We start from the raw sequence: 144179 nt of genomic DNA on the forward strand, positions 1-144179 counted from the left end.
GAGGGGAAGTAGAGGAACTCAAGCCTAGTAATTTAAAATTATGGGACTCAGGGGCTAGATCCTGCCAGGACAAACACACCTAATAGAGTATTTTTCAAACTTTATTCTAAAGGCAGAGAAGTCATAAACAAAGTAATGATGTGGCATGGTGAGATTTATATTTTAAAAAGATCCATCTGGCTCCAGAGTAATTTGCCCATGACGAGGGACGCTGATATTGTGTGGGAAAGAAGAATGAAGTACAATTTATACATCTCAAGGCAGTTAACTCAGGAAAGACCAAAGCAGAAGTAATGGCAATTCTGCAACATGGTTCAGGCTTGAAAGGAGACTGGCAGTCTTATAAGTGAACCTAAAAGGCGGTGCATGATTTCATGGAATTTACCCAGGTGGGTGTCATAACTTGTAGGACTTCAATGTATTTTTTGTTTGTTTGTTTATTTTTATAGTCATTAACCAAGGGTTTTATTTCAGTATCATGTGAATACCAATTGTACATCTTTAGGAATCCTTTTTATTGTTATGAACCTTTCCTGCCTGCCACAGTGGTTGTGGAGTCTAAGCATTTTAAGACGTGGAGTGTCAATTAACAGATATATATTGTTTTCAATGACTAAGAGCCTATATACTGCAGGTTTAATAGTAATTTAGAGAAACTGGCAGTTACTAATATCTAGTTAAGTGGACTCTGACAGATTCTATGGGACAGCTATTTTTCAAATCCTTTGCTTGTTCCTTGATTGAACTTACCTGTCAATACCATAGGGATATATTTGATCATCATATGCCTTTTACAAACCAGCAATCTATGGAAGAGTGGGGAGGAGTGTCCTGCCTATGTTTCTGCAGAAGGAGAAAGATCTCAATTTCCTTGATCATCTAGACCATGCCAGAAAAGGATTTCCTTATAGAAAATCTTAAAAGTACATATAATTATCTATATTTTACAATGAAGGAAATCAGGATTCAGAAAGTTTAAGTAACTTATCCATAGTTTTACATATAATAAGCTGGAAAGCATAATTACAAAACCAAGTCATTGGACTCTAAGTTTTCATTATGTTTATTAAAAATGTAAACCTGTTTCCATGTATTAGTTTTTACTTATATTCAGATTTAATTCTGCTATATTTAAGCAAAAAATATAACAATAATAGCTAGTACTTATATATCATTTACTAAGCCCCAAACACACACACACACACACACACACACACACACACACACACACAATATAGTTTTAAATTATGTTTTAGAGCATATTTTAGAATTTATTATATATGTATGCACATGTATGCATACATAAATATGTATGTAATTTAGTCTTCACAATGGGCCGAAGGGTTGCACATTTTCACAACCATTTGAATATGAGGAAGTTGAGTTGGAGTGAAGTTAATTGGTTTGCACAAAGTTACACCGCTAGAAAGAGAAGAGTTGGGAGTAGTGGAACCCAACTGGAACCTCTGCTCTCAGCCACTTTGCTGCACTGGAGCCTCTGCTCTTAGCTGCTATGCCACACTGCTCTCTGTGTTGTAGTGTTCTATCAAGGGTGGGGTGTGTTCTATCCAGGGAATGTAAGAGTCAACTCAATCCACCATACATGAGAGATGCCAAGTGGAAACAAGTCAGGCCTATGGGCTAACCTTCTTCCCATCACCAAAACCACAGGTCGTAGAGATTTAGCTGCACTCAAGGTAGCTCTCTCGCAGAATAAGTCAGAATCCAGCAAACTACTTGGACCTAGTCTATTTCTTTCATCCAATTTCAGAAAAGTAGAAATGCGGTACAAAGCCTGTTTTTTTTTAAAAAAAAATTTGTTTGTTTTAGAGTCATCTCTATTTGATTTGGGATTATATCCTGGCTTTGCCACTTATAGCCATGTAACTTTGAACAAATTACTTTCTGTTTCTCATATTCCACATGACTACAATGGGAATTATTTTATTCTCTAATGAATTAAGCGAATTAGGTGAGTCCATATTCATTAAGCACTGACAAGGGTACCTAGTATTAAACAAATGGTACCTGGTATTAAACAAAGATTCATGGCAAATATCAAACAAATGCTATATATGTGTTTTATTTTATCTCATCAGAGACTGGATGGCAAACTTACCTTCTGTGTACCTAGACTCTTATCAAATGCCATTTCCCACTTTCCTTAAATCACGGGTGAGGAGCTTATCCTGGGAAAGGTCCTGTGACTTGAGCAGATCAAAGGGCCATTAAGGGTCCATGCTAGGATATCAGTGCAGGTTCTTAGGGAAATATCTGGTATCCTTTTACATGTTAATAATGGTATCTCAGGCCTCTTTAATATACTATCACAGGAGCATGTAGAAAAACTGCATTTTATCACAAGTGGCATGGCTGGTGAATATTCCACTAAATAGCAGCTTCTGCACGGTCAATAGCCAAGTTTCTCAATCCAGTTGATTAACTCTCACTTTGAAATCATTTGCCACACCCACATTAGCACATGTTTCAATTTCCCTTATAACCACAATGAGTGGCTTCTGAGGCTTGTCTGTGACACTCATAGCAGGTGGTCCTCAGTTATGGTTTTTCTAAGTCTGAAAGAAAGGATTATGATCTATAAAGGGTGTTCTATCCAGGCAATGTAAGATAGTCAACTGAATCCACCATACATGAGAGATGCCAGCTGGGGTCTTAGATGGCAACAAGCCAACATGTCTCTGCCAAATGTCAGTGCGTGACAGTGGACAAGTCACTCTACCCTCTGTACTTTCGTTTTCTCATCTATGAAAGGAGGACATATGCCCTTTTTCCCTCACAGGGTCTTATGGGGGATCCAATAACCTGTGCGATGCATTAAACAAAGATATTTTAGTCTATGTTCACTTTCAACTTTGTTTCAGGAACTGCCTATGGCAGTGGAGAGATAATTAAAACAGAAACATGATTCATGCTCTTAAGAAGTGCACAAATTAGTTGGCGATTCTCATTAACCTTACCCTGGTTTCTCCTCAAAGATTCATGGCAAATATCATCTTCTGCATTTTGCCTTCAGGTTTATTTAAAGAAAAGTAAGGTTTTATTTCTGACCCCGAATACTAAAAAGCACATCCTGATACTTTTCACATTTTATTTATTTGTTTGTTTGTTTGTTTATTTATTTATTTATTTATTTATTTATTTATTTTGAGGAGTCTCGCTCTGTTCGCCCAGGCTGGAGTGCAGTGGTGCGATCTCGGTTCGGTGCAACCTCCGCCTCCCAAGTTCAAGCAGTTCTCTTGCCTCAGCCTCCCGAGTAGCTGGGACTATAGGTGCACACCACTACAGCTAGCTATTTTTTGTAATTTCAGTAGAGACAGGGTTTCACCATATTGGTCTGGCTGGTCTCAAACTCCTGACCTCGGGTGATCCACCCACCTCAGCCTCTCAAACTGCTGGGATTACAGGCATGAGCCACTGTGCCCGGCCTAATATTTTTTTTAAAAAATTCACATGGATTCACTTTGTTTTTTAATATAAGCAAGATAATTAACTGGCCATTTCTACGCAATCATCCCTACTGAACCAAGACAGAGAAACTTTGTTGTTGTTTGTCCCTGTTGTTGCTGTTGTTGCTTTGCCTAACCATTACAGAAGGGATAGAAAGGCAAGATGCTTGTCTACCCATGAGAGATTGGTAGAGCGGTGGGACAGACAGACCACACTGCACAGTGGGAGGGTCAGATGGTGCACTCTTGGGTTAGGACAAGCAGACATGAAGGACATGCACACTGCACAGCAGGAAGGTCAAATGGTGCACGCTTGGGTTAGGACAAGCAGACATTAAGGAGAAGCCCACTGCACAGTGGGAGGGTCAGATGGTGCCCTCTTGGGTCAGGACCAAAAGACACTAAGGGCAATCACACTGACATACACCAAGTAGAGAGGAGGAGAGAGATCGGGGAGAAGAAGCCGCATTGCGGCACATGATGGGGTTCCTTCTGTATGTGGATTTGTGTGTGTGTGAAAAATGAAGAGGACACTGGCTGCATCTTCAGGTCTGTTGGTGGTGTGATCTGATACAGCACATGGAATAATAAGGGAACAACCTGAGGGAAGAGAAACAGTAAGACTATAAAAGATGAGGCATTGTTATCATCCCTGTGTGGGACTGCAGAGTGTAACTATTTGAAATGAAGAGCAACAAACACTTAAGTAGAGTGCATTTCAAATTGCTTTAGTCTTGAAAGTCAACATTTCTTTGGTAAGTAGAGGAAAGGTTTGGAGCATTTCGTTATTGGAATATAACTAAGTCCTATTGCTTTATATTTAGATAAGGCAAGTGGGACCCAGCAAAGTCAATTGACTTCCTCCGGGGGCAGGTGGCTGGTCAATTCCACAGTCATGGCAAGAAATGAGGTTCCTGTTTTCCCAGTCCAGAGTTCTCTTACTGTGAAAATATTTTCTTAATCTTTAGTATGCATAGTTCACTAGGGTGCCAAAAGCAATATCTAATTTCCCTAAATATAATTTACTTAGGACTTTGTCAGATAAAAGTGATGACAGAGAATGAGGAGCCTCAATATGAGGAATTAGGAGACCCAAATACCTGAAATCCAAAACACATCAAGTTATAAGCCCTTGCCTGCCAATTCATTCAGAGGCGGGTACTGGTTACAGATAATTTTTATCCCTTTTTTGCCATCTGTGTGATCTCTCAGAGAAATGCTCTGCGGAGCTCACCAGCTGGTTTTTCACGTGGGATGTGCCCAACTCGGGTGGTATGGTTCAACAGAAAAAAATACCTAAATGAAGCAGGAAGCAAGCAACAACCTGTCCATCTTTTAACTGAGAACCTCATGATCAGGGGCTGCTGTTTGTAAGATTCTCATCAATAACTGATTTCCGTGCTCAGCATTCTCCCACCACACAAGCTGACCTGAAATAGTTAAATAAACTGACTTAACTGATGGGAATATTTCGTTTACATCCGTTACTGGTATCATGGCTGGTTTTCTTAATATATTAGAGAAATTGCCCATACTACTCCTGTCACAGGTGAAAAATCTGCATAGACATGCATCATTCATGAATCTCAAGTTCCAAAGAGAGAATTGCAAAGTCTTGTTATTGCTCAAATGCCAATTTTACAGCGATTTCTCAGATATAAATGAAGAGTCTGAAAAAGACATCTGTCAGAAGGGGCTTTTACACTTACTCCATATCCAAGGCTGCTTGCCATTGGCTGAGGTGACTGATGCTTCTTGATTATATCAATGGCCCTGTCCCTCACCCTTCCCAGGATTTCAGTAGAGAAGGTGCATTTTTGATTACATAGACCTCATATGAGGCAGCTTGAATTTATGATAAAAGTTGATGGGAAGGGAAATTCATTAACAGAACATGACCAAATTACAGGTATAAAAAAGAGAATTCATAGCTACATATTTTCCAGATATTGAATAAGTCATATTTTAACTTTGACCTGTTGCTTACAATGTTGTTGCTGTCCAGAATGTTTTTCTCTTACTCCTCTCTGTAAAATTTAAATATGACCCATTTCAAAATTCCTTTCTCATCTTATTTGCATTGTCCACAATAAATGTGAAATACAAAAAACATTCTTATTATAAAATAGTTAGATTATATAGAAATATATGCAGCCCTTCATTAAACACTGAAAAACTCTTAGCTATGTATACTTCAAGGATTTTTCAATGCAAGCTTCAAATAATGTTTCCTGTATAAATTTTATTGGGAAATTTATTATTTTCATTGCTTTCTCCTTTTTTTTTTTGTTTGAGCAAACTTTTTATTTAAGAAGAATGTCGATTTGCAGAAAAGTTGTAAAGATAGCATGGAAAGTTCCCACATACCCCACACCCAGTTTCCCCAGTTGCTAACATCTCACATGGTACATTTGGCACAACTAATGAACCAATATCAATGCATTATTATTAACTAAAATTTATATTTCACTCAGATTTCTTCAGTTTTCTCTAATATTCTTTTTCTGTTCCAGTTTGATGTGAGACTGCCTGAATTCTAATGCTAGAATTCTTAGATTACTAGCTATGTATGTCTGTGTGTTTCATTTTTTTCATCAGTAAATTGAGGTATTAATATAAAAGTATCAACTGTATGACGGTTATGAAGGTCACATGAATGCATGGTACTATGTATTAAAACAGTTTCTGACATTAATTAAAAGCTGAGTATAAATATGGTATTTGACAAGTATATTTTTCCCAATAAGTTTATAATCTTGAAGGACAAGTCTTTATTGTTTTTCACACAAAAACTAAAGCACGTACAATATACAATGACAGCTTTGTTCATTATGGGCTGAAGACGAAAGTTCGCTAAATTGACTTTATGAGAGTAACAATCTAGTAGAATTGTACAACGTCTAGAATTTTGGGTGAAATCTCTGGAAGTTTTCTATTCATTTTATACTTTAAATAAGAATGGACAAATTATGTTAAAGACAACATTTTGTTTTTGCGTGGTTTTGTTTTCATTGGTGGTGTTTTGTCAACAAACATTTATTGTGTGCCTCCTATGGTAGAGGAACATGAGATGCAAAGGAAAAAGACATATAGCCTCCTTAATTGAAAAGCTTATAATTATGATGGAAAACATACCTAAAGGACCAGGATTAGCGGAGTTATTTGCAAAGCCATGAAAGGGGAAAGTCTGTAGGGGAAAGCCCAGTCTCATTGCAGTGGGTGGGAAAAACTTCACCATGTTGAACCCTTTCACGTGAGCAATGTCTTCCTTCGACCATGGTAGCTGCCAGGCCAATGAGGCGTTTTGTAAAGGTGAACCCTTAAACAGACATGGCCTCTGACCTCATGAGACTGACAGATACTCCAGGAGGTGCTGATGGCTCCTTGTTGAGTGAGAGGAGGTAAGGGAGTTGATTCTACGGTAAATACAAAGAAGCTATAAAACACCCTGGAAGATTAGCCTACTCCTAAAATGTCCATCTCATCTACCAGGAGAAGATGCTACCAGAATCAGGAGATTGGTGTTCTCAATCTCAACACTAATCCTAGTACAATAGCCTATTGTGGTTTTATTTGGTATTTGAGGTCTATTTTCATCATCCATGGCTAAGGCACTCTCAGGGCCAATAGGCAGATCAATCGCTATTCATTGAAAATCTTCCAGGTCCCAATTCCTATTTTGCTTCCTGTCATGGCTAGCTGTGCTGTACCATGTAGAAACCTCAAAGATCGGTTTAATCTTGTACTTCCCAAAAATCTACTCTAAGTTAGATTCTTGCCACCTGAGGGTCACACTGAAGTTACTGGTGAAGGTTATTGTCATTTGGGCCTTTGTCATTTGACATTCGTCCAGCATGCCAACTCCCTTTCTTCTTTAATTGACCGCCATACTTTGTGAGTTTTAGCACAAGGGGCAAACCACCTCTAACTGTGCAAGAAGTCATATTTCTGCTTTCTTGGGCTCCTGGGATCCTATGATAAAGCTTAGCCAATCATTTGGATGTAAGTTGGACTTTGTCTCAGAACCTGGAAACTCTGCATAATCCTTTCTGGCAAAAAAAGAGCAGCTACTTCCCATGGGTACAGAGGTGGTGGACTGAGCTGCTCTGTCCTTGCTCAGGTTTGGTGACAGCAGCACTGTCTATTACCAGGATAATCAGCGATGCTATCTTTGTGAAATGAGCTCATTGGCATTGTTTCTGGTGATGAAGTTCCACACCTAACTATCTGGCCTTCTCGGAGCTTCTCTGAACTACCCAATAACTTCTAATAAATTATTTTCTGCTTTAATTAGCTAGATTAGGTCTCAGTTGCTTTCACCTAAGACTACTGATAAATAATAGTTTTTAAATCACTTTTTATTTTAAAATATTTCCACCTATAGACAATTTAATAATACAACAAATATCCCCCCAAAATTTATCTATATCAGTCAATTTTAACATTTTACTGTATTTGCCTTTTGATTTGAAAACAAAACTTTCTGATGTCACGACATTCATTCCTGAATATTTCAGAGCTCATCTCTGGGACGCAAGGATATTGCATAATCACTCATATACATAAGAAATTTTACATTGACACAGTGATACTGCCTAGAAGATAATTCATATTCAAATGTTCCTAACTGTTCAAATTTGTTATTTATATTTTTTATTTCAAAATTCAAACAACTATCCTGTATGGTAGCTGGTTACCATATAACTTTAATCTTCTTTAAAATAGTTTTCAAATAGTGTTCTCATCTTTTTTGGTCTTTCATTATATTACTATTTTTAAAAAGTCTAGGACATCTGTCTTCTAGAACTACCCATCTTCTAAATTTTATCTAATTTTTTCTTATAATTATATTCAGTTAAATATTTTTGTCAATAATACAACAGAGATAATGTTACATCCTTCTCAGTGCATCATGCCCGGAGACTCGCGAATCAGTTGGTTTCATTTTTACAATAGTGAAAGAAGCAGAGCAATGGTTGCCTAGATAGGGGCTGGTAACAGGTGGGAGAGGGGAATTTTAATTACGAAAGGGGTTGATTATACAGGAGAAAGCTTTGGGGTGACAGATACGTTCATTATACTGATGGAGATTGTAGTCACACAGGTGCATGAATATAATAAAACTTACCAAATTGCAAAACTCAAATATGTGTAGTTTGTTGTAAAGCAATTATATAATAATATCATTTGTAAAAGTGAGTAATAAAAGTAAAATTTGTTGATCAAAATATTTGATTAAGTATTAAACAAAATATAAAAGTCCTGTCCTGTAAGACTTCTCATAGATTACCTATATAAAATAAGTGTTTTGATGCTCCATGTCTTTCCTAAATCTAGTAGAGAACTGAACCTTTGTTCCTTAAGAACTCATCATCTTTTTTCTGAACTCATGTTTCGCATTACATAATTTGGCAAGGGTGAACATATGTCAGCCTTTGGACATATGTACTGAACAAAATTTTCAAAGTACAGTGCTGTAACCAGGGGGTGAAACAAGAACACACTTAATCCCTGTTTTGAAAACCTCAGTTTAGAAAATACCGTTAATATAAAAATTAGTAAATAAAAGAAAATTGATCATACTATAGTCGCTGTAGACTTTGTAGACTTTTTGTCTCTGTAGAGCATTTCTCTTAGGAAGTGAATAAGTCGTCTACTATAATATAACAATCCATCTCAAAATTTAGTGGCTTAAAGCACCAATGGCTACTTAGCTTGCCTATAAATCCATCTGCAATTTAGGTGAGGTGTGATGGGGAAAACTTGTCTCTCCTCCACACAGCATCAGCCTGGACGCTTAACTGGAGGGTGAAGGATCCACTTTCAAGATGATGACCTCGCAAGGCTGAGCAAGTTGGTGCTGGTTATTGCCCAGAAGCCCAGCTGAGAATGTGGCTTGTGTATTGTTTCTTTTCCATGTTAGCTCCTCTAAAGACATCTGGAGATTTCTCACAACATGGTGGCTAGTGTTTTAGGAGTCAGTTACTCTCCCATCTTCTCTGGCACCCTCTGCCCGAAGAAAAATACCTAGGGAGAAGCGCACAGCGTATTTTGACTTAGAGTTGGATGTCTTTCATACTGTTTTGGCCAAGTCAGTCATGAGAGTCCGTCTAGGTTTAAAAGGAGAAGATATAGACTTCTGGAATCTGGAGACTTGGAAATGAAAAGTTTGTGAAAAGACACTTACTACAGAAGCTTCTTTACAACAGGGTTTAGCTAAGATTTAATTAGTACTTCAAAACTTAGCACTATTAAATTACTGTTTTCTTACAGTTCTTACATTAAGTCTTCATGATTGTTTACAGTCAATACATTGTTCAAAACTTAAATAGTTTCAATTTTATACATTTCTCTTCTAATGAAAACAGGAAGCATAAAGCTTTCCACTTTTTGTTTTCCATGGGAATCTCAAACTTTAATATGAATGTGAACAGTTAACACACACACAGACAAAACAGAAAACTGTTAAGCAAAATACACAGTGTTTTGAAATTGAAAGTTTAATTTTGAAGGAAGCTATTGTAGTACATTAAGAATTAATTTAATTTATCAGTCTGGGAGACAGAGCTAGACTCTGTCTCAAAAAAAAAATTAATTTATTATGGAGTTGAATTTAAATTTAATTGAGCACAATTTGTTTTCAGTTTTATTTTGTGAATCTTATGTCTTTTATGTATATTTTATTTATATTGATTATATTAATTATATCTTAATATAAGTATGTGTGTATATACACATAGAGCCTTTATTAATATAACATATTATAGGATATTGTGTGTATATAAAATATATAAAATATATGTATTGTGTGTGTATTTGAGAAAGAGAAAGAAAGATTTTTTTATGGTATCATATTACATACAACAGATGAACAAAATAAAGAATATAGTGTGGTAGGAAAAAATAGAAAAAATATGTTTGGAGTTGGATATAACTTACTAAAATCTATTCCTACACCTTGGACAGGTTAATATTCCCAAGCATCACTTATTTTTTCCATTAGCAAAATTAAAATAATGCAATCTGCCAAACTGAATGATTATAAGAAAGAATTGAAAAAATATTTTAAATTTTTGTGCATAGTAGATGCTCAATTAATTTTAAAATTATTTTTCTTATTATACTGATTTATCAAGAGTTTTCTACTGGTGTTTATACTTCTGACTTTCTGACTTATTTGAATTTAATAGTTTGTTCTTGTGTTTTCTTTCAGAGATCTTAAGTATCTGTAACCATATTCATCTATGGAATGATCAAACTACAGATGCAAAGGCTCTGGCATGTGGTAGTTAATAAATATTTCAAAAATTAAGTTACTGATATTGATTTTTTTCATATCTAAGTAGCTCATACATATTAATAAATACTGGCAGAAATTTTCTTTCCTACAGCAGAAGTCTGTGAGCTTTAATTCTACCTAGAGTATGCAGATGAAGAAACTGAGACTAAGAAAGGTTGAATCATTCCCAAGAACATACAACTAGTAAGAGAGAGAAAATCTAATTTTAATCTAATAAAAAATCCAATTTTTATTTCAGTGTTTGCATGCTATCTCATATTTAGGGTTAATTGCAAAGTAAATAAATGCTGTAGAGAATTAACCTCCAAAATTAAGCAGCTGCACTTGATAAATTCAGCACTAGTTATTTCAGAAAGTTAGGAGTAGTAGAGATTGAGAGATTTGCAGAAGGGGAAACCGTCGTCATTAATGAGTTAATCTCAAAAGACAGTGTAGGTCATATTCACTATCTCCTGGAATAAGCCAGGAACCTCTGAAGGGCATAGCTTGGGAAGGAAGAATGGCAAAAAAAGCTTGGTTTGATATGGTCAGAAAACTCATAAATGTTTCATAAGGACTTTACAGAAGAAGAAGATAAAACCTCTCCAAATGACCTCTTTTGATTTTCTCATAATGGGGAGATTACAAATCCAGATGAAACATCAGGCCAGAATGAAGACCTGCCTTTTGAAAACCTGAAAATGCCTTGTCAAAATCCATTTTCTCGTATCTGATCCTGCATGTTTCTGCTATTCTCTGCACTTGAAGAGAAAGAAGGTTATCAGATTGTCACAGCAAGGGCAGCTGTGGAGTCACCCGGAGAGGAAAATCCACCCCACTCCACTCTAACGGTCTGGCTGGCAGAACTGATTCTCTGTTCATTGAAAATGGCACAATTGAGGTGGGCCAGATTCTTTTACAGGCTGTAGGTAGTTGCTTTTTAGTCTGATGCCTACTAGGTCTGTGGCCATGGCAGATCAACGAGATAACCAATACCGAATTTCCCCTTGGACAAATGCTGTGAATGTTGTACAAGTTAAATAAATGAGTATGCGTTGAAATTTTTTACACACTGTACAACATTACGCAATGTATTGCTTAAAAATACATATTTTCTTATTTATTTCATTAATGACAATGTTTATTGTAGAATGATAGAAAATAGAAATAAGCAAAAAGATAACAAAATTATCATTTACTCAAGAAGCAGACATAATCTGGCGTCTGTTGTGACGGAACACCTTCCCAGTATACAATGCAATGGGGGACAGCCAATATTCCTCTCCAAAATTCTTTTCTTTAGCAATTTCAGTTCTCTTAATTACATCAAGATGAACAACAACTTCTTATAACCTATAGCTAGAACTATAATAAGAGTGTTATATCAGCATATAATAATTCCATATATAAATATAGGTAAATCATGTATATATCATATATATTTGTATTTTTTATTTTATTAGGCATAGGTACACATATGTGCATATGCATTTACAAAATTATATACAGCTGCACACACACACACTCACACACACATGTTTTACTGTGGATGGTGGCTCGTGTGCTTACTCTCCCTTCTGTATTCATAACAATCTTAACCACCATTCTATGTTGCTTGAGACTTCACAAAGTGGGCACAGAAACTTTGCTAAGTAGTCAATAGGCTTTAATGGCCCGGTATGCCAATTCTTCCAGGGGCAGAATTCATTGTGTCTGATTATTGCCTCGAACCACGGATTGTTTCATGTTACATTATGGTCCTGTTGGGATTCTGCTAGCTACAGCAGCTTCTCTCTTCTCTCCATCTAATAAATCTCACTCTACCTTGAGGTCAAGTCTGACTCCTAGCTCCTCCATGAAGCATCTCTGAATTTTTTGACCATAGTGAGTCTCTCGTTTTTTTGGACACTTAGGACCACAAACATTTTATATGTAATCCTAAATAGATTTCTGATAAATATATCACTTGCATATGGACTTCCCATTTAATGCACGTATGTCTTACCTTCCTGGCTGTGTTCATCTTTAAAGGCAAGGAGTATAAAGTTATATCTTTATATCATCATAGGAATAGTACTGGGCATTACTCAGTAAAAGGGTTTCAGTATATCAAGATACTCAAGAGTGTGTGCTTGGAATAAATGAAAGATATATGTGTTTGCATTTCACCAACTTCATAATAGTCTGGAATAAACTTCAAAGATTCTATACTTTTTAATTATTAATTTTTTTGACTGATTTATTTGTCTGTCTTCAACTTTATGTTAAAGGGTCTATAATGGCAAATATCTCATCTTATTAATATTGACAACTTCATGCATGCATGCCTATGTGACAGTTAAACATAATTATTTGCTGAAGTTATAAATAATGTTATAATCTGCCTTCTCTCATATTAGCTCTTATATTGACTGTCTCGTATTGACTCTTGTTCTCAAGATCAGGCTAATTCTTTTTATACACAACAGTCTTTAAAATATCTGATGAGAGCTCTTGTGTCTCCCCTGCGCCTTGTCTTTCCCAAGCAAATATCCTTAGGTCTATCATCTGGCTCTGTTTCTATGTCATTTAGTAGCTGCTTGACTTCCTCTGGAGATGGTCCAGATGTCCAGTGGCAAGTAGAACTGAGCACAGTTATTTAAGCAATATTTACTCATTCCTCTTTTCTCTAATACCTTCCTATGTGAAAGGGCGATGAATAAAATTTACTCACTGTCTTTTAAGACAATGTTTTGACATTCATATTTTGGTGACTTTGACTGTAATGGTGAGATTAAAACAAAAAGAAATCATTACCACGTCAATCTCCGGGAAAGACAAGGAACTGCTTTACCCTCCCCATTCTCTCTTTCTTCCAAGGTTAAGGAGCAGAAATTCTGTTACTCCCAAAGATTATAGTGAAGTAGTTGACATGCCCAGTTGGTTCATACTCCGTAATATATTTCAGAAGTAAAACTATGTGTGTGTATATATATGTATATGTGTGTGTGTGTGTGTGTGTGTAAAAATGTTGCTTTATCATGTGGCTCTCTGTCATGGTAATCACTTACTTCTGAACAGATTTGATTTTTTTTTTTTTTTTGTAGGACAACTGCAGCCAGATGGACCTGAGACTCTCTCTGGTTTGGAAAGAGGTAATTTTTGCCTTTTTCCTGAAAGCACCACGAAGAAAATAGGTAGAATGTAGACAAGGAGGCTTGGGAAATAGGATTTCACAGTTTTCATTCACTAGGGGGCTAAAGTGTGACTCCATCCAGCTCAGCAGCGTAGAAGTGCTTACTAAAGCTGAAGCCAAAACCTCAACATGTAATACAGCAGGGTATATTAAATTTACCTTCTGTCTGCAAAATCCTAGGGATTGGATTGAAGAAAACAGCTGATAGGGAATGCTGATTTCCTCACATGAGAGCCTTAACCAAACAAGACAGATGACATTACAGTTTCCACAATAGGAAAGGGGTAGATGATGCTATAATTAATTAACACGTCTAAGGAGGTTGTGAGTAAGACTATTTGGGTGATGAAAACCTTGTGCACTAAAAGGAACCAAAATAGAAGGTAGATAATTCCACTTCGGATAGATCATCTAAGAGAGAACACTGAAATTTAACATAAAGTCGAAGGCAATACCCAAGGCAAATAAGGAGAAGGAAGAGAGGCTGCCTGCTCTTCTGGGATTGGCTGGAAGCCTCAAGAGACTCCCTAATACAAGGAAAAAGTGAGTGAGAGACCCCAGTGGTCCACATTCTCACCATGGACAGCTGAAATTCTAGCAACAGGAGCTCTCTTTGACCCTCACTGGCCCTAAAATAATTAAATTAAGTGTGAGTATTTCCCAAATATTGGGAAGCTCCCTAACAGGGAATTTCCAAACAATTGTGTGAGGGGACTACTCCAAGAGACAGGATTTGCGGGCCCCACACACTCCCTGAGACATAAGCAGCCGCAGCAAAGCACCATTTTAAAGCCCCACCCCAACAGATGTGTAATTTCCTGGAGCCCACTGACTCTGAGGTTGAGGCACAAGAGAAGCATGGACTCTTACCTTCAGGGCCGAGATATGAATGATCGTGTGCTACAACTTTCAGAGCTAAGACATTTCCAAGGCACCAGCTACTATATCAGGCACAAAATGTGCCACCTACCAAAGCTGAGGCGTGAGTGGTGTGTGCATCCTCTGCTGGCCAGTACCTCTGCTCTTTACAGTTGCAGGACAGCAGTATGGCCACTGAAGCCCCCAACCCAAGAATTCCACAGGTAGCCTGGGGATTACCCTGCGCTTGCTGGCAGTTGCACATCATCAGGGGGCCCGAGGACAAGATCTTCCGGCCTGCCTTTATCCCTAACCCCCAGACCAAAGCACACAGTCCAGGAACCAAGGGATCACACAGTCCTGTCCACCAGTGTTGGCTTCTAAACACTCTACCAAGTGGCCTGATGTTGGGCCTGACCACCCAGCCACTACCATCTCAGCTGGCGCCTATCTGCTTATGCCACATGTGGAACTAGAGACTGGTCCATGCAGTCCATCACAGCCATTGCCAACACCAGTGCATACCACTTAAGAACCAGAAGGTCATCTTGCCATTGCCATTGCCAGCTTCTCAGAGCCTGAGAGCCCATCTACCCACCAAGCTCACTGATGCTACTACCAGCATCTAAGTAAGTCACCTGGAGGGTCAAGAATCATCCTGACTGTACCTACTAAGACAGGTGCCAGCATACACCACCCTAAGGCCTAAAGATAGGCATGTTCAGCTCACTACAGCCACCACTAGAGATCAAAGTCTGGTCTACCTGGCATGTTAACCTCCACTCAACTTTACCACAACTTCCACTAGTAACTGTATCCTAAGCCACTAAGGAAATAGCAAATACCACAAATGTCTACAGGTGAAGAAATCATACAGAGACTACGCTCTTGCACACACTCAGAATCAAAGCCAAATCGCCCTGCCCAAAATCATAATAGATACATCCTCAGGAAAATGTCCTCCCCCACAAAAACAAATTCTAAAAACTTGAAGAAGTAACTGTTATACCAGATGTGCAGATATCAACTAAGGAAACAAGAAACATGGAAAAGCCAGGAAATATGACACCTCCAAAGGAACACAATATTTCTCCAGCAACAGATTTTAATAGAAATAATTACAAAATTCTAGAAAAATGATTCAAATGTTTGATTCTAAATAAGCTCAGAGAAATACAACAGAATTCTGAAAAACACAACAAATAGAAAAAATAATTCCAAATGTGAATGAAAAAAATCACCAAAGTGATAGCTATCATAAGAAAAGAACCAAACTGAATTTATAGAACAAAAGAATTCATTGAATAAACTATAAAATGCATTCTAAAGATTCAACAATACACTAGACTAAAGAGAAGAAAGAATCTGAGAACTTCAAGACAGGTCTTTTTAAATAAACCAGCCAGATAATAATATAGAGAAAAAGTATTTTTAAAAAATGAACAAAGCAGGTGTGACATATGGGACACCATAGAGTGAATAATTACTCAATTGATTGGGGTCTCAGAGGCCAAAGGAATAATGAAAGAATAAAAAAATTAATGAAACGATAAATGAAAACTTCCCAAGTCTAGCAAGAAATTTAAATATTAAAGGATCCTCTGATACTAGCAATGAGATATAATGCAAAAAGGTTTTCTATATGGTGCATTATATTCAAAGTGTCTAAACTCACAAACAGAGAATTCTAAAGCCAGCAAGATAAAAATGTTTTGTCACCTATAAAGAAACCTCCATCAAACTTAGTATCAAACTGATACTAAGTAGAGGAGAAAGCCCATGCAGGCACTATCTTGAGCAGACTTTTGCTGTAGGGAACAGACACCCATTCCTGTTGGAACCTGTGGGAAACCTTATAAAAGATACTTCAAAATTGTCTTAACTTGTTAGTACCAGCTGACGACTGTCTCAGGAGTTTTACTCCCTAGCATGTCCTGACTGCTTGCTTCAGGGTAAGAGAAAGCATGCAGGTAGAACGTTGGAAGTGGTTATATTAGGACACAATCAAAGGTTGTGGAGTGATATTTGCTGAAGGGATTTTTGTTGGCCATTAATAGCAGCTGCCACAATATGTAAATCAATATGTAGAAATGTGAATAGATTTTGCTTTTTGTACAGTATATAGATACATTGTTGGAACTATATCTAAATGATGTCAAGGTGTTTGTAGTGTTAGTTTGTCTTTGTACCGCTTTTAATCTGACCACAGCTAATTGGATGAGAAGCCCTACTCTCTCATCTGTCTCCAGATCTCTCCCTTTAGACTCTAGTTCTCATTATCCTCTTCGTGATTAGTTTCATGACCAACAGAGGCGAGCTATGGAGTTGTCCTACTGTATCTCTGCAAACAAAGAAGAACTAATTCTCCCTCCAATTTTTTCTCTTCAACTCCACTGTTGTATATCTGTTCAAACACCCAGGAGTTCAATATCTTCTGTCAATTAATTAATGAATTTTACCCAGTAACTTTATTGTAAAGAAAGTCTCACTAGGGGAAAGGGGCTTAAATAAGATCACGTGAAAGACCAGAGGGGACTATTTTTAAAATCCAGTAAGAAATCAAGAAAATAGAAATATAAGTGATCCATCAAGAAATGATACAATTTAAAGCCTTTGGGTTAATTACTGCAACAAAATGTTTTGTGGGTTTAAAAATTGAATTACTATAATTCGGCTCTTGGAGAAAGTCTGTAATGGGCTATATTTACCAAAGGAGCTGAGTCACAACCCAAAAGCGGCAATGAAATCCTACAGTGTCTGTGAAGAATTACCTTCCACAGATGTGCCTGGAGCTCCACTGGGTCACGAACACTATAAAGCTAGCAAGGTAGTTTTATAAGAGAGATACTTTTAATTTCAAGGGTAACTTTTACTTCATTTGAGAAACAACAAACAGTACAATACCAAATAAAATTGGTTCCTTCTTTTATGATTATTTGCCTTTTTACTCCTTGGTTACTCCTCTCAGGAGATTTTATAGTGTTTTACTGGTTGGAAAGGGCTGCAACCATGCCCAGTGTATGAGTGTGTTTTTATACTGCTATAAAAAAAAACTACTTGAGACTGGGTAATTTATGAGGGGAAAAAAGGTTTAATTGACTCACAGTTCTGCATGGCTGTGGAGGTGACAGGATACTTACAATCCTGACAGAAGGGGAAGCAAGGACCTTCTTCACATGGCAGCAGGAGAGAGAGACAGAGTGAGGGGGAAAGTGTCCACTTTAAAACCATCAGTTCTTGTCACTATAACAAGAACAGCTAGTGAGAAATCTGCTCCCATGATCCAGACATCTCTCACCAGGCTCCTCCTCCAACTTGTGGGGATTTCAATTCAAGATGAGTTTTGGGTAGGGATGCAGAGCCAAACTATACCATTCTGCCCTTGGTCTCTCCCAGATCTCATGCCCTTTTCACATTTCAAAACCAATCAACCCTTCCCAAAAGTCCCTCAAAGTCTTAACTCATTCCAGTATTAACTCAAAAGTCCAATTCCAAAATCTCATCTGAGCCAAGACATCTGAGCTCTTCTGCCCATGAGCCTGTAAAATAAAAAAATGTTAGTTACTCCCAAGATACAGTGGGGATACAGGCATTGGGTAAATGTTCCTGTTCCAAATGGGAGAAATTGGCAAAAACAAAGTGGCCACAGACCCCATGCAAATCCGAAACCCAGTGGGAGAGTCATTAAATCTTAAAGCTCTGAAATAATCTTCTTTGACTATATGTCTCACATCCAAGGCAAGATGATGCAAAAGGTGGACTCCCAAGGCCTTGGGCAGCTCTGTTGCCATGGCTTTACAGGGTACAGCCCCCTTTGGCTGCTTTCATGGGCTGTCATTAAGTGTCTGTAGCCTTTCCAGGTGTGTGGTGCAAGCTGTCAGTGGATTTACTTTAATGGGATCTGGAGGATGGTGGCTCTTTTCTTGCAGCTCCATTAGGCAGTGCCCCAGTGGGGACTCTGTGTGGGGGCTCCAACCCCATATTTCTCTTCTGCACTGCCATAGTAGAGGTTACCCACAAGGGCTCTATCCCTGTAGCAGACTTCTGCCTGGACATCCAGGCATTTCCATACATTCTCTAAAATCTAGATGGATGCTCCCAAAGCTCAACTCTTGTCTTCTGCACACCTGCAAGCGTAATACCACGTGCTGTTGAAAGGAGCACTGCTTCAGAGGGTGCAAGCCCCATGCCTTGGCAGTGGAAGCCTCCACTAAAGCAATAGCCCAAACTGTTCCTTGGCCCCTGGCTGGAGTTGCAGCCTCTGGGAGGCAGGGTGCCATGTCCCAAAGCTACAGAGAGCAGCAGGGCACTGGGCCCAGCCCATGAAACCATTTTTCCCTCCTAGATCTCTGGGCCTATGATGGGAGAGGCTGCCATGTAGATCTCTGAAATGCTCTGAAGACATTTTCCCCATTGTCTTGGCTATTAACATTCAGTTTCTCTTTACTTATGCAAATTTCTGCAGCAGGCAGCTTGAATTTTTCCCAAGGAAATGGGTTCTTCTTTTCTACCATATGGTCAGGATGTAAATTTTCCAAACTTTTACACTTTGCTTGCCTTTGAAACATAGATTCCAATTTCAGACTATCTTTTTGTGAATGCATATGACTGTATGCTTTTAGAAAAATCCAAGTCACTTCCTGAATGCTGTTCTGCTTAGAAATTTATTTTGCCATGTTCCTTAAATCATCTCTCTCAAGTTTAAAGTTCCAAAGATCTTTAGGGCAGGGGCAACATGCCACCACTCTCCTTGCTAAGGCATAGCAAGAGTGACCTTTTCTCCAGTTCCCAATAAGTTCCTCATCTCCATCTGAAATCACCTCAGCCTGGACCCTTCATTGTCCATATCACTATCAGCGTTTTGGTCAAAACCATTAAACAAGTCTATAAAGAGTCCCAAACTTTCCCACATCTTCTTGTCTTCTTCTGAGCCCTCCAAACTGTTTCAACCTCTGGAAATCATTCAGTTCCAAAGTTATTTCCACATTTTCAGGATATCTTTATAGCAGTGTCTCAACTCCTGGTACCAATTTTCTATATTGGTCTGTCTTCACACTATTATACAGAAGCACCTGAAACTGGGTATTTTATGAAGAAAAAAGGTTTTATTGATTCATGGGTCCATATGGCTGGAGAGGTCTCAGGAAACTTGCAATTATGGCAGAAAGCAAAGGGGGAAGCAAGGATTTTCTTCACATGGCAGCAGGAGAGAGGGAGAGAGAGAGAAAGGAGAGAGAGAGAGGTGGGGATGGGGTGGGGTAGTTCCAGACTTTAAAACCATCAGCTCTTGTGAAAATTCACCTGCTATCACAAGAAGAGCAAGGTAGAAATCCACCCCCATGATCCAATCATCTCCCACCAGGCCTCTCCTCCAATACATGGGGATTACAATTTGAGAGGAGATTTGGGTGGAGACACAGAGCCAAATCCTATCACCTAGTAACTCCTGCAGTGCCAGCTATGCTCACAGCTCAAAGCTCCAAAAAGGGAGGATGCTGCATTATGGAGCAAAGTCCTTGACCTGAACAACTACACATGCTTCAGGTGACTTTGTGTGCCTGAGTGTAAGTCACGAGACACCTCTTATTTCTCAGGTCTAAGAGCCTATGAAGAAATGTTGATACTGAGCTTTGGCTATAAACTCAAAGGTCTTTTCAAAGACATGGTCTAATCTTTAGATCTTCTAGTTTAGTGATTTAGCAAATATAAATACCAGCTGCCCCCCAAATTGAAAATGTGTATAAATAAGAATAAATACATATAAATACAAAGTATATATGTATATATGTATACACATAAGTATACATCCTACCATATGGTCAGGATGTAAATCTTCCAAACTTTTACACTTTGCTTGCCTTTTAAACATAAATTCCAATTTCAGACTCTCTTTTTGTGAATGCATATGACCGTATGCTTTTAGAAAAATCCAAGTGCACATACACAATAAATACAAAGCATACACAATAAATACAAAGTATGTACATATACAAATATGTACATGTACATATGTATATGTACATACTTTGTATTTATTGTGTAAAATATATATATTTGTAAAGTGTATATATGTGTGTATATATATAAAGTATATGTATACTTTATATTTGTAAAGTGTAGATATGTGTGTATATACACACACACATCCACACACACACACACACACATATGCATACATAGATTTTTTTTTAGTATTAGGATGCTCCATAAAATGTTGGAGACAGTAAAAAATATTGTTTTTCTGAAATTCCCATTTAAATTGTGTCCTTTATTTCATCTGGTAACCATATTCTAGGTCCTGCTTTAGTGCCATCACCCTTATCCCAGTCTTGGGCTTAACACCACTCCAGGTGAAAATAGAACATTGCTATATGACTTCACTGAGGGGGCCTTTTTGAGGCTATTGATCCTTTGATCCTCCCATACTTACAGGGTCTACACCCTGTTCTCACCACTATGTTGACCGTATTCCAGAATGTCCTGAAACATTAAAGGACCCTGAGGAACTAGCTGGCACAGCATGCCTCCCTCATCCCTGACTCTTTCTTCATTCATGTGCTCACTCATGTATTGAAAATTGAGTTCATGGAGCCTTCAGCTCCCTCAGGGTCCTTCTCCGCATACATTTGAAGTGCTATTCCAAGGGCTGAGTACATCTTCTTCAATTTTCTTAATAGCAAAAACAGCTGCCCCAGCATAGAATTAATTGTATTACCTTTTTATTTTGTTCTCAAGTACTTCTTAATCTCCTACTCACATTCTTTTGCCAAGGACATTCTCTGAGCTTTGTGTGTGGGCTCTTTCATTATCTTTCCTTCCCTGGTGTCTTTTCATTACTCTCATTGCTTGTGGATTTTGTTCAGGAGAAGTCTCAATTGTAATTATAGTGCTCAGAGTTGTCGTCCTTGCCAAAACAACAACAAAAAAAGAATCACTTGTCCACTGCCTCCTCAGATGTCAAGGTTTTTCTCATAGGATATTATCTCCAGTTATTATCAGAAATGTTTGCATGTGGGAGAACTTTGCACTTAGGGACTTACATAACAGGCAGCCAGTGAATTCCCCAAATCAAAGTTGGGAGCTGTGGAATTCTCCTCATTTACTATGTGCTTTGAAGCACATAACTTAAAGGATAAATAGAAAGTAAAGTATTCATTCTTCCACATCGACTTTTGATACTTAATCACTCCCTTATGCACACACATTTTAAAATAAGATCAATGTTGGAAAATATGTAGGAAAGATGTCTAAATAATTGACTAATAGTTTTAGCTCACACCATGAGTTCACAGGAGATTGATGAACTGTAGATTTGAAATAGTAGAAAAACATCAAGGTGCAGGACAGGGTTTCACACCCTGAAATTAAAATTTGTATGTCAAAGATGGTCAGATTTTTGACCCAACTCTTCTCTTTACCTTCCAGATACAGAGCTTGACTACATCTCCCAGCCCCACATGCAGTTAGGTAGGGCCCTGTGGTGGGTCATGTGACAGGCATGTCTAGAGGAAGGTGAGCAGTCGGGATGCATTTCCAGGTCTGCCCTATAGTGACCTCTCACATTGATCTCTCTTTTTCTATCCAGAGGTTGAATGGAGACAATTCTGGGAATCTAAAATTGGAGAAGGCACAAGATAGAAGAGACTTAGTCCTTGGTGAAGAAAAGTATCCTAGCAGCAGTTCATGACCTCAAACACCCACACTGGCCTAAATATAAGCATACAGTAAAATTTGATTGAATAAAGGCTTTATATTTTTAAGAGCAGCTAGCTTTCTAGATCAATGCAAGACGTCCATCCATCCATCCATCCATCCATCCATCCATCCATCCATCCATCCATTCAGTATGTCAATGAATTGTTTTTCACATATGTGCTCAGTGCCCACCATGTGACAGAGTCTCTGCAAGTTATTCACCTTGGTAAATGTGTACTGTATATATATCCACACATCTGCAATTACGGAGCTTGCAGTTTACTGGGGATGAGGGACAATAAAGGAAAATGAAGTAATCATGTACCTTGTGATAAATGCTACAAAGGAAACACATGGGGGAGATAATTCCTAATGCTAAATGCCTGCCTCCTCATGGCAGTCATGGCCAACTTCTTGCAGTAGATGATGTATAAGGTGAGATGTAATGGATGAAAATGAGCCAGATTTACAGATAATTGGAGAGGAGAATATTAGGTGAAGAAAACACCAGAAGCCATTAAAATGGGAAAGAGATTGGTGAAAACTAAAGCCACTTTTGCTGAATTATACTGGGAGAGCTGAATAATGTATAATTGGAAAAGTAGGCAAAGGACAGGCTATATGGGTCACAAGGGTCACATAGGGATTTTGGAATTTAGCTTAAGTGAAAACATGTTTATTTAACCCTTGAACAAACTTAATCTTGGACTTGATATAAAAGGATTGATTCTTTACAATATTATTTATGTTGCTATGCATAGTATTGATTACAAGAGGATGAAAGTGATAATATAGAAAAAAACAAGTGAGATACTGGAGTGGTCAAGGTTAGAGCTAATCACAAGTTGGAGTAAGTGAGGGGCAGTTGTTGCAGAGATAACTGGAAAGATTCAAGACATTTTGGAGGTAGAATCAACAAAGGGAAGTAAAGCTTGGATATGGGGGTGCAAAAGGAAGGATGTTAATGAAGATTATCAGTTTTATAGCTTGATGACATTGACCAAACGTGGTACTATTTTCTTGTAAAGAAGAGCAGTTATTAAGGGAGGATGATGTTTTAAGATAAGACTCTCTTAAGAGATCAGTGTTGAAATTAAGTTTAATATGCTGGTGAGATAAGTCTAAGCAGAAGAATCGGGTAGAAAGCTGGGCGTGAGATTTTGAAATTCATTCAAAGGTTTCAACTGGAGATATAAACATCAGAATTGTGAACATAAGCATGTGTTTAAAAACATGAGAAAGAGTGAGGTCACCGAAAAAGAGAATACAGGAAAATAGGGGCACTGAGGGCTGAGCTCTAGGGAAAGGTCAGTATGAACAAAATCTCAATGATGTACAGTATCTTCTCATCTTCAGCTCTTTTCTCACACCCCCATGGGTTTCAAGTCTGGGTATAGAATTCTTGCCCTGCTCTCCTATAATTCAAACTGCCTCCTTGTGTGCATTTCCAGTAGTTTTCACCCTGTGTGTTATATCACAGAATCTCATCTGATAACAGTTGGAAGAAAGGATCAATAAACTCTCATGATAATGCCCACCTTTATAGTCCTCCAACATTCTGTCTCCTCTTTTAATGTAGAGACTCCTGAAGAAAGACTAAAACCATAGGTACTGGAGCTGAGCTATGAAGACCAGTTCAACAAAACCTTATTTCTGTCCTCTGTAGTCACTATGGAAACAGAGACATTTTTAGGGCTGGTCTATCTAAAATGTACCCAAAAAGTCCTTTGACATTCTAGAGCATTCCAAATTGCTCATTTCTATCCTCCAGTTTTAGTACAGTAAAATCTTTAGTAACATCCAGGGAAATATACTTCCTGGAGCATTAATTACACTGTTAAGGGAAAAGTGACTGAATCTGCTTTAAGGTTGAATTACTGGAATTAAATAATTCATTATAATCTCTATGTAATCCCTATTGGGAAAAAACCACACTCTCTGTGTAGTTAGTTCTCTTCAAATCATTTATTGGAGATATAAAGGAACATTACCTATTTTATGACTTATTGTAAACATCACCCTTGAGTGAAATAAATGGTTCCTTTAGCCTCTTTCTCTGAATATATCTCCATCAGTCTGACTTTCTCTCTTTGGAGACTAGCAACAAACCATAATTTATTTTCTTTGTGGTTAGTCTACAAGTACTTCTTATACTGAGCTTTGAAAACCAAAATTTATTCAAATGAATTAACTTGAATGTACATTTTATGCCAGATATTGTGCAGGAAGATGGGGTAATTGAAATTACAATCTTGTCATCCAGAGAGACAATAAAAGTGCAAATTAAAGACCTAGGAATGAGCATCACATTTGAGAGGGAGAAGAATTTTGAAGATGAGATTTGAAGATGAGAAGTTTTTTTACTCATGTGTCTGGGTATGGACAGTTATGGACAGAGACTGGTGGTACACTTCGGCAGTATGGGACATACTTAGTATGAAATGTTAAGAAATAGCGAGATAGACATGTCTGTTAGACAGTTGTATACTTCACTCTGGAGTTTGGAAACATATTACATATAGAGATAAAATCATCTACTGTGTGTATCCAATTAGCAGCAGTAAAGCAACATTGCTTTTTTTCTCCGTTACTTAGATGTAAACTAAAAGGTGAGAAAAGTGAAGGTGGAGAGATTTAACACATGTGAAGCACCTGGTTTTGCAGTATCTCATTGTAACCTTCTTGTGAGTTTATGGCATGTATACGAACTGTGGTTTAATAAAAAAGGAAACTAAAGTTCAGGATATGGAGGGACCCTGCTCCTGCTGGGACTCATCCTTTGGTCTGGTTTACCCCAAAGCTCATGTCTTTCACCACACTATTCAGAGACTGTGATGTCTGTCCGTGAAGCTGGCTGATGTCTGACCTTCTGTGTAATACTTTCATCTCTGGTGACACCACAAATATCCTAGTGGTATTATTTGACCTCAGAGCATCTTGCCTTGCATATGGAAGGAGCTCAAATGCTCACGATGTAAGTAGATGAATAGAGGAACTAATAATGATGAAAAGATTAAGTTTGATTTAAAATCACTACACCAAAGTATGAAAACCTATAAATTGTGAATTTGACAATAATACACCCTTCTCCATTAAAAGCCTTCCCAAAAAGGCATATTGATAATAGAATAAGGCCTTAAATATTTAAAAATGGCCTCTAGACCTTTTCAGTCTGATCCAATATGTGTATCCAGATATTCATCCCACAATTCCTATTTATTCACTATGACTCAGTCACTGCCCATACAGAACAGCCTTTATTTATCATTTTGCCTTCAATATTCTCCTTTAATCATTTAAGATCTAATTCCTATTCTATCTTTCTGGTCTACTGAATGACTCTTCAACTCTCAAGACTTCCCTGGTTTACCTCAGCTAGAAAAGCAATGCCTCTCTCATTTGAAAAAGCCCATTTTTTTTACATTCTACCTTTCAGTTCATATTGTATGACCTTTTCTTATTTTACATGACAAAACTGTGAGCTTCCTGAGGACATTATTGGGATTGAATTGAAAGCTATTTCTTCCCTAAATTCCTGGCACAGGGAGATGGCTATCTGAGTCCTGAAGTGGATGAGGAGTTGCTTTAAGTGGGGAAAGAGTAAAGATGAGATAAGAGGTAATGAAAATAAACTTAAAAATAAACTCGAATACTTTCTTCAGCACCATTTTTTCCTCTTCCTTCTCCAGGATTAGTGAAAGAACTAGAAACATACCAAAGAAAGTGCAACTTAAAAATTAACTATCATGGTTTAACATATATTCTTTGAATTGTTGATAATAGTATTTGGGAAATATAAAATATTGTAGGCAGTAAAGTAAGTAGTAATTGTCTTGAGGTAGCCACTCATTATACTGTATTTCATTTCACCTAATATTTTCTATGAACATATATGTAGTAGGAATTCATGGGTTAGCGTTTTTAAGCCATATCACACACAATATATTATGAGTAAGCATTGCATGACAGTGGATGTAAATCATTACCAATCATTGTTTTCATTGTTTCATAGTAGTGTGTTGTATTAATATCTTTTTTGTTTCGTTTAGGTAATCCCCTTTTTAATAACTTAGTTATCTGTGATTTTTGTCTTTTATAAAACTTGCTGTGATATCCCTTAAAATTATATATTTGTTCACTTGAGTTCTTTTTGTTTAGGATAAATTCTAGAGTTTAAATTGTTGAATCTGAGTTCACTAATTTAATATTTTACTCATTCAATAGTCATTTCTACACTCACCAATAGTATTCAGGATGGAGGAAGAGGTTGTCTCACTATATTATCACCAATACTGGGTGAATAATTTTAATAGATTGCCATTCTGACAACTGAATGAGTACATACGTGTGTATACACACACACACACATGGAGATGTATCTTTTTCACTCTCCTCTGTCACAGCCAATCTCCATATGTTTATGGAATTAGGTATCATAGAGACAAGTCCTCCCTAAGCTAAGTAGATTGTTGAGCTCATTGTTTAAATAATGTAGAAAGATCTCTCATGGGTATTCCATATTTTAGCCTTTCATCTACCATGTGAATACTTGCTCATGTGAGATTTTTGTTTGTTTCCTCTGATACATTTTTAATTGTTGATAGTTATGAATTTAAATGAGAATTTTGAAAACTCCCAAGCCTGTGCCAGGCACTGCCGAGGAACATAATATAATTAAGGGATTCACGATGGCAGGCAGAGCAATAATCTACCCTTTAATCGTTTATGGAAAACTTGGCATTAGCAGCAACTGTTGATTGGCTGATTTTTTAAGCCATTCTGTTTTTCTTTCTGGTCACAGCATTTGATAACTATGCTCTTTCACCCTTTCATCTATTTCTCGCCTGCTATGATAGGGTTGCCATCTGAAATGCAACTGCTTTGGGGGTGAAATTCTGCAACATTTTGCACACCAGTGATCAAACCACAGGTCCATTTGAAGGCACAGGGATAAGAAAGGCTGGAAGTGTGATCACCATCAGGCCTCTCACCACCACACACTCACAAGTGCAGGGAGCAGAGCTCTAGGTGATAGAAACGTGCCGAAAAGCCACAGAGTTCCAAAGTTAGATCTGGGAGAAAAACTAGTTGAAGTTCCTTTCCTATGAATGAGAAAAACAGGGTCGAGAAAAGTGTGGATATGTCTAGAATAAACTAAGAGCTCAAATTCATGTCTCCTGACTGAGGTGAAAGATTTTCTGCTTCACTATATAACATTTAGTGGACTTTTAAACTTGATCTTGTTTATGCTGCAGTTTCCTTAAAATTACTCTGTGAGAAAGACAGATCTATCAGTACTCCAATACCTATAAGGTAACATAAAGCAAATGGCTAATGACTGCTTCCTCTTTGGTCTCATTTCTGTTCATATAAAGAACTATTATAGCATCATTGCACTACATCACAGTTGTTGGCTTACAACACAATGTGGAAAATGGAACTGGGTCTAAATCTGCAGAGTCAGTATTGCAGAATGCTTAAAAATCCAGACACTAAGCTTACAATCAGGTGTAAATTGGTTTTGTTTCTTATTAATTGTGTGATTTTCAGAATTTATTAAAATTCTTATTTTCTCAACTTTAAGATCCAATAAAATGAGAATGACAATGATAGTATCTATATAATGACAGAGGGCTATTTTAAGAGATAATCATATGATACTAGACAGAAGTCTTCACATGTTTGTCAGTTGATAGAGAGTCCATCAGTTTAAACAGAAAATACTTCATTTGAATAAATTTACATACACATATTGGTTTATATATATATAAATTGCAAAGATACCAGCTGCACATGTAGTTACCAGTATCTTTATTTTAGCCTTACTACTTCTGAGCACATTCTTCATTTTCATATTGGGCTAATAAATTGCTGATCTTCTCACACAATGTCTAGATGAAGTGGAAGAACCTTTCATTCCCAGAAACCCCAGCAAGCATTGTCTTAATTCTCATCGGCTTGATTTGGAAGTAAATTTTCACCCTGAATCAATCCCTGCAGCCAGTGGAGGACAATGTGCTGATTTACTTAGCAAGTCAAGAATGAAAGTGATGACTAATCCTGTGGTGTAGGGTTATGTCAATTCCTCCTACACAATGAGGCTGAATTTGGAGAAGGATGCTTTACTGCAGAAAATGAAGGACATTCTTACAACACAGGAGGACAGTGGCTGTAGGAGAGACATGCCTCTTTACTCTACATGTTTAGACATGTCCCTGGCATGGAGTGAGCTCTTGATGTTTAGTCATCAGTCCTTTATTAAAAGGTGAAGCCCATCATAGAGATGGAGAAAGTGGAGCAAAACTGATCGAGTTGCTGAAGGGAAGCATAAGCAGCTGCATTGTAAACCTAGACCATCTGCATTTCAGTGCATTGTATTTCTTCATTCCTCCACATTGCCTCACTATACTTTTGGATTTGTTGGTTTAAGATTTCCCTCTTCTTACTGGAAGGATTCATCACAAAGGCACTAACCCAAAAATGCTATTGTTAATGGTTACTTCTCATATATTTTTTAAAAATGTTAAATTTCATTTTTGTGGGTATATGGTAGTTGTTGGATATATGTGGGTATATGGTAATTGTATATATTTAGTGAGTGTGTGAGATGTTTGGATATAGGCAGATGATCTTTAATCCCTTCTTATTTGATTTTTGTATATGGTAAGAGATAGGGGTGTAGTTTCATTATGTTTCATATGGATATCCAGTTTTCCTAGCACCATTTGCTGAAGAAACTGTCTTTTCCTCAGTGTATATTCTTGGCGCCTTTGTAGAAAAGGAGTTCACTGTAGGTGTTTGGATTTACTTATAGCTTCTCTATTCTGTTTCAGTGGTCTATGTGTCCATTTTTATGTCAGTACTATGTTGGTTTGATTGCTATAGTTCTGTCGTATCATTTGAAATCAGATAATGTGATTCCTGCAGTTTCGTTCTTTTTGCTTAGTATAACTTTGGCTATTCTGTATCTTTTGTGGTTAGATATAAATTTTAGGATTGTTTTTTTCTATTCCTGTGAAGGATGTCATTGATAATTTGATAGGGATTGCACTGACTCTATAAATTGCTTTGGATAGCCTAGACATTTTAACAATATTGATTCTTCCTATTCATAAACATGGCATATCTTACCATTGTTTTGGTGTCCTCTTCAATTTTTTTTCAGTAGTGCTTTATAGCTTTCATTATAGTGATCATTAATGTCTTTGGTTAAGTTGATTCATAGGTATTTAATTTTATTTGTAGCTATTGTAAGTGGGATTGATTTTTTATTTCTTTTTCAGATTGTTCACTGTTGACATATAGAAATGCTATTGATGTTTGTATATTCATTTTGTATCTTGCAATTTTACTAAATTTATTAGTTCTAATAGTATTTTTGTGCATCTCTAGGTTTTCCCAAATATAAGATTATACCAGTTGTTAACCAAAATAATTTGAATTTTTCCATTCCAATTTGCATTACATGTATTTCTTTCTTATGCCCGACTGCTCTAGCTAGGACTTCTAATATTATACGGAATAATGGTGAAAATGGGCATCCTTCTGTCCCAAGGCAGGTCAAGAAATTTCATCCAAGAGCCAAGGCTTGGTGGGACCCTAACAACTCACTTGGGGCTCTACCTTATGACTAAACTGGTACCTAACATGTAAGACAACATCCTCTTTATTTTTCCCTCTGCTTTTCTCCAGCAGAAGCCTCACCCCATAGCCACCACAGCTGGGGATGTGCTGTCTCACCTGAAGGCAGCAAGTCTCAATGTTTCACCCCAGCCCTCTATGTAGCACCTGGGAATCACTACTTGTTAGTCCAGGCCCAAGGGCTCTTTAGTTAACAGGTTATGAAGCCTGCCAGAACTGGATCCTTTCCTTTAAGGCAGCAGGTTCCCTTCTGGCCCATGTGTGTTTAGAGATGTTGTACAGGAGGTAGAGATGTTGAAAGGGAGCCTCATGACTTTGGTACCTTATCCTGCTATGCATAAGCTTAGATTCAAGATGCAAGACAAAGTCTTCGCTACTGTTCTCTCTCCTCTCCTCAAGTAGAAGAGGTCTCTTTTAGAGCCCCGAGCTCTGCAGCCCAGGCTTAAGGGAAGAATGATGCCAGCACTCCTTTAGCTGCCCCAGCTGGTGTCTCAGTAGGTCTTGTGCCCCTGCAGTCCTCTGGCTCTGGGCCCAGGTCAGAATGAGGATTTGCCCGGAGGTTGCAGTCCGTGTGGCCTACACTGCCTTTCAGGTTTATTTAAGACCCGAGAGCCCTTTAGCCCACAGTGGTGAGACTTGGAGGAACTCATGTTCTGACTGCTAGGATCAGCAACTCCCCTCTGGCTGGGGCTGGTTTAAATGTGCTCGCCAGGCACAGGTGTCAGCTGAGTTTGATTTGCTTATTATTTCTGCTTATTATCTCAGGGCAGCACTGAGTTCAATGCCTTACAACTGCTGAGTTCTCCCTCTCTCCAATGCAGAGAAACGCTCTCCAGACTGCTGCTGCCAGAGGATGGAGGAGGCATGGCGTCAGCGATTCAAGACACTTTTTCATATCTCTTCGGTGCCTCTTTCAGTGATGTGAAGTTAAAATCTGGTACTGTGAGTGTTAACTTAATTTTTTGTTCTTCTGAAGGTGCTTTTTTTGTTTGGTTTCTATGTAGATAATTGTTAAATTTGAGTCTTTGAATGGGGTGCGGGGGAATTGGTGAAGTCTTCTGTTCCACCATCTTGCTCTGCCTCTTCTACTGCTCATATTTTTAAAAAGCAAACAGATGATAAGGCACTTTTGTATTTGTTCATTCATTCATTCATTCATTTATTCAACATATTTGTTGAATAGATAGTAACACATAAAGACTTAATAGAGTGACTACCGATTCCCATTTTATAGAGAACAAAAGTAAAGTTAAATATATTAAGATAAATACATTCTTAATCTGTTCAAACTGATGTGACAAAATACCAAAAACTGGGTGATTTGGAAACAACAGAAATGGATTTCTCACAGTTCTGGAGGTTCGGAAGACCACAAATAAATTGCTAAAAGAATTGATATCTGGTAGAGACCCATTTTCTGATACATAAATGGCATTTTCTTGCCATGTTTTCTCATAGTGAAAGGAGCTAGCCAGATTTCTTTGGCTTATTTTATAAGAAAATTAATTCCAATCAGAAGGGAATTTGCTTTCATCACCTAATCCCTTTCAATAACTTAACCTCCTAATGCTATCACCTGGGGAGATATAATTTTAATATATGAATCTGTAGGGTACACAAACATTCAGACCACAGCCTGTATGCAAGCATACACCAACAGTAAAAGAGAGCTGAGACAGATAGCTTTCCTCTGATTTCATACACCTTCCTCTGGGGTCTTATAAGAGATGAGAAACTCCTGGGATCGTTTCCACAGTGTCTGTGTTAATAATCATCTTCCTATCTTCCTAATATTGATAATTGGTATCTGTTGTGAGTGACTGAATACTCTGGAAAATCCTGTCAATCAAGGTCTCTTCTCAGTTACTTACCAAACTCACTTTGAAATGCCACCATCCCACCCTGCAAAACTTGTTATGAATGTTTTTATTTCCCTTAATCATCTGCTTTCACTGAAACTGAAGCCACCTTCGAAAGACATCACATCACTCCAAACTGAAACATCTGAAAGAAAATACATATATCATCATTTTCCTATTTATTAGGCAAGGGTTCTCCAAAGAGACAGAACCAATAGGATAGATAGATGATTGCTAGGTAAAAGACAGATAAATAGATAAATGAGAGGGGCTTCATTAGGGAAATTGGCCCATATGATAAGGGAGGCTGAAAATGACACACTGTCAGCAAGCTAGGAAGCGAGAAAAATAAAAATATATATATATATATGGACCCTCAGCTGATTGGATTGTACCCACCCGTACTGGATGAGAGTGAATCTTCCTTATTCAGTTCACTGATTCAAACACTAGTACCTTCCAGAAACACCCTCACAGACACAGCTAGAAATAATGCTTTACCAGCTACTCGGCTATTTTTTTTGTTTGTTTAAAAATAAACTTTAAGTGTATTTTTAATTATTTTTTTTTATTATACTTTATGTTCTAGGGTACATGTGCACAATGTGCAGGTTTGTTACATATGTATACATGTGCCACATTGGTGTGCTGCACGCATTAGCTTGTCGTTTACATTAGGTATATCTCCTAATGCTATACCTCCCCCCTCCCCCCTCCCCCCTCCGCACAACAGGCCCTGGTGTGTGATGTTCCCCTTCCTGTGTCCAAGTGATCTCGTTGTTTAGTTCTCACCTATGAGTGAGAACATGTGGTGTTTGGTTTTCTGTTCTTGTGATAGTTTGCTGAGAATGATGGTTTCCAGCTGCATCCATGTCCCTACAAAAGACATGAACTCATCCTTTTTTATGGCTGCATAGTATTCCATGGTGTATATGTGCCACATTTTCTTAATCCAGTCTCTCATTGATGGACATTTGGGTTGGTTCCAAGTCTTTGCTATTGTGAATAGTGCCGCAATAAACATATGTATGCCTGTGTCTTTATAGCAGCATGATTTATAATTCTTTGGGTATATCCCCAGTAATGGGATGGCTGGGTCATATGGTACTTCTAGTTCTAGATCCTTGAGGAATTGCCACACTGTCTTCCACAATGGATGAACTAGTTTACAGTCCCACCAACAGTGTAAAAGTGTTCCTATTTCTCCATATCCTCTCCAGCACCTGTTGTTTCCTGACTTTTTAATGATTGCCATTCTAACTGGTGTGAGATGGTATCTCATTGTGGTTTTGATTTGCATTTCTCTTATGGCTAGTGATGATGAGCATTTTTTTCATGTGTCTGTTGGCTGCATAAATGTCTTCTTTTGAGAAGTGTCTGTTCATTTCCTTTGCCCACTTTTTGATGGGGTTGTTTTTTTTTTCTTGTAAAATTGTTTGAGTTCTTCGTAGGTGCTGGATATTAGCCCTTTATCAGATGAGTAGATTGCAAAAATTTTGCACTCTGATGGTAGTTTCTTTTGCTGTCCAGAAGCTCTTTAGTTAGATCCCATTTGTCAATTTTGGCTTTTGTTGCCATTGCTTTTAGTGTTTTAGACATGAAGTCCTTGCCCATGCCTATGTCCTGAATGGTGTTGCCTAGGTTTTCTTCTAGGGTTTTTATGGTTTTAGGTCTAACATTTAAGTCTCTAATCCATCTTGAATTAATTTTTGTATAAAGAGTAAGGAAGGGATCCAGTTTCAGCTTTCTACTTATGGCTAGCCAGTTTTCCCAGCACCATTTATTAAATAGGGAATCCTTTCCTTACTTCTTGTTTTTGTCAGGTTTGTCAAAGATCAGATGGTTGCAGATGTGTGGTATTATTTCTGAGGGCTCTGTTCTGTTCCATTGGTCTATATCTCTGTTTTGGTACCAGTACCATGCTGTTTTGGTTACGGTAGCCTTGTAGTATAGTTTGAAGTCAGGTAGCATGATGCCTCCAGCTTTGTTGTTTTGACTTACGATTGTCTTGGCAATGTGGGCTCTTTTTTGTTTCCATATGAAATTTAAAGTAGTTTTTTTCCAATTCTATGAAGAAAGTCATTGGTAGTTTAATGGGGATGGCATTGAATCTATAAATTACCTTGGGCAGTATGGCCATTTTTATGATATTGATTCTTCTTATCCATGAGCATGGAATGTTCTTCCATTTGTTTGTGTCCTCTTTTATTTCATTGAGCAGTGGTTTGTAGTTCTCCTTGAAGAGGTCCTTCACAACCCTTGTAAGTTGGATTCCTAGGTATTTTATTCTCTTTGAAGCAATTATGAATGGGAGTTCATTCATAATTTGGCTCTCTGTGTGTCTGTTATTGGTGTATAAGAATGCTTGTGACTTTTGCACATTGATTTTGTATCCTGAGACTTTGCTGAAGTTGCTTGTCAGCTTAAGGAGATTTTGGGCTGAGATGATGGGGTTTTCTAAATATACAATCATGCCATCTGCAAACAGGGACAATTTGACTTCTTCTTTTCCTAATTGAATACCCTTTATTTCTTTCTCTTGCCTGATTGCCCTGGCCAGAACTTCCAACACTGTGTTGAACAGGAGTGATGAGAGAGGGCATCCCTGTGTTTTGCCAGTTTGTAAGGGGAAAGCTTCCAGTTTTTGCCCATTCAGTATGATATTGGCTGTGGGTTTGTCATAAATAGCTCTTAATATTTTGAGATATGTTCCATCAATACCGAATTTATGGAGAGTTTTTAGCATGAAGGGCTGTTGAATTTTGTCAAAGGCCTTTTCTGCATCTATTGAGATGATCTTTGATTTTTTTTTTTTGTCTTTGATTCTGTTTATATGCTGGATTATGTTTATTGATTTGCGTATGTTGAACCAGCCTTGCATCCCAAGGATGAAGCCTACTTGATCATGCGGGATAAACTTTTTGATGTGCTGCTGGATTCGGTTTGCCAGTATTTTATTGAGGATTTTGCATTGATGTTCATCAGGGATATTGGTCTAAAGTTCTCTTTTTTTGTTGTGTCTCTGCCAGGCTTTGGTATCAGGATGATGTTGGCCTCATAAAATGAGTTAGAGAGGATTCCCTCTTTTTCTGTTGATTGGAATAGTTTCAGAAGGAATGGTACCAGCTCCTTCTTGTACCTCTGGTAGAATTTGGCTGTGAATCCGTCTGATCCTGGACATTTTTTGGTTGGTAGGCTATTAATTATTGCCTCAATTTCAGAGCCTGCTATTGGTCTATTCAGGGATTCAACTTCTTCTTGGTTTAGTATTGGGAGGGTGTATATGTCCAAGAATTTGTCCATTTCTTCTAGGTTTTCTAGTTTGTTTGTGTAGAGGTGTTTATAGTATTCTCTAATGGTAGTTTGTATTTCTGTGGGGTCGGTGGTGATATCCCCTTTATAATTTTTTATTGCGTCTATTTGATTCTTCTCCCTTTTCTTCTTTATTAGTCTTGCTAGTGGTCTATCAGTTTTGTTGATCTTTTCAAAAAACCATCTCCTGGATTCATTGATTTTTTGAAGGGTTTTTTGTGTCTCTATCTCCTTGAGTTCTGCTCTGATCTTAGTTATTTCTTTCCTTCTGCTAGGTTTTGAATGTGTTTGCTCTTGCTTCTCTAGTTCTTTTAATTGTGATGTTCGGGTGTCAATTTTAGATCTTTCCTGCTTTCTCTTGTGGCCATTTAGTGCTATAAATTTCCCTCTACACACTGCTTTAAATGTGTCCCAGAGATTCTGGTATGTTGTATCTTTGTTCTCATTGGTTTCAAAGAGCATCTTTATTTCTGCCTTCATTTTGTTATGTACCCAGTAGTCATTCAGGAGCAGGTTGTTCAGTTTCCATGTAGTTGAGTGGTTTTGAGTGAGTTTCTCAGTCCTGAGCTCTAGTTTGATTGCACTGTGGTCTGATAGACAGTTTGTTATAATTTCTGTTGTTTTACATTTGCTGAGGAGTGCTTTACTTCCAACTATGCGGTCACTTTTGGAATAAGTGCGATGTGGTGCTGAGAAGAATGTATATTCTGTTGATTTGGGGTGCAGAGTTTTGTAGATGTCTATTAGGTCTGCTTGGTGCAGAGTTGAGTTCAATTCCTGGATATCCTTGTTAACTTTCTGTCTCATTGATCTGTCTAATGTTGACAGTGGGGTGTTAAAGTCTCCCATTATTATTGTGTGGGCATCTAAGTCTCTTTGTAAGTCTCTAAGGACTTATTTTATGAACCTGGGTGCTCCTGTATTGGGTGCATATATATTTAGGATAGTTAGCTCTTCTTGTTGAATTGATCCCTTTACCACTATGTAATGGCCTTCTTTGTCTCTTTTGATCTTTGTTGGTTTAAAGTCTATTTTTTCAGAGACTAGCATTGCAACCCCTGCCTTTTTTTGTTTTCCATTTGCTTGGTAGATCTTACTCCATCCCTTTATTTTGAGCCTATGTGTGTCTCTGCACGTGAGATGGGTCTCCTGAATACAGCAAACTGATGGGTCTGACTCTTTATCAAATTTGCCAGTCTATGTCTTTTAATTGGACCATTTAGTCCATTTACATTTAAGGTTAATATTGTTATGTGTGAACTTGATCCTGTCATTATGAAGTTAGCTGGTTATTTTGCTCATTAATTGATGCAGTTTCTTCCTAGCATAGATGATCTTTACATTTTGGCATGTTTTTGCAATGGCTGGTACCTGTTGTTCCTTTCCATTTTAGTGCTTCTTTCAGGAGCTCTTGTAGGGCAGGCATGGTGGTGACAAGATCTCTCAGCATTTGCTTATCTGTAAAGGATTTTATTTCTCCTTCACTTAATGAAACTTAGTTTGGCTGGATATGAAATTCTGGGCTGAAAATTCTTTTCTTTAAGAATGTTGAATATTGGCCCCCACTCTCTTCTGTTTTGTAAAGTTTCTGCTGAGAGATCTGCTGTTAGTCTGATGGGTTTCTCTTTGTGTGTAACCCGACCTTTCTCTCTGGCTGCCGTTAACATTTTTCCCTTCATTTCAACTTTGGTGAATCTGACAATTATGTGTCTTGGAATTGCTCTTCTCGAGGAGTATCTTTATAGCATTCTCTGTGTATTCTGAATTTGAATGTTGGCTTGCCTTGTTAGGTTGGGGACATTCTTCTGGATAATATCCTGCATAGTGTTTTCCAAGTTGGTTCCATTCTCCCCGTCACTTTCAGGTACACCAATCAGACATAGATTTGGTCTTTTCATATAATCCCATATTTCTTGGAGGATTTGTTCATTTCTTTTTACTTTTTTTTTCTCTAAACTTCTCTTCTTGCTTCATTTCATTCAATTTGATCTTCAATCACTGATACTCTTTCTTTCAATTGATGGAGTTGGTTACTGAAGCTTGTGCATTTGTCAAGTAGTTCTCGTATCATGGTTTTCATCTCTATCAGGTCGTTTATGGACTTCTCTGCATTGGTTATTCTAGTTATCCATTTGTCAAATCTTTTTTCAAGGTTTTTAGTTTCTTTGCGCTGGGTTTGTAGTTCCTCCTTTAGCTCTGAGAAGTTTGATCGACTGAAGCCTTCTTCTCTCAACTTGTCTAAGTCATTCTCTGTCCAGCTTTGTTCCATTGCTGGTGAGGAGCTGTGTTCCTTTGGAGCAGGAGAGGTGCTCTGATTTTTTCAATTTTCAGCTTTTCTGCACTGCTTTTTCCCCATCTTTGTGATTTTATCTACCTTTGGTCTTTGATGATGGTGATGTACAGATGGGGTTTTGGTGTGGATGTCCTTTCTGTTTGTTAGTTTTCCTTCTAACAGTCTGGACCCTCAGCTGCAAGTCCGTTGGAATTTGCTTGAGGTCCACTCCAAACCCTGTTTGCCTGGGTATCAGCAACGGTGGCTGCAGAAGAGAGAATATTGCTGAACAGCAAGTGTTGCTGTCTGATTGTTCCTCTGGAAGCTTCGTCTCAGAGGCTTACCTGGCCGTGTGAGGTGTGAGGTGTCAGTCTGCCCCTAGTAGGGGATGTCTCCCAATTAGGCTACTGGGTCAGGGACCCACTGAGCAGGCAGTCTGTCTGTTCTCAGATCTCAACTTCCTTGCTGGGAGAACCACTGCTCTCTTCAAAGCTGTCAGACAGGGACATTTACATCTGCAGAGGTTTCTGCTGCTTTTTGTTTAGCTGTGCCCTATCCCCAGAGGTAGAGTCTACAGAGGCAGGAAGGCCTCCTTGAGCTGCGGTGGGCTCCACCCAGTATGAGCTCCCTGGCTGCCGCCTTTACCTACTTAAGCCTTAGCAATGGCGGGCGCCCCTCCCCGAGCCTCGCTGCTGCCTTGCAGTTAGATCTTAGACTGCTGTGCTAGCAATGAGGGAGGCTCTGTGGGCATGGGACCCTCTGAGCCAGGTGCGGGATATAATCTCCAGATGTGCCATTTGCTAAGACCCTTGGTAAAGTGCAGTATTAGGGTGGGAGTGACTCGATTTTCCAGGTGTTGTGTGTCACAGCTTCCCTTGGCTAGGAAAAGGAATTCCCTTCCCCCTTGCGCTTCCTGGGTGAGGCGATGCCTCGCCCTGCTTTGGCTCTCGCTCATTGGGCTGCACCCACTGTCCTGTACCGACTGACATGCCCCAGTGAGATGAACCTGGTACCTCAGTTGGAAATGCAGAAATCACCCATCTTCTGTGTTGCTCACACTGAGAGCTGGAGGCTGGAGCTGTTGCTATTCGGCCATCTTGACTATGTTTTATCCAATGATGTTGACACCTAAAATTAATCATCACACCTATGTTTTTATATGTTAGCTAAACTATTGTTATGGATATATGTGAACATATGAATGGGTATATAGAAACAAATATAAAGATAGAAATGTAAATTCACACAAAGATAGAAATGTAAATTCATACAAATACATTACCATTAAATATTAATAGTTATTCTCAAGGTGGTAGAGAAGATAGAGTTTTTTTCAATATAGATTATTAACTTTACACATTTTCTATAACATATGCATTACTTTATTCAATTTTGTGTCACTTTAGAAATTAGAAATAAATGTTATTGAAGCAATGGTTAAATATGTGAGGATTTCTGATACGGTTTGGCTCTGTGTCCCCATCCAAATCTTACCTGGAACTGTAATCCCCATAATCCCTACATATCAAGGGTGGGACCAGGTGGAGGTAAAAGAATCATGGGGATGGTTTCCTCTCTGCTAGTCTTAGGAAAATGAGTGAGTCTCATGAGATCTGATGATTTTATAAGCATCTGGAATTTCCTGTGCTTGCACTTATTCCCTCTCCTGCCACCCTGTGAAGAGTGACTTCTGCCATGATTGTAAGTTTCCAGAGTCCTCCCCAGCTATGTGGAACTGCAAGTCAATTAGTCCTCTTTTCTTTATAAATTACGCAGTCTCGGGTATTTATTCATAGCAGTGTAATAACGGACTAATACAATTTCCATGAGAACATTGTTGAAACAAGTAATGTAAGAACATTAAAACAGACATTCTCAAATGTAGCTATGAATACACTTACTTGTTTTCCATTTCTGTGTCTATATATTTAGATTTATTCATACATATATCTCTATTTCTTAATATAGTGGAAGTTAAAGGACAGCAATAACTAGTACCTACTGGCACATTTTACAGATTATCTCATTTAATTGTCATAAAACAAACCAATAAGGATTGGGATGTTGAAATAAAAATAAATAAGATAACTATGTAACAGTATAATCATCATAATGGATTTGGGTACCATACTAAGGAGCTTAGATTTTGAAGGAAAAATATAATAAATCAAATTATTTTGGTATGCCTGGGACATGATTTTGACCTCCTTGGAAAGGTAGTATTTAATTTTAGAAAAATCATGTAGTTTTATGTTATATTGATCCTTTACTATTAGTAAGTATATGTGTGAATTTGACTAATGTATTTAACCCTTCGTTTCTTAGTTTTTTTTGTTGTTGTTGTTTGTTTGTTTTTGAGGTGGAGTTTTTCTCCTGTTGCCCAGGCTGGAGTATAATGCCATGATCTCGGCTCATGGTAACCTCTGCCTCCCGGGTTCAAGGGATTCTTCTGCCTCAGCCTCCGGAGTAGCTGGGATTACAGGCATGTGCCACCACACCCAGCCAGCTAATTTTGTATTTTTAGTAGAGACGGGATTTTTCCATGTTGGTCGGGCTGGTCTTGAGCTCCCGACCTCAGGTGACATGCCCACCTTGGCCTCATAAAGTGCTGGGATTATAGGTGTGAGCCACCATGCCCAGCTGTTCCTTAGTTTTTGTCTCTATAAGTTAAAATTAAAAATGACTATCTATCTGATATGTGGGTTTTAAAAATGATTTATAACATAACATATATAAGTTTTGGAACATACAGCTTCTTTATTAATTGTGATTAATGCAATACTCTATCCCACTGTGATGATTAATTTTATATGTCAACTTGACTGGGCTATGTGATACCAGACATTTGGTAAACACTATTTCGGGTGTGTCTGTGAGAGTGTTTTTGAATTAGATTAACTGAATAAGTAATCTGAGAAAAGCAGACTGCTTTCCCCAATGTAGGGTGGTCTCATCCCATTAGTTAAAAACCTAACCTGAACAAAAAGGCTACATAAGAGGGAATTCTGCCTGTTTTTGAGCTAGGACATTGCTTATCTCCTTCCTTTGAACTCAGACTTGGATTGTAATTTGCACAATCAGCTCTCCTGTTTCTCATGACTTCGGACATGGACTGGAACATCAGCTATTCTGGGTCTCCCGCTTGCCAGCTGCAGATCTGAAGTCTGTTTAGTCTCCATAATTCCATGAGTTAATTCTTTATAATAAATCAATTGACAGGTGGATTCTATTGATTCTGTTTCTTTGGAGAAGTATGGATAATACATCTACCAAGCACACAAGAAATAGTCCTGTGCAGCTTGGGTTCTCCCTGAACAGACCGTAAGCAGCATATGTACACAGACAATTTATTTTAGAATGTAACCCTGTGGGAAAAAAGTGGGTGGCCTGCGAAACACTGAAGGTTTCAGGAAAATAAATAGCAAGGGAGAGTAATTGAGCTGCTTGCTGCACAGGGCAATGAATGCTAACTTCCCTAGCACCCTGTGAGAAACCCTAGAGAGTATTCTTCAGTGTAATCTACGTGAGGCACGGGGAAGTGGGCACTTGTCCATTGAAGCCCATGCCCTGTTTGCCAGTGTCACCCCTGTGGTATTAATCCCCTCATTTTTTCTGATGTTGCGTGCTGTTGCCACAAAGAGAACAAAGAGACCACATATTGGAACAAGTTAGGCATGGTGTAGCTGACACCGAGAGCCATGAGACGACACTTACATACAGGTGGTTGATACCACAATTACTAGATCAAAAAGGAGGACCATGACACTGTGAGACAGAATAGCACGTATTTCCACCACACCCCTTGAGGGCTGTTGAACTTTGTCCCAAAGCAGCGTGATTTAATGGAATAAGCAACACATGTTAAACCGCGAGACTTAAGCTTCGATCACAATTTAGGGCAATAGCAGAGGCATCTTGAAAAACAGGGGGAGTGTTTTTCTTAAATGAGGACAGAGGGTAATCTGATTTGAAATTACTTCCTGGCCATGAGCTCCATTATAATTTCTACTTTCGGCTGGATGGATTTGTAATTTTCCTTTTATCTTTAGTCAAGAAGCTTCCATCTTCTATCATGATATATGACTTAAAATTTTGTAACTGTGAGAGGCCGCCAAGTAATTGAGAGAAAGTGTTCTGCCTTGAGAAGTATCAGGAATCAGGACACCCAAGATTTAGGCTCACTGCGTCACTTATTAGGTCTTTGACATTGTTCTAACCCCTTGTGTTCTCAGCCTAATTTTTCTATTTTGTGAAAGGGAAGACTCTTATAGACTCTTACCCACCAGAGTTAAAAAAAAAAAAAAAAAAAAAAAAAAAAAAAAAAAAAAAAAAAAAAAATTGTCTTGTAGCCTGGTTTTGGAAGTGAAGAGAAATTGCACACACCATACATGCTTCTCTTTCTTTTCTAAGACGTACAATTCAATAACAGTATTAGGTCCTAATCCACTGCACAAATGAGTCTGGCAAAATGACTCCAAGCTTCTTAATGCAGTCCATTTCTACAGGAAAAGCATTTTCACACATTAAGACAGGAAACAAAAATGAGTCATTCTCTCTCTGTTGATCAGACTGTTTATTCAGTAGACATTTTCCCCTAGAAGTGCTTCTTAGAGTCTCTGCTGTGAGTCATCGTTCGACATCTTATAACACGAAGTCTGAACAGCTATGATTCTGGACTAATGGTGTTGTAAGTGATCTATTTTGAGGATAGATTCTTTAGATGCTAATTACACAAAGAGTGTCCAAGTTAATCCCATCTCTTCTGTTTCTGTAATCTTTGGCCCTACACAGTAGTGGGGCTAAATCCATCCATCTCCATAGAAACAGAGGAAGCTATAAAGAACCAATAGAGCTAGATGATGCTAGAGTCTGTAAGTAGAAAGTAATTGCATTTTAGACATGTGGAATGTCAGCTTTCAGAATAGAAGACTTCGTGCTCAGATCAGGAGAAGGCAGAGAAGGACACTGGGTACGAACCGCTGGGTTTATAAGCCACATGAAGGAACCATAGGTAGAGGATTTGGAAAATAATAGCCCAGGCAGGAAAGGCATGTGGTAAAAAGAAAGTTGTATCAGAACTAGTTGCCAAAATGCAGGAGTTTCAGGAAAGAGAATAGAAGTGGTTTAGTGGCATTCAGTCAGGATGCCTGATATATATTGCCTGTAATTTACCATGTGTAAAAATCTGTACCCTGGGGATAAAATAGCAAGTAAGGCAGACATACAGACATAATTTCAGTCCCTATTAGGCTTGCATTCCTTCCAAGGATAAAGGTGATAAACAAACTGGAAAGAAAATACATAAAATAATTATAAGACTCATGAAGTATTATCAAGCATATGAAAGAGGTAGAATATTAAAATCAGAAAAAAAAGAAAATTGTTATAATTTGGGTAGTCAGAAAAGACCTCTTTGAAGGATGACTGACAAGATCGAGATTGGGATGTTAAAAGCCAGTTTGCAATAAATGGTTTCAGAATATTGTCCGAGGCAAGAACACAACATGCAGGCTTATGAAGGTGAGATCTGCAGAGCATTTCTCCTAGGATCTGCTGGGTTTAAGTCCTGCCATCCCCTCAAAAAGCTTTTTTTGTCAGATGATACATGTTACTGAGAATGAGGATAATTCAAATCATTTCTTTTTTTTTTTTTTCTTTGAGACAGAGTCTTGCTCTGTTGCCAGGCTGGAGTGCTGTGGTGTGATCTCGGCTCACTGCAACTTCTGACTCCCTGGTTCAAGGAATTCTCCTGCCTCAGCCTCCTGAGTAGCTGGGATCACAGGCATATGCCACCACGCCCGGCTAATTTTTGTATTTTAGTAGAGACGGAGTTTCACTATGTTGGCCAGGATGGTCTCAGTCTCCTGACCTCGTAATCTGCTTTCCTCAGCCTCCCAAAGTGCTGGGATTATAGGCGTGAGCCACTGTGCCCAGCCAAATCAAATAATTTCTAAGTCAAAAATTATTTTTGTTTGCTGCACTCTGACAGATGAGCCCAAGAAACTGGTTTGAACAGCATTTAGTAGCAATATGCTTGGCCACTCAGTATCTTGAAATGATCAGTCATAAGAACATTCTACTCACTCAAGTTTCCCTGTTTACATTAAAAAAGCTAGAAATGTGGTGAATTTCCCCATGAAACTCTTTGGACATGGACAGCATCTATAGTCATCATGGGGTCAGTGGTGCCTGGAAGAGCCCAGTCCTTCCTTGCCTCTGACAGTTGACATTTTAGGGCTGTTACCTGTAGGTGCAACCTTGGGTTGTCATCACAAAGCTGCTGTGTATGGCCTAGATACAGTGAGGGGCATAGCCATCTGTCACCACTGCTCCCAGGGCAACAGACCTAACATCTCAGGTGGTGATAGCCTAAGAACCTTAGCTCTCCCACTTTTACCTCACAATGTGAGTAGAGAGTGCTGGCAGGAAAAAGGATCTCAGACAAATATGAAGATGAGATCTATAAAGCTAGATGATAGGCTAGCAAGAGAGGCACAGAGAACAGTTTGTCAAATGGGCTAGTAGAAAAGAACATGTGGAAAAATCCAGAGGTATAAGCTGGTACCATGGTTGCTTTCATGAACTTTCTAGAGAGTGTTGGGAATGAGGGTCCGGTTTATGTAAAGGACCGGGAGGAATACTCATCAAATTTCCAATTTTGGCCAACAGAAATCTTGACTCAAGTTATTTATTTCGTCATTCTTAATCCTCTTTTGTCCAAAATCTTTGCTGTAACATACTGAGAAAACAATTATGTAAATTAATCTGTAGAAGTTCTGGGGTAAATATAATCACTTCAGATTTCCCTCATGGAATACCAAATGAAAACCTTCAAAAAACAAAGAAACACAACTTCAACAGTGGGAAAAAAAAAAAAAAAAAGGAAAGAACAGATTTGTAAGGGCTAAGTTATGATTTTGTACCCCTTAAATTTATAGAAATAAAAAGATAGAACCCAGTACAATAGATTTCAATATCCCAGTTTCAGCATTGAACTGATCACCCAGATAGAAAGTCAACAAAGAAACACTGGACTTAATCTGTACTTAGAATAAATGAACCTAATAGATATTTACAGAACAATTCATCCAACAGCTGCAAAGTATACATTTTTCTCCTCAGTACATGGATCATTGTCAAGGATAGACCATATGTTAGGTCACAAAACAAGTCTTAAAACATTCAAAAATATTAACATCATACCAAGTATTTCTCTGACCACAATGAAATAAAACTAGAAATCAATAACAAGATAAACTTTGGAAACTGTACAAACCCATGAAAATTAAGGAATATGCTCCTGAATGACTGATGGAACAATAAAGAAACAAGAAAAAAAAATGGAAACAAATGATAATGGAAACACAACATACCAAAACCCATGAGATACACAAAAGCAGAACTGAGAGAAAAATTTATAGCTATAAGTGCCTACTCAAAAGAGAGGAAAACATTCAAATAAACAATCTAATGATGCATCTTAAAGAATTAGAAAAGCAAGAACAAACCAAACCAAAAATTAGTAGAAGAAAGGAAATAATAAAGATCAGAGCAGAAATAAACAATACAAAAGATCAATTAAGCAAAAAGTTAGTTTGTGAAAAGATAAAATTGACAAACCTTTGGCCATAAAAAAAGAGAAGACTCAAATAAATAAAATCAGAGATGAAAAAGGAGACATTACAACTGGTACCACATAAATTTAAAAGATCATTAATGGCTACTATCAGCAACTATATGCCAATAAATTGGAAAATCTAGAACAAACAGACACAACTTACCAAGATAGAATCATGAAGAAATCCACAACCTGAACAGACCAATAACAAGTAACAAGATTGAAGCTGTAATAAAAAGGCCCATAATAAAGAAAAGCCTGGTACCTGGTGGTTTCACTGCTGAATTCTGTGAAACATTTAAAGAGGAATTGATATCAATCCTACCCAAAGTATTTCAAAAAATAGCGGAGGAAGGAGTGCTTCCAAACTCATTCTATGAGGCCAGTATTACCCTGATACCAAAATCAGAGAAAAACACATTTAAAAAAAGAGAAAACTACAGGCCAATATTATTGTTAAATATTTTTGCAAAACTCAACAAAACACTAGCAAACCAGATTCAACACACTAAAAAGATCGTTCATCATGACCACATTGGACTTATCCCAGAGATGCATGGATGTTTCAATGTATGCAAATTAATCAATGTGATGCATCATATCAATAGAACAAAGGACAAAGAGGATATGATCATTTAAACTGATCCAGAAAAATTTGATAAAATTTAACATCCCTTCACAACAACACCACCACCAAATCTCGTAAAGTGGGTATAGAAGGAACATACCTCAACACAATAAAATCCATATGCAACATACCCACAGCTAATATCATATTGAATGGGGAAAAATGGGAGGCCTTTTCTCTAAGACCTTAAAAAAGACAAGGATGTCTACTTTCACCACTGTTATTCAACATAGTACTGGAAGTCCTAGCTAGGGCAATTCGAAAAGAGAAAGAAATAAAGAGCATCTAAATTTAAAGAGAAGAATTCAAATTCTACTTGTTCACAGACAATATGATCTTATTCAGAAAAACCTAATGACTCCACCAAAAAAAAAAAAATTATTGGAACTGATAAATAAAATTGAGTAAATTTACAGGAAACAAAATCAACATGTGAAAAGCAGTAGCATTTTTATATGCCAACAGTGAACAATCTGAAAAAGAAATCAAGAAATAATCCTATTTGCAAAAGCCAAAAATAAAACAAAATGTCTGGGAATAAACTTAACCAATAGTGAAAGATCTCTACAATGAATACTATAAAAGATTGATGCAATAATTGAAGAAGACACAAAAACGGAAAGATATTTTATCTTCATGAATTAGAATAATTAATCTTTCCTCAATGTCGAAACTACTAAAACAATCTACAGGTTCAGTGCAATCCCTATCAAAATACTAACGGCATTCTTTACAAAAGTAGAAAAAAAAATCCTAAAATTTATATGAAACCACGAAGGACCCAGAATAGCCAAAGCTACCCTAAGCAAAAATAACAATACTGGAGGAATCACATTACCTGACTTCAAATTATACTACAGAGCTATAGTAACCAAAACACCATGGTACTGGCATAAAAACAGATACATGTACCAATGGAACAAAATACAGAACACAGAAATAAATCCATAAATCTACAGTGAACTCATTTTCAACAAAAGTGCCAAGAATATACATTGGGGAAAGGAGAGTCTCTTCAATCAATGGTGTTGGAAAATCTAGATAACCACATGCAAAAGAATAAAACTAGACTCCTATTCATACCATATATAAAAATGAAATAAAATGGATAAAAAACTTAAATCTAAGACCTCAAATGAAGACTTTGGAGAAACTCTCGTGGACATTGGTCTGAGCAAAAATTTCTTGAGTAATACCCAACAAGCACAGGCAAACAAAGCAAAAATGGACAAATGGGATCACATCAAGTTAAAAAGCTTCTGCACAGCAAAGAAAATAATCATTGAAGTGAAGAGACAACTCAGAGAATGGGAGAAAGTATTTGCAAACAATCCATCTGACAAATAATTAATAACCAGAATATATAAATAGCTCAAATAACTCTAGAGGAAAAAATGTAATAATCTGATTCAAAAATGGGCACACTATCTGAATGGACATTTCTTAAAAAAGACATACAGCTGGTAAACAGGTATATGAAAAGTTATGCACGATTACTAATTATCAGAAAAATGCAAGTCAAGGCTATGATGAAATATCATCTCACCCTAGTTAAAATGGCTTTTATTCAAAAGACAGGCAATAACAAATGCTGGTGGGAATATGGAGAAAAGGAAAAACCCATACACTGTTACTAGGAATGTAAATTAGTCCAGCCACTATGTAGAACAGTATGTAGGTTCCTTAAAAATCTAAAAATACAGCTATCATATAATCCAGTAATCCCACTTCTATGTATATACCCAAAAGAAAGTAAATCAGTATATAGAAGACATAGCTGCACCCCCATGTTTATTGTAGCACTATTCATAATAGCTGAGATTTGGAAGCAGCCTAAATGTCCATATACACATGAATGAATAAACTGTGGTACATATACACAATGGAATACTATTCAGCCATAAAAAATGAGATCCTGCTATTTAAACCATCAATATGGATGGGACTAGAGGGATTTAAGTGAAACAAGGCAGGCACAGAAAGACAAAATTCACGTTCTCTTTTGTAGGAGCTAAAAATTAAAACAAACTCATGGATATAGAGTGTAGAATAATGATTACTTTAATCCTGAGTTCTAATTTGATTGCACAGTGGCCTGAGAAACTGTTATGATTTCTGTTCTTTTGCTTTTGCTTGGAAACTGAACAACCTGCTCCTGAATGACTACTGGGTAAATAATGAAATTAAAGCAGAAATAAATAAGTTCTTTGAAACCAGTGAGAACAAAGACAACATATCAGAATCTCTGGGACACAGTTAAAGCAGTGTTTAGAGGAAAATTTATAGCACTAAATACCCACAAGAGAAAACAGGAAAGATCAAAAATCAATACCCTAACATCACAATTAAAAGAACTAGAGAAGCAAGATCAAACAAATTCAAAAGGTAGCAGAAGACAAGAAATAACTAAGATCAGAGCAGAACTGAAGAAGACAAAGACATAAAAAAGCCCTTCAAAAAATTAATGAATCCAGGAGCTGGTATTTAGAAAAGATTAACAAAATAGATAGACTGCTAGCCAGACTAATAAAAAAAGAAAAGAGAGAAGATTCAAATAGACAATAAAAAATGATCCCACCACTGATCCCACAGAAATACAAACTAACATCGGAAAATACTATAAAAGCCTCTGTACAAATAATCTAGAAGAAATGGATAAATTCCTGAATACATACACCCTCCCAGGAAGAAGTCAAATCCATTAATATACCAACAACAAGTTAGAAATTGAGGCAGTAATTAATAACCTACCAACCAAAAAAAAAAAAAAAAAAAAAAAGCCCAGGACCAGACAATTTCACAGCCAAATTCTACCAGAGGTACAAAGAGTTGCTGGTACCATTCCCTCGGAAATTATTCCAAACAACCGAAAAAGAGGGACTCCTCCCTAACTCATTCTATGAGGCCAGCATCATCCTGATACCAAAACCTGGCAGAGAAACAACAATAAGAAAATTTTAGGCCAATATCCCTGATGAACATCAATGCGAAAATCCTCAATAAAGTACTGGCAAACCGAATCCAGCAGCACATCAAAAAACTTATATACCACAATCAAGTTGGCTTCATCCCTGGGATGCAATGATGGTTCAACATACGCAAATCAATAAATGTAATCCAACACATAAACAGAACCAATGCCAAGATCACATGATTATTTCAATAGATACAGAAAAGGCCTTCAATAAAATTCAACACTCCTTCATGCCAAAAACTCTCAATAAACTAGATATTGATGGAACATATCTCAAAATAATAAGAGCTATTTACGACAAACCCACAGCCAATATCATACTGAATGGGTAAAAGCTGGAAGCATTCCCTTTGAAAACTGGCACAAGACAAGAATGCCCTCTCTCATCACTTCTATTCAACATAGTATTGGAGGTTCTGGCCAGGGCAATCAGGCAAGAGAAAGAAATAAAGGGTATTCAAAAAGGAAGAGAAGAAGTCAAATCATCTCTGTTTGCAGATGACTTGATTGTATATTTAGAAAGCCGCATAGTCTCAGCCCAAAATCTCCTTAAGGTGATAAGCAACTTCAGCAGTCTCAGGATGCAAAATCAATGTGCAAAAATCACAAGCATTCCCATACACCAATAACAAACAGAGAGCCAAATCATGAATGAACTTCCATTCACAATTACTACAAAGAGAATAAAATACCTAGGAATACAACTTACAAGGGATGTGAAGGACTTCTTCAAGGAGAATTACAAACCACTGCTCAGGGAATAAGAAAGGACACAAACAAATGGAAAAACATTCCATGCTCATGGATAGGAAGAATCAATATCGTGAAAATGGTCATACTGCCCAAAGTAATTTATAGATTCAATGCTATCCCCATCAAGCTACCATTGTGACTTTCTTCAGAGAATTAGAAAAAAAAAAAACAAAAACAAAAACAAAAACTGCTTTAAATTTCGTATGGAACTAAAATAGTGCCTGTATAGCCAAGACGATCCTAAGCAAAAAGAACAAAGCTGGAGGCATCACATTACCTGACTTCACACTATACTACAAGTCTGCAGTAACCAAAACAGCATGGTACTGATACCAAAACAGATATATAGACCAATGGAATAGAACAGGAAGCCTCAGAAATAATGTCACGTATCTGCAACCATCTAATCTTTGACAAACCTGACAAAAACAAGCAATGCGGAAAGCCTTCCCTATTTAAAAAATGATGTTGGGAAAACTGGCTAGCCATATGCATAAAACTGAAACCGAACCCCTTTCTTACACCTCATACAAAATTTAACTCAAGATGAATTAAAAACTTAAACGTAAGACCTAAAACCATAAAAACCCTAGAAGAAAACTTAGGCAATACCATTCAGGACATAGGCATGGGCAAGCACTTCATGACTAAAACACCAAAAGAAATGGCAACAAAAGCCAAAATTGACAAAAGGGATCTAATTAAACTAGAGAGCTTCTGCACAGCTAAATAAACTATCATCAGAGTGAACAAGCAACCTACAAAATGGAAGAAAATTTTTGTAGTCTATCCATTTGACAAAGGGTTAATGTCCAGAATCTACAAGGAACTTAAACAAATTTACAAGAAAAAAACAAACAACCCCATCAAAAAGTGGGCAAAGCATCTGAACAGACACTTCTCAAAAGAAGACATTTATGCGGCGAACAAACAGATGAAAAAAAGCTCATCATCACTGGTAATTAGAGAAATGCAAATCAAAACCACAAAGAGATATCACCTCATGCCAGTTAGAATGGCGATCATCAAAAAGAAAACAACAGATGTTGGAGAGGATGTGGAGAAATAGGAATGCTTTTACACTGTTGGTGGGAGTGTAAATTAGTTCAATCATTTTGTGGAAACAGTGTGGCAATCCCTCAAGGATCTAGAACCAGAAATACCATTTGACCCAGCAATCCCAATACTGGGTATATACCCAAAAGATTATAAACCATTCTACTATAAAGACACATGCACACGTATGTTTATTGCAGCACTATTAACAATAGCAAAGACTTGGAACCAGCCCATATGCCCATCAATGATAGACTGAATAAAGAAAATGTGCCACATATATACCGTGGAATACTATGCAGCCATGAAAAAGGATGAGTTCATGTCCTTTGCTGGGACATGGATGGAGCTGGAAACCATCCTTCTCAGCAAACTAACAAGGGAAAATAAAACCAAGCACCACATGTTCTCACTCATAAGTGGAAGTTGAACAATGAGAAAACATGAACACAGGGAGGGGAATATCACACACCAGGGCCTGTTGGAGTTGGGAGCTTAGGGGAGGGATAGCATTATGAGAAATACCTAATGTAGATGACAGATTTATAGGTACAGCAAACCACCATGGCACGTGTATACCTATGTAACAAACCTGCACATTCTGCACATGTATCCCAGAACTTAAAGTATAATAATAAGAAAAAAGAATGATTACCAAAGTCTGGGAATGGTAGTTGGTGTGGGAGTGGGGATGGTTAATAGGTAAAAAAAATACATAGAATGAATAAGGTCTGGTACAATGGGGTGCTTACAGTCAATAAAAACTTATTGTACATTTAAAAATAACTAAAAGGGGATAATTAGAATGTTTGTAACACAAATAAATGATAAATGTTTGAGGTGATGGATACCTTGTTTTTCATTATGTGATTATTATGCACTGTATTCCTGTATCAAAATATGTCATGTTCCCCATAACTACATATATCTACCATGTACACAAAAAATTAAACATTTTAAAAGTATACAAATGAAAAAAATTAAAACAACAGGTCTCTGGGTCAGGATCAGATAAACACATCACAGAGAAAAGCATATTGAAAGCCTCTGAGCACCCAAACTAAAGGGACTTACCGAGGGTACAGAATCAACTTTCCAAATAAGATAATTCTTTGCTTGGAGAACTGAAGATCAGAAACCAGGATGAAATTGGCCCAATTTTAAACTTACATCCTTTCTTAGAAAACTGACTTTCAGGCCTTCCAGATATTAGAGAGATGAGGCTATTGGGATCCCCACACGTGGACAATAAGATACACCTGCTGCCTATTGACCAATTCCCCTTCCTTACTTTACCTCTCCCTAATTTCTATTTTTCTGCGTGTGGTTACAATGAGATACTAGAACCCTTATCTGACCACCTGCCGCTTGTTAGCCAACTCCACTTCCCCACCTCTCTTTTTTCCTTCTCCATTGTGTAAACCCCTAACTTTTGTCGGAGAGGAGAAATGGATTTGAGATTTGGCTCCCATCTCTCTGGCAGATGTCACCCGTAAAAGAAAGTTGTCCCCCCACCCCCCGCCCCAGTGATGCTCATTGTCTTGATGACTGGTTTTTGTTGTGGTAAACAGTGAGATTTGGACCAAACCCCTGGTGTTTGGTAACAATGACATGACATGGGTCAACAGCAATCCAGCTGCTCTCTGCACAAAAGCCAAAACTTGAGAGGTGAGGGTTGGTGGGAGGAAAAGTAGGTTTATTCACAGAGGCAACAAACTGAGAATATGGTGGACTAGCCATCTCAAGTTGGTACAAATTTCAGGCTCTTTTTGTGTTAAGGACAGGGGGAAAAGAAGGGGTTGTGATCAGGAGGTGACTGGCGACCTCAGACATCTGGGAACCAGAGAGGGTCCAAGGAGGTTGGGAACACCTTTGTCTTTAGTCAGTTCACGATGCTCCTATTAACAAAACATATTTACTTGTTTACATACTTCTTCTTTAATCCCAGAGTTAGTTTCAAAAGCTATATGGTTGCTATTTTTGCATTTTACCTCTGTGTTCTAAAATTATCCTGGCCTGTCTTGAGGAATGAATAAAGGCCCTTAAACGAAAATGGAGTTAGTTACATTAGTTTATTTGTTGTTGCACTGTTAGATTTTTCCCCATCTTTTTGTTTTAAAGTCAATGGCATCTGGAAAAACCTATGGGCTGGGAAATCTTTGGATGCTCACTTTTCTTGTTATTAAAAAAATCAAATAAGCAAGGAAACTGCAGGCTTATAAATACAATTTTTGACAGTTTGATTTTTAAGTTTCCTTTTCACTATTTGATGGGCCTTTGATATTGGAAAGAGAAAAAGAAAAAGAAATATGGAGAGAGAGAGAGAGAGAGAGCAAGAGAGACAAAGAGAGCATGAACATAAAAGCTGAAAGAAAACTCCATACCTCTGCAGACAGGCACATATGAATGGCTCCACATGCCAGCATGCTACGTATGAGAACTAGAAACTATAAGTAGAAAAAGTTGCTTATTGGTGGAAATTGCTCAACAATAATAGTGAAAAAATTGGCCGGGCGCGGTGGCTCAAGCCTGTAATCCCAGCACTTTGGGAGGCCGAGGCGGGCGGATCACAAGGTCAGGAGATCGAGACCACGGTGAAACCCCGTCTCTACTAAAAAAAAAAATACAAAAAAATTAGCCGGGCGCGGTGGCGGGCGCCTGTAGTCCCAGCTACTCAGGAGGCTGAGGCAGGAGAATGGTGGGAACCCGGGAGGCGGAGCTTGCAGTGAGCCGTGATCGCGCCACTGCACTCCAGTCTGGGCAACAGCGTGAGACTCCGTCTCAAAAAAAAAAAAAAAAAAAAAAAACACAATAATAGTGAAAAAATTGTCTTGAATATACAGGAATATAGGATCCTTACTTGTTCTTCATGTACCAAAGGCCATTGATTGGTTGGACTGATGTTACAAATTTATTAGTCAGTAAGGAAGATTAGAATTTAAAAGGAAAATACTAGGTGAATCCCAAGTCATTAGAGAAGCAATTCAAAGATAATGAATTGACATTATTTTAGAGTACATAATATTTAATTCAAAGATTTATTCTTTGGGGAATTTGTCTAAATACATTAAGTGTGTGTGTGTTTGTGTGGGTGCATGTGATGTTCAGTATGACCAATAGTGTTGTCTTACCTGGGAAGCAGGTGAATATAGCAACCAATATCCTGAAAGAAACCTACTGTAACTGACCTGCAAATATTTACTTTTGTAGGCCACTAAGATTTGTGGGATTTGTGTAAGGCAGTATTATAGCAGAAATCTGATTTATCAATTCAGCAGATGATAAATTAATTTGATAAGTCTGACTTCAAAAATCAAGGCTCTGTCTCTGGCAAAGATACACAGGGTTATAATTTGAATTAAGTGAAGACTGTTAACTTACCTATAGAATATTGGCTCACAAAATAATGTTCCAACTCTTCAAGTTTTACCATTTCTATTTTAAATGTTCTATTCCCTTGACTTCTTTGGTTTTGGTAAAAATAAAAATGGATATTCATTTTTTTCCCAAATTATTTTGAATTATAGCCACCTTTTCAGGCAGATTCTACAGATAACTACAATTCATTTCTTTAGCCAAAGGATAATTGGGCTTTCAATCATTTAATAATAAAGCAAGAGCCTGCAAGTTCCAGAAGAATATTGTGAATGTAGGAGAAATCCTAAGATTCTTGAACAATAGCCAGCACAATGGAATATTCTCCCTATTACCTCCAAGAAACCTGACTTCCTAGTCCAGATGTTGTACTAATAAGGTTTGAAGTATTGGCAAATTCATGTCTATTTTCTGGTTTTAATATTTTCAGTCAAATAATTGGATGAGTAGAATGGTGCTGCAGAGTTTACACTCTTCATTGGTGACTTGGGCATATCAAATTGAATAGGAGATGGGGAATGGGGTCAGATTGAGGTACAAATATCCGGAAACTTTTGCTCTTGATTCAACTGTATAAAAATCCATCCTTAATCTATTTTTCCTATTGAGACTATGGATAATTTGCTAATGAGAGGTCCATAGCTAAACACACTAGAAATCCATTAACTGAAACAATTTCAAGCATTCTTTCTATGTAAAATTCTCACAGACCCTAGTAAAGGAAGATGCAATAAAGATTTTAAGTTTGAAGGTGAAAATGACCTTTTTTGCTGCTTTAATTTCAGTTTAATTTTTACTTTGAGGAAATGGTAAATCTTTATTGCTACAGCAGTCTTTCTCAGTCATTCCATCTTTTGTTTTAGTTTTATGATAACCCCTCCCCAGTTTATTAAGTCAACAGTATGCTCTAGATATGATGTAGACATATTATTGTTTTAGGAAAGTCTGTAAGCAATTACAATCGACAATTTATGCCGTACCTTAAATGATAATAACTGTGATTCATTTTAGAAATGGTTGTTATAATCGAACCATTAAAATTCCGTAACAAACTGCTATTCACAAACATTAAAATGAAACAGTGCCTGTTTTGAAGATTTTCTTAAATAGTGAAAACTGTTCTGTTAGCTATTTGCTTTGTCAAAGAACATTAAGTCTCACCATGGCAGATTCCAACAGAGTCAAGTTTCTCTAAAGTCGTAGCTTAATCAAACATTTGCTAATGAAAATTAATGAAAGTGATATAACTTTCTTAATTCAAAAAGTCTTACTGAAGACATAAAGGATCTACAAAGATATATCTTAAGATGGAAAATAAATTGACCGAAGATTATTAGGCCAGGAAGTTTCAATTAAGTAATGCAAAGAAGTGTCCTGATTTGCACCAGAAATAGAACGTACATGTCCATGGAGTAAATGGATGACTCAACCAGGAGACCAAATTAGATTCTTTTATGTTAACAATTTTTTAAAACTTAACCTGAAAAGCACTTTATGTTTCTGGATCCTGGATCTTTCATCTGCCAGCTGAAGGTCTTTGGACGATGTATTGTTTGAGACACTCTTACATTTAGAGTTATGATCACGTAATGAGAAAGTTATGATACTAATTAACATATGATATTTGCTTCATCCCCTACACTGAACTCAAATTGTATTGCTTCCATGTTTTGTCAAAAATGCATTTAATACATCTCCTTAACTTTTAGCGTAAAGACTAAACTCCTCACTTGGCATGTATAGATAGTATCTTAGTCTATTTGTGCTACAATGACAAAATACCTGAGAATGGGTAATCTGTAAGTAATAAACATTTATTTCTCACAGTACTGAGGATGGAACGTCCAAGATCGAGATGCAGGGAGGTTTGGTGTCTGGTGATGCCTGCTCTTTTTTGAAGTTGGTGACTTTTTACTGTATCCTCCCACGGCAAAAACAGATGGAGGTTAAAAAGGATGACCTCACCCCTTCCAAACACTTTTATAAGGGCTCTAAGCCCATGCCCTAGCGTCAGAGCTCTCATGGCCTAATCACCTAATAAAGGCTCTGCCCCTTAATACTGTTGCACTGGGGATAAAGCTGCAACATAAATTTAGGGAGGGACACAAATTTTCAAACCATAGCATGCTGCCCCAGATCTCCCAAAATGTATGTCCCTCTCATATACAAAATGCACTCAATCCATTCTATAACCTCCAAAGTTTTATTTCACTCTAGCATCAACTTTAAAGTCTAAGTCCAAAATTTCATTTAAATATTATCTAATTCCAATATGGGTGAGACTTAAAGTATGATTCATCCTGAGGCAGATTTATCTCAGCTGTAAGCCTGAGAAATCAAACAAGTTATGTGCTTCTAAAATACAATAGTGAGTCAAGCATAGGATAGACATTCCCATTCCAAAAAGGAGAAACAGGAAGGAAGAAAGGGGTAATAGGTTCCATCCAAATCCAGAACCTAGCAAGGCAAACACTAAATCTTAACGTTTTAGAAAAATATTATTTCCCTCCATGAGTCACCTTCTGAACACACTGGGGTAGGGATTGGCTCTCAAAGCTCCTGGCAGCCCCACTCCCACTCCTTTGCGGGGTGCAGTTCACGTGGCAGCTCTCCAGGGTTGGAGTCACGTGCCTGTGGCTGTCCCAGGCTGGAGCTGCACACTGGCAGCTCTACAGCTCTGGCATCTTGAGAGTAGCCCTGCCGCAGGATCCCACTAGAGCCCCATGATCCCCTCAGAGCCCTCATGAGGATGCTTTATGTGGGCCATGCCCCTACCCCAGTCCTCTGCCTGGGCCCCGAGGCTCTCTGAGACATCCTTTGACATCTACTCGGAGGTAAGTATGTCTCCATAGGTTCACTCTGTGTACTGGAGAGTTGGCCAGGGATAGACACCACCGAGGTTTATGGCTTGTTTCTTTTGGAGGGGTGTCCCAAGCTGCACCTGGAACCATTCGAGCCACATAAAGGGAAACAAATGAGCACTGCTCCCTAATGCTGGGAGCAGTCTTGAAGCAGGAGAGGGCAGTGAGTGGTTCCAAGGGCACCTGAAGCCCCTTTTATGACATGGTTCTGTTGACCAGGCCTTAGCACTCTGGGCCTGTCATGGGAGGGGCAATGCTGATAATCTCTGAAGAGTCTTCAGGGTCATTCTCCCATTGTCCTGATGAGTAGCACTTGGTTTCTTCATATTCATTGATGTTTTCTGCTGAATATAATTTCTCATTTTTTACAAGCTGAGAACTTTCCAGGTCCTTAGGTTCTGCTTCCCTTTTGATTATAAATATTCCCTTTACTTAGCTTCTCTCTTCCCACATTTTACTATGACCAGTCAAAGGAACTCACGCCACACCCTCAACACTTAGATATTTCTTCTCCCAAATATCCTAGTTTATTGCTATTAAATTCTGCCTTCCACAAAGCCCCAGGGAATGGATACAATTCAACCAAGTTTGTTGCCACTTTGTAACAAGGATGGCCTTTTCTCCAGTTCCCAGTAAGACATTCTTTACTTCTGTCAAAGATGTCATCGGAATAGCCATTGCTGCCTATACTTCTACTAGCATTCTCATCACAACCACTTAGATAATCTCTAAGAAGATTTAGTCTTCTCTACAGCTCTCTTCTTTTGAACCTTCACCAGAATTGCCTTTAATGCTCCATTCATGGCAATATACGCTTTTTCTTTTTTAAAAAAATTCTTATTTTAGTTTCAGGGTTACATGTGCAGGTTTGTTCTACAGATAAATTGAATGTCACAGGGGTTTGCTGTATATGTTATTTCATCACCCAGGAAATAAGCATAGTATCCTATCCAATGAGTCCTTTTTCAATCCTAAGGTTTTCTACAGGCATCTCAAAACTCATTCATTCTTGACTCATTACCCAGTTTCAAAGCCAATCCCACATTTTCAGCTATTTGTTATAGGAACACCCCACTTCTCAGTCCCAGTTACTGTCTTTGTTTGTTTGTGCTGCTATCGTAAAACACCTGGGACTAGATAATTTATAAATAATAGAAACGTATTTCTCACCGATCTGGAGGGTGGGAAGTCCATAATCAAGGCGCAGGCAGGTTCAGCGTTTGGTGGGGGCTGAGTCTCCGCCTTGGAAATGGTGCCTCGTTGCTACATCCTCCAGAGGGCAGTGCTTCCATGTTCTCACTCAGCAAAAGGGCAGAAGGGGAAAACCAGGAGCCTAGCTGACTACTTCCCAGAGGCCCTTTAAGCATTAATCCCATCCATGAGCCCTCTAACGACCTCCTAAAGGTTTCACTGCTGCACTGGGGACTGAATTTCAACATGAATTTTGGAGGGGGCAGCACAGACTTTACAGTAGCATGTACATACAGTATGGAAAATCAGGGGGCCACTCTGTTTGTATACAGATCTTTTCAAGAGCCATGAGTGCAATAAACAGATTCCTTGTTTTCTGTAAACTTTAATTCCATCATCTAAATACTAAAGAAAATTATGGCCTATTTGAAGATATTTTTGTGAGAAATAAAGTGGATAACATAAAATAACTTGAATGATAGAGGTGTTGAATAAGTAGCAGCTGATTATGGTATAGTTATTAGGTAAATAGTATAGAAAATTTTAGCACAATATCCATGTATTCTTAATGTTGTAGCCATTCAGGTTATTTATTTAGCAAAAATATTTGACAGGACACATTGTCTGAGACTGATAAAAAACACAACTCAAAATTTCTTAGGTACAATAAAAATGTATTAGCTCATGAAAACGTGGAGGTAAAATAATATAGATACAAACAATTTGATTAAGTGACTCCCTATTACTGTAATAATTTCTCCATCTTTCATCTTTGCATCATATCATTCACTGGCTTTAACTTCTGTTTTCTCCACTTGGTGGGAATTTGGCCCCCTTCAACTCCTAGCATTTAAATTTCATAGCTAGAAAGAAATGAATCTTCTTATACCTAGAGTATTAGTCTGTTCTTGCATTTATATAAAGAAATACCCGAGACTGGGTAATTTATTTTAAAAAGAGGTTTTTTAGCTCATAGTTCTGCAGGTTGTATAGGAAGCTTGACACCCATATCTGCTTCTGGTAAAGCCTCAGGAAACTTTCAATCATGGCAGAAGGTGAAGGGGGAGCAGGAGCACCAAATGGGTACAGCAGGAACAAGAGAGGGAGAAGGAGGAGGTCCCAGACTCTTTCAATAACCAGAGCTCATGGGAACTAAGCCAGAGAGAATGCACTTATCACCAAGGGTGCTAAATCATTCATGAAGAACTTGTCCACATGGTCTAATCACCACCCACCAGGCCCCACCTCCAACATTGGGAATCATGTTTCAACACAACATATGAGGGGACAAGCATCTAAACCATATAACCTAGGTATAATTATGATTCTGGAGAATAACTGAGAGTAACCAAGCTTAGTTACATGTCTAACCCTCAAGACAATCACTGTGACTAAGAAGTGGAAGCACTGATTAATCCAGCTGAAGCCCAATGCCCACTTCTCAAGCTACTACAATAGCCAAGGAAGCAGGGAACACCTCATGTCATAAGAATTGAATAGGCTGGGTTGTTGCATAGAGGAGGTCATTGGGTATATGTTGATAAGCCCAGCAGTACTATTGGGTTGTTCACTAAGTCTGTTCAACAGTAAGCAGCTGATATCTAGACAGTTCCAAATCCAGTTTTCACTGGTGTTCTGTGCTGCATCATCCCCATACCTAAGAACCACTGTGTCTCATTTTCAGCAAAACTAGAATGGTGTTTCCTTTAGGATTGAAGAATGGCACCTACAGGCCCAGCACAAAAGCTGACGATTCTGTTGGGGGACATAGCACTCCGGCCTCTACCTCAGGTTTGCACCTCTCTTGCCATAGGACCTTGGAGTCATGAAGTCATCATTCTGACTCCCGATTTCCACATGCGTAGAAATAAGAAGTCTCCAACACAGGGTCTTTCCAACTCTATTTTTTCTAAACTTTACCTTCATGCTTGTTCTCTGATTCAAAGGTGTTTACTAGAGCTTCTCATTAACATGAATTTTTCCCGACATTACACTTTTTCTAATTTAAATGCCTATTTTTTTAAGAAAAATATGTTTTGCATTTTAAGAGTATTTACTCTTTAAACATGAGTTAAAAATATGAGTTCAATGAACAAGCTATTTTTAAGCTATTATCAATTACTATTATTCCCTGGGAAAGGCCTTCTGTTTCCTCTCTCATCTCCTGGATGATGTAAAGGATAAATCCACATTGTTCCTCTTTAGATTTTATTAATTTAGCATTTATAGTCTTGCTTCTTTTGCCCTCTTTGTGCTATCATCTCTTAGAATGAACTTTAAAATGTTCAATTTCCTGGTAACTTCCTGTTCATTATTTTCATAGAATTCAGAATTCACAGACAAACGGTGGATTATCAGATATTTGTGTTCTACTATAAATGACTGTCAAAAATATAAGCTAGCTGGGTATATTATATTTTTATGCTTTTAGAGGATGCTTTTTGATTAGGAAGAGTTCTTAATAGTATTACGGATTCGGAGACCTGCTCTGGCAAAAGTGTCCCCATCTTCTTATTTACAGGTGTCCTGACTGTACTTAGGGCATATGTGTCCTCAAAGAATAAAAAACACTTGTGAAAGAATGAAGAGAAGTAGAGGTTTTAATGTTTACTTTTTCTTATACCTTCCACCAAATTTTAAACTTCCTGAAAGAGACTGTATCTAACTTGCTCACAATTGTTTCTTCAGAGCCTAGCAGACCCAGGCACATACCAGATGCTCCACAGGTAAATATTAGAAGAGAGAATGTCTAAAGCTGCTGCTCTGTAGTTATTGAGATGTAAATATGATGCCTTCCCAGAGTCAAATATTTTATTACCATATACTAGGCATTTTCTATCTAGTGCCCCACTGTGGGGGAAAAAAAAGATGTGATGCCTTTAATTTCTACATACATGAAAATCTACTAGGGAGATTAGATAGAGGTTTTAATCATAGTTTGTTGTAATTGATTTTACCAATGGGACAAGAGTCTCTCTTCTCTGTCCCATGTGGGCTTCACAGTACAATTGTGAGGGCTTCCCCTACTGCTCGCCCCCATGAATGGCTGTGGGCTTGTAACTGTCCTGGGATCATGTAGGGGAACTTTCCCTGTGGGGTGTCCAAACCACTTGCCACATAAGAACCGGAAGCACCTCTATGCTGTTGCTTTCACTCAAATGCTCCTCCTCCTCACCATCTTAATCATTATAACAGCAATGATAATAAGGGCTACAATTCTTTTCAAATTTTTGTGTCAGGCAATAATCCAAAAGCTTCACGTTTAAATTCATTTAATTCCACACAGCCCTGTGAGGTAGTTTCTATCATTTCCCGGATGAAAAACCTGGGATACTAATGAGGAGACTAAGTAATTCACTGACAGTGACACCACTAGAAAGAGAAGACCTAGACTGAGAATGTATGCAACCAGACCTCAGAGTGGCCTGCCTTGCTGCTCCAGAATCACTGGAGTGGCATCTCATATTTAGTGGATATTCACGGCATGCCTGTCCCCCTCTGTTGTCTCATTTAATCCTAGTGAGAAACTTGTGAGGAAGGTATTTTATTACCACTTACAGATGAGTAAACAGAGAAACATGAAAGGAGGGTGAACAAGGATCCCACAGTCACACAGCAGTAGATTCAGTGGGCTGACAACTTTGGAAACGGGGTCTCTTAGACTTTCTTCTGGCTGAGCGCGGTGGCTCACACCCATAATCCTATCACTTTGGGAGGCTGAGGCGGGTGGATCACGAGGTCAGGAGATCGAGACCATCCTGGTCAGCATGGTAAAACCCCATCTCTACTAAAATACAAAAAAAAAAAAAAAAAAAAAAAAAATTAGTCAGACATGGTGGCAGCACCTATAGTCCCAGCTACTCAGGAGGCTGAGGCAGGGGCATCGCTTGAACCTGGGAGGTGGAGGTTACAGTGAGGAGATTGTGCCACTGCACTCCAGCCTGGCGACAGAGCAAGACTCCGTCTCAAAAAAAAAAAAAAAGACTTTCTTCTGTGCACTTTCCTAATCAAAACCAGTAACACTGACATATCAACATATGGAGACAATCCACTCCAATAGTCACTTTATACGAGGTGTTCCTTTCAACACTTATAAGAACTCCATTTTACACATGAGAAACATGAAGACACAGGGAGGTTAAGACTTACAAGATTCCAGCATTAGTAAATGGCAGAGTTGAGTCTGAATCCAAGCCATCTAACTCCAGACACCAAGCTACTAACTGCTGTGCTAAACTGTCTCTTAGGTCTGTGGGCAGAAAGGGCAGACACCAATACTGAGGAAGGGAGGATGGGTCCACTAATGTGACAGACACCCTTTATGATGTGGTCACAAGCTGACTTACAGTGCTCTGCCAGTGACCCCATTAGGCTTTTGTACTCAAACCATTCCCCTGCAGAACTGCTTCTTGGAGTGTCTTGCCCTGGACTGCTCCAGAGTAGCTCATAGTCTAATAGCTAGTTTGTTGGATCCAGCAGTGCCCATTTCCTCCCCATGAATTCCTCCTTAGAGCTTTGCCTTTCTTTGAAGAAAGACCTCAACTGCAGCTGCTGCTCTAAATGTTTTATCTATCACAGTGGTCCACAAAGAGAGGCATGCCAGCAAAGGAGCCTCTGGGTTTGCAATGGTTTCTTCTTCCTTTACCCTTCCTTCCTTCCTTCCTTCCTTCCTTCCTTCCTTCCTTCCTTCCTTCCTTCCTTCCTTCCTTCCTCCCTTCCTCCCTTCCCTCCCTTCCCTCCCTTCCCTCCCTCCCTCCTTCCCTCCCTCCCTCCTTCCCTCCCTCCCTCCCTCCTTCCCTCCCTCCCTCCCTCCCTCCCTCTCCTTCCTTCCTTCCCTCTCCTTCCCTCCCTTTCCCTTCCTTTCTGCTTTCCCCTTTTCCCTTTTCCCTTTCCCTCCCTTTCCCTTCCTTTCTGCTTTCCCCTTTTCCCTTTTCCCTTTCCCCTTTCCTTTCCTTTCCTTTCCTTTCCTTTCCTTTCCTTTCCTTTCCTTTCCTTTCCTTTCCTTTCCTTTCCTTTCCTTTGCTTTGCTTTGCTTTCATGTGATATCAAACAGAAACATAGCTTCATTCCTTTCATTGGACCTGAGATTCAGGATACTTAGCTGTAATTCTCTGAGTGATGCAGACAGCAAATGCCTCATTTGAAATCAGTAACTGGGATTTTCTATTCCAGGTTCAGTGTCCTTTTTGCTAACCTAAGCCAGCTCCTTGACAATTCCAGAACAACATAGGAACAAGAGAAATACACTTTCCCCATGTCACTGGTGTCAATACAGTGCTTACTCTATAATTTAGATGGTATCATGAAAATTTTAGATCAAATTCTCAAAAATTGCTTTATTTCCCTTTGTTGAAACTGCTAACATATATAAAACCTACTAGATTCAAATTGAAGCAACATCTTTTTCTTTTATTTCATCAAAATGATTTAAAACAATAGGCACTGATATATTTAAATCAAACTATTTTCATTCTTTTTATAAAGTTGGAAAATAGTTTAATAAGCCATGAAGGGTAAACTGAACCATGACAGGTGAAAGAATTAATTTGCTGGTAATCATGTTAATTTTATCAACATGCATATTCGAATGAGGATAGAAATTGTCTTGCAGAGAGAGAGATGTGTAGTATACAAATCTCTAGTTGAATTATAATTAATACTATAAAATGTGGCAAGCTGAAATAATTGGAATAATAAAATATAATAGACAGAGTGACTTCCTTGATATCAAAGACAGAGTGGGAAGGAGCCAATGAGAGCCAAAGAAAACCTGATTTTATGGCCACTTCTGAAACTGCATCTGTATGAACTGAATTTTATATCAGATGAGTCAAATCCCATTTTTAGAGCACCAGCTGAGTTGCTGTTTAGAATGTCTCCTAAAATGGAAATTTTCAAGGCATAGTAAAAACGGGTCACTGACATAAAAAATCCAGAATAAAATATAGTGCTTAAAAAAATCCCAAGTCTTACCTGCTTATGTGAATTACTGATTCTTTTGTGTTGGTTCTAAAGCAATCAGCATTTGCAGGGGTTGAAGCTGGGTGGCAGTGGGGAGTAACTTTTGAAAGAGCTGCTATTTTTAATCCTGACAAACATCTACATTCATCGTAAAGTACTCAGTTCATAAATAATTCATGGTGTGTAATGGGGGAAATACTGCTATGAGAATGTTCTTCCAATGTGCGTGTTTTGTTTTGTTTTGTTTTTCCCAAAAGCATATAAACTGAACTAAATGTTTTCAAGACTATTTGAATTCATGTCACCCGAACTTCCTGCTTTGGGATGATGATGACGTTTCCTCAGACAGATTCGAACACTTTAGTGAGATGTACTGATAGGGCTGAGATTAGGACCAGAAATAGTCCTAACAACCAGTTTTAGTTTTAAACAGTAATTATATTAGTTGGCCACTGTAGATGTTTGCCAACATTTAATAACATCTTATTTAATTTATTCCTTATTACATTTAGTTATTTTCACATTATTTCACACATGCACTTTCTCTTTTTTTTTTTGATATTTTGTTTCTCTACACATCATGTATATGGTGATATTTGTAGTGGATGAATATTCATCCTCGATACTCTTTTCCATAAAGTGGTTAATTTATTGAGCATCTACTATGTTTTCATTTTGTTATTTTTTGTTTTTTAAATTGAGATACATTTCACATATTATAAAGTTAACCAATCTGAAGTTTATGATTTAGCAGTTTTTGGTATATTTATAGGTATAACCATCACCACTAATTCCAGAATATTTTCATCACCATACACACAAAAACACAGGTTTGAGGCTCTATTCCCTTTCTGACCACAAACCCTGACATGTAATCTGTGTTCCTCTATGGACTTGTTTATTCTGGGTATTTCATATAAATTGAATCATATAATATATGGTCTTTGTGCCTGGCTTCCTTCATTTACCACAATGTTTTGAAGGTTCATCCATGTCATACCATGTGTCACCACTGCATCCCTTTTTATGGTTGAATAATATTTCATTGTATTTTATGTCACCTTTTGTTTACCTGTTTATCTGTTGATAGATATTTGGTTTGTGTCTATTTTGGGGCTATTAGAAATAACAATGCTGTGAATATTCATATATGAGTGTTTGTGTGAACATATGCTTACAGTTCACTTGGGTGTACACCGAGGAGTGGCATTGCTGGATCATATGGCAACTTGTGTTTAACTTACTCAGGAACCAAACTGTTTTCCAAAGTGGATGTACTATTTTACACTTATATCTCTGTCTTGTTCCTGATCTTAAAGGGAAAGTTTTGCTTCTTTTGACACTAAGTATGATGTTAGCTGTGGACTTTTCATAGATGCTTTTATTAGCATGAGAATATTTTTATTCTATTCCTAGTTTGCTGAATGTTTTTACTAAGAGGGTGCTGGACTTTGGAAAGCAGATTTACTATATTTATTGAGATGAACATGTGCTCGTCTTGTTTTGCTTTCTTAGTCTATTTATATGGTGTATTACATTGGTTGATTTTGACATATTGAACCAGTTTTGCATTTCTGGAGTAAATCTCACTTGGTCATGGTATATGATCCTTTTTTCTAGATTTAGTTTGCTAGAATTTTGTTGAGGATTTTTTGTGTACATATCATAATGAATATTGGTCTATACTTTTTTGTGAAGTCTTGTCTGCTTTTGGGATTAATGTGATACTGGCCTGAAATAATGAATTAAGATGTGTTCCTTACTTTCTGTTTTGAGAAGAATTTTGAAGTTAGCTCTATGTTAAGGTGATTCTTTAAACATTTGGTGGAATTCACTACTTCACTGAAGGCATCTGTGCTTGAGCTTTCATTTATTGGAAGTTTATTATAGTTCTACCTAGATTCATGATTTTTTTTTCTTGAGTTTTTCAATTATATCTGAGCTATAGAGTTTCTTAACATAACATTTTTCACATTTCTTCTTTATAATATTTTGTATTTAGATAAGGTGGGTAGTAATGTCTCCTTTTTTATTCCAGATTATAGTAATTGAAGTATTTTTTTCATTTTTAATTTACTATATCATCAACTTTTCTGTAAGTGTGTGATCATTTCAATATCTAAAAATAATGAATTGTTAGGCTACATAAATTTTTTGAAGTAGAAAATGGATCTTTCCAATGAAGAAATAAATAGATCATGAATATAACCAAAAGAAGGTAAGAAATGAAGAGTAAAAAAAGATAAACCAAGAAAATATAACAGAAGGAAGGTGATATAAAAATGCTTAGATCATTAAAAGAAAACTTAACATGTAAAACAAAAAAAGAAAATAAAATTTCAATCCTGATTAGAAGTTTCCACTAACCAGACATGAAATATTTGAAACTTTTTGACCTAATGATTTGGTCTAACGAATATGGGAAAAAAATGGTAGAGTCAAAGGAAAAACATAAAAATTCACAATTATATTGAAAATCATCAAATATTTGACAAAGTAAGAAAACCAGAACATTAACCAAGGACATGAAAGATTTAATTGTATAAAAAGTTATAGAGTGATAGAAACAGGAAAACATGCACTCATGAAAAAGAAACCTAGATTGATTTTAGCATATATGTAACACAAAATTCACTATATAGTAGAACACAGAAAATTTTCATTGCAATGAATTAAAATTAAATTTACCACATCCTCTAGGAGATTATAGATAATAATGAAAGAACTAGTATAAATAAGCAAGGAAAAGCATTGTATAGCGTTGTGTATCATTAGGCAGTAAATAAACTGAAAAATGTAAGAGATCATGATGACATACTGGTGCTTATACCAGGAGATGAGTGGGCTCATTTTTTATTAAATTGTGGGAAATTGACTCTAGGAGGTAATACTTGAGGCAATACTTGAACATTGGATAAAGCCATCTATGGAACCAAAGAGGTTTCTTGGCAGAGGGAATATGAGTGCAAAGATTAGAACAAACATAATGCCTGGCAGGCTAAACCACAGAGAATAGGCAGTTGGAATATATTAAGTAATGGCATAAAGAACTCAGAGCTTAAAGAAATAGGCCAGGTAAGGTAAAACACTGATGTTAGGAGTGAGAGTATGCTCTACATGCCATGGAAAGTCAGTGGCATGCTTTAAGGAGGTGGGAAGGGTTGTATTTCCATAGGGGTGTGTGTGTGTGTGTGTGTTTGTGTGTATGTATCTGTACATGTCTAATGTGATTCTCATTTAAAAAAATAACATATATGTATTGTATTGAGAATGGATTGTAGGAGATTAGAAGTGTAAACAGAGTGATCACATTTGTAATTGCCTTGTAAATACAGCTTCAATCTGTCCTATATCTGGTTTTCAATCTTCTTCTTCTACTAAGAAAAGTTAAGCTTTTCTTAACTTAAATTTTTAGAAGTTTTTTTCTCTTTATCTGTAAAATATGATTATTGATCTATTTCTCCAGAAAGTTTAAATAAAGCAAATTGTGTAAAGTTCTAGACACGTTAAACATGGACAACAATGTTAGTGAGTGTGCCTAGCAATATTTCTGGCATGTCATAGATACACATCATTTTTTTTTGTCACGATGTCCTTTCAGACTCTGTTTTTCATTTGTTTTGGGTATATATCATAACATGAAGCACAGAGAAAATGTTCAACATGAGTTTCACCACCTCATCCCTTATCATAGCCACCAATTAATAAAAGACATGCACACATATGCACATACACTTAATGCTTCAGCATATGTGCACTGGATGGCTACTCTCTCACTTCTGCAGTTAGGTATTAGGCCAAGTTGCAAACTCTGTATGCAATGCTCCCCTCCCATGCTGTTCATACCCCTTCATCTAACTCAGTCACGCTCATAAACCAAGACTGAGTGTGAATGATTGCCTTTATTAGGTGTATCTCTCTTTGACTACACCCATAGAACCTTCCACATTATGATTTTCTTTTTCATTGTGGGTAGAATCTCTCTCTTATTTACCGTTTTATCTTCAATTCTAATTCAATATGGACCATAAAATGGCCAGTGAAAATATATTTGGGGAATAATGGACAAATTCATAAATGAACATATGACTAGAATTGAATTTTGATTCTCCTTAATGGCCAGGGACCCAGAATTCAAATCAAGCAATATACACACACACTCACACACACACACACGCACGAAAACACACACTTTTACCACTTATGCCAATCTCACAGTGTTTTAAAAGAAATATGATCAAATGGATGTTTATCTTCAAGGTGAAATCTTAAGATCAGGGTCTTATTGTGTTTAAAATCACTCTGTTGTAGCTGTTTCTTTTTATTTATTTTTTTCAATTTTTATTTTAGATTCGGGGGTTGATGTGTAGGTTTGTTACATGGGTATATTGTGTGACACTGATGTTGGAGGTGCAAATGATTCCATATCCGAAGTAGTGAGCAGAGTACCCAATATGTAGTTTTTCAGCCTCTATCCTCTTCCTACTCTCTCCAGTCTCATCGTTCCCTTTGTATGTTGTTTTTAACTATGTCCATGTGTATCCAGTGCCTAGCTCCTGCTGATAAGTAAGAGCATGTGATACTTTGATTTTCTATTCCTGTGTTAATTTGCTTAGTATAATGACCTTCTGCTCCATCCATGTTGCTGCAAAGGACATAATTTTATTCTCTTTTATGTGTAGTATTCCATGGTGCATATGTATCACATTTTCTTTATCCCATTGACCACTGATGGGCATCTAGGTTGATTCCATGTCTTTGCTATTGTGAATAGTGCTGTGATGAACCTACAAGTTTACAAGTCTTTTATGTAAAATGATTTATTCTTCTTTAGGTAAGTTCTTAACACTCAGTAATGGGATTGCTGGGTTGGGTGGTAGTTCTGTTTTAAGTTCTTTGATAAATCTCCAAACTGCTTTCCACAGTGGCTGAAGTAATTTTACATTCCCACCAACAATATTAATTACATTTTCTCCACAACCTCACCAGCATCTGTTATTTTTTGACTTTTTAGTAATAGCCATTCCGACTGGTGTGAGATGATAACTCATTGTAGTTTCGATTTGCATTTCTTTGATGATTAGTGATGTTGAGCATTTTTTTCTTATGTTTGTTGGCCACTTTTATGTCTTTTTTGGAGAAGCGTCTGTTCATGTCTTTTGCCCACATGTTAATGGGGTAATTTGTTTTTCGCTTGTTGAGTTATTAATGTTCTTTATGGGTTGTAGATATGAGACATTTGTCAGATGTACACTTTGCAAATATTTTCTCCCATTCTGTAGGTTGTTTGTTTACTCCATTAATATGTTTTTGTTTTGTTTTGTTTCATTTGTTTTGCTGCGCAAAAACTCTTTAATTTAATTAGGCTCCACTTGTCAATTTTAACTCTTTTTGCAATTGCTTTTGAGGATTTAGTTTGAAATTCTTTCCCCAGGTTAATGTTCAGAATGATATTTTTTAGGTAAACAGCAAACCTAAAATAACTAGAAAAACAATAACAAAATAACCCCAAAGGTAGTAAAAAAATTAAATAACTAAAATTAGAGAAGAATTGAATGAATTTGAGACACCCCAATCCATACAGAGAATCAAATAAACTAAAACTTGGTTTTTTGAAAGGATAAACAAAATCAATAGACTTCTAACTAGATTAACAGAGAAAAGGAGATGATCCAAATAAGCAAATCAAAAACAACAAGGAAAAATTGAAACCTTGAACAGACTAATATTGAATTCCAAATTTGAATCTGTAATAAAAGAAAAACATAAAACCCAAAAAACTCTAGACCAGATGGATTCATAGCTGAATTCTTCCAGATATATAAGGAAAAAGTGGTACCAATTCTAGCGAAACTATTCCAAAATATCAAGGAGGAGAGATGCGTCCATAACTCATTCTAAAAGGACAACATGACCCTGATACTGAACCCTGGCAAAGATACGCCAAAAAAAAAAAAAAAAAAAAAAAAAGAAGGAAAAGAAAAAAGAAAACTACAGGCCAATATCCCTAGTGAACTTAGATGTAAACATCTTCAACAAAATACTAGCAAAGTGAATCTAACAGCACATCATAAAGTTAATTCACCATGATCAAGTAGACTCCATTCCTAGGATGTAAGATTGATTCAATATACACAAATCAATAATTGGGATTCACCACATAAATAGAATTTTAAGCAAAAAACATACGATTATCTCAATAGACATGGAAAAAACTTTTGATAAAATTCAACATTCCTCTATGACACCCCCAAATAATAAGAGCCGTTTCTTGTGTCCATTTCTATGGTTGCAAAGATAGAAACATCCTTAACAACAAGAATTCAAATAGGGAATGCTGCTTTTTCACCCTAATAAATACTTTACCTAAACACACACAGACACACACACACGCACACGCACACACTGGCTCACTTATTGAAGTCTTCAGTGTTTGATATTATTTAGTGATTTGACATATTTATCCAAGATCTTTAATGAAAATACTTTCTGTCTCTGAATCAACCAGAAAATAAAGAAATCTGGCACCTCATCATGACAGGTGCTTTGAAACTAAGGCCGTGGGTGGAGCTCTTAGCTCATGTGGATGAACACAATACAGGCGTGGCTGACTGAGCGTCCCACTTCTGTGGTCGTGCTGGGTTGAATTCCATACTATCCTTTTAATACTTCTTTTTGATAGCTATGATCACAATGACTCTGTCTTCTTTCAATGTGATAGCTGTTTGTGGATTGGATGGGGTGTTTTCTTCCTGAGATACAAACATTGCAATGCCACTAAAAATAGGGATTTAATTTAAAAAAGATTAAATTTAATTTCCAGTGTGATGGCCTCTTTGTACATATTGTACACCAGTTCATTTTCTTAGGCATGTAAGACAGTAACTCCTTGACTACAATTGCATACTTCGCATAGAATATGTAAGGGGTATAAGCAGAGAGACAGGTAAAATCAGAAAAGGATACTATATTCATTTTTTTCTCCTACATATCCTGTATTTATATACAGGCTTTCCTCATTCTCTCTCCTGCATTCAGTAATTCCTCCTCGTTCTCTATGGATTTTGAAACAATTTTTAATTAATAGCTGATGATAAAACATTTACAATTTAAATTAAACTATTTCTATTGGACGTGATATTTATCATCTATTACCCATTTCAAAGTGTTTGAAGTGGCTTTTTAAATGCATAGATAGTATTTATGGCTTTTGGCTTTGCAATTTCAAAAGGACATAATTCAAAATTGTTAAAAAATACAGAGGCTTCATTTTTTTCCCGAGTGTGCCACATTTTAGCCTTATTGTCAATGTCTGCAGCTTTATCAGCTTAGCATATTTATAATTGAAAGGGCATGTTGTCTTTTGCACTTCCTCAAATGTGCCATTTCGCAAATTGGTTCTTCACCTCCCTCTTTCACTTTTTCTTCCCTTTACTTTATTACGTTTTCTCTTCCTTCCTCTTTCTTTCTCCTCCTTCTCTCTCACTAATAGTATAGTAAGCACAAAAGCGATGGTTTATTTTACCCATCAAATTGGGTTACAGAAGGCCCAGATAGTGAATTGAGCATTATTTCTAGGGGTGTCTGTGACGGTGTTTTCAGAAGGGATTAGTGTTTGAATTAGTAGGCTAAATTTAAAAAGAGAGAGAGGGATTTCTCCTCACCACTGTGAATGGGCATTATCCAAAAAATAGAAGGCTCAAATTACATAAAAAAGTGGAAAAAGGAAAAATTCCTCCCCTTCTCCATCTCAGTTCTAAGCCTTTAACCTTGGACTGACTCTTCTGGTTATTGGACCTTCAGGCTCGAGCAGAATTAAACCAGAGGATTTTCTGGCTTTCCAGCTTGCAAATGGCATATCATGTGACTTCTCAGTCTCCATAATTGTGTGAACCATTGCTATAATAAACTTCCTCTTATATGTGTATGTATTTTATATATAATAGGATATATAAAAATATATATACACATACCTACACATACGTACACCTATACATATACACACATGTTTACATATATATCCTATTGTTTCTGTTTATCTGGGGAATCTTGAATAATGCATTAAGTGAAGAAGAATTTTTACACAGACTCTACTTTTACATATCCACGAATGAGGGGCTCACTACTAATTTTAGTAGCTAATTTAACCTTTGGACCGCAGTGAATATAAATTTATAACATATTCTATTTTTTGACCCCATCTCATCTCATGCTATTTAAAGGAGACATAAGCTCAAAATTGCTCCACAGTTTTAAGAAATATAAAATGTTAGAAAGTAATAACACATAACAAGTTGATGACTCCTTAATCTTGCCAACTAAAAATCAAGAAGTTTAACATTTCTTATTTTACATGTCAGCATTTTTCCTTCCTTAATAGTTAAATAAATACCGGAATCCATTATTCCAATCAATTACTGAACGTGTTATTTCTTTTGTCCTGCTTAAAAAGTAAAGGCAAGCAATACTATTTCACATTTGGCTTCTTTTGTATGCTTTCTTAACAGCTATAAAAATCTGTCTTTTGAAGTGTAGTGCTAGCTGAGTAGGAATGTATAATTTAGGTCGCATAATTCGATAATAAAAATAAAAGGTCCATTTGTCGATGTGCAGTCATTGTTACTAGGGTCCATTCTCCAGCAGTGGCTGAAAATGTTGATGCTGAATGACCTACGTCTACTTTTCTTTTATGTAAATTCAGGAAAGAAAAAGTGTCTTCTAACATTTCTCACGTATTTAGCATAATATTTCTGGGTTCTCCGTTCTCAATGCTGAAGATCTTTCCCCTGAAATCCTAGAATAAATTGTTCAACTCTATTTAGTTTGTAATATAACATGTGGGCTTTCCTCTTTGCATCAAGCAGAAGGTGAATATATCTTTCTACAGTCTTAGTTGCTGCCCTTGCCAGTCCATTCATCTCCCCTCATTTATTCGCCTGATTCAGCCTCCCTAGCTCTGAATGAATATTGATGAAGACTGATGCTATATCTGCGTGTTCAAAGACACCAGCACAGTAGAGTAGCTTCGAGATTTCTTGTGAGTGGAGCTAAAGGCAACACTTTTGTGTAAGTGACCAAGTCTGTGTTAAGAGAGACTTGTACTGAAGTTGTGCATAAGTGAAGATGGTGTCTTTATTTATATTGCTAGTTAGATGTAGATAAAGAAATCCTAAATTTTTCAGTAATAATTTTGTTCAATTTTTACGTAAAGTTGAAAAAACATCAACTCTGAATAAAGGCACTGTATTAATCAGGGTTGTCTAGAGGAAAAGAGTATTATATGTATTTCATTAGTACATATATACACATACTAATATATAAAATTGAAAAAAATTGAAAAAAACTTCAACTTTGAACAAGGGCACTGTATTACTCAGGGTTCTCTAGTGGAACAGAACTAATGGAATATATATACACACACACACACACACACATATATATGATTTTATTAAGTGTTTATTCAATATTAACTCACACTCTCACAAGGTCTCATAATAGGCCCTCTGCAGGCTGAGGAGCAAGGAGAGCCAGTCCTGGTTCCAAAACTGAAGACTTGGAGTCTGATGTTTGAGGGCAGGAAGCATCCAGCACAGGAGAAAGATGGAGGCTGGGAGGCTGGGCCATTTTCTCTTTTCATATTTTCCTGCCTGATTATATTCTAGCCTTGTCGGCAGCTGATTAGATTGATTAAATTGTGCCCACCCAGATGAAGGGTGAGTCTGCCCTTCTCAGCCCACTGACTCAAATGTTAATCTCTTTTGGCAACACCCTCACAGACACACCCAGCATCAATACTTTATATCTTTCAATTCAATCAAGTTGACAGCCAGTATTAACCATCACAGACACTAAGCTTTGCTTGTTAGTGGTTACAGAGGGGATCAAAAGAATCTGAGACCACCATTTGCTATCGTTCCTTCCAGAAACTGGTATCTTGAATGTATTATGCTCTTCTCTCAGTGCCCAGGTTATACATTAATCATAATATTTTATCCTATCCCTTTGTGGCTGACTCTATCTGTCATGAAATAATGCCATTTAGATCTCTTTCAAGAAATAACTTCCCATTTTGTCTTCCATCCAAGATAGCATAACAGGAAACAGATTGACCCTCCCATCCAAAAGAAAAACAACAACTTTAAAAGTGCACAAATACATATAATTGTGACTTTAAAAATATTGGACATCAGTTGATAAGGAGACTAATCCCTTTAGAATGGGAAACAAATAAGGCAAACCCTATCATTGCCTTAGCTAACTGCGTGAAGTGTTTCCAGACCACAGACCAGGTAAGGGGGACCCAGAAGGACCCTGGTGGTCCATTGTTTGAATGAATGGCACAGAGTATCGCAGATGAGAGGAGGCAGCAAAACAGAGACAGAGAGAAAAAGAGAGAGAATTCTAGATACCTGTTGACAGTCTTCTTTGAGTCTTCAGCTGAAGACTGACAGACCTATGTACGTAAGTAAAATATCAGACAGCAGTGAAATGAACACTGAAACAAGGGAACAAGTCTTAGGCTTAAATGGGCGGTTAATAGGGAGGGTTTCTGTTCCATAGTAGAGTTTTACCTCCCTTATGGGAGAATACAAGTCCTAGACTCACTGATGCTCTTCTCTTACTTAACAAAGCTTGAAAAAATTAAAAGGATACAAATAATTACAAGTAATTAGCTGAGATCTAGAACAAAGTTCACGGACATGTACTGGCATACAAGGATAGCCAGGCTGCAAAAGGATAAAATTCATACATGATATTTAGTAAAAACTATTATTCATAAAAAGAAGCTAGAAAATATGAGGCAGAATGAATAGACATATCAATGAATTGAAATCACTCCAGAAATGGCACAAATGATAGAATTAGTGGACAAAGACGTTGAAAGAGTTATTACAAATGGATCTGACTGAGCATGTGAAATGAAAGCATGAAAAATACACTGGGAGTTATAACTGATGTAAATGACGAGTTGATGGGTGCAGCACACCAACATGGCACATGTATACATATGTAACAAACCTGCACGTTGTACACATGTACCCTAGAGTCCACTCAGACCCTAGTCTTTGAGTCTTCATACTAAACATTCCCAGTCCTTTCAACTGCCCCTCATAGGACCTGGGCCCCTTCATAAAGATGATGACCTTAATGGACAGTTCATTTATAAACAATATTGATGGAAAAGGGGGATAGGAAGGTGGGCTGTTTTCTGACACCAATGACCAATTCTCCAAATGCCTACTGGGTGTCCAACAATTTCATTCAATTCTGCTATCTGGAGTATGCATCAGGCTCCACAGCTTTCAGAGCTGAGTCCCACAAGACTGCCCCCACTGTAGATGCCAAACACAAATCCTGAAGCTACCCATATTTCTCACAGACCAGCTATAAATTGGGAATTCCCACAACCCCCTCCTCAGGTTGGCTGATTTGTTAGCACAGCTCCCATAATTCAGGATGGCACTTTGCTCACAGTTACCAGGTTACTATAAAGGAAACGAATGCACAGCCAGTTGAGGAGGTACATTGGGCAAGGCTTGGTGAGAGCCTGAGCTCAGGAGCTTTGCTCCTGTGGATTTGGGGGCACCACCCTCCCAGAACATGGATGTATCTGCCAATTCTGAGGCTCTCCAAATATAATTTTTTAAAGTGTTTTAGATTTCAGTCTGTAGCCCCCCATTCATCTTCCAAGAGGTTGGTGGGTGGGACTGAACGTTCCAACCCAGAATCACTGGGTCTCTCTGTTGACCAGCCTCACCCTAAGACCATAAAGCCCCATTCTAAGTCACCTCATTATCATAAACTCATGTATAATAAAAGGGACCCAGTACAAAAACAGGAGACATACTTATCACTCAGAAATCCTCAAAGTTTTAGGACCTCTGTGCCTGGAGTCCAGGAGGTGACAAGAACCAGATATACTTTTGCATGATACCACACCAGGGGAAAACCAAGTGAGTCAACTTTCTAGTCCTCTGCTGATCTGACTTGTTTTGACAGGAAGTTTTACACTTTGGACTATTTGGAATAAGATATGTGTGTGGGAGCCCACAGCAATACTCATGCATAACCATTATGTTTCATCTGAGCTGTGGAAACTGAGATGCCATGAGATAAAAGTTGTACCCCTTAGTAAAAATACCGTAAGTGGCTATTTGGTGTGATTAACATAGGGCTCATCTGTCTCCACAACATTTGAGTAAGGCGAATTGTTTACAAGCATGGGTGGAATTAGAGAGCTCTATTCAAGATTTTCTTAGGAAAAAAAAAAAGCAGAAGGTTCTCACACTCATACAAACTTGAGCCAGGAGCATATCTGAAGGCAGAGTCAAGGTCCACCTTTGACATGAATTTTGGCTACTCCAAAGCATTGGTAAATCAATAGATGCAATTTTTTTAGGCATCAATTTTCTGCCACTGGCTTTACAAAATCATTTCTAATGTTCTCAGATATTATTTAGTCTTTTTTTTCCTTACAAATGGAAAAACATGAGCCAAATACTTGTCATGAATTGCCTTAGGATGCACAATGGTAGGTCCTAGGACCATAGTTCAGATCATCGGGCTCCCAACTCTTAGTATTTCCACTGTGCACATCCCCCAAACTCTCACTGCCATGATTGCAGGGCTTGGTAGAAAATGCATGTTCTTGGATTCACAGCCAAGTGTGTGTTTTGGGTTTCAGCTTCTGTGTGTCACTGGAATTTGAATCTAATGAGCCCTAGCTTGCTGTCACACAAAGGAAACCCATGACTTCCCACTGGCCATGGGAATTGTCAACATATGGTTGAGTTGTCACCATTTTAGACAAGCAGTTTCCTTTCCTAAAACTAGGGGAAACGTACAATATATATAGTTACCAAAATGAGGACCTTATGTTGCAATCCAGAAAAGTTAAATATCTTCTTTAAACTATTTTCCGCAAACCTTTACTCTGCTTTCCTCATTGACAAGAAAAGGAGTAGTAGAACAGTCATGACTATGTTGTCTGTGGGAACCCCTCACAGCTGTGTGAGCGCTTCCTCGAACCTGTCACAGGGTTAAATAACTGAATTGTCACAAGTCTTTTGTTTTGTGTAATCTTTTCTGATAGAGCACAAATTCCTTTGAAATATTTAAGTTGGGAAATAAATAAAAGGTACATTTTTTTCAGGATGTAAAATTGTCAATATAAAGCATTTTTTAATCTAGAGACCTCACAATCATATCAAGACAAATATTCTGGGGCCAGGGGCAGTGACTCACACCCGTAATCCCAGCACGTTGGGTGGCTGAGGTGGGCAGATCACCTGAGGTCGGGAGCTCGAGAGCAGGCTGACCAACATGGAGAAACCCCATCTCTACTAAAAATACAAAATTAGCCAGGAGTGGTGGCACATGCCTGTAATCCCAGCTACTTGGGAGGCTGAGGCAGGAGAATCACTTGAACCTGGGAGGCAAAGGTTGTGGTGAGCCGAGATTGCGCCATTGTACTCCAGCCTGGGCAACAAGAGCAAGACTCTGTCTCAAAAAAAAAAAAAAAAAAAAAAAGAAAAAGAAAAAGAAAAAGAAAGAAAAAAGAAAAGAAAAACATCCGGTTTATAATCCCATATAGCGGCCTAGATTTTAATAGTCAATTTTATTAAAGTGATGATCCAAGCTAACCTACGTAAAACAGTAAAAAGAGAGCATCAAAGAAATTTATGGCTGGCTGTTTTGTATGAGACCAATAATGAGTAAAAATATCAACTACTGTTAAGAGAAAATCTTAGCAATCAGAAGGAGCTTTGGAGTCAATCAATCACACCCACTTACATTAGATATAAGGTAGCAGGCTCAGAAGGGTCAGGTGACCTGCTGATGATCATACTTATTACATTCAGTATTAGAGGCTGGGCGTGGTGGTTCACATCTGTAATCCTAGCAATTTGGGAGGCCAAGGCAGGCGAATTGCTTGAGTCTAGGCATTTGAGACCAGCCTGGGCAACACAGTGAAACCCCATCTCTACAAAAAAGTACAAAAAGTAGCCAGCCGTGATGGTGTGTGCCTGTAGTCCCAACTATTCAGGAGGCTGAGGCTTGAGGATGGATTGAGCCTAGCAGGTTGAAGCTTCAGACTTCAGTGAGCTATGATCGCGCCACTGCACTCTAGCCTGGGTGGCAGAGCAAGAACCTGTCCTAAAATAATAATAAAAAAGGAAGTAGTAGAGCTAGGCCTGAATTCATTGATTCTAGCTCCCAGTCTTACAGTTTAACCACAGCGAATTTGGAAGCAGAACTCCCTCACACGTATGTTGTTGTTTCTTTTAAAATGAAGGAAATGAGTCTATTCATTACAAAGTCTACTTAGAAATTCATTAAAAATAAATCATGTATCTAAATACAATATCCAAAATTACTAATACGAATCTCCTGGAAGAAAAATTGTTGAAAATATTTGCAACCTTGTATTAGTAAAAGATTTCTTAGATATGACTCTAATGGCATGGTTCACAAAAGAAAAAAAGGTAAATTTCTTTATTTTTTATGGTTAATTTAAAACAAAAAACAAGCAAACAGAAATAAGAGCATTTTCATGTATCAAAGCGGCAAAGATCAATTTGGTAAATATTGTTGGCAAGAGGACAAGCAAACAGGCTCTTTGATACAGTATTGCTAGAACCATACATTAGTGCAATAATTCTGAAAGGCAATAGTGATCAAAATGTTAAATGCCCATATCCTTTGAACCAGTAATCACTTTTAGAAATATGTCCTACAAAAAATACACACAGACACTCAGTCTCTTGTATAAAACTATCCACTGTAACACTATTTGTAACAGCAGAACCCTCAAACATCCTAAACATCTGCCCATAAACTATTAGTTTAAATAACTTACGTTATTTCCACACAATGGAGTACCACACAGTAGAGCCATTAAAAGTGAGCTGCTGTATTCTGCTGTAAAACGACCTGTAAAAGTGGCAAAACACTGCACATATAACCCATTTGTGCAAGGAAAAGGGAGGGGAGGACGCATGTAATAGTGCATACCTAAAAACTGTCTGGAAGGAGAAACAGGTTTCAGGAAATGGCACTGAGACAAAATTTCGTTTTATGTTATTATTTTTAACAAGTACATTTGAAAATGGAAGCATGAATGGGGGAAATACCAATCATTTCTTTTCAAATACTCTTAGATAGGTGGTTTTCAACGCCAGCTGTTCATTAGAATCACCTGGGAGCTTTAAAAAATCTTAGCACCCAGGTCCCACCAGAGAGGACTAAGAAATCTTAGAATGGGGCTCTGCGTATCAGTGTTTTCAAGTTCCCCAGATGATTCCAGTGAATAGCTGGTGTCTCACAGATCACTCATTTAGACCAGGAGCCCCCTTTTCTGTAAACAGCCACATCCTAAATACTTTAGGCTCTGTGGGCCATTGATAAGGTCTCTGCCACATATTATGCCTCCTTTTTAAAGACCTTTACAAATGTAGAAACCATTCTTAGCTCCTAGGTAATATAAAAATAGGCCGTGAGCTAGATTTGACCCATAGGTCATTTTGCCAACCCCAGATTTAGACTATGCCCAGGCTGGAAGATAGCCTGGAAAAGGCACGATGAGACAAGCTGTGGCCAAAAGCCTGTAAGCTGCTTCTAAGAAGCTTCTGCAGGGAATTCACAGGTCTGGACCCCAGCCCTCTACCTGCCACCCAGGTTGTTCTGGTTTGGGCAGGGAATGGAAGGGGTTTAGACTCACAACAATAAAACTCCTAAGATCCATTATAAACCAGCCAGTTTATTATTTTGTAGTAAGATGTAGAACTTTTATCATACAGACTGAAATACCAATGTCAGCATGAACAGTACATTTTCTTCCTAGAGGCAGTCACGTGGAAAACCAGGTTATCATCAGCTTAGTTAGTGGGTGGGGAAACCATGCAGGAGGAGACTAATGTTAAGACCTGTAACTCATCCATAAAGGCTTGGGGCACAGTTTCCCACCACTGGAAGCCCTCAACCTCCAGAAAGCTTGTTGACTCCTCCCTCCTCGTCTTGGTCTGGCTAAGCACTGCTGCTTGTCAGTCACCTCCTACAGCCATATGGTGAGTCCAGCTTGGCCTAAGAGCTGTATCTCTGCTCACTGGTTGTTGGTGTTACTGCCACTGTTACTAACAGTTCAGGTTCTGAAGGGGGCACGTCAATTATGCAAGTACAAGACACAGTAATCCTGTTAGTTTATTCTCCCAAACCCACTCCACTCAGGTTTATCATGTAACATGCTCTGTAAGGTTCTTTCTAAACCCATTAGAACATATATGGATTACCTAAAAATTCACCTAATGTAACCTACTTCCTACTGAGAATTGAGGTTTTAAAGGTTTTGTTTCCTACTTTCTTGATCCCAGCCATGTAGGAATTAATGAAACCAATTCTGTATCACCTCTGGAGACAAGACGGAAATACCAAGTGATATTTATTTTTCAAATTAATGTGATTTTGTTCTCTATAATGTAAAAATGAGAGAATGCAGTTGACTCAGTACTCAATATTAGCAATAGTCAAGTCGTCAAAAAATGTCTTTCAGCAGTAGAAAAGTTTGCTTTCAAATTAAAAAGCAAAACATGTATTGCAAACATCATGTAATAATGATGAAATTACAGAAAAAATATATTCAGACTGACCCAAGGCATTCACACCACACCAGAATTTTGCCTGTAACGAAACAATGAATTTTATTCCAAAAAGTAGGTTAGGTCCACGTTGGCCTCAGTCTTCAGCCCCAGACCCAGTGAATGAGGATGAAGTACATAGTGCATGTTTAATAGGCATTGCATATAGATTAACCATTCTTTAGTATCCCTCACTAGGGTTTTGAGGGAGAGGGGGAGGCAATGTGGACATGTGCACTCACAAAGGCAGAATTTTTCTTCTAACTGTAACAAGACATACATATGACCCTTTACTGTATTCTGGCCCATAGCTAAGATTTTTATCCATGGGACTCTACCTCTGAAAATCACAACAAAAATCAATAGGGAGTGATTTAATATAAAATATACAAACTTCTCAATATGAGGACTTTCACAGAAAAGGAAGAAGGGGACAACAGTAGAAATCAATTTTCTTAAAAAATAGCATTCCCCTTATTTTGTCCCTGCTACTTAACACTCAAAAACAAATCTGCACAAAACTGGGAACATAGGAAAGGACAAGAGGGGATGTTCCACTATAAAGTCTTAGGACCTACTCTGAGCTTTCATCCTCATCAAGGCCCCAACCTATAGAGCTGAGGGCTCTCCAGTCCACTGGAGAAAGTGAGTGGTGTTTGATCATCACTCCTGCTTCACCAAAGATGGCCCAGTCACTCTCTGCCAAACTGAACAAAAGTGACCTGGACAGAGGTTGAGCCTCCCTGCTTTCTTCTTAGTTTTCTCATGCCAGAAGGATTTGCCTTGGTGAACTTCAAAACCGGATTGGCTCGCTCTTTCAGTCTCCAGCTGCACCTCCTTTGGCATCAAGTTGTCTGCCACTCCTGAATCCATTTCCATTTCCTCCTCCCTGACCCTTTAGAATGGGGATGATGCCTTTTTTTCTCCTTTCTTCTTTTTTGGAACTCTGTTAGGGGTCTGAAGCTTTATGTTGTTGGCTTGAGGAGTCTCTGCCTCCTTGACAGCCTCATTTTGCTTCTACTTTTTTACTGAACCTGGTGTGGAAACTGCCACTGCTACATTTTTCTTGTCTTCTTGCTCTCTTCTTCCTCCTTACTGTTCTTAGCTGCTTTTCCATTCTGGACAGTCAGTGCATAGGTGCCATTGGCCTTGGGTGTGGACTTGGAGAGCACTTGCCCTTGGGCTTCTCTTCCTCATCCTCACAGGAATCATCAGAGGAAGAACTGCTGCTGCCCTCGGCCTTTACCTTCTTTCCAAGGCTGGCTTGGAAGGGGTTATGCCTGCTGCTGCCTTCTGTGGCTTCCTCTCAACTGGGGATTCAGCTGTCTTCTCTTCCTCCTCACTCCTGGAGCTGTCTGAATCAGAGCTGCAGACTCAACCATCCTGAAGTACCAGCCTGGCAGGAGCTGCTTTGGCAGTCACCTTGGGCTTAGGGGTGGCCACAGTGATCTTTGTCTTCTTCTCCTCACTGGAATTGCTGTCAGCTTTTCTTGTCAGAAACTTCGGGCCACTGACTGCAGTTTGCCTGGGAGTTGCAGCTGACTCTGCTGCAGGTGACTTGGTAGTGGCAGCTGGCTTATTTGGGCTTATTTGGGAGGAGCTCCTTTATCCTCAGAGCTGTCGGGGTCTGAGCTGTCTGCAGAGATCTCTGTTGCTTTCTTTTTGCTGTAGGTGATTTGGTTGTTGCTTTAGAGATGACTCCCATAGACAGGGGTCTCTCCTCTTCCTCAGAACTGGAGTTAGATTCATCCATGCTGTCTTCACTGCTTTCCACAAGCTGTTTCTTCCCCGCAGTTTTCTTGGAAGTGTGAGTTCCCACAGACTTCTTTGGTTGAGGAGCAGAAGGTCGGGGGACTGAACTATAGGGATCTGTTTTTTCCTTTTTTTTTTTTTTTTTTGGAAGGTTCTGGTCCCCTTTTTCCTCATTGGTGAAGTCCTCCCTGCTGGAACTCTGTTGGGTAGGGGTGGCAGCTGCTTTCACTGGGACCTTGGCCATGACTTGCTTTTTGGGTACAGTCTTTTCAAGGATGGCTGCTGTCCTCCCCTTCTTTGAGTCACCACTGCTGCTGCAGCTGCTGCTGGCTGCTTTGCTATTGGCTACTTTAGGTGCTGCTGGAGCCAGAGTACTCCGTATGGCTTTAGCCCGAGTTTAGCTGCCACAGGTGTAGTCTTTGCCTTCTGGTTCTTTGGTGCCTCATCCTCAGAGCTTGAGTCAGAATCAGAATCAGACTTCTTGGCCTTCTTAGGAGGAGCTTTGGCTGCCTTGGCTTGCGGCTTGACTCCATCTGGACAGGCTTTTGCTTTTTGTCTCCTCCTCACTGTCACTAAATTCTTCACTGCTCCTGCTCTGATGCTTTGGCCACAGCCTTTTCAGGATGCTGAGGCAGACTGGTTCCCTTGGCAGGTACAGCAGCCTTCTTAGCTGGGGGCCCTTGATTGTCCCCTTCCTCCTCGCTGCTGTCCTCACTGCCGTCACAGGATGAAGACTTCTTCTTAGCTTTCTTAGTCACTGGTCCATTTGCCTGTAACTTTCGCCTTGGGGCCTTGGCAGACTTGAGCCAGAAGCTGTAGATGTCCAAGAGGGAAGATGCATTGGCATCCTACTGTGTAGCTCCTGTCACTTTGGTGAACTTCTTGGCCATCTCCAAGAGTTGGTTGTCACGCAGGAAACCAAACACGAGGGGACACAGGTGGCTGGGAACCACATGGTGCAAGCCAGCATCCACCATCCTCCGAGCAATATGTGTCACTACTACCTTTTCAAAGTTAATAATTTCTGCTCCTAAAACTTTCATTAAAATGAAAAGAAAAGCCACAGACAGGGAGAAAATATTTGCAAAGGGTATGTCTGATGATAGATGGGATCCAGGACTTATAAAGAACACTGAATTTCAATAATAAGAAAATAATCTAATAAAAACATACGCAAAAATGTGCATAGACCCTTGGTGAAAAATCTATTGATGACAAATAAGCACATTAAAATACGCTTAGCTTCATTAGTCATTAGGAAATTGTAAATTAAATCTATAGTCAAATACCACTTCACACTGGTTAGAATGTTTGAAATTAAAACAACTGAACATACCAAGTATTGAAAAGTATGTTGCACCTTAAGAACTTTCATTCAGAGCAGGTGGAAATTTAAAATATTGCAACCATTCTGGAAAAAAAATATGTTAGGCAACAGATAAATGGATAAACAAATGGTGATATGCCCAAACAGTAAGATATTACTCATCAATCTAAGTACAAATCTCAAATTAATTGTTCTGAATAAAGGTAACCAGACAACAAAGGGTAGCTACTTGCATGATTCCATTTAAAAAAATGTCTATACAATGCAAACAAATCTATAGTGATGGAAAGATCACTGGTTGTCTGGAGCTGGGGTTGGCAATGAAGGACAGATAGAGGAAAGCAAGGAAGTTTTTGGTGTTATGGATATGTTCACTATCTTGTGGTGACTGGTTTCTGACTGTATACATATGTTAAAACTTATATTGTATACTTTAAATATTTGCAATTTATTGTCAAAATACCTATAAAAGCTGTTAAAATAATTTATATGTTTCACAAATAACTTAATTGTGAATTCACGATCATTTATGAATTTTAAATAATTAAGTGGGAAGAAAATGCTGCATATTAGAACATGTGAAATGCAGCTTATTTGAAGAGTTGAGGTAAATTTATGGCTCTAAATGCTTATAATCAAAATGAGAAAATACTTAAATATTAAGTAAGAAAGGAATAATTGAAAATGAAGCACACAATAGGAAAAATAATGAAACAAATAACCTAAATTAATGACATGTAAACCAAAGATGTAAAAGAGAAAACAACAAAGTCAAATAAATATTTTCAAAATGATTGAAAGACTAGAAAAATCTCTGTTAGGGTGCATGAAGGAAAAATGAATAGACCCCAATAAACATAATAAGAAATATGAAATCTAGTATTGACGCAGATAAACAGAAATTTAAAAAGATACAGAAATACAACAAACAACTTTCCGCCAACAAATTTGAAAATTTAAATGAACTAGACAATTAGACATATAGTTAATCAAGTAGTGTACCAAAATTCTAAAACAAAAAAATAAAAAGGAAAAAAAGTATAAATCATGCTTTGGTAATTAAAGTAATTAGTGCCATTAGGTAAATTATTCAATTATTCACTTAAAACATGCAATCAAAATCTTGGCACAGCAGACAATTTCACAAGTGAGTTCTATTTAACGTTCAATGACAAAAACATTCTTTCAGAAAACAAATAAAAGAGGCATTGTCCAATTTGTATTACGAGGCTAGTATTACCTCACATCAAAAATAGATAAGGAGAGTTATTTTCTTTAAATCTTATTTTTATATCTTTCAATGAATTCTCAACCTTTGCATGATCTACTGCCTGGAACCAGAAAGAATATATCAATTTATTTTTTAAAGTTCAGTCCTTTTAAATATGTAAATATTTCTAATTATCTGCCTAAATTTTATTTTGTCTCAGCTAAACAACCCACTGTAAAAATTGTTCATGTAAAACCAGACCTATTAATTATCAATAAACAGAAGGAAGTAGTGTTTTTATTTAACGAAGAGACTTGTGTTTTTTCATAAAGAAGTCCTCGAAAAGCCAATATTTGCAAAGATTTAATGGTGCACTGGGATATAATATATAAGGGAAAATATTTCTCTCTCTCTCTTCTTCCCCTCTCTGCCTCTAAGCCCATTAGGTTTAGCTCTTAAAATTTCCTCTTTCAATTTATTACTGACATAATTGTGTCTGGTTATAATGCCTTTCATTAATACAACAATCTAGAGATTTCATGTCCTCGAAGATAAAAGATACTATCTGAGCAATTATCTCACCTCATGGGATTTTTGGCTCATCCATTATTTAAACCCATTATTTTGGTGTACAGTGTCAGCTGATCTTTTTACCAGCATGCTGTGTATGATCATTGGTGTCAATCTGTCTTTATTTTTGGTTCAGTTTCTACTTTTCAAGGAATGATTATTTTCTTATATTTTCCTGAGTCTATTCGTTTCTACTTGGCCAGGTAGAAAGAAATATATATTTATGCTAATAGAAAGACATCTACTAAATGTTTCAAACAATAGCAGTATCAATCTTAAAGAAAATCCAAATCTTCCCTTCTTGAGAGAGAGAAAAAAATGTCCATATGTCAACAACAATGAGTCTTATTTTTATTTTGTTTCAATGTACTATTAGAGGTTTCCAAAGTTATAATTTTTTCAAGATTATTATTATACATCCATCTATCTTTATTTTAGCTATTTCTGCATGCTTGCAAATCCTAGAATTCCATAAATAGCTGGATTAGATATGTATAAGAATTTTAGCAAAGGTTGTGGAACATGCACATATTTATAGTAGTGAACATCAATAAATAACTTTATTTTGCCATCACTAGGTCCTATATGCACGGGAGATTTATCCTGTATTCCAATCCCCCATTAAGAGTCTCTTCTACAAACACTTATTCATTGCAGAGTATTTTTCATAGTTGAAATCCCTCTAGGCAAGTCTCTACTGATCAATAGCTTTGATATCCAACAGATGCAAGAGGAAGTTAATGTCTCCCTAGTGTGTGGCATCATGTAGATTTTCATTTATTGCAGTGTTGATCCAGAAATTTCTTATCCCTGTTAGTCTTGGTCCCAAGAGTTTGGAACATCTGCCTCTTGCTATTTTCTGACTTTTAATGTATTTTTTAAAAATGTATTACTATGAGTAGACTTTTTTCTGTGAGACCTAAGTGTATGTATAGACACATAATTGTCATCAATGATAACTACATTCATTGATCCTAATGGAGATATTATGCACCACCCATCCAAGAAACTCAGCATCAAAAAGTGCATTTGTTTTGAGTAAAAAAAAAAAAAAACCATCTCATTTTGCTTCTTATTCTTTTATTTAAGTGTTCATATTTCATAAATTATATAATTGCTCTGGGACAGGTCCTGTTCTGGGTCTATAATCTGCTAATACTCAGATATTTCCTTATGCAATTCAATATACTGAATTCTGGTGCAAGTAACATTTTGTCCTTATAAATGGCATTCTGAGCCCAAGAACATAAAAACTGCATTTCTTAGAAAGTTTGCAAATAGTGTTTACCTCATCTTAAACGCTACCTATTTCATGTTATCTAGAATGATATTATAGGAACTTGGCACTTCTCCCCATTTTACAGACAATTCTCGTCTCTCCATTTCTCTCTTTCTCTATCACAATCTGGTTGTCTGTCTTAGACCAGACCATGATACAACGACTTGGAAGTAGGTAGTTTATTTGAGAGATGATTCCAGATAGGGAGTGTGAAAGTGAAATAGGAGAAGAGAAAATACAATAGAGTACATTGGTGAGTGGCTTACCATTCTAAACAACTGGAACTCGAAAACCACAAGGGACTCTCTGAGAAACATTCAAGCTTTTCTAGACAAGCCTGGAGAGTCTGAGGTCATTTATCCATTGACTCCCATCCCCCAGGTGGTAAACATTGACCCTGGCAGCTTTAGCTCTCTTACACTTTTGAGTTGGACTTGCAGGTCAGACCAAGCCTGCATGGCCAAAGCAAGCATTGAAGCAAAGACGTAGAGAAACAGAGACACTGTCACCTTGCTGGTAACTATCCACTAGAACTGCAGATGAGCTAATTCAAAGATAGGACAAGGAAACATGGATTGGGACAGACACCGCCCTCTGCACTATCAATGTATGCTTATAATGAATGGCAATCCTTGGCTATCTATGTAGTTATAGAATATGTAATGCAAGGATAGAGAAGTAGAAGCTTTATAATTTTTCTGAAACAATAAAATTCTCATGTTAAAACTAGCAGTTTCTTATTTTTCTGGATGCTGCAGAGTTTGCGTTGGAGTGAAAAAGTGGACAGAGTGGACAGGTCCCAGGATTCTAATTCCAGGATCACAGGTTTATTCCTTTTGTAGTGCTGCTGGTGAGGTACACCACTAAAATTCCATCTGCCATGAAGTAAGCTGAAACTTCTCTAGATCCTCCAAATAATCAGTCTTTTAAATCAGGTGTTCATGGTTATTATTAGCTCATTAATGTTTCTGTGCCCTGGTTAACATTTTAATAAAATTTTTAGAAAACTTTATTATATTCTGCATATATATATATATGTGTGTGTGTGTGTGTGCGCGCCTAGGTATATATGATATATCTATGTCTCTCTCTCTCTCTCCATACACGCACACACACACACACACACACATATATAGGCATAGATAATAAACCAGAATCCCAACTCCATGGCCTTTGACTTTTGCACTGAATTTCCATTGCCCCTTTATTAGATTTTAATTTCTGAGATTTTAAATTTCCATTGAATTTTAATTTCTAAGAGGATAGAGATATTGTGGTGGTGTTGTTGTTTACATGTATATCACCTGAATGTTTATCAAAGTATTTGTTCTCAAGTACTATATATGGTGATCTAATAGATTTTTCCTAGTCTGTATGAGATATTTAGATACAAAACATGGGGGTAAGGCCATCTTGGGGCTTCAATAGAGTAATCTGACTGGTGCAGAAATGTCCAAGAGCTCTCTTTTTTTTCTCATGTATTGAGCTACTCAATTTATATATATACACACACACATTTATATTATATATAATTATATATATAGTGTTTGTTTATATAATATATTTACATAATTGTTTTTGCTGAGAAACAATAAATTTTATTATGTGTTTCAGGTAGAGCTGCTGTTCCACTTCACTTTACCTTGTTGTTGACACTGGGGCCTCTTTGCAGATCCAGGCCACCAGTGCTAGTGACAAGTCACCATGTCACTACAATTGCCAAATTGGACAGACCCAGGAGGACACCTGATCCAAATTAGGCCATTCAGATTCTATCTCCTTAGAAGGTGGAATTTTAATTGTATCACTTGCCTTGTTGCTGTATCATGTTAGCAGTAGTGTACTACAGAAAGTCTTGCTTCTAATGGCCTTCTCAAGGTTATATAATGCCTTAAATATTTTTAAAAATTTTCAAGAACCTGCCAATAATTTTATTTTGTTTTACTCACCCTTGCTTTTGTTTGTTTCGGTGTATGTTTATCTTTTATTTAACTTCATTTAGCCAATGCTGTTTGTTCTTACTTTCAAAAAAAATTCAACTACTGCAAAGAACTTTTTTTATTTATAAAGTATTTTCATAGCTAATATTTACTTGATCCCAAATAAGACATGAAAAAATAGCGTTTTTAGTTACTGTTGAAGCTCAGCTGAAGATGCCGAGGAGAATGCCAAAGGTCCAACAGAAACACTACTTTCCTCCTGTCATCGTTTTTAGTTCTTTTGTTTGCTTGTGTTAACATCTCATAGCAGCCGATGAGACTCAAAGGTCAAATCTAAGAAGTACCTGGAGATGTTTTCTTATCATTCCCCTTTTTTCAGATGAGAAAGCCGAGTTTCAGAGAGGTAATAACTTTTCACTGGTCTCTCTGTTCTTCTCGTTATTGACTGAACTGACAAATCGTAAGACCACAGATAATGCAGAAATATCTTGTCCTTCTATGCCAGGGAGAGAAAGCAGCGATCTTTGGGCCTTTTTCGCTACTTTATGACAGAATATACATTGGATAGTCTTTACTTAAAATTCTTCCATAAAGTCTTTCTATTTTTGACACTATGGATGAAACTTTAGGACATTATGCTAAATCAAATGAGCCAGTTATAGAAGAACAAATACTGCATGATTCCACATATATGAGGCATCAAAACCAGTCAAATGTCTACAAGCTAAAAATAGAATGGTGGTTGCCAGAGGCTAAGGGAAGCATGAGGCAGGGGTTGCAAGGAGTTGGGAAGTTATTATTTAATAGGTATCACATTCCAGGTAAGCAAGATTAAAAAGCCCTAGAGATCTGCTATACAACATGCTTATAGGTAATGATACTATACTGTAAATGACAAAGGTGCCAAGAATACACATTGAGGAAAGACAGTTTCTTCAATAAATGGTGCCAGGAAAATTGAGTATCCACATTCAAAAGTATGAGATTAGATATCCATCTCTTACCATATTAAAAAGTCAACTCAAAATGGATTAAAGACTTAAATGTATACCCCAAAACTATGAAACTACTAGAAGAAAACATAGGCAAAACATTTCACAACATCTAGCTGGGCAAGGATTGTTTTTTTAAAAAATAAGGACCTCAAAAGTAAAAGCAACAAGACAAAAAATAGACAAATAGTATTACATCCAACTAAAGAGCTTTTTCACAGCAAAGGATCTTGATAACAGAAGAAAGTGACAACCTATAGAATAGGGGAAAATGTTTGCAAACTGTACATCTAACAAAGGAGTTAATATCCAGAATATATTAAAAAATTTACACAACTCGACAGCAACCCCCAAAAAATCTGATTTAAAAATGGGCAAAGTAGTTTAATAGACATTTCTCAAAAGAAGTCATACCAATGGCTGGCAGGTATGTGAAAAACATGCTCAAAATTGCTAATTATCATGGAAATGGAAATCAAAACCACAATAAGATACTTCACTTATCCTCGAACTGCTATTATCCAAAATGCCTAATAAAGCAAGTCTTGGTTAGGATGGAGAAAAGGAAACATTTGTATACTCTTGGTAGATTTGAAAATTAGTATAGACAATACAGAGGTTTCTCAAAAAACTGAAAATAGAACAAGATCCAGCAATCCCCACTGAAAGGTTTATATTTAAAGTAAATGAAGTATGTCAAAGACATATCTGCCTTCCCGTGTTTATTTCAGCACTGTTTACAAAAGCCAAAATATAGACTCAACCTAAGTGCCCAATAATGAATGGCTCAGCAAAATGTGGTATATGTGTTTGTATAGATGCACACATATACAATGGAAGACTATTTAGCCATGAAAAGTATGACATCCTGTCATTTGTAACAACATAGATGAACCTGGAAGTCACAAAGTTACGTGAAACAAGCCAAACACATAAAGATAAATGCCATATGTGGAAGCTAGAAAATAAAGAAAATTGATATCACGGCTATAGAGAGTATAACAGTTATCACCAGGGACTGGGAAAAGGAGGGGGAAAAGAGGAGGATGGGGAGAGGTGGGTCAACAGTTCCAAAGTTACAATAAGATGAGAGAAATAAGGTCTGGGGCTGTATTTCATGGAACAGTGACTATGCTTCACAGTAAGTTATTATATATTAGAAAGTGGCCAGAAGAGAGGCCTTTGAGTGCTCTCACCACAAAGAAGTGATAAATGCTTGAGGCAATGGATATACTAACTACCCTGATTTGATCATTGTACAACATATGGAAGTACCAAATTGTTAATTTATACCCATAAATATGTATAACTACATGACAACCAAAAATTTTAAAAATTGTTAGTAGGGTAGAATTCATATTATGTATCTGTTCTTACCACAATAAGTAAATAAATAATACAGAAGTGGTTTGTCTTTAGACATCTGTGATGATACTGCTCCATTAAATTAACATGTCTTACAGACACAAAAATAATGCAACAGTAAGGTATTGTATTAAAATTCCACATGTGGGCCTAGGAAATTCCGCTTGAAGAAGGAAAAACAATTCATTTTGAGGAATCAGATTTATTCCCAGCAAGGGAGTGTCAAGTTATAAAATTCTTAGAAGGAACTGACATTATTCTTCACAAATGAAAGGAGTAATAACATTTTTTGTGTTTTTTTCCCATAATTTTCCTCTTAAACCAGTTTATTAAATATTTGTCATGAATGGTAGAAACAATTCAAATGACTCTGGTAAAAATTTAAGAAACCAAAAATTACATAGACACACCTTTTTTTTTTTTTTTAGTTTTTATTATACTTTAAGTTCTAAGGTATATGTGCACAATGTGCAGGTTTGTTACATATGTATACATGTGCCATGTTGGCGTGCTGTACCCATTACATGAGTTATATCTCCTAATGCTATCCCTTCCCCCTACCCCCACCCCATGATGTTCCCCTTCCTGAGACGCACCCTTTAAACAAAAGGCATCAATATTCGGTGCAGTTGAACATATATTGATACCTCTTAGTGCACCATTAGTTACATTCGAAAGATAAAGTGTGTGTTTATGGATAATTTGTAAGCACTTTTTTTTAGCTTTCTTCCAAAAACACTCTTGTAATAACAACATTAAGGACAAAAGACTGGCTAAGACTGAAATTTTCATCTAAGAAGAAGATTCTACTTGAACATTAAGGGACTAGAACAGACGTTAGACTTCATTTTCCTTGGGGTGGGATGGAAGCTCTGGGGCCAGTGAAAGAAGGTTGGTCTCTCTTACCCTTTTGCTCCCAGTTAACACTCACACCCTTGATGTAGAATATAGGAGAAATATAGAAGAAAATTTAGAAACCTATATATGTCTTCCAATATAAGAGAGGACACCCAAAAGTCATAAAGGAAAAAACTGATACATTTGATTACAAAGATATCATCCCACATTTATGAATGCACAGCTAAAAATAATTTAATATAAAGTCAAAACACAAATTATAGACTGTAGAAAATATTTGCCTCACATAAAATTTTTTAAAATAATATTTTTATTAATTACTTGCTACATTGATATGAAGAAGGCAAAGAAGTCAAGATAAAAATGAGAAAGGATGTGAATAGAGAAAACACTGAAATAAATGTAAATTGTGTAAAAATTGAGGAAAGAAAGCTCAACCTCAAGTAGCTAGAGAAATGCAAAATATGAAATGGATTATAATTTTCTAGTCTGTCTTTATTCAGATTGAACATACTCAGAGTCTTTACCTCTTCATTATATGACATGATTTACTATATGTCCTTCATATACCCTTATGCCCTTAAATGAATATGCCCTAGTTTACCAAAGTCCAGGAGTATTTGGACCTTGAAGAATAAATAATAGCCATGATATTCCTACAGGAACTGAAATATTTTCTTTTCAATCTCATCTTAGTCTAATACCTACTTTTGTCTTTCTGCTACCGTCTAATAATTTTTTCTAACGATGTCTCAGGACATTATTTTTTCTTAGTATACTAAAAATGTCTCAGTATTCTATCCTCTACTTATAATGGTTTTCCCTATCTTTTCTTCCAGCTAACTCCATCCGTGACCTCAAATACAACCTCATGATTTAGGTAAAATATTACGCTTGGGTGTTCAAATCACCTGGTATTTCTTCTCCATAGCAATGTGTGTACTTTTATTTAAATAACTAATTACTTGCATATCAAACCACGAAGAGAGGTTATCTTTTAAAAGGGGTACATCAGTAGATAGTGTTGATAATTTAGTTGTATTTGAATCTTTTCAATGAAAATATATTTGTCAATTATAGAAACAGTTCTATTTTATGCAACTTATTTTCTGACATAAAAGTTTAAACTCCCACTAACATAATGCACCATGAGGTCTTGGATTATTTTCTATTGTTTACCTTTGGATTTCTAGGACTTAGCATGTGCCCTTGTGTGCAGTAAATGCTCAATAGATATTTGTTGACTCTCTAACACCAGATGCTTATTGTGCTATAAACAATGCAGTGTAGAGTGAAACGATCATCTCATTTTGAGACCCATGCTTTTTCTATTGTTTGAACACAAAATAAGCTTTGTTCTATGATAGCTACATCCAACTGCTGATTTATTTGCACTTCCATTTGAGTAAATTCTTAAGCCTTTTGAGATGTCTATGCTATGTTTTCTTGAAACAGGTTCTGTGAACTCAAATAGAAAATGTTTTATTCTCTTAGTAAATGTTTATGGAATACCTCCAATGTGCCAGGACCGGTACTAGGTGCTAGGAATGTGGAATAATTGAAACAAACTGCCTTCATTTAAGAAGATTTCATTTTACTGGAGGACCTGTAGACTTAAAAAGAACTTTATACCTATCATTTGTTGTTTTTTGTTTTGTTGTGTACTGTGCCTTTCTGGTAATTAATCAAGAAAGGGCTAATGTGCTCCATTTGAATTTTAAAGTACAAGTGAAAAATAAAAATGCACTGGGATACCAACCAATCACATTGCAGTTGATTTCCTGTCACTGAGTGTGATCTTGGGACAATCCATTAACCTCTGTGAATACTGGGGATGCATTTATTTCCAACATGTTGTACTCTTTTGTGGCTATGAAATTCATTATGAAGACACAAAAGAGAAAGGTGCATCTATGGGCAATCTCATGATAAAACAATCCATGTGTTAAAACTAAGCACCTATCTTTTATTTCTGTGATTTGTCCATACACTAAAGATATGAATGAGGCATCAAAAGACAGAAGAAAGGACTGAGGCTATAAAACTTGCCAAGTACCTTGACCTTAGCCTGATGGAACACATTTCAGACTCCTGACCACAAGAATGGATAGAATTCCATGAAGTCTGAGATAATAAACTTGCATTGCTTTAATCGTTAAGTTTGTGATAATTTGCCATACAGGCCATAGGAAACTCATACAATATATGAAGAAAAGACTCCAAGAATTCACAGAAACCCAACACTGCCTAGAATTGTCAATTTGGCTGGGTATCTTACTACTCTAAGTTTTGCTTTCCTCATTTGCAAAATATGCATCATATTAATGCTGTGTACCTCAAAATACTGTGTTGAGGATTCAAAGAGGTTTTGTGTCTGTATCACAAACCTATACATGATAGTTACCTGTTACTAGTATCCTTGACATAATTCTACAGGACAACTTTTCTAAAACTCATTGGTAACTGTCTGATGTGTGACCATGGTAGAGGGTAGGTCAATTTAATCATATCCCAGTCACTGAAACACGAAAACACACTCTGCAGTTCCCAGGGTGATGGCGGAGCCCTCTCATCAGTAGGGGTGCCATAGTGAACCTCCAGGATATCTATCACCCATTGCCTGGGCAAGCAGCCAGGTAGAGTTGGAGCCAGCGTATAAATCCCACTATTGTCTAAGTCACTCTTTCAACTTTTTTTTTTTATATATATATTATTCCAGTTCCTGTGCTAGGAACTGGCATTGTTATAGTGAGTAAAGCAGATCTCTTGCCTGCTGGGAATTAGATAATCAGGTGAAATCCAAAAGTCAGTACAACTGTACACTATGTAATGACCTTTCAGTCAATGACAGACCGCATAAAGTACAGTGGTCCCATAAGATTACAATGGGGTTGCAAGATTCCTATCACCTAGTGACATTGGGGTTACCTTAATGTCTAACACAAAGCATTACTCACATGTTTGTGGTGATGCTGGTGTAAATAAGCTTGCACTGCCAGTCATATAAAATTCAGTGTATAAAATCATATATAGTGTATAATACTTAGTAATGATGATAAACAACTATGTTACTGATTTGTCTATTTACTATACCATAATTTTATTGTTAGTTAAAGTGCACTCCTATTTATTAAAACAAGTTAACTGTAAAACAGCCTCAGGCGGGTCCTTCAGGAGAAAGTATTATCATCATAGGAGATGGCAGCTCCATGCATGTCATTGACCCTGAAAGCCTTCCAGTGGAACAAGGTGTGGAGGTGGAAGACAGTGATGCGTATGATCTTGACCCTGCATAGACCTAGGCGAGTGTGTGTATCTTAGATTTTAAGATTCTAATAAACATTTTTAGTGAATATATGTATTGTAAAATAAAAAGCTTATATAGTAAGTACATAAAGAAATATTTTTTTTCAGCTAGACAATGTGTGTTTTGAGTGAAATGTTATTATGAAAGAGTTGAAAAGATTCAAAAAAGTTTGTGAAGTAAAAACAGTTACCGTAGCTAAGGTTAATTTATTATTGAGGAAATAATTTACAGAATAAATGTAGTGTAGCCTAAGTGCTCAGTGTTTATAAAGTGCACTAATCTACAGCAGTGTCCTAGGACTTCACCACTCACTGACTCACCCAGAGCAACTTCCAGTTCTGTAAGCCCCATTCATGGTAAGTGCCCTATCCAGGTACACCATTTTTATCTTTGACAGTGTATTTTTACTGCACCTGTCCTATGTTTATATATGTTTAGATACACAAATATCTACTATTGTGTTACAGTTGTACTTAGTACAGTACTAAATATCTACTATTGTGTTACAGTTGTATTTAGTACTAAATACTAAATTTAGTACTAAGTACTAGTACAGTATTTAGTACAGTATTAGTACAATATTAAATATTTAGTATAGTATTTAGTACAGTAACATGCAGTATGGGTTTGTATCCTATAGGCAATAGACTATATCAGATAGGTGTATGTAAGTGCACTCTGTGATGTTCACACAATTAAAAATTGTCTAACGGCACATTTTTTTCTGATCACATTCCTGATGTTAGGTGGCAAGCGATGCCTGGCTATAGCTAAATATTCTGTAAATCTCTGTAGTAATTCACTGAAACTCTGTACCTCACTTTTCACACCTGTAAGATGAAGCTAACAGACAGGGGAAGGACCTTTGAGGTGACACATGTAAAATGCTCAGAGCGGTATTCGACACATCATAAATGCTAGGTTAGTGTTTGTTATTGTTGCTGATGTTGTGTGCTATGATTAATTCCAGTGAAATTTAAATCTGGGACTCTATGGGAGCACAAAGACAAAAAAAATCCAACCCCGTCTTAGAGTATTAGGAGAGGTTCCAGGGAAAGAAATGTACAAAATTGGATCAGAAGAACTAAGTACTAATTAGTATGGTAAAGAACGTTAGGAAAAGGAGGAAAGGCAGAATGGAACAACACTTGCAAAGATTTAAGGCTGTGTGTCCGTGTGCCGTATGTGTATGCGCGTGTGTGTGCCTGTGTGTATATGTGTGTGTATGAGAAAGAGAGAGACACAGAATGTGAGCTTGATTGGTTTAAAGTACTGCTAAACTTGTTTGAAATACCTCAGCTTGTTCTAAAACCTCCTACCATGAAGGGTGGCCTCTTTTATTTTATTTTATTTTATTTTATTTTATTTTATTTATTATTATTATTATACTTTAAGTTCTAGGGTACATGTGCATAACGTGCAGGTTTGTTACATATGTATACTTGTGCCATGTTGGTGTGCTGCACCCATCAACTTGTCAGCACCCATCAACTCGTCATTTACATCAGGTATAACTCCCAATGCAATCCCTCCCCCCTCACCCCTCCCCATGATAGGCCCCGGTGTGTGATGTTCCCCTTCCCGAGTCCAAGTGATCTCATTGTTCAGTTCCCACCTATGAGTGAGAACATGCGGTGTTTGGTTTTCTGTTCTTGCAATAGTTTGCTAAGAATGATGGTACTGACTCATTACAATCCATTTAAAAATGTATGGACATCTTTGGTCCATCCATGTGCAAAAGAGGCCACCCTTTTAGGGACATGGATGCAGCTGGAAGGGTGGCCTCTTTTGCACATGGATGGACCAAAGATGTCCATCCATTTTTAAATGGATTGTAATGAGTATCAGTACCGAAGCCATTGACCTCAAAGGACTCTCTGAATCTCTAGAACATTCTGGAATCATGCATTTTGTGTGTGTGCTCTCAACCTGACCGTGCACTCTTTGGTAGTATGTAAAGTTCCACTGATAGTTATCTGTATTTTTATTCCCATGTCTTCAGTTGTAGGAGTGACTGCATCACGTGACTACATGCAGGTGCAGTGATGGGAGGAGAATGACGCCCACCATCAGTGTCAGAACCCAAGTTTCTAGGAACTGTGAACCTTGCTATGACAGAACAGGATGAAGGGTGTTTTAGGTTGAGTTCCCCAAGGACAAAGATGGAGATTTGCAAGCAGAGTGTTTACTGAGGTGTGCTCCCTAGATTAATATCTGCATAGAAGTGAAGGGAGCAGAAACAAGCAGAGAGATAAGGTGCACCGTGATGAACTTACAGCAGGACCTCAGCCCATCCCTTGTGGCATGCTGGAGCTGAGACCACCCTGCAGAGATGCTCCCCATTTAGGCCAGGGAGTGGCCTCTATGCCTACATCTGTAGTCATGGCAGGAGGCTCTCTTGGGGAAAGAGTGTACATTTTGGGTGAGGCAGCTTCCTTTGGTGGATGGTAATTCTTAGGGATAAGCCTACTCTTATAATGATAGTCATTTTAGAACGTGTTCAAAAGAGTGAAAAATGTCCTGAAATGACTCAGAGGGTATTTGTGGAAGCTGTCTTAAGTATGCAAAGAGTTGTCCTTTAGAAGAAAAATTAATTTTGTTCACTGTGGCCCAAGAAATTAAGTGTAGTAAAAGTGAGTAGACAATTCAGAAAAATATATTTGAGACCACTGTCTAGAACTTTCACTTAATCTAAATGTTCCCTAAGAAAGCATGGTCTGCCAAAAGACAGTGAACCGTGGTGGATGTTTTCATCATAAACCTTATCAGCTACATTTTGTAGATGTCACACAGAGGCAACAAATATAATCAGGATGAATTTAATCATGATAAAATTTGAGGCAGTTGGAACTCACCAAATCTTAAGACCAATTTAATAACTAAGAGAGAGACACTTTTTAAAGAGCCAGGGAAAGTCATGTTCATAAGTGTTCAAATTGCAGATTCACCCACTGAGCTCTGAGGGTCAGATAAGTGGTCCTTTAGCAATTTGGACTATCATACAGTAGCTGCTTTAAAAGAGAACAGACATAAACAAATTAATAGAAACCTTTGGGAAAATTGATAATTTGTTTCAATTTAGTTTATGAAAATAATCCCCTTTATGAATAAACCATGAATAGTCATTAAGAGGTGTTGAAAATATTATCCCCCTTTCTAATATTTACTTTTAAAATCATTACTATGAATTGGTATAAGGTTAAAATTATGTATATAATTTCATAATTTTTTTCTAATAACCATTCAAATCAAACACTTAATTATAATATATAAGAAAATGTATTTGTATTCATTTCTCTCATTAGTGTATTTACTTTAATGGACATTTTTATTGTATTTGTTTTTATTACATAATAAAAAAAGAAACTTCTGTATTTGTGAGAAAAACAAAGAGATATTATAGTGCAAAGAAATGTTAAAGTACAGCCAGAAGTGAAATCCCAAGATTACTTCAACAATTGACCCAAGAAAATCATATTGATTTGATTCAAAGCTGTAGAGAGCTTCAATGTCTTATTTAGGGGACAGTCAGGCTTTCTTGATTCTTCACCCCAAATTCATCATTTTGGGTTATAATAGTAATAATTGAAATCATTAACTCTCTTTATACCTTTAGGAGCTGGGTTCTTAAGTGACTTATAAAAAACGAAGATGGAATTGAGGAGGTTTACCAGTGAGTAAAACAACACCACCACCACCACATAGTTTGTGTAAGAAAGAAATAGGGCACTTGTTCTAGATAGATGAGATGAAACCATGGTATAAAGTTACCTCAGGAGATGGAAGCCGTAGATGAGTGGATTCCCAATCAGCTGACTGAACAGAGTCTTTGTTAGAGATAAGCAAAACTTCTGAGTCCTATATACCCTTTTATTCTATTCTTAAATTTTTATAGACCCTGCAAAGCAGCCCATTTCTATTTTCAGACATAGGATAAATTAAAGTTCAACATGATGAAAATAATACATGTCCAAAATTCCTTATCTAAAACTCCTAGGGCCAAATGAGTTTTGGAATGAAGTCTTTTCAGGATTCAGAAAGATTATATGGAACATAGACTATACATTATGTAATTCACTCAATGTAGTCTAGAGCGCCACCCTATAATGGAACATAGGGATATCTAGGTGGCAATATATATAGATATTCCTAATGAATGGGAAAATAGACTGTAAATAACCTTCATGCCAGTTTTGCTGAAATACAGTCCCACAAAATTCAGCAGCTTAAAACAACAAAATTTAACAATTTTATTATATCTGTTGCATATGTTGCATAGATGATGGTTTGCATGCAGTTTGATATGCAGTTGTATCTAGTTTAAAAATGGTCTGGTTCAGAGGATTCAAGACATCTACTTCACATGTCTGGTGCCTTGTCAGTGTGCCTAGAAGACTGGCTTCATCTGATCAACCAGAGCACCCCCATGAGTCCCTTCTGCATAAGTGATCTAAGCTTAGTAAGACTTTTTATATGGTGTTTCAGGAATCTCAGAAAGATTGTTGGTAGAAGCAGCAAGCTCTCTTATCACCTAGCCTTGAAAGTCTCCTATCCTTATTTGCTCAACACTCTTGGTCAGGCAAGTCACTGAGGTCAGGTCAGTATAAATTGAATGGAAATTAATTCATACCTGTCAATGGGAAGACTACCAAAAACTTTGTGTTCATCTATATTTTACCAGAGTTTACCCTATGGTCCCACATTATTTCTTTTCCCCAACATGAAGAATACACTTATCCCCCCTCCAATTTACCTAAACTCTCATCCCATTATGCCATCAAAGTGTAAGAGCCTTGTCATTTAAATCAGATCCCACCCATATGTGGATGAGGTTCCTATGGTGCAGATCCTCAAGTATAGTCATTGAGTATAGTTCCTTTCATTTTAAAGACTCGCCAACTGAAGACACACGTATCTACCCCCAACCCAACTAATATAATATGGTGATTCAAGGGTAGAAGAATTGCCATAGACAGTAGTATGCAAAATGTGAGAAAAAGTAAAACACATAGCTGCCACTGGTCCGTAACAATTATGAAACTCGGTTGGCGCATATTGCCAACCCCTTCATTAAAACCCAGCACTGCTCCTCAGGATTTATTCTGCGGAGCTTGACTCAGTTCTCTAGGGCTTTGATTCAGCCCTCTGTGTCATCCTTCCATTCACATAAGAAACATCCCACATCTGTAGCTAAGTAGACTTACCACCTTATATCCTGCCGATAGAAGTTCTGAGGTTCTGAATGTTCTGTGGTATTTTGTTTTGTTTAATGGTGAACGTTTTCTGTCCCCTTCAGTGCAAGCTGATTGTGCTTTCGCCAATACAATATTCAAAAAAAATTGTAGTCTTTTAATCTCGTTGAGATTAACTCTATTGGACAAAATCCATACCCAATGATTTCCTTGTGATAGACCTCTCTATGGCTTACCTGAAAAATCAGAATGCTGTGGAACAATGGTTTCAAAAGTCTTGGAAAACTGTCTAGTAGAGAGGGTCTATGTGGCACACTTTCAAATCTGTCTGAAGGTTGATAAAGGACTTTATAGCTATAGACTTTAGATTAGGGGTGGCAAACTATAGCCCATAGGCCAAATTCAGCCAGTCACATGTTTTTGGATATAAAATTCTATGAATACAGTTGTTCCTTGGTATCCATGGAGATTGGTTCTAGAACCCACCACAAACACCAACATCTAAGGACTCTTCTATAAAAAGGCATATTTACATATAACCTGCCCATATCCTCCTGTATATTTTAAATCATCTCTAGATTACTTATAATATACAATACAATGTACATACTATGTAAATAACCATTATTTTAATAACCATGTATTTTTATTTGTTATGTTATTGTTTTTATTTGTATTTTTATTGTTGTATTGTTATTTCTGGTGCATTTTTATTCAAATATTTTCAATCTATGGTAGGTTGAATCCAAAGATGAGGAACCCATGGATACTGAGGGCAAAATGTACACCCATGTTAATTCAATTTCACATTGTCATAGATGCTTTCACATTAAAATTTTAGAGTTGAGTATTTGCAACAAAGATAATATGACTTGAAAGCTCAAAATATTTACTCTGGCTTTTTATTTTTAAAACAAGTTAATCAATACTTGCTTTGGTTGTCTTAATCCTGAGTTTTTGGCAATCTAGAGAATCTAAGTATAATAATGAGATTTATTTTCTAAACACAGCAAATCATTTTATATTTCTTTTCTATTTTTTGCTTTAAAAAATTTCCTTTTTTTTTTTTTTTTTTTTTTTTTTGAGACGGAGTCTCGCTCTGTCGCCCGGGCTGGAGTGCAGTGGCCGGATCTCAGCTCACTGCAAGCTCCGCCTCCTGGGTTTACGCCATTCTCCTGCCTCAGCCTCCCGAGTAGCTGGGACTACAGGTGCCCGCCACCTCGCCCGGCTATTTTTTTGTATTTTTTTTTAGTAGAGACGGGGTTTCACCGTGTTAGCCAGGATGGTCTCAATCTCCTGACCTCATGATCCGCCCGTCTCGGCCTCCCAAAGTGCTGGGATTACAGGCTTGAGCCACCGCGCCCGGCCAAAAAATTTCCTTTTTAAAACATTATTTCTTTTTATCCATATCTTGTCACATCTGGCTAAAAACATAAAAAACTCAACAGAAAACACAAAAGAATGGACACAACCCATTCACACTTCAAGATAAACAGAAACCTTTTTAGCTAGATCTACCAGCTAATTAAGTGTAACTTCTATTTTCCACACAACCACAGAGAACAATGTCACTGAATTTCAACTTTCACATAATGAGGGTTGTTTCACCAGTCTCTAGTAATAAATTCCTTCTCATCCTTCTAGTCATAATATATCTCTTTGAGACTCTTCTTGCTTTCATTGGGACTGTCCAACAAAGCAGGTTTTATTTTTAAAATGTAGGAGACGTGATTGACTCCAGATCACACAGAAACTAGTGTATAATCAAAGACTAGAAAACTGAGAAATAATAGACACTGGAGAGTTGGAAGAAGTGAGAGGGTGGGAGTAGGATGAGGGATGTGAAATTACTTAGTGAGTACCGTGTACGTTGTTCAAGTGATAGTTGCACGAAAATCTCAGGCGTCACCATTAAGCAACATATCCATGGGAAAAAACTGCATTTGTATCCTTTAAATTTATACCAAAAAGAGATACACTGAGTTTTGATCTAAAGCTCTTTATAGATGATAGTGATACCTCTATTTTGGTATAATTACTACTACTGCCACTATTATCTTAGCAATTCTTAAGCTTATTTGCTCTCATATCTGTATTATTCTTATTCCTACCTAGACTCAAATATTACAGCCACAGCCAGACAGTGTCATATAAACTGGATGGTAGTGGAGGAGAATTATGGAGATTAAAGCAGGGGTTTCAGAAGAGAAAATTATGGAGAGAATTGACTCTCCATCATGACAATAAAAAGAAAAATAAAACCATTAGTTAAAACCTTTCTATCCATGGGATATTCTGATGGCCAGTCCCCTCAAATGCACTCATATTAACCTCAAATTCCTGCTAGGCAGACAGACCCTGCAAAGATTCAGAATGCACCTCAGAGAAACAAACTCACTCTGTACCTTCATTAGTCCAATGATCCAGAAAGTCAAAGGTCTGTGGTTCTGACATTTGATTGATAAGAATAATATGCTGGGTATTTCCAACTGTGCTGATACGTTGATATTTGACTTTTTAAGAAAAAAAAAAAAAAACAGAAAATATTTTTCTTTTCTTAAAGGGAAAAACAAACAGCTGTTTTCTGATCTGTTAAAAGAAATTATAGTATTTCCCATTACCATCACATACTTTATGGATCTGGGTTATTTATTGACCCACAAAATCTTAGTTCAGATGCAGCATCTGGCTGCTCAATGAAGTCTTACATTTTACACAATTTTCCACCTGGACTCGCTGGAAAATACAAATCTAGACTTGATATAAATGCCAACTACTCCTTTATGTCAGAGTAATTTATTTTCAAACATTTGTAAAACTGTTAGGCTACCAAGATCCTATAAATTAGGTTAACGTTTGCCTCGACCCCCACTTTCCATGCTGTCTTTATCCCAGTATGAATTCTAGCAGTAACTTGCAATTCTAGAAAAGACTGAAAGTGAGAAATATGTGATTAAGAGCAGAGGGTGTTTTACAGACAAGGCAACAATATCCTAATTCCTGAGTCTTGTTCTTACCCGTCTTCTACCTTTCACTGTTGAACTCACTGCTGTTGGCCTGTATGTGCAATGCTGCCTAGATCCCTTTTTGCCTTTTCTTTGCAGGAGAGTTATAAGGAGTTCTAGGAGATTTGCCCGTAGGTTCAGAATCTGTGTACTGGTTATGAACCTAACATAAAAGAAACACACACAATTCAATTGATTAAAATGAATGCTCAGGTGTTTGTACCTGACTTTCCATTCTGTTTAATAGTCTTTATCCTTACTAGAGTGAAATCTTCATGAGGACAGAAATACGTCTGTATTGCTTATTACCACAGCCATAGTGCTTAGCACATGGCTTACTATATAAAAGTTCATTAATATGTGAAATAAACAGAACAGCAATGCTGTTTTTTTTTTAAAAGTAATGCCATAATGAAGCATTCACTTCCTTCCTGTTTTGTATTTTCCTCCCTATTACTGAATACCTGATTTTAAGCACTGAACTTACACACAACTGATGGCTTTCTGGCCCCTGCATGTCATCTCAAATGGATATTTACTTAATGTTCTGTCTTCCTGCAATGTTAAGACACCACACATTCACTGTATCTGTCCGGCTCGATAACTGTAAGACCAAGTGCTTTCCTGATGTGACTCAATGTTCACCTCTTGGGACTAACTACTCCACTACCTATACCTTTTCTGTCATCAGCTATTTACATCTATGCTAGTTACTCTCATTGGCCTCTTGGCGAACTCCAGATCTCAGGCACTTACAAAGTTTCTCCATCTCCCCTAACTCACACTTTGTCAGCAGTCTATGTAAAATGTTAGGGTACTTGCAAAACACCCCTATCAGCTTTCACGTGGGATGTTAGAAGTCACTTACTGGATACCACCCCAAGGTAGAAGAAAATTAGTGTGATATAATCCTCTAGTGACTAAAATCTCAGAACAAACTGAATCCATAACTGTTAATGACATTTGTTAGCTGGGTGATCTTGGATTGGGTTAGTTCACTCTATTTAAACATACATTCCTCATAAGAAAGAATGAAAATAATAATAATACATTGTTTGAAGATTAAATGACTCAGTATGTATAAAAGTCCCCAAGCACTTTTAAGTGCCTGATACACAATTAACACATAATATGTTTAATTGATACTATAAATTATAAAGCACATATTTCTATTTAATAAATTTTAGTTGCATGAACTACCAATTATATTTCAGAAAATTCATCTGGCATGTAAGCAGCAGCTAATTTTACTTATACTGCTATCCCCTTTATGTTCTATAATAATACTAACATTATGCTCTTTTATTCCCATTTTGTAATTGAAGAGATTGTAGGTCACAGATTATTCACATATAATGAACAAGTGGAAAAACTAGAATTTAAACCTCTTTCTTTTGTCATATATTCAGAGTTGTGCAATCAAAAAATCCTCCATCAAAATTCTCCCACAGTAATTATCCTGTTTCCCTAGCTTGAGGCAATGTTTTAAAAAATAGAATAAAGTATATAAGTACCATTTATACTTAAACTTTAAACAATGTAGATATAATTATAAAAACTTTTTAAAATGTAGATATAATTATAAATTCATGTGCAGTTATGAAAAATAATACAGAGAGATACCATGTACAGTTTATCCAGTCTTACCCAATGGAAAATATTGCAAAGCTATAGTGCAATGTCAAAATCAAGATATCGACATTGATACAATTAGATAGCATTTTTCTTTCTTCTACACAATATTTCCTCATGTTCTTTTTTTTTTTTTTTTTTTTTTTTTTGAGACAGAGTCTTGCTCTGTCGCCCAGGCTGGAGTGCAGTGGCCGGATCTCAGCTCACTGCAAGCTCCGCCTCCCGGGTTTAGACCATTCTCCTGCCTCAGCCTCCCGAGTAGCTGGGACTACAGGCGCCCGCCACCTCGCCCGGCTAGTTTTTTTTTTGTATTTTTTAGTAGAGACGGGGTTTCACCGTGTTAGCCAGGATGGTCTCGATCTCCTGACCTTGTGATCCGCCCGTCTCGGCCTCCCAAAGTGCTGGGATTACAGGCTTGAGCCACCGCGCCCGGCCCCTCATGTTCTTTTTTTTTTTTTTTTTTTTTTGAGACGGAGTCTCGCTCTGTCGCCCAGGCTGGAGTGCAGTGGCCGGATCTCAGCTCACTGCAAGCTCCACCTCCCGGGTTCACGCCATTCTCCTGCCTCAGCCTCCCGAGTAGCTGGGACTACAGGCGCCCGCCACCGCGCCCGGCTAGTTTTTTGTATTTTTTAGTAGAGACGGGGTTTCACCGTGTTAGCCAGGATGGTCTCGATCTCCTGACCTCGTGATCCGCCCGTCTCGGCCTCCCAAAGTGTCCTCATGTTCTTTTATAGCAATACCCACATCACTCACAGCCCACAATATCTTTAACTCCTACCTAGGAAATACAAATATTCTTCCATCTCTATAATTTTATCATTTCAATAATGTTACATAAATTGATTCATACAGTGTGTAACATTTTGAGATTGTGTTTTTATGTTTTACAATCAAATTTGTCTGAATATTCATCCAAGTTGTTACATGTATTCATAGTTAATTCATTTTTATTCATGAATACTATTTATGAATCATATTCAACGAGGTGTATGTATTACAACTAACCATTTGTCCATCAATGGATGTCTGGGTTATTTCAAGTGTGGGTCTGTTGCAAATAAATCTATTGTGAACATTCATGCACAAGTTTTTGTGTAAACATAAGTTTTCATTTTTCTTTGGTAAACATCCAGGAGTGGAATTGCTGTGTTATATGATAATTTCATTTATTGTGAGAAACAGGCAAACTATTTTCCAGAGTAGCTATACCATTTCATCTCCCCATTATCCATGCATCTGTGACCTAGTTTCTCATTGTCCTTGTAATCACCAGTGTTTTTGCTATTTTTCTTAAATTGTTAGTCTTTCTGGTAGATTTATAGTGATAGCTAATGTTTTCAATGTGTATTTTTCTAATGTCTAATGATTGAACACCTTCATATGTTTATTGGCCATCTATGCTCTTTGGTGAAGTCTCATGTCACTTTTTTTTCTATTTTCAAATTCCTTTTTTTTTAGTGTTGTCAGAGATATTTAATATGCTAGATACTAGTAGGGTACATGGTTTGCAAATATTTTCTACCTGTCTGTAAGTTATACTTTTGTCCTCAACAGTAGCAGAGCATTTGCAAAGCAAACGTTTTTGCTTTTGATGAGGTCTAATTTGGCAGTGTTTTATGTTATGGGTCAAAGTTTTTGTGCCAACCTTAAAAACTTTTTACCTAATATTCCATTTTGAAGATTTTAATTTTATTTTCTCTGGAACTTTTATAGTTTTATAGTTTACATTGATATCTCTGATCTATTTTGAATTAATGTTTGCATAAGTTGTGAGGGTTAATTCAAGGGTATTTTTTTCTTCCAAGTGGTCCAGCACCATTTGTTAAAAAGACTGTTCTTCCTAAATTGAATTAATTTTGCATATTTTCAAAATTCAGCTGGATACATGTGTAAGGGTTTGTTCCTGGATTCTGTCTTCTGTTCAATTGGTCTATATGTCTATCCGCCTACTAGTACCAACAGTTTGGATTACTAGCTGTGTAATAAATCCTGAAACCCAGTAAATTTTTGCCCCCACTGTGTTCTTTTTCAGAATTGTTATGCGTCTTCTCATTTCTTTGCCATTCATATAAATTTTAGGATAATCTTGTCCGTATTTACAGAGTCTTGCTTGCATTTCAACAGGAAGTGTGTTAAACCTATATATCAATTGAAGAAAAATTGAAATCTTTATTATGTTATGTCTTCCAAGCCGTTAAAACGGTCAGTCTTCATTTCTTTAGATCTATATTTATTTATTTATATGCCTTTTTGCAGTTTTTAACATACAAGTTCTAAATATGTGTAACTAGATTTCTATCTAAGTATTTCATTTTTCTAGTGATTTTAAATGGCATTGTATTTTCAATTTTGGTTTCCAGGTATTCATTGCTAGCATAAATAAATACCTTGGTTTTTGTACGTTGATCCCATATCCTGTTAAATCATTGAATTCCCTTATTAATTCTACAAGTTATTTTCGATGTTGCTTGGTATTTTTTATGTGCACAATCATGTTATCTGCAAATAGAAACAATTTTACTGCTTTCAACTGTATGCCTTTGATTTTCCTTTCTTGTCTTATATTGGCAACTTTCAGTATTACGTTGAATAAGAGAGAAAAAAGAAAATGTCTTTTCCTGGTCCATGATCTTAGGAAGAAACATTATTTTTTTCACTATTAAATGTGTTATCTTTGTTTTTTATGTAGATGTACCTTATCAGGCTGAGGTGGTTCGCCGTTAATCCCATTTTTCTGAGAAATACTTTCAGAAAAGGATATTGAATGTTGTCAAATCTTTTTCTGTATCAGTTGATATGATCTTGTTATCTTTTTGTTTTCAAATATTGAATGAGTCTTTTATCTGTGGACTTAACTCCCTTGGTCATTTTATATAATAATTTTTACATATTAATTAAATATATTTACTAATATATTTAAGTTAATACTACCTTTTATTTAACTATGCATAGCCAAAATATTATCATTCAAACATCATTAATATAAAATGATTGAGATTACTTACATTTTTATACAGGTTTATATGTTAGGGTTTAGTTCATCTTTTTTTTGTTGTTATTTTTTTCTGAGCTAGATGGCTTTCTTTTTTTCTTTCTTTGTCATCCTTTGGTTTACCTGAACTTTTAAAAATAAATTTTATTTTGATTTATTGATGGTGTTTTTGAGTACATCCCTTCGTATAGTATTTTTTAAAAGCCACTACATTTTATTGCTTCTCAGTTACTATTTCTCAGTCTTCTATGAGCAGACTGGGTGATTTCTCTGCTGGCCTCACTGTGTTTATTCCAGCAGTTGCCATCAGATGACGGGTTGGCTGTGGCCTCAGCTCAGCTAGGACTGCTGGGTGGCTGTCCTCTCTCTCCATGTGATCTTTCATCCTGGGTTTCTCCACATGGTGGTCCCTTGGCAGCATTCCAAGAGGGCAAAAATGGAAGCTCTAGAGGCCTTGGCTACTGAGTTCACACAATGCAATTTCCACCTTATTCTATTGATTAAACATGCCACAAATAAGGACAGTTCAGATATAAGGATTGGGAAAATGGATTCTACCTCTTTATGAGAGAAACTGCAAGGAATCTGTGGCTATGTTTAATCTACCAGAATGTCAAAGTTTTTATTTTTTAGTGTGTAGTTTTTTAATGGTTATTCTAGTTATTAAATTATATATGCACAATGTATTGGCATGCTCATGTTGTTGACATTTTACCATTTCAAGTGAGGTATTAAAATACAGCACTATCTGTCTTAATGTCCATCTATTCTCCCCTGTTTATAATGCAATCCTTGAAAATATTTTCTCTATAATATTTATAACTACCTCAGACAGCGTTACAATTTTCGCATACACCATCAAAGTAACTGAGAAAACCCAAGAGGAAAAGTCTATTATATTTACCTGTGCTTTTGCTTCCTGTATTTCTTCTTTCTTCCTGATGTTTGAAGATTTCTCTTTTTTCTTTCTGTTTAGAAAACTTCCTTTAGTTAACTTTTATAGTTAAGTCTGATGATGACATCTTAGTTTTCCTTTACCTAAGTATATCTTAATTTCTCCTTTATTCTTTATGGATACTTTTGCTAGATGCAGGATTGTAACTTGACATTTCTCTTTTTTCAACACTTATAAAATGTTCTGCCACTTTATTTAGGTTTCCATTGTTATCTTGTTTGCGATGAGTATCTTCTGTAATTTAATTTTTCCTATAGGTAAAGTGTCATTTATGTTTCACTGATTCCACAATATTCCTTGTGTGTTTAGATTATGGAGGTTTGTCTATGATGTCTCTTGATGTGGATTTCTTTGAGTGTTTCAAGTTTGGGGCTTGTCCAGCTTCACAAATACGATGATGTATTTCTTTAGCAAATCAGCTGTTACTCATTTGAACTCCTTTTAAGCTCCCCTCCCAGTCTGTTTATTCTCTGAATACATGAATGTAAGATCATTTGTTATAATCTCACAAGGCTCTGAGACTATGTTTATATTTTTCTTCTTTTTTTCTCTTTGATGTTCAGATTGGATACTTTTGATTGTTTTCAATTTAAGGTCACTAATTATTTTCTTTATCCTTTTCATTATTTCAGAATATTTTTGTTACATAATTCCAAATCTTTGTCATGTTGATGTGGCCATCTGTTGATTGTCTTTTTTTACTCAAGTTAAGATTTTTCTGGTTCTTGATATGATGAATAATTTTTTATTGAAACCTTACCATTTTACTAAGAAGATTCTGGATCTTAATTTAAATATTTTATTCTAGCTGACTTCTTCTGACATCATTCCTATAAGGAAAGTGGTGGTGCTGCCAGATGGGGGAGATGTCCAAGTTTTCCATTTGGCCTTTATTGGCTCCAAAGTCAAGAAGAAGCTCTCCTTTAATGCTGGGTGGAGGTTGAAACTGTAGCTCCGCAGTATCCCTCAAGATACTATCAGGGCTTGGAGGGACAGGAGTACCTCCTTGCTATTCCTGAAATGACCTCCACTGACATAAAAAGGGTACGTGTGCCTCACTAGCACTGGACGGTGTAAAAGTCCTGACTCTGCTAGGCCTCCTCTGACATCAGCCCAACAGGTAGGGAGAAGGGAGCTTTGCTACTTCTGGATAATGATGGAAGTCTAGGCTTGGAACATGGTCTCCTCTGATACTGTGGTAGGGTGGTTCTTACCCAGAAGAGATGAAAGTAAGTCTGAGCTCTCTACTTGACCTTCTGTTACATCATCCAGGAGAGAGAATGTGGGATTTACGAATTATATCCTCACAAGGGTGGAAGCCTAGGCTTTCCACTCAGCATTTTCTGGTACAAGTGTGGTGGGGCCACAGTATTTTCAGTAGTGTTTGCATGGAGTAGAGTTGTTATTGTGAAAAAAAATTTTTTTGTCTTGCTGAGCTGCCCTTTTCCTCATCCTTTGGCTATTGGACCTTTTTTGTGTGTCTGCACCTATTGATGTTTCTTGGGTCACTGACTTTTTCAGCTTCAAGTGTGGAACACACGCAACAAAACACATACCCAGAGAAGCTAGTACCATGCTGTTTTATTGGGGTCTCTTAAGTTTTTTTCTTTTCATCTTTTAGAACTTCAGTATGTTAATTTTATTTATGTATTTATTTAGACAGGGTCTTACTCTGTCACCCAGGCTAGAGTTCAATGATGCGATCTCAGCTCACTGCAACCTCCGCCTCCCAGGTTCAAGTGATTCTCGTGCCTCAGCCTCCTGGGAAGCTGGGACTACAGGCCTGAACCACCATACCTGGCTAATTTTTTGCATTTATAGTAGGGATGGGATTTCATTATGTTAGTCTTATATATAATTTATATAATTTCAAAATATATAGTTGCACTGAGCAGCTAAGATGAAAGGAAAGCTCATTCACCTACCATCCAAGAAGCTCAAGTATGAACACAAGTTTTAAAAGCATAAACATGACTGACTTTACATGAATAATTTATTTTAGAGCTTCTCAAAGGAAATTAACAGTCTTATGTTACCTGGGCATTAGTGACCAGGGTTTATTGAGTGTGTATATGCACGATGTCACAAGCATTAGGTGCATTAGCTCTAGTTCTTGGAGAAACTCTGAAAAGGAGGTATCACCATTTCCGTTTTAAAGATGAAGACCTTGAGGCTTAGAGAAGTGCAATAATATGCTTAAGGGAGAAGTTGCTATCCAGCAATACCTACTTAAAATGTTTCCTTAATTATACATTTCTCGCAAGTCAAAGTTGAAAATCCATATTATGACATACAGTACCCTTTGCAGTCTAATTCAAGTTTTATCTTTCCACTCTCTTGTCCCATCAGTCATAAGTCATAGTCTTGTCAATACAGAGCTACTTTTTGTTTTCAAAATGTGAATGTTGTTTTTGGCACATTTGCTGTACTCTATTTGCTTCTGTATAACATAGCCATCCCCTCCAACCTTCTCAGTTCCCAGACCCAAAGTCAAAGACTATGATTTATTCAGAATCTAAAATCTCATGGCTGGCAGCTCAAAAAGACATAATGCTAAATGAATCAATGCATTATATAATAGGGAAATAAATGAACAGTATAATAATAACAATATGAAAAAGGGTTATATATTCTCAGTAAAATCATTTTGTCAGAGGCATAAGGAGTAATAATGCTAATTATACAAGTCATATTAATGACAAGGGTAATTTTAAAGCCTATGGTTTTGAACTCTTTAAAGCAATTTCACATAGATTGTCTCATTTGATTCTCACATCATACCCTAAAGAAGACAAGAAGTTGTTATCATTTTCTTTTTAGAGACAACCACCTTAGTTGTATAAAGTAACTTCTTATCCTGGATCACCAGCCCCTAAAATGCATAGCCAGAATTTTCATTCTTTTTTCTTTTTCTTTCTTACTTTTTTTTTTAGACGGAGGAGGCGGAGTCTGGCTCTGTCGCCCAGGCTGGAGTGCAGTGGTGCGATCTCTGTCCACTGCAACCTCCGCCTCCTGGGTTCAATCAATTCTCCTGTTTCAGCCTCCTGAGTAGCTGTGATTACAGGTGCAAGCCACCACACCTGGGCACTTTTTTGTATTTTTAGTAGAGATGGGGTTTCAGCATACTGGCCAGGCTGTTCTCAAAGCAGATGACCTTTCTAAAGGAGCGCTGCAGTGGGTAACATGCAACTCCTACAAGAAAGTCAGCTGGGGTTTCAACCCCTGCTTTGCCAGGGGTTAGCTCTGCTTTCTCACGTATACAAAACGTAATAATAGCAGCTATTTGGTAGAGTCATTATAGACATTAAAATTATTAATGTATAACATTTGACATATAGTAAGTTGGGGTTTATTATAGGTAAAGTAGACTTTATAAATAGGATGTTTATAAATAGAAGCCGAGTCGACATATCAGTCTAACAGCAATGACTAACTTATTAGGAGTTGTCTGTAGTGATATATTTCAATAGCTAAGCCGGAGCAACAAGTAGGTTACTTTAGCATGAAATGAGAAGGCAAGAATGTCCAGCTGAAATCTGAATTAAATTGTACAACAAAATCAGTGTGTTTAAAAAGATGAGCCTTTTAAGAGTATTTGTGGAAAATGCCTCTGAGGCAGAGAACTCTGTCACCTTCCAAGCCAATGGAAGTCACCAAAGTTAACATGAATATCTCCTTGATTCATCTTTCATAAGAGCTCCTATATAGATCAGTTTTGATAAAATCGAGATAAATTTTCAAATAGAACATCAGCGTTTAAAAATTATTTGTTCGTTGTAAATAGTCCCAGCAATAAGAAGATTAATTTTCAACAGCTCAGTGTGTATGGTTGTAATGTGTTCCCCTGAAATATAATTATATATTATACCACTGGAGGGGAACAGATTGGACTCAGTTATTTTGTTCTCTCTTTTATTATTGAAATATTGAGGCATAATAAAGACACCTTTTCCCTCTAATTGCATTCTCTCTAGTTGCTGGAATGTTGTTGATCCTCAAAATTTCTAATATTGATGTTGAAGTGACAATATATGTTTCTCAACCACAAGCAAGTGTCAGAAATAAATAAATTGCAAGGGAAAGCACATAGCAAGATAAGGCAACTATAGTAAACAGAAATCTATTGTACATTTCAAAATAACTAGAAGAGAAGAATTCAAATGTTCCTAGCTTAGAAAAATAAATATTTAAGGTGACAAATATCTCTATTTCCCTGATTTGATTATATGAGTGTATTATATTATCACATGTCCTTTCCAAAATATATACATCTATTATGTATCAATAAAAACAAAAAAAAAAGTTAAATCTAAGCATAAGTTTCATTGAAAAAAGATAAAAACCTCTGCCACTGCATTTCCTTGCCAGAAACAAACATTGACCAAGAAAAGAGAAATAGAAATGCTTGGCTCTTTGAAACAAACAGGGAAGGCTTGATATGGGTTCATTTATCACTGTTGGCAATCAGGACCTTCTGGGTGGCTGCAAGAGACTAGTGATTTGCACAGTGCCACCTTGCCTGTGTAGAAAGCCTGATATCAGCAGAATCTTCCCCAGTAATATATTTCTCAATGCCTAAGTAGAAATTGCCATAGTGAAGAAGAAAAAGAAAGAACTGCCTATGTGTGTTCTCAGACCGATTTTTTCTAATGGTGTACATTTCATAATGCCATACAATTCAGGGTTGTTTATAAAAGTGAATCGGGAAATGAACAAAAGGGAAAATCAAGGGACACTGGAGAATAAAGGAACAAAACACTTCTAATTACTCTGTACTGATCTCTCCTGAGTACTCGAGTTATTGTGAAGCTTTATTCATGGACTAATGCTTCATTTATAGTCTCTTAATCTGATGCTTGTGGTCCTTATAAATAATAGGTTATATTTATCTATTACTTTACATTCATCATCTCATTTAAAACAGCTAGCAATGATGAGATAAGTATTACTAGTGATTGAATGTAGCTATGGTAACTGAGCTCATAGAAATTATCTAACCAGTGTAAATTTATAGAGCCAATAATTTGCAAAACTCTCCCTTGTACAACAGTCTTCTGGTTCAAAATCCAATATATTTCGGCTACTTGCATTACTTAGATAAATCAGTTTCTGAAACAAAAGAGCATGCATCTTCACAGAGTGCTGTTATATAATCAATGTGAGATGATTTTCCAATTCTATGACTCTTTCTTCATTTACAAGCTGTCATTCTCTTGTAAAGATGAGATTCCCTTTTCCTAACCCTCATCCTATTGCTTAAGTATGTGTATGAATTTCTAGGTTTTAAAATTCAATATAGTATAATATTTTAATTATAACTGCATTATGATTATCATTATTAATTTTTAAATTGTTTTATATTAGACTGGGGTTTGAATTTCAAAGTAGTTTCGATCTACTTGACATGTTTCTATTAGTTTTCAATAGCTTCTGTACTTCCTGGCACAAGATGTCCTAGGCTTATCTTATATTATTTCCTACCACAAATCTGAAATCACTCATTTCTCTAAAATGTTCTCATTCATTTTCATGGTAAATAATAATTAGAAATCAATACGTGGGTGCTCAGTAGGCCTATTGCTACAGAGATGTCCTAGAGTTTCAAATCAAATCTAAATAAGTGCACTCTTCCTCACATTTTTCCCTCCCTTATTTGTATATCTTTTTTTCTCCCTTATTTGTGTATCTTTTTTTCCCAGAGTTAGAAACCTGGTTCCAAGAGCATCAGTAGATTTACTCATTTTCTCTATTCTACAGATTCACTGCAAAAATACCACTATTAACCATAAGCTCATCATAAAGTTCAAGAATTCTTGCAAGTTTATTTTTTATGCCCCATCTGACCACCACCTCAGAATAGACCAAAGGCATGTAAGAACATCATAGATAATCCAGCTCCAGAGAAGCTATCTCAAACCAGAATAGACCACTAAACCATAAATTCAAGAAAAATGATAATATGTGTCAGTTACTACTATTATTTTATAATTTTAAGCCCCTGTGTTTTAGAGAAATTTCTGGACACAACAGAATGGTCTTGTAATGTGCCCATCTTGACTAGACTGACCTACATTTAGAGAATTCTCATCCTTGTATGCTTCTGTAAGAATGGAGCACAAGGAAGATGCCTGCAGGATTTGGAGGGCAGAAGAAAGGCATTAGCGGTTTTACAGCTGACACACGTTGTTCCCGATCTGCTGACTCACCTCGTTGACATGAAGCAGCCTCTGATCCTACAATTTCTTTATGGTCCCTGATCTCTACTTTAGTTTTTAGGGTTCTTGAGTCAAATGTGTGTGTGTTCAGCTCTGTGACAAAGGGCCTAGTTTTTGTAGGAAACCCATTCACCAGGGTCAGAGACAACAAGAACAGGCAAAGGACTCAGTCTGTCCTTGTGAAATTCCAGCTCATCTTTCTTAGGTTACAGGCTGCTCCTAATACTCCCTTCTTAATTTCCTACCTCATGGGCTTCATATTCCAACATCAGGCATGGAGACGCAGCCAGAGTCTATGTAGCTTACAACTGCATGAGCCAGTTATTTGTAACAAGTCCGGTTTGTAGATCCTACTGGCTCTGCTTCTCTGGTTGAGCCCTGACTGATGCATAGAGGAATAGATAGATACAAAAGGTTTTGAGAAAATACAGGGATCATGTGTAAGTTGGCTTATTATGGAAGGTTTCCAGAAAAAAGAAAAAGAAGAAAGAAAGAAGAAAGGAAGAAAAGAAAAAGAAGGAAAGGAAAGGAAAGGAAAGGAAAGGAAAGGAAAGGAAAGGAAAGGAAAGGAAAGGAAAGGAAAGGAAAGGAAAAGAAAAGAAAGTTGGGCTAAGTTCTCAAGAATTGACAAACTTGGAGATTTAAAGGGAGTTTTTCCTGCCCATGTCCTCTAGAAGTTGGGATAAATCCTAAGGATACACACCACCTCAACCACACAGCACACAGCAATGGGAGCATTGAATTTGAGGACCTACTTCCTTTCAGATTGGGGGATATATAAAGTGGAATTTCTTATTATCCACTGTACCATGAAACTACAGAGGCCTTAGTATTTTTTTCCCTGTCCCTTGGAGAATTGAGGTAATGTAATTTGCAATGGAATCTATACATTTTACACTCTCTAGAATCAGATTGTCAATCACTAATAAAAAGGTCGAATTTCCAATATCAACAGTAGCTCAGTTAAATTGCTTGAGGCCCCTGGGGCAGTTAATTTCAAATGATAGTCTGCATCAGGTATTTTATAATTACATGCTGATATTCTCTTTATTATAATAATAATATTATTATTACTACTACTTAATACTGGCAAAACAGACTTGTCTGAAGAAGGAAAAAAAAAGATTCTGAAGTGAAAAAAGATATTCAGACCCAATAGGCTATTTTTAATTAGAGCATCACTCAGACTTTTACCTTTTATAGATAATTTACAGTTTATGTCTTTAACCTTTTGTATTTTTAAAACCCAACAAAATCAACTTTTCATATTAGAACACTGTTGTAGGAAAAATACAGAGACTAATTATCCTGAAAGATCACATTAGGAATATACTACTCAGTCATTAACTGATGTCTGAGATTCTGGTAATATAAAATGGGGTCAAGTGAATTGAAAAGATACACATGAATAATAAACAGATAATTTTCTCTTGGTAGTTTTTTAAGGGAGCATATCAGCAAACTCACACATTTCTTATAGAGATGAACAATGTATCTTTTTCGAATTCCACTGACATCACTTCCAGTGGAGGGGGAAAAAAGTTCTTTGATTACCACTCATGGGGTTGAGCACATTACTCACCTAACAGCAAAGATGGCTCATGTCAGAAATTAGATATTACTTTTCCTAAGTGTCTTTTAACAGTGGGTTCCAAACATTTGCAGTTAGCCAGTTCAGGACACCCCTTCCAAAGCTCGGGTGGAAAATAAAAGTACAGATAAAAGATTCACTAAAGATGAGTTAAAATAAGTGGAGTTATCCTACTGGTAGCTTGTGGATGGGACCTAGACATATACATGCCCACCAAGTCATGGGATCCTTCCACGGACATTGCCAAGTGAATGCATTACTGGGGCATTTTTATCGCCAGCACCAACAGGACTCCGATATCTTCATCTACCCCCAGCTGCACTACTCCTAGGAATAGAACCGTAACATTTCTGAAACCCCCTGAGCCTGTGTATCTCATCTGTAACATGGTGGGAACAAAGAACATGCACTTCATGGGGGCTGTTATGTGACTACTGTAGGATAATACATGCAAAGTCCTTTTGTCATTGCCTGGCACATCACGGACTCACAATAAATGGCAGAAATGTTAGGAAGTTGTTACCCTCTTGTTTCCCATCTGTACTTAATTCCTATGGCTCTCAGGCCTTCTCTTGATGCCATGCTATCAGTTATATTACATCCCTGTGGATGGGAGGGACTTGGCCTCTAGCATTCTCTTACAGTTCTTGCACTTACTCTTATGTGATGTACTCACATTGACACCCTGACTTGCTTGTGACCTGCTTTGATCTCAATCTTATTTTCTTGCCCTCCTATTATCCCTCGCCACCACTAGTTTGGGGCTTGGCTATATTGAGCCCCTTTGAGCTATGGTTTGTATTTTATGTTCAACTCTCCATAATAAAAATCTATCTTGATATGGCCTGGTTTTCAATGTCTCTTTTTCCTTTGTTAGCACCCTATGGGCTGTGTTGCATCTCAGTGTGCATCAGCCTTAATAATGGAACCTGGAGAGGCTTCTGATGTTTTTAGAGATTTATCTTAATATCAACCACAGTGATGTGGCTTTGAAGTGTTCCACAGTGCCTGCTATTACCCTGCTTTCTGCTCTGGGGTCTCTCGTCTGTTTCTCAGATACTATCTCAGTGCAGCCTGGTTTCACATTATACCAAGTCTCTGTTACTCATCTGTCTTTAAATGTCACAAACACATATTTCCAGAAATCATTAATTTTCATTTATTCTACCAATATCTCTTGGGAGCCTACTCTGTTCAAGGCAGGCACTGTTCTTAATACCTGTATCTGTATCTAATCATCTATCCAAATCCATCAATAAGACACTTGGCTAAATGGGGAAAGTAGAGACACTTCTCCGGGCAGCATGTTGGATATTTCCCATGCAAAGTACCTCATGGATAATTTTAATAAATTTCATAAATTATATAGAGTATAGCTGGAGTATAAGCCCTGGGAAATAGGAATGTGCAACAATTACAGTGGCAAATTAGATAGTTTTTCAGGAACTGCTGACTCCACCACTCCCCCAATCTCAATACTATGTTATACTTGCCATGTTGTGGCCCTGGCCTTGCCTTGCTCAATGTAAAAAATGGAAATGACCCAGTGACAATCCTGAGCCTAATACGTATGAGCATCCTGTATTTACACTCATCTACCTAGAAGCTTCCCACCTTTGTTAGGAGAAGAATATGCTTAGGTAAACACTGTATCTACAGTCTGGGTTCCAGACTGAGCACATGGGCTGGATCTGTGGGCTGGATCCAATAGCAGGTGTTCCATAGCCAAATTAAACCACCTGCCAACTTTCATACTTGTGAGTGGGGAATAATTGCTTATTGCTGTTTGCCATTGAGATTTTGGGTTTATTTATTACCTAGAAATAATTGACTAATTCAATAACTTATACTGAAACGGTGCTTAATATTTTATATACTTGGCATATATTAGCTCTTTCGCTCCTCCTAACAACCCTATGAAAAATTATGTAAGTTACCTTGATTTTATAAAAGAGTAAACTAAAACACAAATATTGGAGTCTCTTGCTGAACTTACAGCAGGAGAGCCTAGTTCCCAACCTATCAAGGTGAGAAAAACTGAGACTGAAAATGTTTTTCAAGCCTGGATAATGCTGGTCTTTTAAACAGATTGTGAAATTTGGATTTCATCTTAGGACCTTGCAAGGCATTAAAGAAATTTTAAGAGGTGAGCGATGTGATCAGATTTGGCTTTATAATGACCCTCTAACCCCTGTGTAAAGCATGAATTGAAGGAAGAAAGAAGGTTCCAGATAAAAACAAAAGACAATACAACCTAGACTTAAACTGGGGAGGGAGAAATTGAGATGACACATGTAGACATTTAAAGATTATTTTGACTGTGCCAGCAGTTCAATAGAGTGATTTTTTTTTTTTTAAAAAAAGAAAAGATTCTTAGATTTCAAGAGTAAGGAACTGGATCCTGAGAAAGGGCACCCTGGGAAGGGGATGGTCTGGTAAAGACAGATGATTTGAGATACTTGTGAGACATGTCCAGTAGGTGGTCTGAAGAATTGGTCCTTTAGCATGAAATCTGAGCTGACTATCTAGGTTTGATCATAATAGAAATAACAAGTGACTGAGATTGCCTGGGGAGAATATAGGTCAACAAACATTTCAGAAGGTTAAGGTGGAAAGCAGGATAGCATATTCCCATAGAAGTTAGAATAAATCTTTCAAAGGGAAAACAATCAAAATTTTAAAATTCTACAGAAAAGTGTATCTAGGGCTGAAGAGAGTCCTAGATGCCACTAGTGACTTGGTGGCATGTCTTAAGATACTTTTCATCTCACGTCTCACAGAACTATTCTTACGCTGTGTGCTCTAACCATCCTAGATGAAGTAACTTTCCCCAGTGTGCCCTACTCTCTTTTGCTTCATGTCAGAGCTGGTGGCAATGGTGCATTAGCAATGGGTCCTACATTCAGAAGGAAGCCAACCTTTGTTTAATTCTCTACTGTCACCCATTATGAAATTTTAAATAATTGTATCTTTGAGCTTGTGTTTTGAAAGGGAAATTTGGAGGAACAATGGAGTATTCATGTGAGCCGAGGAGGTATGTGTAACATGCATGTCTGTGAGGCCCCATAGGCATATGGGGTCATTCTGAGGCTTCATGGGCACAGTGTTCTGATGGACAGGATGCATGGGGATTCAGCAAGACTCCAAGTGTGTAGAAAAGCAGCACATCTGGGACTGAGAAGGGGTGCAAGGAACCCTGAGAGGCCCCAGTTTCCTTTAGAAGTAGAACTTACTGGAAATGATGGTGTAGAGGAAAGGGAAAAATAGAATAACATATTTACTTTTCTTTTCTTTGTTACTCATCAGTAAGTTGAAGGTAGAGAGTGCTGGTAGCATGTGCATTTTTCAAGAAGTGAAATAAAAACCACTGAGTTAGCTTTAAACAGTATTTACACTGTAAAAGCTAAATGCACATACCTGTACCAGTGATGGAATACAAATTGTGTAATTTTGATGATATTTTTGTGAATTCAATGTTCTTATATTTACAGTTAAACTTGTACAACATGAAGATGCAATAATATATGCTAATAATTAAAAATGTTAATTTTTCTTTAGCTAGACTGGCATTACATAGTAAATAAAAATACTACAACAAACCAAGTTGAGAAAGAAACTGCAGGGGTGTGGTTCCAAGATGGTTGAATAGGAACAGTTGCTCCAGTCTACAGCTCCCAGAGTGAGCAACACAGAAGACAGGTGATTTCTGCATTTCCAACTGAGGTACTGGGTTCATCTCACTGGGGCTTGTCGGACAGTGGGTGCAGGACAGTGGGTGCACCCCACCGAGCATGAGCTGAAGCAGGGTGAGGAATCGCCTCACCTGGGAAGCACAAGGGGTCATAGAATTCCCTCTAGGCAAGGGAAGCTGTGACAGATGGCACCTGGAAAATTGGGTCACTCCCACCCAAATACTGCGCTTTTCCAATGGTCTTAGCAAATGGCACACCAAGAGATTATATCCCACACCTGGCTCAGAGGGTCCCACGCCCATGGAGCCTCACTCATTGCTAGCACAGCAATCTGAGATTGAACTGAAAGATGACAGCAAGGCTGGGAGAGGGACGCCCACCATTGCTGAGACTCGAGTAGGTAAACAAAACAGCTGGGAAGCTCGAACTGGGTGGAGCTCACCACAGCTCAAGGAAGCCTGCTTGCCTCTGTAGACTCCACCTCTGGGGCAGAGCATAGACAAACAAAAGGCAGCAGAAACTTCTGCAGACTTAAATGACCCTGTCTGACAGCTTTGAAGAAAGTAGTGGTTGTCCCAGCATGGAGTTTGAGATCTGAAAACAGACAGACTGCCCCCTCAAGTGGATCCCTGACCCCCAAGTAGCCTAATTGGGAGGCACCCCCAAGTAGGGGCAGACTGACACCTCACACGGCTGGGTACCCCTCTGACATGAAGCTTCCAGAGGAAGGATCAGGCAGCAACATTTGCTGTTCAGCAATATTCACTGTTCTGCAGCCTCCGCTGCTGATACCCAGGCAAACAGGGTCTGGAGTGGACCTCAAGCAAACTCCAACAGACCTGCAGCTGAGGGTCCTGATTGTTAGAGGGAAAACTAACAAACAGAAAGGATATCCACACCAAAACCCCATCTGTATGTCACCATCATCAAAGACCAAAGGTAGATAAAACCACAAAGATGGGGAAAAAGCAGAGCAGAAAAGCTGAAAATTCTAAAATTCAGAGCGCCTCTCCCCCTCCAAAGGAACACAGCTCCTCACCAGCAACGGAACAAAGCTGGACAGAGAATGACTTTGACGGTTTGAGAGAAGAAGGCTTCAGATGATCAAACTTCTCCAAGCTAAAGGAGGAAGTTCAAACCCATCACAAAGAACCTAAAAACCTTGAAAAAAGATTAGATGAATGGCTAACTAGAATAACCAGTGTAGAGAAGTCCTTAAATGACCCAATGGAGCTGAAAACAATTGGACGAGAACTACATGACAAATGCACAAGCTTCAGTAGCCTATTCAATCAACTGGAAGAGAGGGTATCAGTGAATGAAGATCAAATGAATGAAATGAAATGAGAAGAGAAGTTTAGAGAAAAAAGGGTAAAAAGAAATGAACAAAGCCTCCAAGAAATATGGGACTACATGAAAAGACCAAATCTATGTCTGATTGGTGTACCTGAAAGTGACAGGGAGAATGGAACCAACTTGGAAAACACTCTTCAGGATATTATCCAGGAGAATGTACCCAACCTAGCAAGGCAGGCCAACATTCAAATTCAAGAAATACAGAGAACACCACAAAGATATTCCTCAAGAAGAGCAACTTCAAGATGCATAATTGTCAGATTCACCAAAGTTGAAATGAAGGAAAAAATGTTAAGGGCAGCCAGAGAGAAAAGTCATGTTACCCAAAAAGGGTAGCCCCTCCAACTAACAGCGGGTCTCTCAGCAGAAACTCTACAAGCCAGAAGAGAGTGGGGGCTGATATTCAACATTCTTAAAAGAATTTTCAACCCAGAATCTCATATCCAGCCAAACTAAGCTTCATAAGTGAAGAAGAAATAAAATCCTTTACAGACAAGCAAATGCTGAGAGATTTTGTCACCACCATGCCTGCCCTACAAGAGCTCCTGAAGGAAGCACTAAACATGGAAAGGAACAACCAGTACCAGCCACTGCAAAAATATGGCAAATTGTAAAGACCATCGATGCTAGAAAGAAATTGCATCAACTAATGAGCAAAATAACCAGCTAACATCATAACAGGATCAAATTCACACATAACAATATTAACCTTAAATGTAAGTGGACTAAATGGTCCAATTAAAAGACACAGACTGGCAAATTGGATAAAGAGTCAAGACCCATCAGTGTGCTGCATTCAGGAGACTCATCTCATGTGCAGCAACACACATAGGTTCAAAATAAAGGGGTGGAGGAAGATCTAACAAGCAAATGGAAAACAAAAAAAAAGCAGGGGTGGCAATCCTAGTCTCTGATAAAAGAGACTTTAAACCAACAAAGATCAAAAGAGACAAAGAGGACCATTACATGATGGTAAAGGGATCAATTCAACAGGAAGAGCTAACTATCCTAAATATATATGCACCCAATACAGGAGCACCCAGATTCATAAAGCAAGTCCTTAGAGACTTACAAAGAGACTTAGACTCTTATACAATAATAATGGGAGACTTCAACACCCAACTCTCAACATTAGACAGATACACAAGAAAGAAAGTTAAAAAGGATATCCAGGAATTGAACTCAGCTCTGCACCAAGAGCACCTAATAGACATCTACAGAACTCTGTACCCCAAATCAACAGAATATACATTCTTCTCAGCACCACATCACACTTATTCCAAAACTGACCACATAGTTGGAAGTAAAGCACTCTTCAGTAAATGTAAAAGAACAGAAATTATAACAAACTGTCTCTCAGACCACAGCACAATCAAACTAGAACTTAGGATTAAAAAACTCAAAACCACTCTACTACATGGAAACTGAAAAACCTGCTCCTGAATGACTACTGGGTACATAACAAAATGAAGGCAGAAATAAAGATGTTCTTTGAAACCAATGAGAACAAAGATACAACATACCAGAATCTCTGGGACACATTTAAAGCAGTATGTAGAGGGAAATTTAGAGCACTAAATGCCCACAAGAGAAAGCAGGAAAGATCTAAAATTGACACCCTAACATCACAATTAAAAGAACTAGAGAAGCAAGAGCAAATACATTCAAAAGCTAGCAGAAGGCAAGAAATAACTAAGATCAGAGTAAAACTGAAAGAGATAGAGACACAAAAAACCCTTCAAAAAATCAATGAATCTAGAAGCTGGTTTTTCAAAAAGATCAACAAAATTGACAGACTGCTAGCAAGACTAATAAAGAAGAAAAGAGAGATGAATCAAATAGACACAATAAAAAATGGAAAAGGGGATATCTCCACCGATCCCACAGAAATACAAACTATCATCAGAGAATACTATAAACACCTCTACTCAAATAGAAAATCTAGAAGAAAGGGACAAATTCTTGGACACATACACCCTCCCAATACTAAACCAGGAAGAAGGTGAATCCCTGAATAGACCAATAACAGGCTCTGAAAAAGAGGCAATAATTAATAGCCTACTAACCAAAAAAATCCAGGACCAGATGGAGTCACAGCTGAATTCTACCAGAGGTAGAAGGAGGAGCTGGTACCATTCCTTCTGAAACTATTCCAATTAATAGAAAAAGAGGTAATCCTCCCTAACTCATTTTATGAGACAGGCATCATCCTTATACCAAAGCCTGGCAGAGACACAACAAAAAAAAAAGAGAATTTTAGGCCAATATCCTTGATGAACATTGATGCAAAAATCCTCAATAAAATACTGGCAAACCAAATCCAGCAGCACATCAGTAACCTTATCCACCATGATCAACTGGCCTTCCTCCCTGGAATGCAAGGCTGGTTCAACATAAGCAAATAAATAAACATAATCTATCATATAAATGGAACCAAAGACAAAAACCACATGATTATCTCAATAGATGCAGAAAAGGCCTTTGACAAAATTCAACAGCCCTTCATGCTAAAAACTCTCAATAAATTTGGTATTGATGGGACGTATCTCAAAATAATAAGAGCTATTTGTGACAAACCCACAGCCAATATCATACGGAATGGGCAAAAACTGGAAGCATTTCCTTTGAAAACTGGCAGAAGACAGGGATGCCCTCTCTCACCACTCCTATTCAACGTAGTATTAGAAGTTCTGGCCAGGGCAATCAGGCAGGAGAAAGAAATAAATGGTATTCAATTAGGAAAAAAGGAAGTCAAATTGTCCCTGTTTGCAGATGACATGATTGTATATTTAGAAAACCCCATCATCTCAGCCCCAAATCTCCTTAAGCTGATAAGCAACTTCAGCAAAGCCTCAGGATACAAAATCAATGTGCAAAAATCACAAGCATTCTTATACACCAATAACAGACAAACAGCCAAATCATGAGTGAACTCTTATTCACAATTGCTTCAAAGAGAATAAAGTACCTAGGAATCCAACTTACAAGGGATGTGAAGGACCTCTTCAAGGAGAACTGTAAACCACTGCTCAATGAAATAAAAGAGGACACAAACAAATGGAAGAATATTCCATGCTCATGGATAGGAAGAATCAATATTGTGAAAATGGCCATACTGCCCAAGGTAATTTATAGATTCAATGCCATCCCCATCAAGCTACCAATGACTTTCTTCATAGAATTGGAAAAACTACTTTAAAGTTCATATGGAACTGAAAAAGAGCCCACATTGCCAAGACAATCCTAAGCCAAAAGAACAAAGCTGGAGGCATTGTGCTACCTGACTTCAAACTATACTACAAGGCTACAGTAACCAAAACAGCCTGGTACTGGTACCAAAACAGAGATATAGACCAATGGAACAGAACAGAGTCCCCAGAAATAATACCACACATCTACAACCATCTGTTCTTTGACAAACCTGACAAAAACAAGAAATGGCAAAAGGATTCCCTATTTAATAAATGGTGCTGGGAAAACTGGCTAGCCATATGTAGAAAGTTGAAACTGGATCCCTTCCTTACACCTTATATAAAAATTAATTCAAGATGGATTAAAGACTTAAATTTTAGACCTAAAACCATAAACACCCTAGTAGAACACCTAGACAATACCATTCAGGACATAGGCATGGACAAAGACTTCATGTCTAAAACACCAAAAGCAATGGCAACAAAAGCCAAAATTTACAAATGGGATCTAATTAAACTAAAGAGCTTCTGCACAGCAAAAGAAACTACCATCAGAGTGAACAGGCAACCTACAGAATGGGAGAAATTTTTTGCAATCTGCTTATCTGACAAAGGGCTAATATCCAGAATATACAAAGAACTCAAACAAACTTACAAGAAAAAAACAACCCCATCAAAAAGTAGGCAAAGGATATGAACAGACACTTATCAAAAGAAGACATTTAGTCAGCCATCAGAGACATGGAAAAAATGCTCATCATCATGGCCATCAGAGAAATGCAAATCAAAACCACAGTGAGATACCATCTCACACCAGTTAGAATGGCGATCATTAAAAAGTCAGGAAACAACAGGTGCTGGAGAGGATGTGGAGAAATAGGAACACTTTTACACTATGATGGGACTGTAAACTAGTTCAACCATTGTGGAAGACAGTGTGGCGATTCCTCATGAATCTAGAACTAGAAATACCATTTGATCCAGCCATCCCATTACTGGGTATATACCCAAAGGATTATAAATCATGCTGCTATAAAGACACATGCACACGTATGTTTATTGTGGCACTATTCACAATAGCAAAGACTTGGAACCAACCCAGAAGTCCATCAATGATAAAGTGGATTAAGAAAATGTGGCACATATACACCATGGAATACTATGCAGCCATAAAGAAGGATGAGTTCATGTCTTTTGTAGGGACATGGATGAAGCTGGAACCCATCATTTTCAGCAAACTATCACAAGGACAAAAAACCAAACACCGCATGTTCTCACTCATAGGTGGGAATTGAACAATGAGAACACTGGGACACAGGAAAGGGAACATCACACACTGGGGTCTGTCCTGGGATGGGAGGACGGGGAGTGATAGCATTAGGATATATATCTAATGTAAATGCCGAGTTAATGGGTGTAGCACACCAATGTGGCACATGTATACATATGTAACAAACCTGTACATTGTGCACATGTACCCTAGAACTTAAAGTATAATAAAAAAAAAAAAAAGAAAAGAAAAAAAAAGATACTTTGAGAGACAAAAAAAAAGAAAGAAAGTGTGGAAGACAGAAAAGAACTTTGTATTTTAGTACCTTAATTAGAAATTTTTTCTGCTTTTTGAGCAAGGGGACCTGCATTTTTATTTGGCTGGATCCCACAAATTGTGTAGCTAGCTCTACTTCTATATCTATGTACAAAAGGATTCTCCATTTTTCTGGTTTTGTGACTTCCTCAAGGAAGCATTTCTTAGACATTACAGTCCATTATGTTGCTCTTTATGACCCCTTTTCTGCTGTGTGTGTGCATGTGTGTGTGTACATGTGTGTATGTGTGTGTGCATGTGTATGTGTGTACATGTATATGTGTGCACATGTATGTGTGTGTATGTGTATGTGTGTTCCTGCATATGTGTCTCTGTTCATGTGTGTGCATGTATGTGTGCGTGCATGCACATTTGTGTGTGTGTTTCCTTATAGTTGTTTCTATTTTACATGTCTCTATTCTCTCATAGACTATAAACACCTCAAAGGCAAGGGGTGATATCATCTTCATGGTTATATACCCAGTTAGAAAGGAGTGTAAAGCTCATTTCTTGAAAAAATACATAGTGAATTCAACATAATATGTTTCCCACAACGATCTATTTTTTTTAAAAAAAGGCAACTTTGGAGAAATATGAATTGTCTTTGGAAATTAGTTGGGATTATGTGGGATTATGGAATGATGTACAGGGAGATAACACTGCCAAATTAGTTGAGAAAAATTTGAATGTGTCTTGCATGCTATGCTGTTCAGTGTGGGCTTAGCCTATTGCAAGGGGATTTTTAAGCCAGGGGATTTATTCACTTTTCAACAAATGTTTATTAAAGATCTATTATGTGCTGGGTGCTGTTCGTGGTACACAGGATACATTAGTGCAAGTTCCCTGCCCTTGTAGTGTTTACATTTTACTGGAATGACATTTTCAGATCTATGTTTTAGAAAGCCCACTATATAGATATTATCCAGAGGTTTCACCACAATGTGGATGCATTGTCAGTTTCAGATGCCCTTTAGTGATCTTATCATTATTTTTTTTAAACCTCAGAATCTTATGGCAATCAACCTTGTCCCGACCCTGGAAGTCTCATTATCTGATCTGGGAATGAGGAATTCAAATATTATGTCAATAAATTAATTACTTATAATTTCATTTGTCTTTCTTTAAGTTAACCTTATATGAATTCTTGAAGCATCCTACTGCCCTGTGATCTGCTCTGTGAACACAAATTAACAAGTATAGATTTTCAAGTGTTCTAGGATTAAAGAAATGTGGAATTTTAAAATAGACTTGTCCATTTCTACAAGGAAATAAAAGGGTAGAAGAATTCAGAAGAAGGACAGTTTGCTGTTTCCACTGAGTAAAGACCTCTGCCCTGGTACATAAATGCTTGGTACCATCTTTATTGTTTTAAATTCCAAACCATCAGCCTAGAGGTGATCAATGACATCCCAAGACCATATGTAGCTATTCAGCCAACAGTAGACATTACAAAGAAAAGAAATATCTAGGGTCAGAACCATGAAGAATTCCTCCAACTAAAAGAAAAGCTCGAGGAGGTAGTGTCAGCACAAGCGATGGGAAGAATAAGCTCAGTGATGGGGGAGGAAGGGCAAGTGCCTTTAGGGCTTATGGAGGAGAGAGGGACCTAACCACGATTTTGTTGCATTTTTTTCAAAGTATTTTTCTCATTATATGAAGATATATTTTAAACTAATAGCTTCCCAAACTCTTCTTCTAATTAGATTACCTAAGGAGCTCCAAAAAGGGCATAGGAACAAGACAAAGAATACATATTTTTTTTTGCATCTCCCTAGAATGGTAATGCACAGCCATAAATTAGGTGACCAAATCTTACTTTATTTTATTTTCATAAAAGTATAATTCAGAGTGGTAATAAAGTAGCACTGTCCATTCCTTGGACAACTCATAATGGGCAAAAACACACAGAATTACCTCAAAACCTATCAAAAAGGAGAACAGATTTGCTCATTAAGATGCTACAGACGAAAAAAAAAAAAATGACCTGAAGCTTACAGAGCAAAAAATACATAGTCAATGAAGAGAAATGTTTTTATAACTGCACAAACAGTAATTCCAATGCAGTTGTCAGAGCATAATGCATAGGGAATTGGGACATCAGATTGAATTATGTAAGATAAGAGTAATGAATAATTTTGTTTATAAGGTTATTAGCTAAGTGCTTCTCCATTCACAGTGAATTTCTCAAGAGAACAAGTGGCAGATTTTATTCCTATAGAGGGTTTATTACTTTTGCTAATTTGACAGCTCGATGATGATAGTTATTAGGTCATGGGTTTACTCTGCATGAGATGGGGTTAGGCCAGGCAGAAACCGGCTTCAGAATCAGGCACAAAGTTTCATTTGTAGAACAAAAGCCAAGGTCATAAAGGAAAATCAGGTCAACCTTTGGCGATCATTAGGATATGTTCACTATCTGTAACCTTTGATTACTCTGGAACCGTCTTCTTTTATTTTTTCTTTTTTTTTTTTAATTATTATTATACTTTAAGTTCTAGGGTACATGTGCATAATGTGCAGGTTTGTTACATATGTATACTTGTGCCATGTTGGTGTGCTGCACCCATCAACTCGTCATTTACATCAGGTATAACTCCCAATGCAATCCCTCCCCCCTCCCCCCTCCCCATGATAGGCCCCGGTGTATGATGTTCCCCTTCCCGCAACTGGAAACCATCATTTTCAGCAAACTATCGCAAGAACAGAAAACCAAACACCGCATGTTCTCACTCATAGGTGGGCCCTGAACAATGAGATCACTTGGACTCTGGAACCGTCTTCTTCATCGAGTTTCTTCTCCTGAACTTTGGATGTGTCATTTTTCATGATATCCAAAACGTCTCCAGTTGGCTTTACCTGCAATACAGAACATGCAATGCCAATATAACCATAACTGAATTAATGCTTTTTTAAAGTCTACATTTCTTGTCTTCTCTATATCATAGAGTAGTGGTACCACTTGGTCTCAAGAGTCAGAAATCATGTCATCTCATCTACTGCTTATTTATTAACTTCCAATGACCTTGTTCATTCTTTCTCATAAATAGCTCTTAATCTTTTCTATAATTGTCATTATTACAGTAACTGGCTTTCCCCCCCCCCCCCCCCGGACCTTATTCATTGCTGTTTGCTTAAATTTTAAGACTTTGCTATCTGGAGTTCTTGTCTTTAGTTCCTTTCCATTCAAAATACACTCTGCCTTGAGGAGAAAATGTAGAAATAAAAATATGATCACACTTTTCTGCAGTTTGCAATTACTTGGACGTTTGCTATCAAGGTTGACACTCAAGGCTGACACTCAAGGCCTATTGATTTCAGAGCTTCTATAAGCCGCGCTTGCCTTCCTCTCTAAACTCATGGGCACACAATGTTGAGAACAAAGGTTAAGAGTTCAAGTTATAGAGTCAAGAGGTAAGAGTTCCTATCCTGGATTTTCTCCTTAAGCTTTTCTCATACTTAATGTCACTCAGTTTTCTCATCTGTAATATGAGGATGATGAAAATTACTAATAGAATATATGCATATATTTCTGGCTAGTATTAGTTAACACATATAAGAACTTAGAATATTGCTTGGCTATAATAAAAGTGCTCAAAGATTGTAAGTGTTATTATTACTTTTAACTTTCCCCCTAAGTGCAACTTTATGGTCTTGAATGTCCCTCTTTTTCTTATATTTTTATAGATTTGCATATACATTTCCTTTTGCCAAGAAGCCAATCTTATCCTCCATGACAATTTCAGCTTAACTTATCCAATGCTAGGAAGCCTTCTCTGATACATTTACTCTATCCCTACTACCAACGATCATTTTTTTCTGAAATCATTACTTTTGCTCATTTGACAGCTCGATGCTTATAGTTATAGGTCATGAGTTTACTCTGCATGAGATGGGGTTAGGCCAGGCAGGAACAGGCTTCAGAATCAGGCACAAGGTTTCATTTGTAGAACAAAAGCCAAGGTCATAAAGGAAAATCAGGTCAACCTTTGGCGATCATTAGGATATGTTCACTATCTGTAACCTTTGATTACTCTGGAATCATCTTCTTCTTCTGATTTCTGTTTTATTTTTTCTTTCTCTTTCTTTTTTCTTAGACGCAATCTTTTTCATGTTGCCCAGGCTGGAGGGGCAATCTCAGCTCACTGCAACCTCCGCCTCTGCTTCCTAGGTTCAAGTGATTCTCCTGCCTCAGCCTCCCGAGTAGCTGGGATTATAGGTACGCACCACCATGCCCAGCTAATTTTCGTATTTTTAATCGAGATGGGGTTTTGCCATGTTGGCCACACTAGTCTAGAACTGCTGACCTCAGGTGATCCACCCACCTCAGCCTCCCAAAGTGCTGGGATTACAGGCATGAGCCACCACACCCAGACTCTGATTTCTGTTTTAATAGTGCTGTATTTAGCTTGGTAACTGGTTTTGTATCATTCATTTACTTATCTACCTCCCATCTAATGTGTATTCTTGAGGACATCTCATTTTAGTATTCTCAGTATGTATGCATGGTATACACTCAATGTGTGTCTGTTAAATAAATCAATGAATAAAAATGAATTATGAAATAGCCATGGTAAAAAAAAAAAAAAAAACATAAAAGACGATTAAAAACAGGAGAAGCTTTACCACACCTAAGAGAATACTATAAAATATGGAGGAAAGGCAAATGTCTGGTCTTTCTCCTCTAACTGAGTGGTCAAAGGTCTGATACAGTTGATGAAGTCTCTGTGGGTTTTAATTTGGTGAGGGGAGAGTATCTTTTTAAATCTAAGATTGCACCAGAAATAAGAGACCATGAAATGCCAAGGTGAAGGAGAAAAACAAGGAAGAGAAAGTGAAAATGCAAGATCAAGATGTAATGAAGAACGTAAGTAGATTCTTATCATCTGAGAATGACGCCAGAGATTCAAAATCCCCAGAAGACATGAGGCTTTGCATAGCAGGTCTATCTGACAAGATCAAGAATATTTTCTACATGATTAAGTACCTGAAGCAGGTCAATTACACTAGCTAATCCTTGTATATAGGCCACAGCAGAAACTGAAGATCAACTGCCTGCAGTTTTAGTCTAAAGTAAGAGAGGACAAATAAAATATTCTGGTTAAATCTAGTTTTTGTGTTTGTATGCTTGAAGTTCCAATTTTCTTACTCTTGATACATGCAGTAGTGTAGGTCCATCCACATTCTAACAGAGGGTGTAACTCTTATAATTGTAACTATCCTTCACACCACTTTTTTCCTTTTTTTTTTTTTTTTTTTTTTTGAGACGGAGTCTTGCTCTGTTGCCCAGGCTGGACTGCAGTGGCCGGATCTCAGCTCACTGCAAGCTCCGCCTCCCGGGTTTACGCCATTCTCCTGCCTCAGCCTCCCGAGCAGCTGGGACTACAGGCGCCCGCCACCTCGCCCGGCTAGATTTTTGTATTTTTTAGTAGAGACGGGGTTTCACCGTGTTAGCCAGGATGGTCTCGATCTCCTGACCTCGTGATCCACCCGTCTCGGCCTCCCAAAGTGCTGGGATTACAGGCTTGAGCCACCGCGCCCGGCCTCACACCACTTTTTTCATATTTGAAATGGAATATGAGTTTTCAGTGACTTTGTGATACATCCACTTCACAGCAAGGCTGACTACATTTTTCAGAATCCTATTTCTTGCATGTGCTCACATAATGTGGTCTACAAGTAAAATTCTCAGGAGATTTATAGGACAGAAAGGATACAACACCCTTCTATTCAGCCATGTGTTTTGTTGTTGATCTACTGATTTACCTCATTGGTATGAAGCAGCAACTTCTCTACCTTCTTTTGTCTTCTCCTTGTGCTTCTCCAACTCTTGGGTCAAGAGTATGTGTGTTTAGGTGTTTAACAAAGGGGTCCAAATCCTGCAGGGTACATGTGTAACCCAGGGTAGAGGCAGAAGTAAGTGATGCGGGTTTCACTCCTTCCCCATGGGTTTCCAGCTCATGCCTGCAGATTGCACCCTGCTTTAGTTCTCTACCGCTTTACACTACCTTCCCTTCCGGATGATCTGTCCAGTTGTCTCCAAGCTCTAGCATCATATCCAGAAAGTCAGCTTACAGAGACTGCCCAAGCAACTCAACAATTGTGTAAGTCAAAATTCTTTTGACAAATTTATCTTTATATCTATCACAGGATCCTGATGCATTTGATATTCAATCTCAGGAAGTTAAAACAAGAGTCCTCAGCACTGACACAATTCTCAATGATACGTTATATAGTCATTGAACTATAGTTTCACTTTCCCTGTGAACTGGAGAGTAAGTAATCAGCTGAGACTGGTATAGAACAGAGAGATGAGTGGAGTGAAGAATGGTGGGAAAAAAAAAGAAAAAAAATATATATATGTGTGTGTGTGTGTGTATGTATATATGTATGTATAGTGGAGAATAGGAGAAAACCTAGCTAAGGAATCTCTTCCAGGTTATCTGGACATTGGTAAAAATGGAATATCTGTTATATTTTTATGAAGGTTCAGAACAGCACAGAGGGCAGACTGTGGGGTGTCTCTCTTTCCTCTCTCTCTCTCTCATGCACACACACAAACACACGTACACAAATGTATAAAGTAGTTCTGCTTCTGTGGATGAATCCTGATGGATACAATTTTTATCTTCTATATGTTATTAAGGTTATATAGAATAAAGAATCATAAAAGTCTCTTAATTACTACTTAGTCACATTTTTATAATCACAAGTTCCCTCAGTTTTCATTATCTCCTAATCTCATATCCATTCCATTCAATATTAATAAATGAAATAACAAAAACAGCAACAAGCACAAAAATTAGACACCTTTCTCTACTGAGTTTACAGGTATTAAAGGGTGAATGTTCATGATCTATTCTAAGAATAAGCATTTTTGGAGCAACCCAAAAACTTGCTTTAAAAAAGGTCACTAATTTTGCATTTCTATTTAACTAGAAACTCCCTTTCTTATGCTGATTATAAATGTCATGTTCGGAAACTTGCATCTAATGGTTTTGGTGCCTTTTCTGGAATACAAAATCATAATTATATGCCTTTTAAAATGTTAAAACTTCATAAATCCCAGAGTATTTATTATTTTCTTCATGGGTCATGTATTCTTTATGTTTAATTTCACCAGAACTTTTAAATTTTTTGGACTCTTAATTGAGTGCTTTAGAACTATCCTAAGACTTTTTTTCTACACAAGACAAACTGTGTTCCCTCTTCTAAGATACGTAGCTTGAAACAATCTGAGGCTTTTATGGACTCACCACTTAGAGAACAGAATCTTGGTACCCTGTAGTTTCATAATGCATTCCTGTAATGCCCGAGGCTTATGTTCAATGAGAAGTGCTAAGCACCTCTTACATTACTGGGTAGTTTATCTGTACTGTACTTTGAAATTAAGTTAGGAATGTGATATGATCATGTAAATTCCCAGGCTGGTCATAAAGAATTGTGACAGCTAGTTGGAGAGGCACCGGCTTGATTTGTGGCAACCTTGTTGAGTTGCCTCGCTGGGATTATAAATAATAAACTCCCCAAACATAATGAAGTAGTAAATGACAATAGAAAATCTATAATGCATAAAAACATGCCTGTGATTTACTGATATTTAAGCCATCCCCACACCGCAAGGTTCAAAGATTGCTTAAAAACCACTTTCAAGGACCAAGAAGTGATTTCGTATAAGCTACTATGTGGAGGATGAGGACATTAACTAAATTCACATTCATGGTTTAATAATTACCCAGATGATGTGATTCTCATAGGATGGGGAGTTAATAGAGATGGATCAGCTCATTTCTAGTATAGGCTTTTAATTGCACCAACATTATTCTTTAAATAGTGCCTTTGTCTGTGGAAAATTACAGGTAAAGCAAACACCGTGGCCTTTAGTATGAGAACAAAAATCTCACGTCATCTTTCTTGAGTAAGCAGTTTATAAGCAATAGGAGAATGGCTAGTATCCACTTGTCAAGATGGCAGGTGACACAGAGTCTTCGAGAAAGAACACAATTTTAGCCTGGACAGGGATCACAAGAGGATTTTATAAAATAGAGGATTTTATGATATAGACATGATAGAGTGGAGGGAGATAGGAAATCTCATGAGAGAGTAAAAAAAATATTGAGAGACCAGCAATGAGAGAAAGAGACACAACTAGGATGAGATTTTTTTTTTTCAGAGTACCAATACAAAAGCTTTTTTAAAAGTCCTCAGTTCTTTACTCATTCCTAATCCTTTTTTTTTTCTATTTATAAAATGCCTTGTCTTCACTTGCTTTTAGCTTAGCATTTGTGGTCCATAAATTTAACTTCCTTTGGCCATTCTCTAAACTCTTTATTTCAATGTTGTTTTGTTTTGCTTTTTTTTTAGAAACTGGGACAACATCAACTTGTATTATGCCATCTCTCTCCAGGATCCCTGGATACTTTCAGAATACTGAGTTGTACTGAAAAAAATTCACACCAATCTGCTCTCCATGCTACTCAAAACCTTGGCCAACATGGAATAAAATCCTGATCTTGTCCAGATAACCCAGAAGAAAGTCCTTCACCAGCGTTTTATCCTATTCTCTACAATGTATTTTAAGAAAATTCTCACCAATATTCAGACCTCTCATCTCTCTGCTCCAACCCAGTCTCACCTGATGACATCAGCTGCAATTCACAGAGAAAATAAAACTACAGTTCAATGACTCTGTAACATCTTATTGAGAATTGTGTCTGTGCTTGGGACTCTGCTGCAACTAACTGAAACCAAATATCCAAATGTGTCGGGACTCATGTCCTATTGCATTTCCTTATCCACTTTTGGAATGGTGGAGTGATTAAGGGCTTCTCCTCCCTATCATTTTATTCTTTCTTGGATTAGATCACATTCTACCTTCTCCATGACTTCACATTGCCTCCTCCACAGTCCCCACATCTAGACGGGTTTCAGTTTTAGTGGTGAGTGGTGTATTTTCATTACTATCATATAACCAATCTCTCTCTCTCTCTCTCTCTCTCTCTCTCTGTCTCTGTCTCTGTCTCTCTCTCTCTGTCTCACACACACACCCCCCCACAAATGCCTACTTCTACCCCAAGTTTCTCTCCTAATAACACCAAGTACTTTACTGCTCCCTCATAGCCATGCTTCTTGACAGAATTGTCTAAAATCTTCACAATTTCAACTTTTCTACTTTCCACACATTCTTGAAGTTAATGACTAGAAATCTGTTGAATACATATTTTAATGGGGGAAATTTTTTGCACCCTATATGTACTTTGTTGACACTGTGTATACCAGACAAAAAATATGTATATAATTTAAATCTACAAGACTATTTGGGGAATTAAATTATTATACATCAAGGTTGTCTTTGCATCTTTGCAGCCATATAAATGCTTACTACAATATGTAATGCTATCAGAAATGATTTTGAATAAAGCAACATGCAAGTTGTACATGTAATAGAAAACCTGAAACAATATACCAGCATGCAATACTGACAGGCATCAGACTCTTGGAATAGAAACTCTATTCTGGGCTTTCTTCAAAACTTAGCTCTGCCCACATAAGTGTCTGTGGGGCCAAAGACATGTACCTATTTGGAGACCCCCTTACCCTACCTTCCTTATAATGTCTTAGTTACCCAGGACTCCAAAAGTTCCTGCTTCAAGGGTTCTAGCCTCTTGCCCAAATTTGTCTTTTCAAGTGTGAATCACACCACTAGAAAGTGACCTAGATGCAGCTATTTTGGAAGCTATGATCAAGACTTGAACTTGCTGACTGGATTAAGTGGAATGGGCAAAGGCTTCTGTGAGGCCCCCTGTGGAAGAGGTCAGTGCAGAGACCAGAGGAAGACAAGGCCCCCTCCATGCTGCTATGCTAAGGTGAGAAACTTCTAGGACCTGGCATTTCAATATTTGAATTTGAACTTGCAGCCATTGTTTAGATATATTTTTCAAGGTAGAAAGAAAAGCATATATACATTTATTGTCAGTAGGTTTGTTTGACTTATGCTTAGATATTTAGATATATGTTATATGGGCTTCCATGTGCACCTAAGGTACCAGCCTTACAAATGTTGTAAGCATATCCACTAGTATGTTACTAGTAATTTCATCCCTGTGAGAGTAAGCTTAATTATTTGTTTTTCTTCCTTATTTTCTTCCTTTTGTAACCTAAAAATAAAATTCTAAGCTCTTTAACTGACTGAACAGACCAGTCTTGGCCAAGAGGATAGCAGCATAACCTTAAAAACTGAGTCCTCAGCCAGGACAGGATAGGGGATCAGACACACCTCTGTATACCTCCTCCCTGGTTAACCATGATTGGCCTTCTTTCCCTGAGGGCTTAATGGAAACCAGCCCTTCCAAAAGTCTCTACCACTGATATAATTATCAACCAAGGGCCTGAGGCTTCTTCTCCTTTTTGACCTGATAAAATGCCATGGGCCACGAATTGGCTCTGGCCAGTCTATGAAGAATGTGCATTAAGGGATTTTGTGTCATCTCCTTCACCTGTTGACGTCAGAGGACCGAAAACTCCATCCTTGGATTAGGCTGATGCTAACACTGCCTTTTTAAAACATGGGTCTCATGAAGGTGCATGAAGCTCAATTGCACACGTGCATATTTCTCCTGTTATAAATTTTCATGACTCTTCCTATAGCTTACTAAAGATGTATATTTGGCCACTCTGCTCAGCGTAAATCCCTGTTCTTTTTGCCCCTCCTTCAAAGTGTCTGTTTCTGGCTTCTGGCCAGAGGCTGTGCTTCCCAGCCTGTCAGAATGGCCACTCTGAAGGCTGCAACCCTTTATGACAAATAAAAGCCTCCTTTCCAAATTAATGAACCCCATCGTTCTTCAGTTAGCACTTTTTTTTTTACTTTTTTCTTTCCTCCCTTCCTACCTTCTTCTTTCCATCTCCTCTTTCCTTCTTTCTTCTATCATTACATTTCTAAATCACTATTTTCTGAATCTCTAGTTTTTAAAATTACATTTACAGTTAGAAAACAGCAAAATAAGTTTTAAAATATTATCCAGTAGTCAACAGATAAGATACAAAATACATTTTAAGATATGCATGCCAGTGAGACACTCTGTAAATATTTGGCACCAGGAAATGTAGATAAGCCAGACTGGAAAATGCTTTTTTAAAAAAATACTAGACCACAGCTGGTAAGTGCTGGTATTGGGGAAAAGTAGCTCTGCAATGCATGGTGATTTTCCACTTTAAACCAAAAATACAAATCTCATAGCAACAAAGGACATGGGGAAAATGAATTAACATATATAAAAACATTGCTGTGACGGCAGATTAGAAAGCTTTTTCAAGGTTCCTTCCCAAATAAATTTGACTGACGGAGAAGCATAGACAATAGTAATGAGCATAAAAAAAGTAACAAGACCCCCAATTTTCGAGGTCAGGGATCTATTAATGCTAAGATGATACTAAGGGAATAGGAAATATAATAGTTTCAATTTACTTATCCTAACCCTGCATTTCATAGCATCTTATATTTTCTCTTTCAGCCAAATGGAATTCTCCACTAAAAGCATTCTAAGAAATTCACACAGGCATGAAGTTAGACATGAAAGGGTTTTCTATTTTCTTAAAAGTGCTGCCTTGCTCCTGATTAAGATCAGGGAGATGGAGTTGGAAGACAATGAACTGACTTTTAGCGGATGGCCACGAGGTAGCACAGGGGAAGGTCAATGAAGGAATGGACTCAGTCGCTGTGGATTGACCAAGACCTCGGCAAGGCCTCCTGGAAGAATGCCAGCTGACAATGCTGCATTTGTGCATTCTGGTTTTCCTGTCTTAGAACACAGAAATGGCTCACTGAGTTTCCTAGTTTTGAAGCTTTGTATATTTGAGTGCTGGTAAACTTTTACTAAATTTCCTTCCTTAGTCTGAGTTTTTTTTTTTTTTTTCTTTCCCAGTATCTCTGTCTAAAGCTCCAATACAATTCTATTCTTTCCTTGGTTAATATTTTCATTCTGTTTCCCAGTTTCTATAATTCTAAACTTCTTCACCTCATTGGGCAAATTTCTTCATTAGAAATAGGCGTCACATCTCTTTACGTTTTTCAGGCTTAAACCCAGTAAAATCGTGTAGAGCTCCATTAACTAAGGTAGTTTTCTGAAGCCTGGGTATGTTTATGTACACAGGTCTCTGCCCAGAACACACCCTGTATCCTTTTTTCCTGGCTTAATGGCATCTTTCCCTTTAAGGACAGGCTCCCTTCTGACATCACATCCTCTGTGCACCTTCTCATGTCCCTCCTTCACCCACGTGCCCTTAGCCCCCTTGATGGTGCACTGTTGAATGGATTCTCTGTCTCCTGTTTAGAAAAGTTCCAGTTTTGTGTTACTAAGTGTACTGTACCATAGAAGGAGGATTGGTGGATATATTCCTCTTGTTGCCTTCCTTTGGTCTGATGAGACTCCTAGCAAAGGCCTAAAGACCCATATCAATATTCAGCATGCTGTAAATCAAAGTCAAGTATCAGAACTGGCAAACACCGTTAATTTTACAAAACAGAGATATTTCATAACACCTGTGCACATCTTCTTCATAGATGTATTCTATGGCATCTTGCACTGTGTAGGGAGCTCTCTAAAGAGTGTGATAAATATCTGTGTAATGGGTGTGTGTGTATATGAATATGATCTGAGAGCAGGATGAAGAGGAACAATTCCCTCCAGCACTTAGCTTACTTTTTTAAAGGAAGAGTGCATTTATTTGATTAAGGATCCAAAACAATGTAAGGAAGGTACAGGCAGAATCAATAGTCTCTGTTCCTGCTTTTCTCCCTAGCAATGCAGTGTCTTTCCTCTCCCGTGAAAGTCCCCATGTTTATTTGTTTCTCTGTGTGTGTTCTTGCATTGTCCTTTCATAAAAACAAAAGCAAATATGAGTACATGTTCTTATCACCCTTCATTTTTATCCCAAAAGTACTAATTTATATACACTATACTAAACCTTGCTGCTTTCACTTAATGTATCTTGTAATACTTCCTTTTTTTTTTTTTTTTCTTTTGAGAGAGAGTTTCACCCTTGTTGCCCAGGCTAGAGTGCAATGGTGCAATCTTGACTCACCGCAGCCTCCACTTCCCGGGTTCAAGTGAGTCTCCTGCCTCAGCCTCCGAAGTGGCTGGGATTATATGTGCCCACCACCACGCCTGGCTAATTGTTTTGTATTTTTAGTAGAGATGGAGTTTCGCCGTGTTGGCCAGGCTGGTCTCGAACTCCTGGCCTCGGGTGATCCACCCGCCTTGGCCTCCCAAAGAGATGGGATTACATGCTTGAGTCACTGCGCCCGGCCAGTATCTCATAATGCTTTCTATAACAGTACATAGAGGAATGTCTTGCTTTTGATTTTATATTGCATTTAAGGTTGGTTTTTACCAGAGGCACAGTAAGAATTGACTGAGTGTAGAGGGACATTTGGGTGGATGATAATATTTTGTGATTATGAGCAATGCTACAATGAACATACCTGTACACACACATGCACAGGTGACTATGTAGGATAAGGCAACAGAAATGGGATTGTGGGGACAAATGAAAAATAAATTTTGACAGGTATCGTAAACCTGCCCTCCATGGGCTTACACCGTTTTGCATTCTAACCAGCTAGGTAGCAAAGTTCTTGTTTCTTCAGCATTGCCACCAAAAATCTGATAATGGAGAAAGGGTATCTCAGTATATTTTTAAGTTGCTTTTCTCTCCTCTAGAGAAAGGTGAATATATGTGTGTACTGTGTGTACTGGCAATTTGTAATTTGTGGGTGAGTAAGTGTGTATATACATGTTTGTCTTTATCCTGCTTTGTATTTTTAAAATTGTTTTCTAGTTCTTAGAAATCAAGGTGATAATCTCAGTTGTTGAACTTCAGGTCATCCTGAAGTTGAAAATATTTTGTATCAGATTTTTCTTTTTTTTCCCTGACAGTATTTACGGTGATTTTTTTTTTTCATTTGTATTCACTGTTTTTATATCAAAAGAATTAAATGTACCAATTTAACAACTTCTATAGTTTGAATTAGTTTAAGAAAGATGTTCTTCAGATTTACAAGGGAATTAATATTGTTTTATTCTAATACTTATATGACTTCATATTTTACAGTGAAATTTTTATCTATTTGAAATTTTACTGGTGTATCCTGCTAAGTTTCATCAATATAACTCTTCAGTTGTTCAAACCCAATTGCTAAAAAAAACCTGTCATTCCCACTTCAATTTTAAAAGTTAAATTTATCATATATTGAAACTCCGTATTGATTTCAAAATATTTCTAGATTTTATATATTTTTTCATCTTATTATTTCTAGTTTTAATTGTTTTGAAGCATTATAATATAATATGCCTTATGATCTGTTCAGGATGGTTTTCTGCTGTAGTTCTTAAACAGACTTTCCTTGATTAATATATTCTGTATTTGTATAAATCCAACAACCCTTGTACATGAATATAAAGGTATATAAATTTCAAATTTTTATTCATATTACTGGTTTTTATTTCATATATGTATGCATTTCAAAGGAAACATGTCTGATACTTTTATTGTGATGATGGTACATTTATAAATTAAATTATTGAGTGTGCTTAGTCCTCTAGAAAGCAGAATCCAAGATAAAGTAAGAATGTGTGACAATGTTTGGAGGCTTCTGACTGTGAAAGACTGGGCAAGCATGGGCAGGGAGAGCTTCAGCCCATAGTAGAGATGGAAAGAGAATTGAGTAGAAGAGCCACAGACTATGGTGCAACTGAGAGAGTCTCAGCCTGCTTGATGGGAGCTCATGGCGCAAAGGTGACCTACAGAGGGAAAAGCCAGCTGCCATGTTGTGAAAACACTCAAGCAGTCCCGAGGGAGCTCCAGTTTGCCAGGATCTGGAGCTTCTTCCAACAGTAAAATGAGTGAGGCATTTTGGCAGCAGAACCTCCAGACCCGTCAACCACCCGATGATAGCAGCCAGAGCCGCATTTTGACAGCAGCCTTAGGAGACTGAATCAGACTACTGAGGTAAGCCACACTCAAATTTCATACACACAGGAATAATAATTAATTCTTCTTTGGGCCTGTTGCATTTGGGGATAATTTATTACATGGTAATAGATAATTCAGTCACTGCCACCTTCCTCAGTCATTATCTGTGGACTGCCTGGGAAGAGTGTGGGATAGCTCTAACACTGCAGTGGATCCTGACCTTGCTGAGCTAGAGGATGTTAGCTTACTGCTTCCCAAAGGGGACTGGCACAATCTTTCTGCAAGGGAAGTGTGAGTGTATACTCTCATGATTGTCACAAAGAACACAGGACTCTTTCAGGCATTTATTCTTAGGTAAGTCTACCATACCTTCAGGATTTCATTTGTATTCATCTGTACTATTTTCTAGTTTCCCCCATAATCTCTTTAAAAATTTATTATTTCTGTTGGGTTTTTTAAATAATTTTTTTTACTATTGTAAGTGTTTTCTCTAATCTCTATTATTTCTACTACAGCTTACATATGTGAAGGCTATAGGTTTCTGAGATCTGTACTCTACTATCTTCCTGAATCTTTGTATTGTTTTAAATGGCTTTCTAGTTTGTTCTCTTGAGTTTTTAAAGTGATATTATTATATCATCCTCAAAACGTGATAGTTTTATTAGTTCTTTTTACATATCTTTCATCTATTTTCCTTTTCAAATTGCATTAATTTTTCTAGTCCAATAATAAATAGTGATGGTATCTATCTTCTTGTCTCAGTCTTCTGTTTAAAGAAAGCATTTTCAGTGTTTTTATATTCATGATTTTTTTCTGTGTTTGTCTCAGAAGAACAACTATTGGAAAAAGTTCCCAATATTTGTACCCTATATACTCCAAGGAATTTCACCTTTCTGTCCTCCTCAAGAATTAGGAAGGTTTATTTAAGAGCACATGGAACTATCACAATCCTGTTGTCCAGATGCCATAAGGAACACAGAAAACAAAAGATTATTATGCTTCTCTAGTAGACTCAGATACGCATTTTTTGATGTTGTTAACTTGATTAAATCTATCTATGATTTTACATTCCTGACCAATAAAATCTAAAATTTATTAACATGCATCTGACTGTGGCTGTTATGTTTATTTTATGTTTTATTTGTGGCCAACATGCCCAAGGACAATTTGGGTTTCACTGTTTGATAAGTAACAAAACTGACAGAAAATTAAGAATTTGAAAATTCTCACAAAAATGCCACTGAGCTGTTCTAGAGAAGACTTTGACTATCTCAGAAATAATTAGCTTTATGGATTCTTAGGTGGACTCCCAGACTTTCTCCCCATAGCCTCAAAGGCTAGTGGGGCACAGACCTGATATGACTGTGCTTAGCATGAAATGGCTCTCAGATTCCTGAAAAATTTCTTTTCTAAAATGTGTTTTAAGTTGGTGGCTATAAAGAAGAAGGCTTGGGTTTAATATCTTCCCTGTCGTCTCTTAGATGAGTTGTTTAAGGCAAAATATTATCACTTCCACTTAAACTGAACCTATTCCTCAATGAAAAGAGGGAACACACACCCGTTTCATCTCACATTCTTGCCATAAAGATAAAAAGTGATCAGTGATCAGTGAAGCTGTGTTTTGAAAACTCACAGTTCTGTACAAATGCAAGTCTTCAAGTATACATTGAGACCCAAATTCTGTACAAATGTAAGTCTTCAAGTATACATTGAGGCACGAATTCCATATTCCTTATTTATATTTCTCTATGCCTATCACAAGCCACTTCCTTTTACTGTTTTTCAATCCACCCTCCATGTAATCATCAGATTTCCCTTCAATAAATGCAAATATCATCTCATATTCCTCCAGTTAAAGTTTGATAGTAGGCTCTCAGTGCTGTATGGTAAAATCTAAGCTTACCAACAAAGCCAACATAAATGTGGTTGGTGTTCCGAGTCTGGGCTCCCTGTACCCCTTCCTCAATCCCTTTCATCAAGCAATGTTCTCCTCTCTCTATTTTAGAAGTCCTATTCCCTCTCCTTGAATCCCCCTTATCCACTCCGGAGGCACTGTCTCTACTTATCAGTAAGTCTTACCCCTTCTTTCCCTTGGCCTAATATCAAACTACAATTCCTAGGCTTTTATTTCTAGACATGCCACAGGAGGAAGTTTGGGGCATTTTATGTGAGTGAGTGCTGCCACTTCCAGAGCCAGATTCTAAAACCACTTATCAATAGGCAAGATCCAGAAGAACGGGCTGAGAACTCCAGGGGCAAGTCAGTGGCAGGAAGGTGCCCCACATCTGGGTTACTGCATAAAGCCAAACCACAGTCCCACCCTCTCCAGCTCACCTGTGGGTGAAGTGGAGTGTATAAGGTGAACTGAGCAAGATATAAACCTTTATTGTGCTAATTCCATGAAATTAAAGTACTTGTAGAGGAGGTGGAATTTCTTACCCAAATAAGGACTTTTCCATCTCCCTTTCATCAGTTATCTTTAAGGCATAGTTTATGTACCACCTTCTGTAAGAAGCTTTCCCTGACCCTTCAGAGAGAGTCCCCTTTAAATTGACCTAAAATTTATTTTAAGTTGTTGGCTGCAAGGAAGAAGACTT

The 144179-nt window shown here is 37.5% G+C and overlaps 1 long non-coding RNA gene and 1 pseudogene across 2 annotated transcripts; both read right to left on the reverse strand.

Annotated features, from left to right (window-relative positions):
* Positions 1-21080: 21080 nt before the first annotated feature.
* On the reverse strand, positions 21081-100818 carry LOC139355741 (uncharacterized). 2 transcript variants are annotated; one of them, XR_011606687.1, is made up of 6 exons: positions 100638-100818; positions 100414-100520; positions 38572-38686; positions 31987-32119; positions 24013-24143; positions 21081-22391 (listed from the first exon to the last, which is right to left on the reverse strand). It is a non-coding gene; the product is annotated as an uncharacterized lncRNA (long non-coding RNA). The 2 variants fall into 2 exon arrangements; XR_011606688.1 differs by lacking the exon at positions 100414-100520.
* LOC105488278 (nucleolar and coiled-body phosphoprotein 1 pseudogene) lies at positions 80667-83338 on the reverse strand (annotated as a pseudogene).
* Positions 100819-144179: the final 43361 nt, after the last annotated feature.

This window comes from Macaca nemestrina, chromosome 8 (genome assembly GCF_043159975.1).
Source record: "Macaca nemestrina isolate mMacNem1 chromosome 8, mMacNem.hap1, whole genome shotgun sequence".
Taxonomy (NCBI): domain Eukaryota; kingdom Metazoa; phylum Chordata; class Mammalia; order Primates; family Cercopithecidae; genus Macaca; species Macaca nemestrina.